Genomic DNA, 121,162 nt, shown 5'->3' on the forward strand with positions numbered 1-121,162 from the left:
ATTTTGGATATGGAGTTTACCATTAGGGGAAAAAAAAAAAAAAGAAGAAAGAAAAAACCCGCACATATTTGAGATAGTTTTGTATTGTGTGGCTTAAAAAGAAAACCCTAAGTTCGACCAGTTTTCTTTTAAGCCAAATGATCCATCCAAAAAAATGACCTACAAATTCTTTCCTGTAAGCTATGAATTCATCATTACCCGTGATGCCAGCAGAACTTTTGACACGGTGGATCATGTAGATACAGGTTATCTACCGGAATCTACACTTCCTTTTTCCTCTTTTGTGTTGTGTCCATCTGGTTTAGGGTTTGTGTGGTAGGAATTGTGTTTATTTGCTCCCTGAGTTTGTAGAGTCTCACACCATTGGGATTCTTGCCCATGACGTTCAGAGGTGTGTACAGGTGATTATGTCCTCAAGCCTATGTTTGTACATAGTGGAGGTGAGGCTGAAATTGCTTTGAAAAGTTAAACTTTATTTACTCAACCTTCCCTGGCATGCCTGGGTTACTCTGTACTAGTAATATTGTTCAGTGGCATCTCATGGAGACAATATGAATAGTAGTTTCTTCTTACTGACATGAAGTGTAAATACCGGCAAAGAAAATAAATCCATTTTTGTAGGCACTTAAACAAACTATTAAAACAACCAAACAAGTATTTTATTTCAATTGTGGCCTTAATATTGGGCTTTTTTTCCTTGCAAGGTCTTACTCCATTATGATCCTCTTGTGCTAAATTACTGAACAGCTTAAAAACAGGCTACAGAAAACAAAGGATGTGCATTGGATCTTTGTGATATGAGCTGCATGTTCTATCTTGTACTAAATCAATCATAAACATTATTCAATATTTAAAAGTGGAAAAGAGCAGGTGCCTGCCAAGAACAGGTGTTACCAATTTTACCTTAAATAAAATCCAACAATCCTTTCTATGTATTACTTCTATAATATACATCAGAAACCATACTTTGCACAATACATCCCCAGCTGTAGAGAAGAACCTTTTGTCACATGTTTTCTGATCTGGTATTGTTTCTAGAATTTACTCCCCATTTTGGTTTACAAGGGTTCATTTTAGCTGATTTTCATAGAATTCTGTAAACACCATGATGATAATCTTAGAGTGATTGTAAACATTGTTCTATTTACAGTGAGTAGCCCAGTGAGTACCTGCAAAAATAATTCAGCAGGCTGTCCAAGGGGGAAGAATTTGCTGGAGGTTTATTTTAACTTTTTAAAAACCTCATATGAAGTTAATTGTTGTCAATTACTGAACATGCATGCAGGAGTGGTGCCATATTATCCCAGCCTTTTCTCATGTCTATCAATGGGTTGAGTCCTATGAGAAAGGCTTTTTTACTATAAAATCAGTGAAATGGAATTATTTGATTATAATGTAGATGGAATTATTTGATTATAATGTATTTTAACATGTAAGTAAGTATCATCCAAGCAAGACAGTAGTGTGAGATGGAAATCAGCTATCATCCTTATCCTTCAGAAAATCCTACTCTTTTTACAACATGTCAGCATCTAAAACCATGGAAACCATTTTGAAATAATTCTAAAGGACAACACATTAAGCACTAGGGAACCACCACTGCATTTATGGATAATCTTAGTTTTACATCTGATAGAGTCTGAAAAATTTTATTAGGTTTGGGACTGTACCTGAAATACTGGTTGTGCTGGCAGAGCCAATGACAGACTTCTTTTTCCACCTGGAGTAATGGGATTGCTAAAACAACTAAAGTACAGTTTAATATTGTTTTTTTCATTGGGGATCTTAATGCATATTACAAATATTTAAATATTTAGAGGAAGGTAAATGTAACCGCACAATATCTTCTATCTCTACTGAACACATACAAAAGATCAACATGTTTTTAAACAACTAGAAATTGTATAAGGAAAAGCTTCTTCACCAGTATAGTAATGCACTACTGGAACAAATTGTCTGCAGGGGTTGTAGAGTTTCCATTCTTGAATGTTTCAAGGCCTGGCCAGACAAAGACACAGATGGCCTGATGTGGCAGTAGCCCTGCTCTGAGGAGGAGGCTGTGCTAGAGAATATTGGTGCAGATTTCATCCTAGAAGATTTTCAAGAGAGGCTGGATAAAATCTGGGAACCTGGTCTATGCACACAGTTGACCTGCTTTGACTTAGACCTCATGATGTCTCTTACAAACTGAGTTAGCTCATGTTGCTATGACCTCCAGAAGTGCTTTCCAACCACTATTACTTCCATGATACTGTGAATGTGAAATCCAGACTAACTAGTGGATATATTAATAACATTCTTTAAAAGTAATTTTCCAGGTGTCCATGCAGGAGCTGAAGAGAGAGTTGGAGATGCTTAGCTTAGGCAGGAATTGAAGTCCCCAGGCTGAGCTGATGGGGAGGAGCTGGGGCTCCTGGACTCCTGGGCTGTGGGGTGGGGGACAGGTGGGGCTGTCCAGGGACATTTGGGCCTTAGAGGCCTAGTTCTGCTGCTTTCCAAGGGATTTAGCAACTCCCTTCTGTTCTCCCTCCTTCCTCCCTCGTCACTATGTCCTGGCTGCCTGAATCACCACACTGCTGGCCCAAGGAGGTCCTTTATTCTTCATCCACATTCAGGCAAAAGATTCATTAGTTTTTAAGCAGGTAATGTATTTAATGTCTTGGCAGCCAATCAAGTATTGATTTTTTGCAATCAGAACACTTCATAAGCACACAATACCGGTGGAGGTTTTAAACTGCTTGTTCTTGTAACAGTACTGATTTCAATGGACTATTCATGCTAGAGATGTGGAAACTGATCAATAATTATACATAAATCTAATGATTTATATGATCTTTTATATGATCATATTCTCATATATGATCATATTTCTTCACTTAGCATAATGATAGTGTGGGGAGAGAGACATCAATATAAGTATACATGTTGACATATTTTCAGTCACATTTCTTGAGAACATATCCATCACCAATCTGTAAAGAGTACATGTGTCTAACCCACGCAATTTTACATCCATATTAATCTAGTGGTAATTAGTTATATGTATAATTTCAACTTTGCTGCTTAGTTCTGCATGTTTATCTGGCTGATAGATACATATACCCCTTGTTATGCTGCTCCTCACAAATCAGCAATAAGTACTTTCCTTCCTATGAGCAGATTTGTCCCAGACCACGCTCTTTTCTGGAAGGTGATGCTACAGCAATGTCAGGATTCCATGCGTACAAGGTGCCAACCTGTGAAATACATCTGAAATTAATTATAGAAGCTATGTTCTATAATGTCTTGGTTTAGAGCAAAATTTTGGGAGAGAGAGAGAGAGAGTCCCCAGAGGGGCTCTAGTAGGAGGATAAATTCAGTCGGCCCCTCCCCCCCACAACCAGTCCGGGAGAAAATACCTCCTTGAAGAAAAGTGGAAAAAAGCTGTTTATTAAACAATAGAACCTAACAATATTAAAACAATAAAACCCCTTGCCGCTCTAAAAGAGATGACCAATTGAGAAAACCCCCCCCCGGTTGCAGCCCAGCTCACTCAGTCTCTTATCAGTCCTTCTGGTGCTGGAATTCTCACAGGCCAGGCCCGGCCTGGCCCGGTGGCCACAGGTGTGAGCTGCCGGTGCTTCCCTGGGTGTTCAGTCCAGAGCAGGTTCCAAGAGGTCCAAAGAAAAGGAAAAGAAAAACCACAGTCCAGGGACTCTTCTTTGCCTCAGCCAGCTAAAACTAACCAAAAGCAAAAGGAGAGCTCTCTGTCCTGCCGTCTGTCTGTCCGCGAACAACACAGTCCTGGAGGAGGAATGCGGGGAGTACGTGCAATGTCTGAGCGAAGAAAAAAAGAACTGTGCGATTCTTCTCTCCCCCCTTTCACTCTCTGCAACAAGTCTTAAAGGTGCAAAACTTATTATTATTCAGCATAAACCAATGAGACGATTTGGGGATAAAAGCATCATATAGTCAACCCAGGACATTCCACCCCTTATCCCCATATCGTCTGCTTACTCCTAAAACTAATATAAATTTAACTCTACAAACACATACATTATACATCCATTATACAGCTATACACAGACAATGGTAACAGCATTCAGCAAACAGTGATATTTACACATAGGTCTCACCCAACAATCAGATCTCCCTGAGGTACACATCGTGTTCTCCCATCTCTTTGCATTATCCACCATGTGTAACCTGGTCCCTGAGCAAAAAACAACCCCACGAATGGGTTTGTCTGTATTCGAGGCAGAATTAATCCAAACTGTCTTCCCTAACAAACCTCTGACATGTACCACTGGGACTTTGTCTCCATCTACTCTATGCAAAGACTCAGATTGGGCAGGGCCCACTTCGGTTAGTAGAGCCTCGGGTATTAACTAACCAGGTGGCCTTTGCCAGATGCTGCTCCCAGTTTTTGAAAGATCCCCCACCTAATGCTTTCAATGTGGTTTTTAACAGTCCGTTGTACCTCTCCACTTTGCCTGCAGCTGGTGCGTGGTAGGGGATGTGGTACACCCACTCAATACCATGTTCCCTAGCCCAAGTGCTGATAAGGCTGTTCCTAAAATGAGTCCCGTTGTCTGACTCAATCCTCTCAGGGGTACCATGTCTCCACAGAATTTGCTTTTCCAGGCCCAGGATAGTGTTACGGGCAGTGGCATGAGGCACAGGGTAGGTTTCCAGCCATCCAGTGGTGGCTTCCACCATTGTGAGCACGTGGCGCTTGCCTTGGCGTGTCTGGGGCAGTGTGATGTAGTCAATCTGCCAGGCCTCCCCCATACTTGTACTTAGACCACCGCCCACCATACCACAGGGGCTTCAATCGCTTGGCCTGTTTGATGGCAGCACATGTCTCACAGTCATGGATAACCTGAGAAATACTGTCCATGGTTAGATCCACCCCTCGGTCTCGTGCCCACTTATAGGTGGCATCTCTACCCTGATGGCCTGAGGCATCATGGGCCCATCGAGCTAGGAATAACTCCCCCTTATGTTGCCAATCTAAGTCTATCTTTGACACCTCTATCTTTGCAGCCTGGTCTACCTGCTCATTATTTTGGTGTTCCTCATTAGCCCGACTCTTGGGGACATGGGCATCAACATGACGGACTTTCACAGGTAGCTTCTCTAACCCGGCGGCAATGTCTTTCCATTCATCAGCAGCCCAGATCGGTTTTCCCTACGCTGCCAGTTGGCCTTTTTCCACCTTTCCAGCCATCCCCACAGTGCATTGGCTACCATCCATGAATCAGTGTAAAGGTAGAGCTTTGGCCACTTCTCTCTCTCAGCAATGTCCAGGGCCAGCTGAACAGCTTTGAGTTCAGCAAGCTGGCTTGATCCACCTTCTCCTTCGGTAGCTTGTGCAACTTGCGTGTGGGGCTCCATACAGCTGCTTTCCACTTCCGGTTCATTCCCACAATGCGGCAAGAACCATCAGTAAAAAGAGCGTATCGTGTATCTTCTGCTGGCAGCTGGTTATATGGTGGAGCTTCTTCAGCCCGTGTCACTTCTTGTTCCTCTTCATCAGTGAGACCAAAAATTTTCACCTTCTGGCCAGTTTGTAATTATTTCCAGAATCCCAGGGCTATTCGGGTTTCCAATATCGGGGCGCTGTGTGATAACAGCAATCCATTTGCTCCATGTGGTGCTGGTGGCATGGTGCGTAGAGGGAACCTTTGCTTTGAACATCCACCCCAGCACTGGTAGTCGGGGTGCCAGGAGGAGTTGTGCTTCTGTGCCTATTACCTCTGAGGCAGCTTGGACTCCTTCATAGGCAGCCAAGATTTCTTTCTCTGTTGGAGTATAGTTGGCTTCAGACCCTCTGTAGCTTCGACTCCAGAATCCTAGCGGTTCGGCCTCGAGTCTCACCAGGCACCTTCTGCCAAAGGCTCCAGGACAAGCCATGGTTCCCGGCTGCAGAGTAGAGCACGTTCTTCACCTCTGGTCCCGTCCTGACTGGGCCAAGGGCTACTGCATGGGCAATCTCCTGCTTGATTTGTGCAAAGGCTTGTTGCTGCTCTGGGCCCCAGTGGAAAGGGTTCTTCTTGCGGGTGACCAGGTAGAGAGGGCTCACGATCTGACTGTACTCGGGAATATGCATCCTCCAAAAACCTATGGCACCTAGGAAAGCTTGCGTTTCTTTCTTGCTGGATGGTGGAGACATTGCTGTGATCTTGTTGATGACATCAGTGGGAATCTGACGCCGTCCGTCTTGCCACTTCACTCCCAGAAACTGGATCTCTTGAGCAGGTCCCTTGACTTTGCTCTTCTTGATGGCAAAGCCGGCTTTTAGGAGAATCTGGATGATTTTCTCCCTTTCTCAAACACTTCTGCTGCTGTCTTCCCCCACACAATGATGTCATCAATATATTGCAGATGTTCTGGAGCCTCACCCTTTTCCAGTGCAGCCTGGATCAGTCCATGGCAGATGGTGGGACTGTGTTTCCACCCCTGGGGCAGTCGGTTCCAGGTGTACTGCACGCCCCTCCAGGTGAAAGCAAACTGGGGCCTGCATTCTGCTGCCAGAGGAATGGAGAAAAATGCATTGGCAATGTCAATAGTGGCATACCACCTCGCTGCCTTGGACTCCAGCTCGTACTGGAGTTCCAGCATGTCCGGCACAGCAGCGCTCAGTGGTGGAGTCACTTCATTCAATGCACGGTAGTCCACAGTCAATCTCCATTCTCCTTCAGATTTACGCACAGGCCAAATGGGGCTGTTGAAGGGTGAGTGGGTCTTGCTAACCACCCCTTGGCTCTCCAGCTCACGGATCATTTTGTGGATGGGGATCACAGCATCTCGATTCGTTCGGTACTGTCGGCGGTGCACTGTTGAGGTGGCAATCGGTACTCGTTGCTCTTCCACCTTCAGGAGTCCTACTGCAGATGGGTTTTCTGACAGTCCAGGCAAACTGTTCAACTGCTTGACACCCTCTCTCTCTACAGCAGCTATTCCAAATGCCCACCTGAGTCCCTTTGGGTCTTTGAAATACCCACTTCTGAGGAAGTCTATGCCTAAAATGCATGGGGCCTCTGGGCCAGTCACAATAGGGTGTTTCTTCCACTCATTTCCAGTCAGGCTCACCTCAGCTTCCACCAAAGTGAAATCCTGGGATCCCCCTGTCACGCCAACAATAGAAACAGACTCTATCCCCACATGTCTTGATGGAATTAATGTACATTGTGCACCAGTATCAACCAAAGCTTTATACTCTTGTGGTTCCGATGTGCCAGGCCAACGAATCCACACAGACCAGAAAACACGATTTTCCCTAGCCTCTACCTGGCTAGAGGCAGGGCCCCTCTAAGCCTGGTTATCCTTCTTTCCCTGGGCATATGCCTTGGAGGTTCCTTCAAGGGGATCGGACATGTCATCATCATCATACCTGGCAGTTCGGCCACGGGCAACTGGAGCTGCTTTTTCTTTTAGTGGAATTCCCTCTCTCAGCCCTGTCTTCCTTCAATTCACGCACCCGTCGTGCCAGAACAGCAGTAGGTTGTCCATCCCACTTCCTCATGTTTTCTCCACAATCACGCAGGTAGAACCACAACTCAGCTCGTGGGGTGTACCTTCTCTCGCCATCTGGGAAACGTCTGCCTTGGATACCAGAACCTCTGATCTGTACCGCCGAGATCTGGAGAAGGTCTTCTTTAATCTCCTCTCTGAGCTTCTTGTGGTTCTCCTCTATCTTGTCCTCTAATTTCTGCAGACGTGATTCTACTGCTGAGATTCTGGCATGTGTTGGGCCATGCACAGCGTCTGCATATGCTCGGAGCTTCCTTGCCATATCCAGTACAGTCTCATCCCTCTCATCCCTCTTCATTATGGCTAAGGCAGAAGCATATTCATGTGGCCCAAGTCGCACAAGTTTTCGCCACATCACAGACGTGCATGGTACCAAGTCTGGGTTCCTAGTTGTTACATCATCTGAGAAGATAATCTCTGCCACTGCCATTTCTCTTAGGCGTTGGATCCCTTGCTCTATGGTCTTCCACTGTGTTTGTTGCATATAAAGATCATCTGCACACAGGTATCTTTGTGCAACACTTTCCAAGACCCGTGCCCAGAGGCTCTGTGGATTAGCCCCCCTCATCATTCCTTGGTCGATGACAGGGTCCTGTGACAGGGATCCCAAATGCCTCGCTTCAGTGCTGTCTAGAATTGTGGCCTCACCTGCAGCATCCCAGAGACGGACTAACCAACTAATTATGGATTCATCAGGTCGTCGGGTGTAATCCTTCCGTAGTCCACGAAGGTCCTTCAGGGAAAAGGACTCAATATTTGCATCAGATCTTGCACCTGCTGCTTTGACTCCTGATTTTATGTCGGGAGGTGTTGAGGTTCCTTCTCCTGTATCATCATCCTCATCATCTGCTGGTCGGTTGGTTTTGTCCGTGCATTTCCCACTTCTAGTACTGGTAGCAACAGCCATTGGTTTGGCTGCTGGCTTTGGCTCACTATCTGGTTTGGCAGCTGGCTTCGAGCCTGGCGTGCTGGCTGCAGCCTGACTGACTGGGATAGCTGATTTATCTCCCTGCCCCCCTGCTTCTGTCTGCTGCCCTACAGTATCTAACAGAGTGCGATAAGCATAGGCCAGGGCCCAGCTTATTGCAATTAGCCTTTTCTCGTTCGAATCGTCATGGCACTTGTCCTTTAGGTATTTCCCCACCTCAGCTGGGTTCTGAATTTGTTCCCGTGGAAAATCCCAGCCTAGAGGATCAGAAAATTCCTTCAGGGTTTGGCCTATATTTTCCCATTCTCCACACCACTCAGGATTTTCCACGCCTGCATCTGCTTCTGAGTCAGGGGTCTCACCAACTCTTCTGGATATCTCAGCTTTCATTTTAGAGAAGCTCCAGACTATATAGAGGAAGCCTACCAGATTAAATACCAGAAAGATGGTCTCTTTAACATTCAGGGGAAACTGAACATTCTCAAACAGTGACATAACAGCTTCAAAGGAGAAGAAGGAAAAGAAAGGCTGGAAAGCCTTATTCTCAGCTCCTCCTCTAACAAACTCGGTGCAATTACTAATAAATTCCCAAAACATACTACTGGAACTGGGAGGCAGGGTAGGATGAAACATATCGTAAACAGACGCCAGCATCTTTATAAATGCCCTATAAATCATTATCACCAAGGCCAGCACAAGAGCTACTCCAATCCGTGCCCGTCTACCGTAAGAATTACGTATTATGGACAATAATCCGAGTGACCAGAATGGTATCGAAACCTCAGAAAGGTCTAGAGACCAGAACCACATGAAGGTCTCCACCGCAAGAGATGTTACGAATTCCAGCAGCATGGCTATTGACTGCTTTAACTCACTAGCTAGTGAGCACAACCAACGCACACAATAAGCTTTTTTCCACTTTCTCTGGCCACGAGTTGGGCGCCAAGAAGTGTATCTGTCTTGGTTTAGAGCAAAATTTTGGGAGAGGAGAGAGAGAGAGTCCCCAGAGGGGCTCTAGTAGGAGGATAAATTCAGTCGGCCCCCCCCCCCACAACCAGTCCGGGAGAAAATACCTCCTTGAAGAAAAGTGGAAAAAAAGCTGTTTATTAAACAATAGAACCTAACAATATTAAAACAATAAAACCCCTTGCCGCTCTAAAAGAGATGACCAATTGAGAAAACCCCCCCCCCGGTTGCAGCCCAGCTCACTCAGTCTCTTATCAGTCCTTCTGGTGCTGGAATTCTCACAGGCCAGGCCCGGCCTGGCCCGGTGGCCACAGGTGTGAGCTGCCGGTGCTTCCCTGGGTGTTCAGTCCAGAGCAGGTTCCAAGAGGTCCAAAGAAAAGGAAAAGAAAAAACCACAGTCCAGGGACTCTTCTTTGCCTCAGCCAGCTAAAACTAACCAAAAGCAAAGGAGAGCTCTCTGTCCTGCCGTCTGTCTGTCCGCAGACAACACAGTCCTGGAGGAGGAATGCGGGGAGTACGTGCAATGTCTGAGCGAAAAAAAAAAGAACTGTGCGATTCTTCTCTCCCCCCTTTCACTCTCTGCAACAAGTCTTAAAGGTGCAAAACTTATTATTATTCAGCATAAACCAATGAGACGATTTGGGGATAAAAGCATCATATAGTCAACCCAGGACAAGAACCCAGTGCTTTCATCACTGTCTTGGAAGCCTTTAGAACCGACTTGCCATCTCATGTTAACTGAATAGGGTTTTCAGAAAGAGGAATCTGATTTTATTTGCATGCATATCTCAATACAAAGTACAGACAACTTCTTTGAAGTTCTTCTTCAAAGCATCTTCAAAGGTGGGCTTCTAGTTTGTAAGGAGATATACATGTAAATAAAATCAGATTCAATTAAGTTTCTAATTTGCTGCTTTAACAATAACATTGTTGCCATTAAAACATTGTTACCCTTGGAGCATTTCAGTCAACAAGTATACACAAATGCTACCACTGTAATGCATGGTGGAGTTGTCAGGAAAAAAAAAAAGCCTTTTAAAGGAAGAAAAAAACCTTTCCTGCACTATGAATCATTATCACAATACAAAATTATGCAAAATCTCAGATAGAGATAGTCTAAAACATGTCTTTTTTCTCCCTCAAACTTTGTTTCTAGGCAACAGCGTTATCTGCAGTAGGATTTCTAGTAGCAAATCAAGACCACAGTACGTTTAATTCTTTGCTCTTAACTTACTATTATCTTTTAAAAGAAATTAATTATTCACTATTGAATTACTTTCTCTATGAAAACATAAAATCTGATGCTTTCCAATTATCTGCCCTGTAGGCTCTGTTAAATCAGATATAAAAATAACAGAGGCACCTTAATAATAATTCTAATGTGGTGCAGTGTGCAGGGATAAGTAATTCACTTGGAGCAAAATATTTCCTGCATGCTAAAATTTATTGTCTTCTCTGTAGTATTTGTTCCCTCCTACTGAGACACTAAACTGAAGCAGGGTTAACTGGAATTCAACTGCTTCCTGAATATGAAAGTAATTTTATTTTTAAAATGCTTAGTGATGGAAACATTTCCCCTTTATTTAAAAGCAGGCCATCAGTCATTCTGTTTCAACTGCTGTGGTAGAAACAAAGGACACCCAGCCACCTTCCATCCAAACAGAACACCTTTAATCACACAGGGGAAAACAAACCACACCTCTATATACCAACTGCAAGGCAAGTACATTTACTTGCTCATATAGCATGTGAGAAATGAGCTGCATGAACACCAACATTCCCAACATTTCTCCATTACCCTGGAGAAGCAGTACTTATAGAAATTTCCCAAACAGTTGCAGAAATCTGCCTGTAAGTCTCAATTTGTCCACTTTTTGTAATCCCCTATATATTTATGCTACACATATATGTATGTGTGCAAATGAGGATTCTACTTGGGCAGCCCTGTGACTGAGGATTTGTGTCTGGCTCACAGCCCGTGTGACTTTTGCTAGCTCTTGTTTCCCTGTAACGCATGCCAAACCAGATATCAGAAGCGCTTTGTATTACAGAATCAGCTGTTTCAACTTCTCTACCTGTCCCTTAAGTCTTGTACCACTGCCTTTTGGTGTAATGCATCTCCAGCCTTACAGAGATAAATTTCTTTCTTTTCAGTTGCTTACATGCAAACATCCTCAGGTTGTTTATTCCCACAAGTGAGTTGTCAGTGTATCACTAGTCTATCGCACACCTCTTGCAACAACACTGGGCATAATGTATCAGAACTGATCCAGCTCCCCAGACCCAAACTGTGTCCTGCTGCAATGAAATACTTTGCAATTGGAGTGATTCTCAGGTGAATTACAGGGACCAAATGTCCACTGAAGGTCAACCTGTAGTCAATCTCCCCTTTTGGGTCTCAAGGTGGCCACTGTGTTGTCTCACAGCTCTAACATCCCATCCAAGTCTCAATGAGACGCTGCTAATGAATAGCCCCTCAGCTCTAATTCAAGGTCCATAAAAAGGTTCAGTATCAGGATATGACTGGAGAATTAATTCTCCTGGTATCATGGATAGTTTGGACAGAGGTAGGGATGCATTCTAGGTGCTGCACTCCTGTTAAGTCATGAGGTAGCTTCATATGGGGACACACACTTGCAAACACTAGTAAAGCTTCTGGTCAATGTTTTTTCTCTGTGGATGATGCAGATTATAGTACCCCTCACAGCTGGTGTGTGAATAATGTCTGAGAGTTTTCATCACAAAACATCCTGTAATGAACAACATGCTTCTCAAGTCAAAAATAAGATCTCATTGCAGGTTTAAGCAATTCAAGCTGACAAGGAGTAGAGATAGTGGATAAGTTAATTTCTCTAGGCCACAAACTACTGTCACATGTGAGGGAAACAGCTCAGGCTACCAGCCATAGGTAGGAAAGGTGTGCCGACCATTCAAGTCCACAAAGCCAGGACCGGTAGGGAGCACTGAGGTGAGAAGTGATGACCAGAAACACAATAGCGACAGCACCAGGAAATAGACTTGGTGGGGCTGAACTCGTTAATTACTTGGGCTAGGTAGGCACACCCTGCTAATTATACTCCTGCCTTGAAAATTAAGTTCCTGCCAGCCAACGGCTCAGGACTGAAATCCAGGTCGGAAATGACACTGAGAGCTGCATCAACTCAGCGTGGCAGCAGGGTTCCTCGTTTATCTGGGACGATGGCCGTTCCGGGCACATCTGTAGCGGGGACGAGGATGGGTCCCCCCGTCCCCCTTGCCCATGACGCCGGTTCCCGCCCGCGGTGCCGCGGCAGGCAGAGCTGGGAGCGGGACCGGGGCGGCGGCGGGAGCGCGGGGGGCGCTGCCCCCTGCGGGCGGGGACCGGCACTACCGGGGCCGTCCCCTCTGTCCGCCGGGTGACACCGGCACGGCCCCGAGAGCCCCGGGCACGGCCCGCGCTGCCGCCGGGGGGGATGGCCCCTCTGCCGACCACTCCGCTCCCCTCCCAGCCTCCACCCTCCAGGGCTGCGGGAGCACGGAAACAATCGGGTTGGGAAACACCTCTGAGATCAGCGAGTTCAACCTGTGACCGAGCACCGCCTCCTCATCTACACCATGGCACTCAGTGCCCCGTCACGTCTCTCCTTAACAACCCCCCGGGACGGTGACTCCAGCGCCTTCCAGGGCAGCCCATTCCAATGTCTAGTCACCCTTTCTGTGAAGAAATTCCTCCTAATGTCCAATCTAAACTTGCCCTGGCTCAGCTGAATACCATGTCCTCTTGTCGTCTGGAACTTGCTGCTCCACCGGCAGCATTCCTAGCCCACATAGCTCCTACTAAGTTCTTCCAGCATGTCCTCTTGAGGAGAATTCCTACTGCTGATCCCATCTGGAGAGAGCGATGCCTTGCATCACCTGAGGATCATTTCCCGGCGGGCTCAGCTGCCGCCTGTATAAGCACCGTTCAGCTGGCTGTAAACTTTTGCTAATAAACACAGGTAACAAAGGCTACAAATGAGTCAGGCCCCTCACTGGAGCTCCACAAAGTCAAAGAAGATGTTTCGCCTCTACACGAGGCAGAGCCTCCTCACACCGGGGACAGCAGAGCACTGAACAGGCTGCCCAGGGAGGTCGCGGAGCCTCTCTGGAGACCTCAAACCCCACCTGGACATGTTCCTGTGTCACCTGCTCTAGGAGATCCTGCCTTCCAACCCTAATGACTCTGTGATTTTTCCATAGGTGTAAATCATTAATTTGAGGCGCCCGGTGCTCAGTGAAGCCCTAAAAACCAAAAGCAGCTGAGGCCTATTCAGTATAGAGCGGGTTGTGCTGGGGTGTAATTACAGGCAGGAGATAGAGTGAGCAGGGGAGAAGGCAGAGCGCTACCGCACGGTATCCTGGGAAAAGGACCAGGTCGGCAGTGCGGTGGTTTTTCCCCGCGTGCTTTAACACGCGTGGACCTGGATCAGATATTTCGGGAGAAAGAAACCCTTGGCCGTGACGGCCACCGAACGCCGGCACGCGACCCCGCCCCGCGCCGCGGAGGGTTCTGGGAGCTGTAGTCCGCCCGCGGGGGAGGTGGTGCCTTGGGGCGGGACTCCCACAATGCACCTCGCGGCGCCGCCGCCGGGCCGGGCCGCCCCGCAGTCACGTGATCCGCGCGCCGGGACGAGCCGGCCTTTTCCGCGGAGGTCCGCGCGCGGTCCGGGGGCGGGGCTTCCTTCAGGTAGGGGGCGGGGCCTGCGCGCCGCGGCGGGGTTGGGGCGCGGGGCTGGGGGCTCCGGGCTCAGTCCGCTTCCCGCTGCTCCTGGAGCGCAGCCGCGTCCCGAGCCTCCGCGGTAATGAAGCGGCGGTACGCGGCTGCGGCTGCCCGGGCTGTGCGCAGGGGTCTCCTTATCCCGGGAGGTAGCGGCGGTCCGCGATGGCGCCCGGGGCGCCCTCGGCCGCCTCCGGGGTGTAACGGGTGTCAGGGGCGTTTCACCGGCGAGGAGGCGGCGAGGGAGCGCCCGGTAACCGCACACGGGTGGGCTGTGCGTGCGGACCTGGGCAGGGCCCGTCGGTGGTGTAGGAGTGCTAACAGTCCATAATAACAATAAACGTGTCACGGCAGTGACAGCAAGTGTGTGACAGTAATAGCAAGTGTGGAGCGGCGGTAACAGCAGCTGCGTCACAGGAACAACAAGCCGGCATCGGCTGAGTTTCCCTCAGCAGAGGCGGTTCTGTGGCACGGATGGGTGGCAGCATCCCCGTGCCACAGCACTTGTCGGTGTTTTGCCTGCCCGAGCAGTCGTGGTGTTCCTAGGCGTAATCCACGGGACACAGTGCTTGAGATCATTTGGAGGTACCTGTTGGCGGATGGAGGTTTTAAGTCCTGCCCCTTCCGCTCATCAAGCAGGCCAGACAGCTTCTCCTAAAAACTGGATTTTCTTGTTCTCAGAAATGAGGGACTGCTCATCTCTGAAGGAACTATAAGTTTCATTTCCATGAGCTGTCTTTCTACTTGGTTTTATTGTGAATACCAGTTTTAATGGATTTTTTCTCACTTTCTTTCCTTCCCTATGAAGACATTAGTCTAGATGCAGTAAATTGGAAGAAATGGAAGAAAGGAAGATCAAGAGGAGGAGCCCCAAATCATCTTCCAGTCACTCTGCTCAGGTTGCTAACTCCAAGAAAAGCTCAGTGCCAGTCAGTAAAAGTACAGCCTTTTCCAACCCTGCCCCACAGCCTGCTGTACAAAAACCAAAGTTAAAACGGTAAGCTCGGGCCATTTGCAGACCTAGAGGGAGTGAGAGCCAGGAGCTTGGCAATGCTGACGCAGTCTAAAGTTGTTTAGACTGGCTATGACAGAAGAGCTTCAGACTTGTGAAAAGTTTTGATGATGTGTCTTTTTTAGCAACATGATTTATGTTTAATGCAATATAATGGTTATTTTACAGCAACGGAAGGTGTTTTATACTTTTCTTGTAAGCTTACTGAAATGTTACACAATGCTGTAAACTCATACCAACAACAATTTAGCTGAAGCAGAGTGTAGCCTGGTGTGCCTGGTGAAAGACACAAGTTGGGTGATCAGATTTGGGCATCATATGGGAGATACTAGATGTACAGCTGTGAGCAACAAATAAAATATTACATGACTGCAAGGTTGGAACTGACAACTACGGCAGGAAATGAAGGACATAAATTGAACAGGATGAGCTAGAACTGGAATTTCCAGGTGTTTTGTGACTGAGGACCTCTCAGTTGGGGCAGTGTCTTGCGTAAAGAGAGACATTCAGTTCTTCAGAAAGTGTCACATCAGAATAGTTTGTGTTTTTTTGATGATAAGTTGGTTGCAGTTTGAGAACATTAATTTATCTGCACGTTAGAAAATGTGTTTCTTGGCTGTGGCAGACACAGTAGATAAATAAACGAAGAGGAATTTTAAAGGGAAATGTTAGCTGGAGAGAGGCAGCAGAATTTACTGACCTCTGAGTTTTAGCTGAAGATTAAATACAGAACTGTGAGCATCAGCACAGAGAGTCTGTTTGAAGGATGCAGTATTGACCTGATAAATAATTAATTTCTGCAATGTAAAGTGTATACATTATTTTTCAGGAAAACCGTGTTAATACTTAGAGGGAAATATTAGTAAATACTAATGTGCTATAAATTGGTGGCTTCTGCACTTGACTGAACAGTCTACTCAAGTCTCAACATTATTATCCTGGGATTTACTAGAAATTAATTTCTTGCAGTCCAAAAGATTGTGTAGAGAAGAAAATGTGCTTTTTGCTGTAAGTTCTGGCCATTCTGGCACAATTGTTAAACTTACCAAGCAGTGCTAATACAGATAATTCCTTGAACTTATCAAGCAGGAGAGGTAATTGACATAATAATGTGAGGAACTACTACTGTGATAATGGAGTATTTAATTAATTTTCACTTTATCTGCAAGAATCCAATAAGTTCTCAAAGACCAATAGTTTATTTTATTAAACATCAGAATCAGGTAGAAAAATGGATGACCTATCTACTGTACAAACCATTAAGTCTGAAATTGAAGCAGAACCTAAATTGAGTTGCTCTGAGTTGAACTGGATATGGTGATTGTTGGACTGCTGGTTGTTTCTATAGCATATAGTCTATATGATGTTTTATAGACTACAGAAGCTCTTGGGCTGGACAAAGAATTATTATTTCCTATAAGAAAGAGAGAATTTGCAGAGCATGGGAAAGCCTTACTGTGCTTTAAACCCCATTATCTTCACTAATTAAATAAAGCCTCTTTTTTAAGTCTGTGATTTTTTTTTAATATCCCATAGTATTCTAAATTAAAATTTTTAGGCTCAGATTTTTTCACTGCATCAGGTTCTGAATAGATTAATCACAAGGCTGCAGGACAGCCTCCTACTTAAACTGTATTAGGATGCAGTCTGTCTGTCTGTCTCTGGGTCAGAGATGGAACATGCTGCTTCTCACTGGGAGCTGCCTGTTTAGTTTCCATATTGCTTGTGTGTTCACAGGGATTTAAAGTGGTTATTAATTTTCATCCATGTAGTTTCTATGGGCACATGGTGCTCCGAATAAGTGCTGTGTCTAGAGAGAAGTGTATGGGATCTAGGGATTTTTATGATTTTCTTGCAGGAAGGGTTGTAGACCATTTTTAGCAATTTGATGTTTGGGCACAGACTAGTTTCATTTGGTACATTAGAGTAGTGGGACAGTGGATTTGATGGTGAGATATACAAAATTGGGATGTTATTTGTGGGCTGAAAGAAAGAGCTCTAAGAAAATTTATGTGGAGTCAAGGTCACCTTCCAGAGCTTATAACCAGCTGTTTTCCACAGGGGTTGGAGTCTACAGATGTCTGTGACAGGAGGAGAGTATGATTTTTCAGGGGGTTTCTCTGGCTTGCAGATGCTTTTTGGGTGATTTTATGCAGATAATGTCTACCTAGAAAAATGGTGGAATCACCATCCCTGGAAATGTTAAAAAATCATGAATGTCGTGCTTGAGGATGTGGGTTAGTGGTGAACATGGCTGTGCTGGGTTAATGGTTGGACTTGATGATCTTAGAGGTCTTCTCTGTGCTAATGCCCTACGTGTCACTGCTGGGTAATGCTGGCCCGCTTTAGGTTACTAAGATGGCCATCACAGATGTGTGGTCCAAGCAGACTGTTGGAACCCTTCATTTTGCAGTATCAAAATGTTGAGATAGTGATGTTCTTTATTTGTAAGACAAGCTGGAGGTCCAGTGTTTATCTTAAAAGCAGTGACTGAAATATGCACTATGTAGTTCCCATTTAATTTTAAAGCTCAGATGTACACTTCTTTCAATTTCAAATTTACAGTGAAATTGAAAGCAGGAAGTAATATTTGTTTTGTTCAATTTTTTTTTTTTAGCGTAATCAAAGAGAAAGCCAAACCTCCAGGAGCTGAAGCAAAAGGGGCACAGGCAGCACCAATCCAGCATTCTTTTCTCACAGATGTATCAGATGTCCAGGAAATGGAAAGGGGACTTCTGAGTCTCTTGAATGACTTCCACTCTGGCAAACTTCAGGCATTTGGTAAGTGCATGAATTGGGTGTGTACAATAGTTGTTTTTTATAGCTGTACAGTGGTAACATTTGCAAACAAGTGTGCTGCACGGACAGACTGCCAGCTGTCAGTTGGACTCTATGATTTTAATGCATTTTTAAATTATAGCCCCATTGTAAGGTTGTCTGTGTTGTGAGATTATTCATATGCCATTTCATTAGTCCTTCCAGCAGGGAAGCACCTTTCCTTAAGATACCAAGTTTCAAATCACTTATTTATGTAGGAAGAAGTAACCGTATTTAGCACCCAGTTTTGCTGCATATGAACATTTAAGACTGTTGGTAACAACTTTTATGAAATTCAGTGCAAGCTGCGTTTTACCCAGGTTATACTTAGCTTCTTAGTATTTTTACAGCCTCAGAGTTGATGGAGGTTTTAGAAGAAACATTGCACATTTTTGCTTTCTTTTCTCCCTTGTACAAAGTAGAAAAATGCATGTCTACTTTTGCAAGTTTAGTTTTAGGTCAGCCTGTCAATTCCACACAGATTTTACAAAAGAACCTGAAAAGTTTGTATTATATCAACCATCTATTTCAAGAAAGCAACCCTCAGAGAAATCAGAATTGGAAAGAAGGTTTTTTTGACTGAATTTCAAGTTAAAATACAGGGCCTTTCTGAATCAGAGAAAAATTCAAGAGTATAGAAAAACCACATGCAGTCTAAAAAACTCTGAGAACATTGGATAGCCACTGTAAATTCAGCACAACACAGCAACAAATGGGATGACAGAAACTTCAATAGTGAAACCACCAAGAAAGCAAATGTAGTTGTAAAATTGATGTTTAAATTCTCTGATGTAGAAAGCTACATCTCTCCTCTCTGATATAAAAAGCTGCATCTTCACATCTTCGTTTTCTCTCTTGGGTTTCTTTATATAAAGTTTTTACTTGTTGTTTTAGGAAATGAATGTTCCATAGAGCAGATGGAGCATGTGCGGAGTATGCAGGAGAAACTTGCTCGCCTCAATCTGGAGCTCTATGGGGAGATGGAAGAACTTCCTGAAGACAAAAGAAAACTAGCCAGTGATTCCAACCTGGATAGACTGCTGTCAGATGTAAGTACTGGGAAGGCACAAATCATGGAATTTAGGAGCGGTGTTTTCCTGAACTGAGCTTTGCTGTGGGCTGTGTGTGTAGTGATTTACAGTTGAGGAGAACATAGCTCTTCAATGAACCAAGGTGTGCCCTGCCCTCCTCTTGGTTCGGAGAGAACACAGGAGTTGTTTCCGTTTGTTACAGCTGCTGGTTACTTTGGGGAGGGGAGCAGGCTGGCTGCATGACATACCTGAGCCTGTCAGCCTACTTAGGGACAGCCCATGTACTAGGGAACGACAACCACTTTCCCTGCAGTCTGTCCTCCTACGTCTGGGGAAGGTGACACATAACAAAGAATATAGATCTGTACCTTCTACACTTTGTCTAGTTTATTTCCATAAAAACCAGAATTGTTAAAATTTCTTTAAATTTCATGAGATCAGTGCATTTGGAAACTTAATTTCCAAAATTTCCAAACTTAATTTGGAACTTAGCTCATTGTATAGAATTCAGTGTAGGTTTGATTTTTGTAAGAAATCACACATTTCGGCCCAAACTATTAGTTATTTCCTTCATTGTTTTAATGTATTCATTTCAGCATACCAGCATAATTGTTGCATTTCTTTGACTAACTGAAGTGCCATTTCTCATAATTTCTACATTTATATTGCAGCTAGAAGAACTAAATTCATCTATGTATCCTTTTCCTAAAATGTTTATTTTGCATTATAATTACTAACTGTAGTCAAATCACAGTGTGTTTCCCTAGCAACTGATGTCTTTACAAGAATCAGATTCCTTCAATAATCCCTTTGTGTTGTTTGTCTTTTAATTTTATACAGAATAGAAGTGCAAATCCGGGTGTTTATTTTGCACATTCCTCTGAGCACTGCAGGGCTCAGTACCTAGAGTTGTAGTTAATTGTGATGCTGTGCTTTTAAATGAGTACTATAATACAGCATCAATTTTTAGGTTCTTCCAATACATAAGTGGCTGTATCTTAACACATCTAATTATAGGTTGTTTCTTTCACCTGGTGATTTATTTAGCTACCATGTTCCACTTGTGAACCACAATGTATTGTCAGTAGCAAAACCCATCAGCAGCAGGGTCTTTCTGCATGCATGTTATTGAGACATTCTGGAACAAACATCCATAGTAATATTCCTTCAACAATATTCAGAGGCATCTGTCCCACTGATAAGTGAATTCTATTACCTTTTAGTTTTTTTCTAGAAATGTGCGTGGTCGTTTATCACTGCTTGACCATGGAGCTGACCTAATTTTTTATTTCTAGGGTCAGGTACTTCAGCAGAGCTTAGGAAACTGAACAAATGTGTGCTCTTAGCCCACAGAGAAGATAAAGCTGAATGTCTCAGCTTGTCTTTCACACTATGCTTTTGATAAGCCAGGGTGGCAGTGGAGGAGTGTAGCACTCAGTTTACTCTGCAGTCTGGTTAATTCTGTTGTTACACACTTTGTATGCATTGAGGAGGTGAGGCTCTAGTTTTCGGGGCTTCAGATCCTGCTCTGGTATCTACATTCCCTGCATCTTCAGGCAGACTTCATAAAGAGGACAAGTAGAATGTGACAGTAATATGTAATAGTGATAAAAACAATCCGCCATCGCCCTTGATCCCCAGGCTAATGCTGTAGGTAGGTAATGCTCAAGTCTCATTGAGAAATATTAATCTACTGGCGGGGGACTAGCATAGGACTCATCAGAACAGTTGTCTGGACTGGTGCATACCCCAGAGTAAGCAGAGTTTCATGTAACACTGCTGTCTTGTTAATGCCTTATCTATATGTGAAAGTGTTATTCCTTAATGATTTGCTTCAGCCAAAAGCTACATTTAGCCGATGCTCAAGATATTCCAAATGGTACTACAGGCTGAGAGAGAACATCTTTGTCAGTCTGGATTCTCCAGCTTTGCTTTTGTTTTTCTGGACAATGGAATCAAGAAGAGTTGTGACTTCGTGTTGTTTTTTAATTTTACACAACAAAGAATCAAAGTGCAAATCCAGGTGTTTATTTTGCACATTCCTCTGAGCACTGCATTATGTTAGGGCTCAGTACCTAGAGTTGTAGTTAATTGTGATGCTGTGCTTTTTATTATTGCCTTACTTAACAGAAAAATTGGAGAAACTTGGAAATGCATTTCTTCTGCTCAGTGTTCATATGGTTGCAAGTGGTACATGTATATAAGTTCATTGGCATTTCTCCAGTTTTTATGAAGGTACTGATAATGTTGCCTTTCTAATCATTATACAGACAATCTGCTCACTGTCTCTTTAGTGTTTTGTTGATTGGTGATGCCACCAGATAATTTATTGTTAATAAAGTGAAAAGTTTTAAATATATGATGTTTCATTTGCAGAAGCTGATATTGGAAGATGAGTTTTAGCACTGTCCAAATGTTTGCAGAGTTTACATTTTCCCATACTATGAATAATTATAAAGTCTCACCAAATTAGAATTGGTGTGCATGCTACCAGTCTACATAAATTAAGTATTGTGAAAATCCAAAACTCGGTAAATAGTCACTGTTCAATAAATCCAGGATAATCAATTTTGTAGTTATTCTGATGTTGTAAATAGATGATACCAATTAATTGGTGTCAACTTTATGTGCACAGCCAGAGGAAAAAAAAATCTGTATTAGTATAAAATCAGGCTGGTTTTAGATCCAAAATTTCTATCACCATGCCTTTGGTTCTAGATTCATTTTATATTCAGTTTTTAGGTAATACATTCAGATTCCACGCTGATTTTACACTTACTGAACAAGGAATGGAATCGTTATCCTTCTTCCTGAGTGCAAAGCTTTCATCAGCCCAGAGTGGGCATGTGGCCAGGAAATAGAAGATTCCTTTTGTTGGGCATCTTTGGAGAAGAGGCTTCTGCAGCCACAAGATGTGGTTTTGGACTGTGCAGCACCAAGCCTGCAGCACACTGGGGACAGAAGGATCCTTTAACCACCCCTGAGTGCTCTGGCTCCAGATTCAGCCTCAAATATTCTGCCTCACCTGTCACGCACATCTCCATGATTTACAAACCAGTAGGATCCCAGTGGTTGTCCCCTCAGGTTGTTCTTTACACAATTTATCTCCTTCGTTGCCAAGATTCTCTAGGAGTTTGCGTAAACGGACCTAGGAGTCCCTGCCTGCAGCTGGGTACGTACCTGTGATGTTGTGAAATCCAAAGTCAGCTTAAGAGAACTACAACACAACAGGCTTCTCACAGAGTGAAGCCAAGGTTGATGTGTGTTCTCTACACACACACCTCTGACCAGTAATTGGGCAATTACCATTTCTGCACAGCACCTTCTCACATCAGTACTATGCCCTTGTTTCTGGGCAGACTTCTGAGCAAAAAAGTAGCATCTTTTAGCCTCGTGCCTCATATCAGGTGTGGCAGAAGTGACTAGTAGAGCTGCAGTTACACAAACAAAATTGTATTCCTGCAGCTCACTTGGATGCAGGAGCAGAGCTGTGTGCTCAGTAGCAGCCTCTTGCCAGCAAGTGCAGTGTATCACAGCACTGTAACGCACACTCATTCTCTGTTAGAGGTAGCTCTTTTCCATTTCTGGGCTCTGACATCAAACTGCTTAGGCTTACTATGTCAAACACATTTCAAATCACTTACAAACATGTTGGCTGACTTGATCTCGTTTCTGCAGCAACGTATGCAAGGACAGAGGGTATAATTTGAGATACAGACATAAACTAATACCTATCTCAAGCAGCTGTTTAGAATTATACAAGAATTAGCCCCTTTTTCTTCAATTGCTTTACAAGTCACCAAGAATGCACTAATTAGCAAGTAATTAAGAAATTAGGAAATTCTTTTTCCCTTACCTCCTCCTGGATACAACTTTGTGTCTCTGACACAGTCCATTAATGGTTGGTGCTTATTAACTTGGCTTCATACAAGAAAATTTTGTAGGAAGACTTTTGAGATACTGAACTCTTATGTGGTAATGAGCTAATCACATTTCTGGGCTCCTGCAGGAAAAGAAAAAAAAGCCTACTGTAACGTATTTGTGGGAAGTCTTTTGTAATTAGAAAAGTATGTAAGTGGCTGCAGAAAGTGAGTTAATTTTCTATTATGTTGTTTCCTGAAGAGTTGTTTGTGGAGATAAAAGTGTATCGGCATTAAATGTTTAATATATTTACTAGTTTGAGTTTAGGCCAGTGCTGTGGCATAAAAACTCCCACTGATAAATGGGTTTGGTGTTTGGAAGAAGGTGCTCTTTGCCGCGTCACCGTGGGGAATCTGGGGCACAAGTTACATTCTCCTCTGTATTTCCAGTTGAAGGCAACAACACAGTAAGAAACAGGTGGGCTGAGTCTATTAGTGCATGGCTGGTGTCACTGCCAAAATTTTGGGATTTTTGACAATGCAATTGCCTATGCAGCACTAGGCCTGCTGGCATCAGATGGGATTCATCCTTCTTGGTTAGGCAGGAGAGTCTTTGCTCAGGAAGTAGCAGGGCTCACTGGCAGAGATTTACAATAGATGTGGAGGGGGACTGGGACAGTACCAGGCTTGTTGCTGGCAAGATGTGGGATGAGATGCAGAGGTCAGAGGGACAGGGTGGCAGGGTGGTGGCAAAGGTCCTCTGCTGCTCTCAGCTATGTGCTCTCTAGTGCTGGCCCCAGTGGAGCACACCTGCAATCCCAGGGACTCATCTGGTAGCACAAGCCAACAGGAAAACACCAAGGAAGAAACATGTCAAAGAAATTAAGGACTACTCCTTTGGGAAAGATTGATTCTGCAATGAAACCAGACACTGCAGATTTCTGAATCAGCACTGAGCTTTGCTGAAATAAAGCTTTACAAAGAGACTTGTGGCACACATCCACAAGACCTGTACATCTCTCTCTCCTAAGTAAAAAAAAAAATGAAGCCTTATGTTTTTAGTAGATGATGTTAGATATAAATTTTAAATCTCAGAAATCAGTCACTGTAATAGACATAATTTCCCCACTATTTAGAAATAGTAAGATTAATCTGAGACCTCCAACTTACAGCTCTTTAATCATATCAAACCAACAAAAACCAGAACATGAAATAGCCAAGAAAAATTCCCAACAAACTGAGAGGCTGGGACCAGACTGAATGAACGAGTAGTTTGCAAATTATCTGATCATCCTGATCAATGCAGTATTGCAGAATCAAGCTGAAATACTAAAACAGATACAGTCTAACAGTTAAGCAAGTGCTAATACAAGAAATATTATACAGAACTCTAAAAACTGCAATGCAGGCGTGAAGGAAAATAGGTGTATGTTAGAACAAAAATCTGTGCATTCTTCATGAAAATTTTAAACCCAAAATCCTACCTTACAATCCAAGTTACATCTACTGTCAATTTTAGACAGTACTCACTTTGGATTAATTCAGATCAAGACAGTTTTGAGCTGTGACAGTTAAAATGCAACCCCCACCTTACATCAAGATGTAATAATCTTTTCCACAAGAGAAAAGAAAGTCTACATGAAGAGGTATTTACAAAAAGGAAGCTTTAAAACCTAAAAAATCCCAATGTTCTAAAAAGCTAGAGGACAAAAGGATAAAAAACACTGACAAAATTGTTTCTGACATGAAAAGTTCTGAGAAATTATCAATTTTAGCAAGTTTTTGGTTAGCAAATTCACTATGGAGGCAATGTGGTAAAAAACCATAGAAACTGTCAAAATTACCAGCCTCTTAATTTTGAAAAAAACGACATGAATAATTAGTGTTTTTCCATAGAACATCTTGCTTTAATGCTACTTTACCCTGAAAGGCTAAATGCAAAGTAAACCAGGGAAGATGGGCTTTTTAGGTCCCCTTCTACAGCAAAAGGACCTCCTGATTGGTCTATGATCTCTTGGTTCCTTTGGATGAGAAGGCAGGTGACCAAGTTCCTTCACAAGGGCAGTGAAAGACAATGGATTGAAGCTCTAGAAGAAAGGCTTGTTATAAACTGAACCACTCTTCTTCCAAAGGCAGGATATGCAACAGAAAAAACAAGTAACATGCTTGAGGCGTAGCACTTCTTCATTTTCTGACAGAATACAATGAATTACAACTTCCTATAAAATTCCTTTTTTTTTTCTTAAAACATACTCTGTATTTCCATACCTAAGGTACCACTCAAGCTTTCCATCAGCTCAAGCTATGCAAAATAAGGCACAAAAGCACTTAGTAGAGTGCTGAATTTCACCGCATTTTAATGAAATACACACCTAAGTTAACATAGGGATTCCCAAAGTATTTCCTTTGCCTTCTGCAGAGAAATCATATATTGCTGAAACTCCTTACTATACATAAATTTCTTGCTAAGTCTGACACAGCCAGTCAGGGATGCTAGGCCTTCAGAAGCCCTTAGGTGAGTGTTCACTGCAGATGTTGTAATGCTTATTCCACTTCCTCCTCCTCCAGCTGTCAGGAAAATAATGGATTTTCAATATGAAATCAATTTATTTTCTTAATATGCAACCAGTCTTTCAAATGCCAGTGTTCCTTACTTGCCTTTTGGTTGGACACTAAAAACCACAGGCCCTTTGTGGAAGACAGTCCTGATCCAGAGTGCAGTTTCTTACAATGAACTTGTTCCACCCCTTGGACCATCCCCTCTTCTGTTAGTTTCAATGCAGCCTTACTTGAGCCAAAGCCAGAAAAGCAGTCAGACCTCTGAGGTGAAGTGACAGCAAGAGGCAGCACTGCAGCTCTAAGGGATACACCACAGAGTGCATGTGCACTGCAGAGCACGATGTAGCTCCCATCTCCCACAGACTGGGAAACAATACAGCCACACATGGCTCAACAGCAGGATTGCCAGAATTTGGGTTTCCATCAACATACCACTGAATGTCAGCTTAAATTGCTTTAACTATTTATGATGTTTTGATAATTTCACGGGCCTCTCATAAATGAGACCAGTCAAAAGCACAGAGTAATTTCAGCTGCTTCCAGATTAAATTAATCAATATCTGTAAGAGTGAAAGTGTCAAGAATATATTCTACCAGAGATTAAATAGAATTAATCTAGCTTTCTGTGGCCCAGAATGCTGGTGAAGTGTGATAAACAGTACTAAGAGTCTTCTTAAAGCTTTGTATTTAAGCTGTGAGATCACAAACTTCATGTTTCATCGTCACAATACCAAATTTTTTAGTATTATAACTAAACAAAGGCTGTTTTGGACAATAATTTAAATGCAAGACATTGAATACCTATATACCATTAGGCTGGAAAAAGGTACTGTGAAATCACTTTGAAACACACTAGCAGTGTACAGCAGGTACAACTAGTGTACAATCAGTATATGCTTTAGGTACAAACAATGTACAGTCTACCTTTAAAGCAGAAACTGCACCTTTAAAACCCATTTTGCCAATTCAAAGAAATATTACTGAAAGGAAATTACACAGTATTCAACTTCCCCCCTCCATGTCCCCAAACAAAAGCAATTAATTCAAAGACTCCTGTGAAGTTTATATTTTGCTTATGTACTGTCAGGACAACTCTATATTGTCTCATTTGGTTATTGGTATGTAGACATTATTAACATCTTGCCTATACAATCCCAAGTTCGTTGTTAAAACTATTACAAGAACATAGCATTTAATTTTTTTGTTTTTAGATAATGAAGTCCTTGGTTTTTGTGTGTTTTCCTCTAGACAGCTGTATGATCAAAGACTGGTACATCAATATATGTGGCAAGACAAGCATGCTGCATAAGCATGCAAATATATTCAAAATAAACAAGATAAAGAAGTTTTTTTTCATCTTCCCCACAGATTAAGAACTGCATTGTTATTACTCACTTAGAAGTAATGTGCTTTTGCAACACATTACAATTTCATGAAACTACATTCCACTAGAAACTAAGACTAGAATGAGCTGGGAGTCAGAAGACAATGATTTACTATTTTTTACCATTTTAGGAAAAAGTGATTAAGGCCAGGCCACCCATACAGTGCCATTTAGAGACAAACTGCACAGCTGAAATCAGAAGAGTAATTCTCAACTCTGCCCTAAATGTAGAGAAACACAGCACACCCCATCCATAAGGGACAGAGACATGTCACACAAGAAACAATGCTGCAAATTTATTTTCTTTAGTTTTAAGTTTTTATAACCTCAACTTTGTTTATCCCACATAAGACATTTTCAGTAATATGAGATCATCTAGTTCATCACAATTGCAAGGAAAATGAGGTGCATGTGAAGTACAAAAAAACTGAAAATGCTCGCTTACATTGGATTGACTTAGAATACTGCTCAAAACAAAGTGGCTTTTCAGCTTTTTACCTTTGCATTTTGGAAATCTTCTCTGCAGTCCTAAGATAGGCAATGAATGGACAAAAAAGCAACTCCAAAGCAGGTGGAATGAAGAAAGAGGCACATTATCAGGAGACACAAAAGAAACACAAACGAGAAGAGACACACTTCCAATGACAAAGTCCAGAGAAAAACATTCCCCAGGTGTTTCAGAAAGGCCTGCTGCTGTCCATCCATCCCAGCTGGGTACATTGATCACACTCCATATTATTTAGTAGTCTACATTTATACTTGCAATAGAGAGAGCACCTCTTTTGTACTGTACATAATTCCTTGCCCCAAAGAGCTTACAATCTAAGTTCATACAAAAGAATGCATCAAGTAGCTGGATCAAGATCAAAGAAATGAGAAAGACAGGGAGATAATTTTGTAAGGGATTAAAGTTCGGTTACATTACTAAATGAGGTAACTTCTGAACATCATTGGCAGTGATGTTCTTAAGACATTAAGTAGTTTTTCAGTTAGAAGGTCTTCTGATCATGAAAAACTGGTTTAAAATGTACAGAATGATGCATTAAAAGTAATCCACAAAAATTCTTAAAAATAGACTTGTTGGCAAGACACAAAAAGGTTCAGATTGCCAAAATTCCTTACTTTAGACAATAACTTGTCATTCTATTAGGAAGATATGGATGTTAGAGACATTCGTATGTACATGTAACATTTGAATGTAAAACGCTTTTTACATTTAAGCTGAAAATGTTAAATTCTGATTTAAGAATCCTGTTGCTATAAACACAGGCCTAATACTTAAATACTAATATGAAAATAGTGTTATTTTAAAAATGTATTTTAAACTTTAAAATAAACTATGGACAAGATACAGTTGGTTCAAAAGATCAACATTCTTTAACTGCAGTGACTCCTTTTCCTGCTTTTTAAAAAAGGGAGAAACTTTTTCCCACTCTGTTCTTCCTACTTGTCAGTTATAATAGAAGTGATCAGTCCATCAACTTTAAAGTTTTAGTTTACATTGAGGAGGGTCATTTGTTTTGCTGGGTTTTTTGTAACATTTCCCTATTCATATATAGTTTTCTGAAGTCAAAGCCTTGCACTTTAAATAATATTTATATCTCACCTTTGTGACCATTCAGCTATCATTTCTTAATCCCTTTACATGCAAACAGAAACGACCATATTTCATGCAACCATGACATCCTTTCATACCAGAGAATTTTGCTTTAGATTATATACATAAACCATCTGCAACACTTCCATGACATTTGAAAAAGTAATAGAAGAAAAAATTTACTATAATTATCAAGTCTGTTTATGACAACCAAAAGGAAAAATACTTATTTTTCACCGTAACAGCATAACCAGTGGTAAATTTGACTTGACCTATCCTTTTGGAAGGGAAGCAGATGTTAAGAGAATTTCATTTATGCACAGAAGTGAGACTGTGATGTTAAGGACTGCTAACAGAGGATGATTTATCTTTAATTTTTAAAGGAATTTTTTGAGGAAATCAAACCTGATATTAAGCCTAAAGAACTATAAATATATTTGACCCAAGTCAATACTAACATTTACTTTTTAGAAATTACATTTGTATTAAATTTTCTTACAGGAGGATACAAAAGGAGTATAGCCACAGATTACCAAGAGAATCACTTCTGATCAACAGCTAAAAATGAGGGAAGAAAATGACCAAAAGATTACAATCAATCACTTCTTGTACATGCCACAAAATCACAAGAAATTACCTGCAAACCTGTAATAAAACCCTCCCCTTATTTGAATGAATTTCAATTCCCAGGTAAAGATGAATCAACAAAATTAAAATATTGTGCTGTTTTATTGGTGTAAAAATCACACAATTGCTAGTTCTGATTCTGCAGAGATACATCCATGCAGTTAAACATCTATGATCCCACAGCCAGAAGAAGCCATTAAATAGAATATCTGCTGTTAGTCAGCAATTAATGCAAATTTACATATGAGATCAAAATGTGTGTATCGTACAATATACAACAAATCCTAATACAGTACATCAACCTGAAGAGCAAGATACACTCAAGGAACTCTGTTAATAGTGAAGCCTGTCTATATGCCAGAGAAGTAAGGCCTGGAAATAAGATGACAGAAGGTACCCCAGAATTCCTAAGAAGCAAAACTGTTCATATTTTGTTTTATATTTTTTTTTGCTGGGAATTAGAAGTTTATAGAGGTATTGACACATTACTTGACAATACAATTTGTTATAGTGAAGACTGGTGGATGTGATCTGCTATTAAAAGGTAATGTGTGAGACATGCAATTACAGGTGGTGCTTACATAATGTGCAATTAGTGTTTGGGACCTACACCCAACTCTTTTCACAAAAGGGAGAACTAAAGAAGACCTGTTTGATAGACTACCAATTGTGCCATAAATGCTTCTATGCATGCGGCTGAATCAGGATCATGAATGGATAAAATGTGAACACCTGGCAATCTGTGGTTACATACTGTGTAATGTATGCAACAAAAATCACAACATCCAATCCAGTTGATATGGCAAACAGCCTGCAAGAACTCTTCCAACCTGAGTAAGCTGGGGAATTGCAAAGAGGCAGGCTTTCTAGAATCGTGAACAATTTCCAATTGTGAAAGGCAGCTTGGGAAGTAATATTGGCTGATGACAGATTAGTAGTTTGTCTCTTTTCTGGCACAATAAAATAAATGCCATAGTGAATGAAGAGTTTATGTGCTTAAAGGTTAAAATCAACTGATTAGCAACCTTCTTCTGCAAAGATGTTTCAACAGGAAAAAAAAAACTATGAAAAAATTCCAGTTGGCAATTTTGGTGACAAACTCTGCAAACTCAAGTCCAACAAAGATCATGGATGCCCACAGAGAAAGATGTGAGAGGCAGTGTCACATTCAAGGAAAAAGTAGTAGTTTTTTTTTCTTTCTGTACTGAAATTAAAATATTTAAAATACAAAAGTGGACAAATTGACAAAACAGAACCACAACATTTAATGTAGAATAGAGTGCATTGAGCTAGATGCATGGATATTTAAATAGGCCTTGAAACCAATACCCCTTTCAAAATTAGTAAATTCACAGTTAACGGCAGTAGGCTTAGAGGTGAGAGAAGGGTCTAAGTTGTTCCAGTTGGACTTCCAGGGAGATTCTCTCTTCAAGAACATCCTACAAAAGAAAGATTTTCTACTGACAGTCCACAGGGAATGAATACTGAAAATTTCCTCATGCAATCAAAATCAGTTTGAAAACCAACTTATATTCTAGACTCTTGGTAACTCCTCCTAGACACTGAATAGAAGATTACCTGGCTGGTAATAATTACTTATCATTGGAAATCAGTACTTTGCTCAAAGGTGATGCCAAGTATTTTTTCCTTTCTTTCAAAGCACCCAAACCCAAACTTGTAACCAGATGCAAACCCAACTATAATATTTTCAAATGAAGTCTAAAATGTTAAGGGGATAAGCTCTCACCTGAATTAAGAGTATTGGAAAACTCAGTTTTTGTCCCCGGTTTTTCCTCCTCTGTGAATTTTATGTACATTGACTCTCATGAACAGTAACAAGTGAAATTCAGGCTTGAGTTTTTAAAATCACCTAACTTCCATTCTAGACAGTATCTCATTAATTTTCATGTTTTCATTTAAGATATTTTTAAAAATTATCTTCATAGTTAAAATTAGATATCTTAGGTAAGAAAGACGGCAGGCGAAAGACATTAAGCTGATGCCTACAGATAGCTCTAAAACAATGATAGCTGACCTAGATAAACAAATTACCATTGTTGCACTAATTATTAAACTGCAAGTTTTGTATTTCAGATTATTATATTTGTTTAAAAATATTTATGACTTATAATTTACTAAGACTTTAAGGCTTGCTTTTTCCTTCAGAAGAACACAAACTACTTCAGCTGCTCTTCTCAGTACTGCTTTTAAAGTACGTGATGATGATGGCAGGTAACCTAGTATTGATAATGTGACGTAAAATTTTAGTGTAGCTAAAAGCAGATCACTACATTGAAAAATGTGTTGTAGCAGCAAAAGTGTGATTTGTAATTTCACAAAGCTTGCCACAAATAAGTATATTCTATGATCTACAAAAATAGCTAAATATTTCATATCAATATCCTCAACTACATTTATCAGTGGATTGCAGAGATGCCTTTTACTGTGCATCACTAACATCTTGCTCTCTGAAGCTCTTCTCTTACACAGACAAAGACGAAGGAATTACCTTTAGTTGCTGCTGTAGTTCACTGTTCAATCTGGCCAAAACAGTGTTGGTTTCCTTGTTACGTCTGATTGATGCCTGAATTGCCTTCTTGTCTTTCCCCACTGATCTGAGAAAATATCAGAAGTACTGTAATAAGTAATTCTGCCACTTAGCTGAACATCTCAGTTAAAGTCCCCCTTCTTTAAGTGAGCAGAATCCTCTTTTCAAAATTCTTTTACTTGTTATACTGTTACATGTTCCTGCATCTGTCTGGCTTGGTTAACCACGTTTGTTTGCATGGAAACACAGATATATATGTTTTATATATGCACACAGAGTTGCTTTCAATCAAAGAGCACACAGCGCGTTTTAAAAACTTGTCATTATCAACTTTCTGAAGGCCTAACACAGCAAACCACATTCATTTACCTCCAAGTGACTACTGCAATAGACTATTTTCATGCTAGGACACAGACTGTACATTTTTGACTGTTCATAGAAACCATTTAAAATTAAACTCTACATCTTAGTACTTCCACCACTTATTTCCAACATACTTGCAGAAGTTAAAAAGAGTTCACACTCCAAAATTCAAAATCTCTTAAAAGTCTCCCAGCAGTAGCAGCTTTGGAATGACCATCTTTAAAAACCAAAAACTTCTTAAATCATTGAATTAATCTAAATTAAACACACTGAAATTGTTTGCAACTCCTGCAACAGAAAGTGTGTATGCTGTTTACATTTAAACTTTCCAGTAACAGATGTATTTATATACTTCTTGGGTTACCTAGGAATAGATGGCTGTGAAGCAAGAACAGCAGCTATGACACCTGTTTTCTGTGTATGTTCCTCAGCTTCAGGTCTTAGCTCATCTTCTGATTTTAATCTTCTACGAATAGGCTTCGGTGGTGGAGCAAGTGGGGTAGTGCCTTTACCCTGAAGAGGAAAACACAGCCTATTAATTCTCTGAAACTACATTTTATTTACATTATAGCCTGGTAGCTTGTGTTTCATATTCAGTTACTGAGACAACTGAATTTACCACCCATCAGGTATTTTCTGATGGACATCTAGCTGCATTCTCATTTGGTCTGGAAAAAACCTGAACTACTAAATCCCACCACGTGGTGAAAAGCTAGTAAGCTGCTTCACACTGACAAAGAAGTGTGCAAGCAGAAACAGCACAGTACAACTGAGTACTGCAAACACATAGCAATGCAGAGCACACCTTCCCCCCACTAATTATATGTCTGTAATCAAATAGAAAGCTACTGTTAATCAAGTTCTGCACTAAACATTTTGATCTGTTTCAAAAATTTGAAAACTTACAAGTATCTTTTCTGCTATCACAAGAATAAATCTGATCATCATCATCTGCTGCAAAAATTCACCATACACATGCCTATTTGAAGCACCTATTGGGCTTAGAAAACTGGGTTCAAGTGGACACATATAAAGCTGCTGTTGCAAATCAAAACAAACATTTAATTTCATATATATCAGACAACTGTGCTTTGTTCCAAGGGTACTTTGCATACCGCACTACTAGGGACATTTGCAGGTGCTTTGTCTTCAACTCTTCCATCTGCTTTGGCAACTCTAAGAGAACTTGCAGAATCAGAGGGCTTTTCAACCTAAAGGAATATAAACTGTATTTAGAAATCTACTTCTTAACACATACTTCATCTGGCAACAGTTGGAATAAAAACAAGTATGCTGTGTTCTGATACATGAATACAGTTAACACCTAAAATTCTAGTTCAATTCTCATTTAGAAACACAAGTCCAATGTCATGAGGCACAAAAGAGGCCGTGGCCTGACCACAAACTGCTGTTTCTGCTATTACAGTGCCACTATTATCTATTTGTCACTGCCAAAGGTTAATCCCTCCAATGGAACACAATGTGACTGTTCCACATCCACCTCAATGCAAAACAATCAGCAAGCTTAACTTAAGCAGTTTGCAGAGGCAGCTTAAGCTGGCATAGCTGGTTTTGCAATGAGGTGCATGGAGAGTGCTCAGATGGGGCTACATCACTGACCCTCCTGAACAAGTGAAGCAAGACCATGCTGCTGACAGCTGGGAGAGCTTTAAAGCACCACAGGGACTTTTGCAAGAGAGGATGCAGAAGTGTCCCAGAAAACTTACAATCTGCATAAAAGCTACAAATTATCAAAGGAGAACATGAAGTAGTTTCTGCAATAGCAGCTAGCAATGACATTAATGCTTCCCAACTTTCAAGTCCTATGTCTGTAGTAGGAAACAAGTTTTTGTTAACATCTCTAATGATAGAAGGATGCCAGAGCTCTATTCACTTCAGCTGTTTGTCCAACGACTTTGAAGAAAAGCAAATTAATGGCATTTTAGCAGATGTTTACAACACATGACAGTCATCTCCTTTATTAAGGCATGTCTTTTTTAAGACATTATTTAAAAATTACCAGCAAGTCATTTGGAAGACTGGCAAGAATGAGCAGAAGAAAGGTTTTGCCTGGGCTAAGTCTCAAATTATGTGTATTACCAACACAATTAGGTTTGTGCCCACGTATGCTAATAAGCACAAAAATCTTTAAAATTACAATCAATGAGATGAAAAGAATTCCTTCTGCCTAGGTGTTTGGCAATTACTAAATAAGTGCAGCAGTGTGCAATGTAATTGCTTTCTAGCAATGGATTGAGACATCATAAAAAACCAAAACAGAACAAAAAACCCAACAAACAACACATCACTGACAGAGAACAGCAGAAATAGGTTTCAACAGAGTCTCATGCTGGTGGTATTAAAACAATCAATAAGATCTTCCCTTCTACTCACCTGCAAGGCTTCTGAGTGTGTTTCAATTTCATCTTCTTCCTCTTTGTTTACACCTGAAACAGCAAATGCCTCAAACTGGCTGAAGTCTGCAAAATTTGGCTGTTCTGGTATTTGTTGAGGTGAGGTACTGCTATGAGCTATTAGGCCATCAGCATCCACTGAGCGATGCACATGAGGACCTGTGCCCTGCAATAAAATAACAAAAATATTTAGGGACAGAATGTTAAGGATTATTTGCCTCTTTAGTGGACAACAATTTACATACTATTGGTAGGACAACATGCATCTCAGGCAAGACATGCATGAAGAAATACTTAAGAGAAAGGAAGTTCAGATATGCTACTATCCAGGAAACAAGACCAAAGAGGGCCGTAATGTAGCACTAGCTAGACTCATTCAACAATAGATATTTCTGCTGTCTGGGAGCTTGATACAGGCTTTTAGTCTAGTTTCATAGGGAAACATTCTTATGTAATCACTGTGTGGAATATGTCTGTCCTTGTACACTCCCTTCATCCCTTCAGATAATTTCTGAATCCTTGTAGATGATTTCTAAATCACTGACTGACTTCTACTGCTAGTAACTCAGATTCTAACAAGTAGCTGCTGGTGAGAAACAACTGAAAAGCAATTTTATCTGTCCCATGTCAGATCTGCACAGCAGTTGAAGGATTCAGCTAGATAGGACAAAGAAAAAACTTTTTCAAGATGTGCTTTCTACCAAATCAGCTAACTGATATCACTTAGACTGCAACTGCAAAGATCACCAAGTCTGTGACAAGTGAAGAAGTGGAATCAGTCCTTTTGGGGGCAGGCATATTACATAAAGCTCTGCCCTGTGCCAGACAAATGAAAGGCAAATCTTTTGCAAAACTTTGGAAAATGGCTGTTGCAATCTTTGTTATGGCCTATGCACTATATAGGAATAGACAATGAAATGTGAAAGGATAACTTTTCTCTGTTTCCCACAATTCAGAGCTCTAGAGCCACTCATTCCTCCTCAATATCTACCTTAATCCCCACCCATGATTCCACTATAAGCATTTTTTTATTTAGGAAGTACTAACATTTGGGTGTATTCTAGGTTTTGCCATCATTCACATCCTGGTGCTTTCAAAAATACATCAAGCAATGATACTCACTTACGAGATATATTAAAACTCAAGTTACATAAAAATAATGCACCAAGTTAGAATATGATTTTTCAGAAGTGACATCACCTGTGAAGGCTGTGGTCTTGGAGGCACTGCAGGCGGATAGGCAACAACTCCAGCCTGTTGCTGTCCTGTAAAAGATGCACCACATTTGGCCAAGATTGTTACTTTGTACATTACAGTGCTATCAAATTTTCTTGTCAACATGAAGAAACATTGCATTGTGCCTCATATTTGCCACTTGTCATATTTGGGCTCATAATTGTAATGTCACCTCCTTTCAAATTGCCAGACAGACAAAACCAGGATTAATCAGAATATGGATCTTGTACAGACATGGTCATATTCTTCTGGTTTTAGGATCTTAAGTCTTTGGGATTTTTTTACCCTCATTACAAGTTCTTAGTATTTTCTCATACTTTGTGATCCTGAATTTAAAAGTACTGATAAGCCAGATGTCCAATAAAAGTCCTTAAGCAGAGCAGCAGAAGTGACTTTAATAATTTCCTCTGAAGTCAAATACTAAATACCCATCTTTAATACAGGCGATTCCAAAAAGACTCCCCTTGAAAATTTACTGGCAGATGCAATTGATTGGATGTGGGTATACAACCAGAATATTCTTTCCTGACTTTGTTTCCCACATTCATCCAAAAAACTACAACGCCAGAAATCAGAATTGACTTTTAAATTAGCTACTTAAGTAAAGTACAATATAAATTTTAATATAAACAATACAGTAAGGATGACAACATTTGCAACTTTTTTATTCAGAAGTGGTGCGTTAAAAACCAATATTCTAAATCATTCCTCAGAGAAAAAAGCATTATCTACTTCAGGAACGCATGTGCTGAAAAATAATATACATTGAGAACACAGCATATCTACCTGGGGTAACTGAAAAGGATCTGTTCATATCTAAAGATGACGACCGAGAATGAGAAGCATGAGGCCTTGGAGGGGGTGGTGGTGGTGCAGTGTTATCTGGAGATGTTCCTGAATGTGATCTGCAAAATACATAAGCTTCTGTAGTGATTTTAGGTGGCTACAACAGAACTAAAAATCAAAAGTTCTTCAAAGCATACAATTAAAAAACCAAGTTTGACAGAGGTAAACCCCCCTAATTGCCACTGATTTTCAAGACTGCCATATTAGTTTTAAACTTCTTTGATTTTAAAACTGTTTTTATATTTCAATTTACTTAAATATCCTTTATTCAAATTACTCTTATATTATCACATGTAATTTATCTTTGGGAAACCAATAGCTTGATGCATATCCCAAACGATGACAGCTCAGGAACAGAGAATGATAAATATGGTAATTCCATCCAGATGACAGTCACTGTAATTTTTAAGATGCAGTCAACATCCTATTTAGGTTAAATGGGGTAAGTTCAATTTCCTTAAAGAAGAATATTGGGTTTCTGTTGGACCTGCCTCCATGTATATCGAGCCCAAGAAGTATCTCAGTGTATGAGACAGCAATTTAATTCTCTGCCTGAAATTTTCCAAACCTATACACTTGGTAGAATCTTCAGACATTTTGACTCATTCTTAGGTAGGATCACCATCTAGTGGATATCTGTTGCAAATTCATGGAGAACACATGCAGAAAGGATAGAAGGATAAATTACTGCAATAAGTGCCATTTAAGTGGGATTTATTGTATATAGAATTTTTGTACAACTTCCTTTTAAAATCAGTTTGCAGAAGCTTCCTAACTAGCCTAATTTGAACAAGACAGATTTATTGAATCACTGACCTGAATATAGCTGCTTTTTTTTTTCAACTTGTGATAAAATCTTTTCTATGACTGGCCTCTGCAACATTCTTCTATAACTATTGTAAAATGTAAACTTGGAGAGGTGAAGGCTACCCAAGTTTCACACAAAACCTGGAATTTCTGAATGTTTAAGTCCAGACACAGAAACTGGACTGAGTTATCAAAATAGAAAAGTTGATTTTCTTAATATATTCTCTATGGCAATGCTTCTGTAATACTGTGTAACTCTCCAGCTGATGAAAATAAAATCTAATTATACTGACTCCTTGGGTCATCCCTCTAGCTAGTACAGTAAAAAAAAAAAACACAAATGGTATTAAAATGGGAGAAAGTGGTTTAAGGAGAATTCCAAAGTATCATTATCTGACACAGCTTTGTCAGTTTTTGCTATGTGAAAATACCAAAATGTAGTCTTGACTAATGGTAAGATTAAGTACAATGTCATCTCTATACAAAATTGCAATGGGTAGAAGAGGTGCCAGTGGAAGAAAGTAAAAGAGTAAGTGGGACAACACATTTCCTGTGTGCGTACTGCCACAACTACCCGGTCAGGACAGAAGCTCCCTGTGCCATAATGTGGGAACTCATCAGAAAGCTTCCCTCATCTACACAAGTTCAGCAAGAGAACCTAATCCAAAGTCAAAAAGTAAAAGAACATGCTGAAACCATCATATTGATAGTGCAAAAACATACATAAAAGTATGACAGAGTCACATTTTCCATTAAGTAACAACGCAGGAAAGAATCTTTCAAGTTGCTGTACTGACAGGCAAATGGAAATCTTTCTTTGCTATTGAAGTCACCCTAATTATTTTTGTTTTGAAACTTACCTCTGAAACTGACTGTAAGATAGTTAGTGGTGTAGCTGGTTTTAATCCTATTCAGGCAGATTTAGTGGGAACAACTAGCACCAGCTAGTACAGCATATTCTCTCATGTGAAATGATGCAGTTGTTGGTTTTGTGCTTGCATAGCTTTCTCCAAACCCTTAGTTTACATTGGGCATTTGACTGCCCTTTTTAAGTCCATTATTAGAAGAGATGGAGTTACTGCCATAGTATTCCTAAAGTGTGCTTAATTCTTCTTTTAGGCTACAGTGTCATAAGGTTCTTCTCCAATAATGCCTAAATGGGTATTTTTAAAAATACAAAAAATCGGTTTCAAGCAACAGCATGGTCTCATGTGCTTACATTCCTTTGTGTTTAAGGGGAAAGTATTAAGATTCTGACTGAATGTGGAGCTTCACATGGAGCACTTGACTGGCCAATCTCAAATTTTTAGAAAACTGTCCTTTTTTAATTTTCACTTTACACACTAATGAAAGCAACATATATTGTAATGCATTAGAAAACAGACTGTTTCCAGATTCCTGAGTGGTAAAGTTAGGAATCTCTTTTGCCACCATTTTATAACCTAGTTGTCAAATAACCAGGAGCTGAGAACAGGCTTCTTTAAACACCTTTTACTTGTTTGTTTTGTTTGTTTTTTTTCAGGTGCTACTCTACTGACCGTTGCCGTGTTACAGCATTTCCGATTTGCTCCGGATCTGAAGTGTAAGAGTCCGAACTGCTGTAACCATCTGCTGGGAAAAGAAAGCACAATTTCATATTTGCTTTGCATCATTAGCATACCCTAACAGACAGAAGTAACCAGTAATTTCAAATATCCAATTTCTTTTGTTACAAAAAAGGTGTATGTCCTTGTATTGCTTCCCTGTAAGGTATCATCTGGTCAGGATTCAAAATCCTCGAACCTGAATAATTGAAGGACACAATACAAACCAGCTCCACTCACCCAACACAGTTGCTGGTTACTAGTGTCATGTACTGAGAATAAACAATGACAGTAATGTTGTATTTAAAATACAAAACCTAAGTTTTACAAACAGTAATTTTTAAACACTTGACATTCCATCACTTCAACAATCTAGTGAACAAAAGTAAGGAACATCCAAGGAAAAAAAAGCAAGGTGTAGAACATGCCTGATTTTAGAAGTGCTGAAGGACTCAGAAATCTTAGAAATCAGAAAAAGGAAAGGGTATGTACAGAACACAGATTAACGCAGTTGCTTTGCTACTACTCTAACTTTTGTACCGCCAAGTCTGGTGGTCAACCTTATTTTGGACTAAACCTTTTCTAAAACTTTCAGCTTTTGATTAAGGAAATCTACAGAAATGAAAGATGCTATTAAAGCATCATAGACAGATTTTCAAGGACACCCTTACCCTTAGAAGCTCTGCAAAGCATGAGGCTCCTTTCCCCAGAAATGAGAAGCCTCACAAAAACCACAAAATTTATATGGACTGAATGTAGATAGAAAAATTGACCTCAGGATAATTTATCACAAGGGATTATTCTAGAGCACCAGGTAAACCAAAGTTCAAGGTGGAAGTCACTAGAGCAAAGGGACTCAGTTAATTTGTTGCCAGTGAAGAGGAAAACTCTACTCAAAAACATCAAGATTCTTCTGAATTACCCACTCTCAAAGGATTATTTTAACCTCCTAGGACACTGAAGTTTCCAAAAGTGGTAAGACACATCAACCAGGCCTCAGAAATGAGAATCCTGCAGAGATGACTTTCCTGATCAGCAAGGCACATTCTTACCTGTTACATTTTTTTTCTACTTTTTCTCCTTAACATTGCAGGTACTACACAGTGCATATATTTTACACTACAATGTGGTTTGTTTTATTTCACCATGTTCTTCCTCTCAGGGAAAAACACTCTATTAAAGATTAAAAGATTAGGCTGCACTCAGAAAAGGAAAAGGGAGCACCAAAAGGCTCTTGAACTTGGATCCTGCACACAGCACTAGTTCCACATTAAGAGATGATGTTTGCTTGTTCTTTTGAATTAGAAAACTTCTTAGTAAAAACAGAACTCTGCTTGGAAAGTAAAACTCAGACATGATCAGAACGAAGAGTGCCATTAAAACAGAGCTCACGAGAAAAGCAAAACATATTGCAAGATGGTATTTTCTGAATTCCTCCTGTATTACAAACCAGTCAAAATACTTCTAGGTCTTAATAATGCAAAGGATTTAAAATAATGACTTATTGAAACTTTATTTTTACTGAAGAAAAGTTCCTGACTTGAAGAAAACAAAAAAAAAAGAATCTCAGAAAGACTCCAGAAATTAATTCAGGCAACATATAATCTTGGACCTCTCTCAATATTAGATAAGTGGACTAATCAAATCAACATAATGCAACATGCTTTGGGGACAGAAGATACTGGAAATTGAAAAGGCTATTAGAATGAAATAAACAGATGAAAAGCTGCATTTAAAATGGAACATAGAAGTCTGCAGGATTTGCTTGGTAGCTTAACCAGTGACATCAGTAGAACTTTCTTAATTACTACTTCTAATACATACTTTATATCAGAAATGTTTCTGTTCTTAGGATAAGTTTATCTCATTTTAGAGCTGCTACTATCCAGCCAGCTTTCATTCACTGAGCGATATATCGGATCTACATTTTGTGTAATGTAAGAAACGAGACTGGAAAGCACTTTGATACTTACTAACTGTATTTCCAGATGTAAATTTTACAGATGAACTAATTTTATTTTCTTCTGGGAGATCTGATGGTTTCACAAGTAGTGGACTAGTAGGGTTAGCATGATCTAGAGGGAAAAAAAATCTAGATAAATGAACTTATCGAGACTAGCCTTTATTTCTGGTGCCAAAGCTTTACAGTGGTTTTCTGCCCTTATCTAAAGTGCTGCACTCAAGACTAAAGCTGGTGTATTTTAACTCAGAAATAACACTATTACAAAGTAAAACACGATTTCTCAGCATTAAGAGCTGTAAATTTTCAGCTGTTTACAAGGCCAAAGAAATGTTAAAAGAACTGTGCTGTCAACACTATTAATTCTCCTATGCTGAAGACTCTGCATGAGTTCCATGACTTTAGGAAATACTGGCACACAACTGAAAACTAAGAACCCACTCTATTCCTTTAAGAAAATTTATCAAATCACCTTGCTTATTATTGACCAGAGTAAAAAACGGCCTGCCAATATTCCCAAATGCTTTCAAGTTTCAAAATAATAAATGCAGTATTTCTGACCACATATGAACAAGCTTTATGAATGCAGGTTATGATCTCCATCTCCAGTTTCCTTCAGTATCTAACAAGGAAACATTCACCTGCAGGTCCAAATCCAATCTTTATAATGATGCTGAACTACTCTCCAAGAAACATTCTGCTAGAGATGGCAAAATCCTCACTGTAGCAAATGGCCAATTCAAGCTCTGCACTTATCTGAACAGCAGCTCTTAACTCAGTAATGATGCTTGTTACAACTCCAGATTTATTCATCCTTGGTAAAGAGAAAAGTAAGTACATTCAAGGAAGTAAGACCAACTCTAACTGTATGAAACTTCCCAAATTAGCAAGAAAAAATGTCCTACCACTTCCAGTTCTTTTAAGCTCCATTTCCTGCATGTGGATTTTGCTTGGAGTCATTCTTATAGGAACTGGGTGCACAATTGCAGTGTCCTGTGGAAGAGATCACAGTTATGTTAACCTAGCTTAAATCACTCTTAAGAGTCTCTGACAACATGTGCAATGTTAATTCTGAACAAAATTTCACAGATTTAGTTTATTTGCACAGTTCCAGGGAATTAAATACACCCAGAAAACCAAGGCTCTCTAAGCTGTAATCTCTGTAATGTTAGCTTAGCTACTTAAAGTGGCACTAGAATATGTTTCTATAGATAACTGCAAGTAGGAGCTGAATTTTACCAGCTTTTCCATCATTTCTAGCATATCAGACATCTGGTACTTTGAGCACTTCTTAAAAAATACAGAAGCCCAAAACAATTTAAACCCTGACTCCTCAGCTTTACTTATAATGCCTCAGATAATAATGGCCTCCCTAAATAGTATGAGTAATGCTCAATGAAATAGGTACTTTGTAGTAATTTCAGACATTTTCTGGAGTCTTTAAAATAGGAAAAATCTTCTAAATGTCAGTATAATAAACTCTATAGAATATAACTCTAGACAGGCACTGGCCCTACACTTAGGCATTAGTCATTCAGACAAGGGGCTCTGTTTAAAGTACTTTACAGACAATCCTTTCCATTTAGTTTGAACACTGACTGCAGACAGCTTAAAAAAATAACCTCAAAACTCAGAAGCAGCCTAAAAATAGGGCCAGGGCTGTGTGATGTTTTTTACTGTCATCCATATTCACAATACATGAATAGGTGGGCCAATGACAGCAGAAGAACACCTCCAGATCATATTATATTTATCCTAGAAATAACAAGAAGTTTCAAAACTACCATTGTATCAGAAATTTAATCTGTTCTGACTACTCAAGTAGATCAATTTCACTAGGTGTGATACACCTACACTGGTATTTTCTGAAACTATTTCAATTACATTCGCTACCCTTGTTGCAAGCAAAACCACTTTCTAGTCACAGCTCAAGCAGTTTTGTTGCAGGAAGCTTTTAGGAATAGTTACCACTTTAAAATATACTGCTTTTTCTTCCCTGTGTAATGAGATTATCATGCAAAGATCACTTTTACTGTGGCTGCTTCAGACCTCTGCTGCACTCTAATGTGCAGCTGTACAGAAGTCATGTCTCAAACAGTTAAATGGATTTTATATAATGCATTAATTTACATTATTAACCTTATTTTACATAAAACAACATGTTACCCACTTTGACTTACAAAAGGCATACTGTGCTCCCATACTAAGGAATAGATGCACTGTTTTACTCTTCTCACTTATGTTTTACCTCCAAAGCAGTTACTTTTCCAACTAAAAAAGACCTGGTTTGTGAATTTACTCTCTAGACAGTTATTAACAACTGCTCAAGAAAGCTGTCTGGGGAACCAGTTGTTCCATAAATCATTCCTATGCATCACTACTGAAACTGCTGAAAACAAAACGTCTGCCTTTAGCTAACTGAAAATTTGTCATCATTCGTTCTTATTTTTATACTCTAACCTCAAAGTCTGTTACCCTAGCAAGTATCAAAGATGCTCACCATTCTTTTCTAAAGTATAAGCATTTCATGAAGAGAACTGAAGAATGTGATCAGCCATAAAAAAATTTTGCATTCCCAGTGAATTTCTCTATATACATACACAAAAACATGTACTCTATATCAGAGTATTTCATATACCATCACTGCTCTACTTTTTAGATTATCAACATATGAAAAAATTCAAAGCTCAGGTTTCTGTCATCTGCTAATTATTTGTGAAAATAAATTACTGTCTTATTGCAGAAACAAGACAGTGATAGTCAAGCAATTATACACAGCAAGTAACAACTATGAACTAATTAACATCATGTTTACCTCATTAAAACAAAAATGCAGGGTATTTAAAACAAAAACCATCTCAGATGAAAGAGGGCTGTTTTTTGCTTTAAGTAGGACATTTTCACTTGTTTTGAATGTTTATTAGAGGTTAATTCTGAGCATGGGGACCAGTGCACTTTAAATTCTAGCTTTCAGCATCTAGAAATGCTATTTCTACATGAACATCAGTGTTAACTTTGAGACTGGAGTGCTGATGTATTGAAAAATCTATGCATATTTATGTATTCTATCTTTTCAGAAGTGACAGGTTTAATACCAAAAACAGTTAAATGTGTATTATGTGCACCTATTATATTGCTACACAATCAAATGGACACCAACACTGTAATTAATTAAATTAAAATGGACACTTGGTGCTAATTAAGCCTGTAAAAAAACCAGGATGAAAGCAGCAGCTAAATACTGTATTTCTAATGCATTTCAGAACTGCTTTAATGTCACATGGTGTAAAGCTTAAAACCAGCAGAACTTGAAATACTGTAGTGTATTTCTGGCTCCCAAACTTGGCAAGATATTTAACTACATAATCCTTCAGAGCACTCCTCACTAAGTAAAGCCTTAGAACACCACAGGTTTAGCTGAAAAGATACTAAAAGCCTTATTAATAAGTAACTTGGTAAAAACATTTGGAATATGAAATACCACACCCATTAAAGCTCAGTAGCTTTTTTTTCACAGAAATTGGTGCTGTTTTGTGTAAATCAGGCTCTGCAACCCAAAAAAACCCCAAAACAACACTGAAGACAAAATCTACAACAGACCTTGTTTATCACAGGGAGTGGCCCTTGCACCAACTTCCACATTTTTTCAAAAAAACATTATGTTTAAATTCTTTGTGTATGACAGATTATGACAGAAGTGTGGTATTAGGTCAAAATCAACAGGAAAAAGCATTCTTTGCAATCAGAGATTAAACATGAGCAGTACTAGAAATTTGATCTTCTGAAAATAAGCAACCAAGTTATTTGCCACCATTCCCCAAAAAGCAGTCCATGGAATCATGCATAACAAGTAAATACAATGAATGGAAATTCAGTGTTAATAAAATTAATTTCAAACAAGCAAGCTAAGTGATTGACTTACAGGATCAGCTGGTGCAATGTTAGAATCAAATTGGGTCAGAGTTTGTGAGCTTGAAGAGCGTTCGCTAAATGTCTCCCACTGCTGAACAGACAGAGGAGAGAAGTCAGCATGATGAGGAAGATGAGAGTAAAAGATCACTGAGGAGATTTAGCATAGTAGTTCAGAGGTTGCACTGGAAAGAAACATATTTACACAGGAGAGTACTTCACTTGAGAAGCACAGTAGTAGATATATTAAGTACTTCTATTTCTGAGATTCTTGTGGAACCAAGTTTGTTATCTGTCAATATTAATCTTTATATTCACATTTTATAATGAAGATACAGGTGCACAGGCAACCCAGAAGTACCTTCAGAGTTCATGCTTACTAATGAACATCATACAAGTAAAAGAATTGGTTAAGCCGTTCATATAATTTAGAGATAAAAATCAAAGACACGTTGTGTGCATCTGTAGTTATAAAATCCACAGAAAGGTTCCTCAGCTTTGTAGCTATTAAGTTTGACATCTATTTAGTAAATGCTGATTTTCTTACAAAATCCCAGACAAATGAACGCTGAGCAGAGTACTCCAATCACACCACCTTAGCTTGCCAGTGCAACCCCCGAGAAGTGATTCTACGCCATAAAAGAGTATTTCCACAAGTCTAAATCACTGACAAGGCAAAGAATTAAATCCAAATATACTGCTGATTGCTAAAAGCAAATAAGTCAAACTCTGAACAATTTTATAAGAAATGGGCATGCTGTATCAATATATGGCTGTCAAGAATCCTCATGCAAACTGAGTCAAGTTATAGCCACAACTGGATCAACAAATCATCGAAGTATATAAAATTAGTCTGTGATCTGGAAACCAGATTAAAAAAATCACAACAAGAATGCTAAACCTATTATATTTTGGTAAAATAACAAGTAAATATTAAGCAAGTTTCAAACACTACAAATACAAGTTTCAAAAATTAAAACTACAAAATTTTTAGTGCTCAGAAAATTCAATAAAAATTATGTTTGTTATAGTTGTGGAAACAACTTGGGTATTGGGCTCTATGACCCTTGTGAGTCCTTTCCAATTCAGAGTATTCTCTGTGTCATATTGTTGTCCCATCTCTATAGGTAAATCAATCTAAATGATCCCAGAATATTAATAAAGCCTCCGTGTTGCCTTCGTTAACATCAGGGGCCTTACTCCCAGGGGAGCAAAACGCCCGATGTCCCGGAGCGGCTCAAGCCTGGCCGCAGGGCTGCCTGCTAGCAAGCGTGGGTGGTTATCAGCTCTTTAGTGAGATTCAGCTCTGCATTTCAGCCTGCTTGCTAGCGGTGGTCAGCCCAGGGCCGGAGGCACCAGTGGATGAGAGAGAGGAGAAGAGGCGACCAGAGGTTCCGCGAGATGTCTTTATTGATGCGAAGAGGTCCTGGTCAGGGTTCGTTCTGAGGAGTGGGCTAAAGTATGCCCCTTTTATAGGATTTACAAGGATTGAGTTTGAACCAATGGCAAAGGGTTAAAGCCCTAACCTATAGGGTTACAGGGATATGCTCTAGGGTGGGGGTCAGGAAGTCAGGAAGTAAAAATGCTGTCTCATTCCCTCATTCAAATCCTCCAAGGACCCTTGCTTATGTCCATAGGGACTGCTACACAGAAGACACAGGACAAACTATATGGTGTTAGTCCACCTAATCTCGTGTTCTCCTCTACACCAAACTATATTCAGTGAACAGCCTGTATGTGAACCAATTCTAAAACAGTTATTTCAGAAATAACTTAAGGAAATTCCTAAATAACTGTTTGGAATCACATGAAATGAAATTCAGAAAAATATTAACTAAATTTGTAATTGCTGTCATGTGTGGTAAAACTTCTTGTAGAGAAAGAGCTTTATCTCCTCATTTCAAACTTTAAATGAGGGCAAACATTATGGAATTCTATATATATGGGGGTGGGTATTTTTTCTGGTTGTTTTTTTGTTGCAGTTTTCTGTTGCTTTGAGGGTTTTGTTTGTTTGTATTTGTTTTTAACACAAAACTACCCTCTTCATGGACAGAACCTACCAAAACCTTTTTAATAAGGATTCCCAGCTGCTCTGTCCCTGTTTAACACTTCCTGCACTAAACAGTTCATCTCTGTGTCACTCCATCCCTTCATGAAGAGGCAGCATTGCAAATAGTTTGGAGCTCTACAAACCTGTGAGTGAGCCAGTTTTTACTAAGCCAGAAATTTAACTGCCAAGTTCTGCCAGCCTTTCTCCTGATTTGGCCTCTTGCATTTGCACAGCTGCTCATTTTCATGAAACATATTAATATTTATCTTAGGTCTACCACTACCCTTTTAAACTTGATTTGGCCAGTGGCTTCCCAGTTACTAGTGAGACTGGCAAACAGATCATTTGATTACAGAAATATTGTTAAATGTTCCAAAAATTCCATAGGGCACACAGCACTTACGTTACAGTTAAGACAAATGGCAAAATATTATTTGTTACAGATGGATGCTTAATCTCTCTTACCATCCTGCTCTGAAGCCAAACTACAGGTACCTTTATTACTTGTCCTTGGGCTTCCTAGCTAGACACAGACAGATAAACACCAACACCTGCTCTAGGAAATATGCTGTTGTGCTCCATCCTGAAATACTACCAGAAACCAGCTACTGCTAATTCCCCAGTTAACAGAAAGCTAAATATATTGAGAATCTACTGGACTGCATCTCAAACTCTGCAAAATTTAAAGCATTGACAGGGTAAAACTCACGCTAGCTAAAGCTGAAGAATTTGTCCTGTTGAATTGCAAAAATGCTTTTAAATTACTTTCAAAAGGTTAATTACTAGAAAGTAAAACTCACAGCAACCTGAACCATTATGAATAGAACACCAAGATATATGAAACAAGGTGTAACAATTGTGAACTTAAAAGCAAATCTCCCTATCTGTGTTAAAGCTAGTATGACAGCTGCATGACACTTGACAGTTTTCAACAAAAAAATTTGTAGTAGGTTTTTCTATTATTTTAAGCTTCGAAAACTAAGTGCTCAGCCTTGAGACTTGGATGGAAAAGACATCTGAAGTGAGAAAGAAGTGATAAGTGAAGAGATGAGAATGCGAAGCATGTAGTATATCCAAAGTTAGACAGATTTTCATGTTGCTCTTTATTCTGAAGTTTTAAACTGATGCCTTGGTCTGTACCTGGGAGCCTCCAGTAACTGGGCCTGGCAACTGGATTCTATAAAACAACTATAAGCTAGAAAGAACAGAATAACCAACAGCTTTGAGACTAACAGGATGAGACTGCCTGGAATGACAGATAATACGAAGATGCAGAGCTTTTACAAGTAATTCATTTGTTGATGACACTTATAAGAGGTTGAAAGAGGAAACAGTTAGACTGAGGCCTGCAGCAATACCAAAAATTTTTTCATGGAATTAAAACCTTGAGGACTGTGACCTGATTCATGCTGAAAAGAAAATGCCGAGAAGAAAGAAACATGCACAGCAACACATCTGAAAAATCAGAAATTCCTTTGGGTTAGAACAAAAAACTAAACATTTAGTTCAACTCTTATTTTAGTATAGTTAGTATCCAGTAGTATAGCTACTGTAAGAACTTTTCCAAACCTCTTAAGCTATAGTAGACTTTCAAAAAGAAAATGCCACCTTATGTGAATGGATAGTCAGTTTCATAAGTCAAGATTCTGGCTGACAAAATTGTAATTCACTTTGTTCCACTAGTGGAATTACCCTATTCAATGGATTTGAGTTGCATTAGACACTGAAGGAATCTGTTCAATTATGATGCACGTACGAAATGATTAGCTTATTAAATCTTCATTGAAAACACAAGGGAATGTGTCTGGGCAAATTTTAATACAGATGCAGACATTTACAGCTTTTTAGCAAAAACTGAATGAACCTGCTCCACCTCCCTCTTAAAACATAGCTTCCTACCAGCAGTCTGAGTCACTCTGTCAAATAGAACAACTAAGAATCACGAAATTATTTCCAACATTTTAATTTGGTAAGGATGTGACTATGAGGCTAGCACTTGCCTTTACAAGGAACAGAAGACTTTATAAAGTCCTTCCCTGCTGAGAAATGAAGGAAGTTTTCTCTGCTCCTAACTTTAATCCTAAAAATGTGCTTACTTTCTGCTTCATGCTGATTTTCCATTGGTTTGTCTAAATCTTTTAGTATCAATTTTCTATTCACTTGAAGTCTAATGAAGAAAGAAAAAGAACCACAAAAAGCTCTTTTAATAGAAGGCAATACTCAGCTACTGACAGAACTATCTTACACGTTAAAACAAGTTTTCAATTCTTATTGAGTCCCAGATTATCAAAAATAGTTTTCCCAAAATAATTTCATTCTTTTTTCCCCTCTCATAATGAAAAGTAAGCCTACATCATCTTTGTATACGGCTCGTCAGAAACTCATTTGGGGATCAGAAGTAGCTCTTAAAACACTGGTTTATTATAAGTCAGAGGCAAAAATGTTAAAACAGAGTAACAAGAAAAATCTTGGAATCAATCCTTTACAGGCCTTTTAAGCAAAGGACATTTGTCAGGAAAAAATAATAAAAAAATACTGCTTGCTAACTTCACTTTCAAATTTTGACAAAATACAGCTCTACTGCAGAAGACTGCTTATATAGCAAATATATATGCTCAAGTATGATGAAGCAGAAGTACATAACAGTAAAAATTTAAGATTTAAATAAATTTAGCCAATGGCTGGCTTCAGATTCTACTCTGAGTCTCTGCTTCTGAAACAGGGTCACGACTTCTCTATGTTAGTGGTGATATTTCAAGCTAAAATCACCTCCAGAAATAAGTCTCAATGTCCAAATCTGTCAGAAACTTATTCTGTAGTTTAGCTAAAGTGTCTGCTAAAAAATGTTCTTCAGAGGTAACCAAAAACATGCCCTAAATGAAAAAATTAGGAATTAATTCTACTTTTCCAAAACACGTTATGAGATAAATTTTGTGATTAATATAAAGCTTAATTACCATTAATAACATTTCAAATAGTATCTCACAATGAGACAGAAAAACCAGAATGAAAACTTTTTTTTTCAATTTAACACAGAACCTTCTTATGTCTATTGTCCTCCTAAGTGTTTCACGATTTGTGATCAGCAATTCACTTATGACAAATTATGGACATATACACAATTTACTTATTGACTGGCAGTGAAATAACTCTTAGATAAAAGCGCTGACCTCACTGCTCTGATTCAATTCTGGCCAGGTCTGGTTTAGGGATGGCATTGATGGAGACTTGCTTGGAGGTGCTTCTGCTGGAGAGCCAGAGTAACCTACCTCACCAGTCTGTTCCCCAACTTCTGAAACGACAGGAATCACTATGAACAAAAGTCATAAATTCCATTCAGTTTATTTTTAGAAGAGTTGCTCACATCTCATGGAAAGTGCAAAGTACCTTTATTTTAATCTTTTTCAAGCAAATACTTAGCAGCAGACAAAACCCAAACAACCCAAGACCTCTCATAAAGTTAAATACTGTTAAAAACTGTTTATCAGGTACTACTCTTATTTTAAGGATGTTTCTGAAAATCAGACTTTGAAGATTACTCTGTACCATCCTATCCTCCCAGTACTTAGCCTTTAAGTAGCTTTTTCAGGTTTTCATTATATATAAAATTAAAGTTTTTCTTACAGCATAAGAAAATAACTTTGCACTAGCGCTCATTACATCATATCCTGCGCTGAGCATTTCATCTTACAGAACAAAAAACTTACCTTGTATGAAAGGTCAGAGCAAAACCAGTATCTCAATGAAAACACAAAAAGATATGACAACAGATTAAGAAAACCATTCCCCCTTAGATTAGTCTCCAAATAATATTAGTTCCAAACCTCCTTACTAAAACTGGTGTTTCCATTCACATTTTGCAAATTGAGTACGTCTAGTAGCTGTCACATTGCAACTGTCCTTTGGCACCATTCAGTTTTCTTTTGAAGTAAATCTGAATAGCACATCAAACATTCTGTCTAACACAGTAAAATCTTGCTTACAATGTCTCCTATTCTAGACATCAAAATGCAAGATAAAGCCAGGCATTAAGACCCTTAAAAAAACCCTGAAAGTTCAGATTACAACTGTACAGAGTTATATAAGCAACAGGAACAGTTGAAAAAGTGACTGATAAGTAGCGAGACATATTAGCATGATGTCAGCAGTCCACAGAACTAAAACTCCAAACAAGACAAAATACTAAACAAAAACAAAACAAAAAAGGTTTAATTAAAATACCATTAAAAAGGACTACTGCATGGGTATGTGACTGAAGATGACTGCCACAAGAGTATGTTTTAACAAAACTTTTTTGAAATTTATAAAATTTACTAGTTCCAAGTTCCTGAAGAGCTGAACTCTGAAGCCTTCTTTTCTGCTAAGACAAGTCAATATTCTGCCTGCTAATTTTCATTAAGAATAAGCTAATAACAAATCCAATGTCAAACTGAACTGAAAACACTTGAATAGTCAGTGGTGACCACCTGTACCTCTGAAAAGTAACAACCCATTATTGCCTCCAGAGAGCTGCCAGGGACGGCAAAAACCTGAAGACCAAAATGAAATTAATTGTGCTACCTGGAGATCAGATGCAACCAAAGTGCTACTACCATGAAAAAAAACACACACAGAAACCAACTCTTAAGAGTTTCAAAGGTCATGTGAACTTCCTTTAAGTAGCCAGACATGAGGCTGTTTCCATAATGTTTCCAAAATGTTTCTCAAATTATGCCCAGCATCTAGCATCCTGAATTGTTCTCCTCTAGGTAAAGCAATAAAAATGGGCTACATTGAGGTGTCAATGTCACCAAGCAGTCAAGCTGACATGCTGTGGTCATTGCAAACAATATACTAAGTCCCAAATACACCAGTGGCAATATTTTGGAAATAGATATCACATGTTAATTGCTCTGAAGTGTAATAAGAATAAAAAAATTCTATTAAGTTAAAAACATCAAAATTCTTGTTTTACTGATGGTATTCTACATAACTGAACTAACTTCCAGTGTTAAACACAAAGTCAAAAGATAAGGCTGAAAATTATTATGGATAGACCACACAGCTACCTGTAATTCAAAGAGTTCTGCAAACACCTACATGAAACACACCTACGACATGCTATGGAAAATTTTAAGGGTTAAAGTAAATGTGTAAGACATAAGGCATGGCAGATTGTTTTTCCTACAAAGAAATGGCATTGTTGCAGCAACCCAAACAAAAATTCATAGAAAAGTAAAACTTGCTTTTCAGCCTTTGTAAAGATTGGTAGCTTTTACTAACGGAGATAAAATTGAGTTTGAAGGAATTACAATTCTGTAGAGATGTACTGCTGTACTAGAAAAGTGACCAATTATGTAAATGCTTAATTATACAATAAGTCTGTGCCATGTGAGAGAAATACATATCTCTAGTTATGAAACCAGACGTAAAGCAAGATCATATCTCAAACAGGTTTGGAACACCTGCAGCTGGTCACACACAGGATTCACAGGGCTGATGAGGGAGATGCTGTCAGAGGAGTTCACGAGACTTCCTCCTTTGCTGTCTGAACACAGCCCAGAGGGTGCAAGGAGCCCTCTGCTACTCCTCCTCCTGCTGGCCACTAGTTCGGAAGTCAAAATGGAAAATAACAACACTTTTTAAGTGCAGAGGATAAGTGCAGAAGATTAATGGGAACCTTTCTAACAAAAGAACAGGATTAATAATGGCACTGTCAACACTTCTGAAATAAAGTTTGCCATCTTGCACATTGGTTTAAAAGACATTCAAGCAATTCATCTTCTTCAACAGTTTGACTGTACATTATTCATACTGAGGCATGTCAGCAGAAGATTCTCAAAGAAAGAAATGGTCGATGAAGTTTTATCCCACGCAAAAAGTGCACTCAAAAAGACACTCTGGTGTCACACTTTAGTTTCTATTTCTAAGACAATTTTGGAAGAAAGCTTTAATGAAATACAAGTTTTACAGGAACTGAAAATAAAAATTATTACCAAAATTTAACTGCTTCATTTTTCTACGCTGATTTACAGTCCTTAAGATGAATCCTGTAATTCATCATGTCCAGTAGACAAACCTATCACTAACTTTTAAATTAGTAAATGTATGCTGTTGTAGCTAAACATAAAACTACAGCCACATCAATAACTTCATCTGAAGTATTGTATTCAACATAGAAGTTTTGGCAATAGATCACGTTACATGCTAGATAAGATCAGCTATTTCCAATGCTGTTGATCCAAATAAACAAATATTTAAATAAAAGCTAATAACTTTATAAAAATCCACAAGTTTGCAAGAACTTTAACTTTTCAATGTACCTTTTAATAGCTGCAGAATAAAGTATCAGATTTTCCTATTTTTAAGCATGGCTTACATAGCAAGGTAAACGTTTAACATTCACTAGAACAGGGTAACTTCCCTTTAATACCAAAGGGAAAAACTTCTAAAAGCAAGTTGCCTGTAAAATAAAAACAATAAACATACACATAATATTTTTGGTTTAGTGTTTGATGTATAAAGTTTCCAGACAACTTTAGCTCAAATCTAATACCAATAACAGATCAAGACAAATACAGCTATTGGATGTGGAATTTTGGGGATTTTTTTACTGTTTTCTTGGTTTTGGTTTTTTTGTAACAACAGTTTATACAAATAGATGTTATTTCACTTCCTACCAAGATTTTTTGCTTGATCACCACTTTAACACAAAAATGGAGAGAATGGAATGGTTTTTGACATTTGCTAGGTTTTAGCCCAATTAACTGCAGCTATTTCTCACAAATGTCTTCATCATAGCAAAATGCTTACTCATACTGAAAACACTTCAGCAGCAGCTCTTTAAAGAGCCAACCTACTCCCACAGAAAATAGGTTCATTATTAAAGCAGAGATAATAAGAAACACAGTATCTAGTTTAAGAGCTCATCCATAATTTTGAGATTAAAGTCTCAGACAGCCTACAAACACAGTACAAAGAGTCCCATTGAAGAATTTAGTGAAAATAAATAAAATTCTAGCAAATCATAGTACTTGTGCACTCAGAATATAACCTGACTTTCCAAGCAAAGACTGCTTGTTAAGAAGTAATCTAAAGCAGCTTTAAAATACTCAGTTTCCTTTCTCTATTTTAAAATATAAAAAAATAAGATGGCCACAGACATCCTGTTTTTAAGCACCACTTTAACATGGAACAGTAGTTTGTTTTTCAGTTATAGGACTAAGTTTTTGGCACATATTAACAAGCAGAACTCATACATTCAGTGGTTTTTCTGGGAGTACCAAAAAGTAAAAGGCAGTGCAGAGAACAACTAAGTGCCAACACAATAAAGGATAAATCTGTTTTCAAGTCAGGAGGTGAATTTCAAAAAAAAGGGTCTGTGGTACTGATCCTGCATTTTGAAACACCTATCCTGCCCTTAGCATTGAATCTGGGAATATTTTAAAGTACCTTTGATACTTCAAAACTCATACCATATTTTCCTAAATGAGGATGAATAGAAATCATACTCATTTGAAAGTGAGTCTAAAGTATAGCTAGCTTGAGAAATTGAAATACAATAGCTGGTCTTGAATAAAATCCATACTGTCACAATTTTGTTTTCCTTAACCTTTAAAGGACACAGTCAGTATTTCCAAATGTAATAGTGTATGTGTACTGCTCCTAAATAACTGCCCTCCACAGAAATATGTACATGCTCAAATTAACTTTGAGCAATAAGACTTCTAAAAATTGTACAATGCTTTAATTCATATTGACAAGTGCTTTCTTTCATACAAACAAGTATCTGCTGTAACAATTAGACCATAATTTTAAAATGCTGACATTTGTGTTGAACCCATATCTTACCTGTTGAGTCTTCCAAATCAATCAGCTTGGGCATTAAACTTTCAGGTAACTTTTCTGGCAAATCATAGCCATTCTTCCTAGCAACTACCAGATGAAATGCAGCACAGAACTCGTCCAATGTCAGTGCACCATCTTTATCAAAATCTGACAGTTCCCTAAGAAGGAAAATTTAGTGTAAATAAAATTGCTAAAGGTTATTTTATTTCCAAAACACAAGCTTCCAATTTTGCTACTTGGATGAGCAAAGTTTATTGTTCCCTTTGTCCTACTGAACACTTCATATTAGCTTTACTCCTCAAGATGATAAGTCTTAATTAATAACAGCTTACAGATAATTTAAAGTCACTTTTATCTCTCCTGGTATTTAACCCATTTAAGACAGCAGTACACAGTATTATCGGCCTCAGATTTTTGGCAAAGTATAGTGCTGAGGCAATGTCATTAAATGGGAAATAGAAATCATTACACTGAAAGAAAGCACCTGCCAAGGTAAGCCATTTAAGGACAGCATGCAATGAGGCAGTACAAATTCCAGAATACAATGAAACAGAAGATTTGCATAAACTCAAAGCTGAATTTGTCACCATGTACCACAAATTTATTTAAAAATGTGTATGTGTACATTTCATTTAAATTTACTTACACATAAATGAATAAATAAATATAGATAAGGAAATAATTATTTAAATTTAAATACATTTTTAACAATAAAAACCTCAAATAAATTGCTTCTAGCTCTGAAGAGTTTGAAATTTTCTCAAAGTGCCTTGTTGATAGTACCAGCCCAGGCCATTAAAACCCGCTAAAGTAATACTGGCATAAATATGAGCAGGACTGAACATACTAGTGTAATTTTACTTAACAGTTTCTAGTAAGTAATTATTACATGTCTATCAGCTGTCATCTTTCTAAACATTTATCATGAATTAATTATTATTATTATTTTAAATAATCACACTTACCAAATATGAGAAAGTTCAAGAATAGGTAGTTTTGACTTAGTGAAAAATTCTTTAGCTGCAGATCCTAAAAAATTGCAACAATCATCTTTAATACTTAAGGCAAGTGAAATCATTAGAAGACTGAGACCTACTGTAAAGGTGATGAGTTGTTTAGCAAAGGTTCTGGGAAAAATGGCACTAATTACTAGGGTTAAATGAGGGAAAAAGGCAAATTAGATTCTAGTCTTTCTTGACTTACACTGAACTATAGTAAAATATTATCAGCAAAATGCAGAACTTCCTTCAAAATAGTATGCAAGCCTAAGTATAAAACAAAGTCTTTGTAACAGAACTGATGCACCCACAATTATATTTTGGAAAGAGGAACTTACCTGGTATAAATCCATTTAGATCAGGTTGAATGGTTTTAAACTGATTAACATAATACTGCCTTTGTTCATCAGTTATTTTCCAGGGATCATCATAACTACTTGATTGCCTACGAATTTCATTTGCTGTTGTAGCTGATGCTACAGTTCGTACTGTTGTCTGGTCCTGAAATGAAATATTTTTCCTCAGTATTATCTACCTAAAATGCTTCTATGAATTCTCAACTTCTTGCCTTCAAAATATAAAGCATAGTTAAAACTCACAGTAGTTTAAAAACTGCAGGAAACCATCGGCAGATGGCATCTCCAGGATAATGGCAGGGTATTTTTGCACACTGATACAATATGGAATGACCGCAGGTATGTAAGCAGAAAAAAAAAGTATGGCTCATATGCATAAAAAGCTAAATACAAATGTTTATAAGTCATAATTGTTGACATTTTAAAAATTAGTAGCTTTCATTTAATCATTCCAAATTAAGACAAATCAACAAAACAAGTATCTGTTGGGCAAATAGCACTGAATTGACTACAGCACAGATACACAATAAACAGCTGCAATGAAAATTATGAAGGAAAAAAGAACCCAAGGATTGCAACATCAATCTGAATGAGGCAAATCAAATACCAATAAAGTGTCACACCTGGACAGAAGCAGGATGCATGGCTAAAAGAGCACTGGTTGGTGGGGTATCGGCAAAACTGACCCAATTTTCTTGATGGGGTGGTGGTGAATGGCCAGACCATATGGGATCACTAGAAGTAGATGAGCCTGAAATTAGAAGAAACATTTCCTTTTCAAAAGACAACCTTGAAAACTGAGAAAGAACTGTGGATATGGAAATATCTCCTGTCGGGGAGATATACTATAGAATGATGAGAAAAATGAAAACCAAAGTGCACCAAGGTGACAAAGTTCACCTCCTGACATCTCACTTCTGTAGATTTTTACATTATGTGAGCTTCAATCTGCACTAAAAAGACACAACTGAGGAATGAGCTTATTGCAACACATGTAAAATGTAAATTGGATTTTATCCATGTAATGGGTTTTGAATAAGTTAATAAACACTCCACATTTTTATTTAATTGAAATAAGCAACACTTGTATGGACAAATACTATTTAAAAGTGGCCTACTATATTAGCATTTGACTTCATTATCAATATTAAACTTTTTTTTTTTTTACATTTTAGTTCACCATTCAAAGAACAAAGTCTTGGTAATTCCTTTTAAGAATCAGGGGTTTTGGCACAGACAATCCTTTTCCTCTACATCACTTCTACACTAATTTAACTCAGTTGCTTAAAATCAGGCCAAGAATAATACAAAGCATCCATACAGAATTGCTGATATCTGCTATCTATTAACTATCTGGAACACAACAGTCGGAATTCACCCAATGCCCTGCTATAATCTACTTCTGAAGAACTGTCAATGTTCAATATCTTAATATTAAAATAATGATGAAGCAACTACAGAAAGGTAAGGCCATCCACTGCTCTACATACAAAACTGTTAAAATTCTTTAAAATTAAAAATTTAAGGAACTCAGATGAGAGAGAAAAACCACTTAGAACAAGTCTAGAAGAATCCCAGGACCCCATTCTACTCCTCGATTCCTGGAAGAAATGCTGAATGCCTTAAATCTAAACAACATGAATCTACTCTTCTTGCACAACTAAACGCCTTCTCTTGAAATATGCCAAATAAAGTCATACTTAGACAAGAATTTTTGCCTTGTATGCAGAAACAGACTTCCTTTTAAAAGACAGGTCAGCTTCTTGTGAGTTTCTGTAAACCCTCCATACAAGAAGAAACAGGACAGTGATGTCATAAATTGAATCCTGCTAGTAAAATTTAATTTCAAGCAATAAACACCAAGAATTTCTTGTCATGATGCTGGCTAAAAAAACCTGCTATGACAAGTGCATTCATATAGAGGTAATCAATTTATAAACCTGACAAACATCAACCTTTTCAGGTTCTTGAAGCCTTTATGACACTACACTGCAGTAAACAGAATGAAGGAAATCTGAGAATCTGTGAGGCACGCTGAGGACTAACATCTTAAGTGACAGTATAATTGTCAGTATACAATACTGTTATCTAATACCTGGCAACATGCAATTACTCTTTCATTCCATAAATGAAAAGTAATAAGAAAAATGGTTAGAACCAGTTTATCTTTGCTCTTTTCCTACATACAGTAGTCATAATTGTGCAGAACACATTTAATTTTGCATTCCATTGAGTAGGAAGTAGCATTTGCATGAGGAGAATTTAATAAAATTAATTTTTTTGTGGAGGATTTTTTTTTTCTAAGCTAGCTTTAAAGTGATGAAAAAGCACTATTAACCTCTCATTTTGTCTGAAATTCATCCTCCACTTTTGGAAGCTCCTGGTGTGGCCTGGAGCTTCTAGTGACTTTATCCAAAAGTGCTGAGAATAAAGGTAAGGCATCTGTCAATGCTTTATTTGCTCTGAGGTTCTTCTTCAGTAGTTCACCTAACTCTCAAACACTAGATGAAAGTCAAGAGAAAAGCCCAGTCTCTTTCCACCTTGTCTCTTTCAGGACTAACAGACAGTCAGAGGCAGACAAGACCCTCCTTTTGATATTTTATTTTTGGTACACTGACTTTCCCCTTCCCTACCTCTCAGACACTGACATTATTACCATTAACCTTTTATATGTTTATTCCTCCTTCACTTCTCTCAAGAACTGACCCTGGTACAATTCAATTCATATCTCACTTAGCAAAGTATCTGTTCCAGAGCAGTACTTTGACAGCAATGGAAATGCTAGCAGCAGCAAACTGTGATACCTTCAGAGTATTTTACAGGTATTGCAAGAACTGCTTCCTTTCTCTCCCATTCAAATAATATCAGCAAGAACATTCTTGCATTACTCTTCTTGTTATTTACTCTCCTGCACAATGTCTTAGGACAGAGGATGGGATGGCTGGAGAACACGGGAGAAAGATTATCAATAACCATGGAGACTTGCATCTACACACATATTCATGGACTGCCACCAGCCAATAACTCAATTTGAACAAACCAAATTGGAAACAGAAACGTGGAAGAGAAATTGGAAGAAAACTGAGTCACAGAGAAGACTCAAAGCCATTGATCTCTTTTTATTTCATGATTTGTAACCCAATGAAGAAAACCTTCAGGGGTCTCCGTGAATCTTCATCACTGGAAACACCTGCAACACCATTTTAAATGAAGAATAGGCCCAAGACCAATTATCAGATTTGAACAAGCTGGTGAAGTCTAATGCTCTATGTTTAGTATGAAGACCTAGCAAATTCCTGTAGCTGCTCTCTTCCTCTAGCTTGAATGTCTTGCCAACACATTGCTAACTTATGGAAAATTATCTAATTTCCTGTGGAATAAATCTACCCCCTTTACTTTGAGATATAAATGGAAATGTAAGAAATATTCTACCTAGTTAACATGCACTTTTCAATAACTGAACAAATATTGGTTTACTAAAACTAAATTTTCAACTGTCTCTGTAGACTAAGAATTGCTTTCCTTATCATCAATCTGTGGTGAAACAAAACCAGAAGCTGAATACAATTCTGACAATAAGATAAAATGCTGGAGAGCTCTTATGCCCAGGTAAGAGTATTCTAAAGCTTGCAACAAGGCCAATTATCATCAGTTACTGAAGCATTAACTAGGGCACAAAGGACTGTTCAGTCCCCTGCAAGCTCAGTAAATATCTTAGGGCTCTGAATATGCAAGGGAACTGTTAGCACAGTAGACATATTAGCATTCAACTTCATTATCAATATTAAACTTTTTTCCACTTGTAGACATGTTCCACTTCTGTCCCTGAAGTGTTCACAAATGGCTACAAAATCCCTCCCAAAGAGAAAAGAAAGAAGTATGACTTAGGGCTGCAATTTCCCATGGATATTCAGATATCAACACAAAACTCTGATGTCATGCCAAAGAAAGCTAACACATATCCTAGGACAGAAGATCTCAGATTTTTTTTAACTTGTTTTAGATTATTATTTAGATCATTATTTAGATACTACCAACATAAATATTCTGCTTTGCTTCCAGTCCCAACAGACAACAAGGTAATAAAAAAATATTTTCTCATTCTGACATGCCACTCAACTATCATTTAAAGTAGGGAAGGGCTCTTTCTCCCAAGTTTGTCAACATCATGATCTTATCTTAAACTGCTAAATCAAAGGCACCTGAAACACTTGAGAGACTCAGGTTTTAACAGACTTGACTCTGACATTGCAGGATGAGACCTGAGCTAACTATAAATATTCTACACAGGTAATAGATGTCTGTCACTGAATTTCAATTCCTAATACTAATGTAAAAAAATGCATCTTTTGGGGCTCTCTTTACAAAAATTCTTGAAGAGAGATGGTAACAAGCCTTGGCCTCTGATTTCATATTTGTAAGCACACTGAGCTAGTGCGACAGTGCCTCAGAAACCAGTAATATACATACAAAGCATTAACACTATCCTAACTGAATTACAGTGACAGGACAACACAGTGACAAAAAATTGTAAAATCCAAATTCTTTTGCTCTGTTGAGATGAGAACAGGTTTTCTTCCAAGAAACTGATAACTACAGCCATGAGTTAAGATTTCTAATGCAAGATAATGTGTAAGATTTTTAAAACCAACAATAGATTTATTATCTAATAATTATTCTACAGCCCAATTCAATATAGAAAACACTGTTTAACTTTGTTCATAGTGGGAATATGAGGATACAATGGAACGTTTACTACGCATAAGTCAGAATCTTCCTGTTTAAATAGATCTTTCTTCAACAAAAAAATTAAGATTTGCTTTTTGCCCTTCTGGTTTAAGCAACATGATGTTTATTATCTGACCCACCAGAAAGATCTTCACAATTGAGATTCCAGTATTACAGTTGACAACCTCACAATGTGAAATAATGTTTGAGAATAAAGTAAAATACAAGCAGAGAGACCTGGGTTCTCACTTTGCTTGGATCACAAATTAACTGGCACAGCCCTACTGAAACAATAACACTTCACCTGGTTTCTCAAAAATATCTTGTACTGGAATCAAGATGAGCTTGTAGTAATGATCCTAAGAAAACTAACTAGCAGTCTATCTGGTTCTATCTAAATGTCATGAGAATGTAATTTTTCTATAAACACTGTCCTTAAAATGTAGGATCAAGAGGAGGGGGAAAAAGCTGAACTGCCTACAACAGCTGAAATTCATAGCAATAATTAATCATCTGCAGTGCAAAAGGATCATCCACAGTAAATTACACTGAAAATTTTTGTTAAAGTAATATATGAAAAACCATTTTAACTTTAGCATTGCCAGAAGACACAATCCTTCTATAATAGCATTTTTGAATTATTTTAAATAAACTATGAATGTGTTCCAGTATGGAATATAAAATCAGGGAATACTGAGCTAGTTCAGAAATATGCTCAGACAATTCTGAAAAAATTACCCATTAAAGATCACAGGGAAACCATTACCAAACTGAAATATTAACATGGTATTGCAACTTTATTTTAAAGATAACAATATTGAACTCTTCAGCACAAGGAAGAGTTTGCATACTGTCCTGGAGTCTGTGACTTTTTAAATTAGAAAAACTTCACAAGTTAGAAATCAGACACACTTGTATTTCAGCTTTAGGGAAACAAAAGTCAGCTGAACTACAGGAGGAAAAAAACATTGAGAAATTGAGTGCTGACGGTGCTTGGACTGAACCCTTGGAAGGTATAAGCAATGAGCAGACTAATTTTTTTTTTTTAATTGTAAATTGACTGGGACTTACTAGCAAACAACATCCAGGACATCGGCATAAACATCTGCATACAACCCACTTCACTTCTGAAGTTTTATTTTCTTATCCAACCAATTCTAATAGAATCCCTGTTTCTCCATGGATACTTAGAATTACAGAATGACAATAACTGAAAGACGACAGACCAATTTTGGAATATTGTAACTGAAATAAACCAAGCAATCACAGTTGAATTTCAAACTACAACCTACAAAATGCAACATTATTTAGCAGTACCATCAAAATCAAAACCTGAATTACTGTTGCTCCCAAATTTATTAAGACTACCAGGTATCAGAAAGGAAAACAGAACTTTTTAAAATAAGACATATTAAGGGGAAAAATTTTAAAATTTGAATACAGTGATACAATAACAGGGATGGTCTTCATGTTAAAAGAAGAACATTAAAGGATAAATCTTCACTGAAATAAGTGGTTCTACCTTGACAGATTGGAAATGCAGATGCTTCAGTTTACATAAACTTTAAAGAAATAAAATTAATTGTTCGGCAATTCAGCTAATCTATCAGAAATATAATTGAAGCAAACAGTATATTATCTGCTGCTTTCCCTTGAGGTCCCCACATTTTCAGGTATACTGACAGCTTCTGCACAATTTCAACAGGATTATCAGTTTTGTTTTTAAAAACCTTCCACTGGAAAACTTAAGCACTCTTTCCCTCCCTCCAAACCCTTAGCAATTCCCATGGGACACTAATAAATGGATCTGCCATATGCAAGACCACAGATTCTACAGTGCTGCTATCAACACAGACACTTCAATCTGCAAGAAAATTTCCAGGACTGGAAAACATGAAGATAAACTGTCCTAAGCTCATTTATTATACTTATTTAACAATTCCAGCCCGTTGGGTTACCACTGAAGCATAACAAAACATTTATACCTGGTTGTACTTCACTAAATGGAGCCCAAAAAGGCCCAGGTGCAGCAAGGGGTCGCTCATTATTCCCTCCGCTGGGATGGCGGTTGTGCTTCCTCCAGGTATGTGGAGAGGTTGGTGGGGATTGCTGTGGTGAAACAACCGGAGATGTGGACTCCTAATAAAACAAAAGAATCTTTTAAGATTTTTACTACCTAAGTAAATACATAAAAGTCTATCTAAAACCATTATTTCTAGAAACAACCATCACTGCAGTTAAACTCTCAGACAGTGAAAATTTTAGTACTTATTAAAATGAGGGAGCAGGAGAAGTCAGGTACAGTATAACTAGGACTGAACACATTTACATCAAACAATGTAATCTAATATATTTTTAACTTGGCATTCTTTAAACAACAGCAATGCTGAGTTAAATGGCTTAGATACAGAGGAAACTAGATTATAGGATTCACTTTCATTTCTGATAAAAGTTACATTTGAAACCAGGTCTCAAAAGAAATACTTACTGTGCAATTTATTATCATATCAAATGCTAATCAAATGATTCACAGTTATTTACTTTCATTTAAAACAAACCAGAATTAAGGATTGATGAGAAAAAAATCACCAAGTAGGACATTTGATTTTTTTAATATGCAAAAACACAAAATCAATTTTTTAAAAAGAATGGTGCCAGCTAAGATATACTTTTCTGCTGTACAAGGCAATGTTGCCATAATGCTAAGGCTCACACTTCTCTTTAATCCCATTCTATACCATACTCTTCTTGAACACGTGGCAAAAAAGAGAATCACATGTGCAATTTCTACATGGAATCAATTCTCATAAGACATTCAGATTACCACTTTACCTCATTTCAAATAAAATATAAAGGAAAAAAAATTATATTGTACCAAGTATTCATGTAGTAGAAAGTAATTTCTTCCCTATATCATTATATTTTGAAATTCTTGTTTGCCAGTTCTCCCAATTTGAACTGAACTGTATTAGTAAAAACAAGGAAAAAAGCAAATCTTGAACTCCAAATATCCTGAAAAGTAATAACAAAGCCAAAAACCTCAAAATCTGTGTCAGTAGTACACAAAGTTTGGTACTCTATCTAAACAGGTGTTAGCATATTATCAAGTACCAACAGACAGACTGAATGTAGGCTTCCCCAAAATTACCCAAACTGATTTACTCTGCCTAATATTCAAAGACCATTAAGCTTTTTCAAAAATATTACACCTATGAAAGTCTGAAAGTTATTTTAAAAGTTAGAAAGCAAGGTATATTCTAAAAGTATATGCATCCTAACAAAAAAGCTTTAGAGCCACAATGACTGTTAATTTAATTTAATATGTTGATGTAAACTTCTGCCTTTTTTTTGCCCTCTGATTTTCCTACTCCTTGTGAAGCGAAGCCATCTTGGTTGATTCTGCAGATGAGGTATTTTCTGGAAGTTCTGACCATCAAGTCAGATTTCCTCCACTATGTTTCTAGGCCACAAGATTTCAAACTTTCTATTACAAGCATTTAAATCATGCTCATACATACTGGCAAAGAGTTTTACAAAATGACTGGGAGCGATACTAATTCAGTTCAGCTTTTAACTGAGGCATCAGCTGACTGCACAGTCTGTGTTACTGCTCCTCCACAGTACCTCCATCAACTCAATATACTTTTTTTTGTTGCAGGTACATGCCTTTGTGAAATGTGCCTGAAGATTTCTCTTTATTGCATTTAGTTAACAGATTTATTTTCAATGGCATGATGTTCTTATCCTCACCGGTACATGGAGACAAGAGGGGAAGGAGTCAGGGTTTTCGGAGTGCCACTTGCAGGTTTGAAAATGGAACTGAGGTTGAATGGCTACTGTGCTTAGCATTGTGCAACAGGTGATAGGAAAACCTTGACACTGCATCACTTAAATCAATGAAAAGCTCCCTCTTTAATTAGCTTTTATACACGCCATCTTTCATCAAACAAGATTTGAGGGATGTTTGAATTTTTCAGACAAAACATCATGGAGTAAATGTAGAGAAAGCTACGCTCGGACACAGATGTTATTCATTTAACCCAGTACTCTTACAAATTAGATGGTCCAGAAAGACACAGAAGAAAACCTGAGGCAACAAATGTTTGATAGTCTACCTAGAGGAAACAGCTCACTAGAGTTACTTCTAGTAACTGCATGTGAACATTAAAACTTGACACACAGTCGTCATGAAGCAGCCCTGCCCTAGGCTGGGAACTGTGACTCTTCAGTAAGCCTCTGCCTAACAGCTGGTCTTATGCTGCTGGCACAGGAAAGAATTGTAAATAAATTGTAATTTCAATTATTCTAAATCTTTACTATACATGTGGTTTGTGTGATTCTGTAAAGCATGTAGTGACAGTAATCGGATCATCAGAAGCACAAACATGGGAAATAATTAACTTTGTCCTCAGCAGGCAAAACAACATTATATCAGAATTCTGAACATTTACAGACTTCCCATAATTGATTTGGAGCTTACTGACTCCAAAAATAATTAAACAGCAAGAGCACATCACCAGCTTTGATGACAAACTTCTGGAAGGTGGACAGCTGTACTGTCATTATAAGTCACACATTCCCAAACCAGTTTAAACTCAATTTAGACAGCATTGCTCTGGCACCATCCTTCCCCTGCACAATCCTAGTCACTCACAAATACCACTCATGGCATAGATTCACCCAGCTAACTAGAATCTTAAGAGAGCTAAAACCCTTAGGTGTTTTTTTAAAACATATTTATATATACACACGCAAATATGTGTGTATATAGCAAATGTCTTGGCCAAAATGCTGATAGCTTGATGCAAGTGTAAAGAAGGAAGATGAAAGCCAAAAAAGGCTGGGGAGGAAGCAGGACAGAAGAAATACTGACCCCCATTCTAAAGCAGCCATGGGAAACACAATGAGTAGAGATTTACTGAAACGGCAATTATATACAGGTTCATTTACCCCTTGTATATAGGTTATTAATTATGTATCTGCCTTTACACTGGATAAAAAGTTACCGGTTTTATGTAGAAAACATAGTTTATTGTACAGTTTCTACTTCAGTTTTGTCTTGAGCTTCACACGTCTACTAAAGAGTCAGAGTAGTTTTATCAGAACCAACTTTACCCTCAGCTGCAATGCACATTTGCATAAAGTGAGAGTGTTTTTGAGAGTTTATGAAAGCGTTTGTTGCAACAGAGCAAGTAGGGTTCTTTGCTTTCACCTGTCTGATCTACTAATATAAGAAATTAATCTTCAAAGCTTGAAAAATCCAGAATCAGATTTTTAAAAGATAATTAGGATACAGAACCTAACTTATCTTCTCTCCCAAACTGTAGCATCTAAGAACAGTTTGCATTATTTAGCTTACTGGTAGCTCAGTCATTTGAAGTTACCCGCCTGATCTCTTTGGGAACTTTGAAAATTTTACTGTGTCTGCACAGTGTAGTAGATATTTATTAGATCAGCTACTATTACTATTAAAACCTTACTTTAATAATTTTTTTAGTATTTTCCATGCAATTACATTTAAACTACTACCTTCCATTTTCCCTCTCAACATATCTCAATAAAAATCAGAGCAATTACAACATTTTGTATTTTACTATGTTAAGCCACTTATTTTATCTCTTTAAATGATTCCAGAAAATATCTTAATAAAAGCATGTTGACATAAATAGTTAACATTTTCATGTTAAATCAAACTAATGAGGACATCTTTGTCGATAACTAATTAAAAAAATGTTATAGCTACCAGGCAAAAGTTAAGCTGCGCATCTTAATTAAGAAAAAAAAATCACGTTTAAAAACATCGTAAAAAAGCATTTTTGTCAGACTGGAATTACAAAACTGAGACCTGAAGTACTCGTAACTTGGATATTTTTGAACTGACAAGAAGTTACTAAAAATAGCATGTTAATTAAAAAAGGTGGTACAATATATGACTAAAGGAAGAGCCTTAGTACAGATATCGAATAAACTGGCTTAAGGCAGCACATTATTGTGCTAAAGGGACAATACCGTCCAGAGGGTTCTCAGCCTGACAAGGGCATTATAAGCATACATGAGACAAATGAGATTATAAACCTTTTCCCGTGTTGCACACATCAGGCCAGAAGAAAACTGCCTTACAAGAATTCCAGAGGCAATGAAGCCAGACATGATATCTCAAGAATAGTTTTAAAAGTGTTGTGATCCGGGTCCTGACACCACTCAGCCTGCTTATGAGTTAGTCACCAGATCCATCATGAGAAAATATTTATTTAGAGAGGGCAACTGCACTGTAGAACCCAGGTTTTTTTAATCAACTGCCTTCACACCAAACAACAAAACAGCCCAAGGTTCAATGAGAACATCTCCACTTGAGCACTATATATTTTTCAAGGCAGGATGTGTGGTTCAGCCAACTGAGGAAAATAATAATTAAACCAGAGACAAATGAAAAAGGGATCAATCACAGCATGAGAAACGATACTGGTGTTTTTGTGATTTCCTCAACAAAGAAGCTGCACTACATTTAACCTGAAGCTGAGCATTACCTCAGTAGGGTGTCATACAGGATAGTTCCAACAATGTGGAGATTAATACAAGGATCTAAGGTGTAAAAGAACTGGCTACAGAAGGGGCAGAGCCGGATTGTATTAGAATGGGAATTACAACATTGAAGGGAAGTTTCTAATAATGCTCTTGAATGACTGGTTCGGACAATAACCTCATTTGATACTTTAGGTAACCAATTATGCACACTACATAGCATGCTTACAAATTGTAACAACAAATGTAAGGCAGCAGACAGATGGATCCCTTTCAGGACATAGGGAACAGTCAGCTGTCAAATTTTAAAATACAAAATACAGTTTTTCTTGCATAATGAATGTTACTACCAAAGGCCATAAAGAGAAGACTGGATGCACAGGTCAGACCCCTACAGTATGTCAAGTATGACAGATCTGCTTTATTCACAGCTGCCAAGGTATAGGAGGTGAGACACATCAAGCAAAAACAGGAAAGAATCCTACCAAATAGTATTAATACTGGTGAAATATCACTTGGAACAAGAAATACAAATGTAGCAAAATATTTTCAATAAATGCAAATTCAAATTGGATGACAAGCAGAGAAGGATTAAGGATTACTAGTAACGACTTTATGAAATGAAACTGAGACTATGGATTGTTTTGTCAAGCAAAACAGAGCTAAAGTGGAATGCAATAGTTTTCCAGTAAATACTGGTAGTGCCCTGCAGCAAATACTAATGACAAAGTTGTTAAATGAATAGGCTGAGTTAAGTGGGAATTCCCACCATACTCCCATGATTATTCCTACTAAGGCCCTGGAATAGTTTTTCCCAACAAAGCCAGTGTGGAATAAAAGGCTTTGCAGTTTCAAGAGAGAGCCCTGATCTTTTCAAAAACTTCTTATAATAATAAAATGACATATGAGATCTTTTCCAGTTCTGTGCTTGTAAACCAGGTATATTTTATCTGAAATTACCTGTTCAATCAACAAAACAGAAGTGCAAGAAACAAACTACCAGAACTACTGGCAGAACCTTAAAATCACACTAGTTTTCATACAGTTGAAAGAATTGAAAGGATCAAATTCTGTCTGCTACAGGTACCAAATTTGAGCTTCTCCTCCTAAGGCTGCACTGACAGCACTAAATCAATATGATCTGGAGTGCCAATAATATGCTTAATGCACCCATAGGCAGAGGAGCACTTTCAGCTTTACCTTTTGGTTTCACAGGAGTATAGCAAGTTTCAGCCTGTGTTTGTCACATAGGTGTTTTTCAAATGTTAAAGTCTCAGTATCTATTGAAGCTAAATATCCCCTTTCCTGAAAAAGAGGTAAAAGTATCCTAAAGCAGCACCTGATCAACATCAGATCATACTAAAAAAACCTGGAAAAGGTATTTGTTTTTTGGCTTTAACAGCAAAACACAAAACATCTCCAACACTGAGAAAATTTCGTCACTTGTAAGCTACCTTCAGAAGACACAAAATTCTTCCTAATCTCAACACTGCTGCTCTTCTATGAAAGTTTTCAGTACTCTAATATTTTCCTATGTCACCAAAGTGCTTGTATAGATGTCACATTGTCAGCAGAAGTGCTCAAATCTACTTAGACTCTATTTTACAGGAATAGGAATTCTTTCAGAAGGAAAAAAAACATTCACTCAGTGTTTTATCTCCACTAGAATGTGCAGTTAACATGCTATCCAGTGAGTGATGGAGTCTTTCATTACTCAGCTAGACTCCTATAATCAGTTCTGCAGCTTCCATGACAGCTGAGCATGACTCCAGTCACTTTCTAACAATATTAGAAACATATAAACTTCTGCCTAGTGCTATATTTATAAATTACAAAAACTACCACAAAATCATTTATAGCTACTCTTTGGAAACGCAACCTAACTGCTATTTCCTGATTCCCTGCCTCCAAGTAAAGTTCATTGAGGGAACTGCTGAAATAATGCATTGAAAAAGAAATAGCTTTACCTAGAACATTTCAGTAGACAGCATACTGTGTAAAGTTCTTCTACATAAATTATTCGTGATTATGAGATATTATACTATGCATGACAAATCTCACCAATACAGAAAGCTGCATATAAATGAACCAGTTTTTAAAGACGAATATTAAGATACGTTATGATGCCATACAAAAAATACTTCAGCCATAGCATTTTAAGAAATCAATGTATTTTCAAGTGCTGGTCACATTCTCAAAGCCACAAACAGTTTAAGAAAAAACAAACCCTCACATTTGCTAATGGAGAATCTAACAAGTACATGATAAGCTCCAGGAGTGAAATATCCAAGCTTAACTGACATACTCCTCCAGAAAGAAGAGTGATCCCTAGGAAGATGACATATTGTGATTTACTTGTCAGACTTCATCTCTTCAAATACTTTTCAGTCAAAAAGGTGGCATGAGAATTCAGAATCTGAAACTCTTTCTAGATTTTATAAATCTGAATGGTATCTCCAGGTCAAGATAACTAAATCAGCAATTTCCATGAAAACATGGATAAAAGCAGTACCCATCTTTTATAAAACAAACCAATTAGAGTATTTTTATGGTTAAGTGAGAAACCTGGGCTCAAGCTCCTTTTTCAGTTTATTTCTAAGCTGGTATCTGAATCACTAAGTATTAGATTGGGACAATAAGAGTGCTTGAATGGTTTATTGTACAGAAATGCAGCATTAGCCATAGATTGTTCAGCTTTACAACAGGATGCACAATTAGACAATACTTCCCTGATGTTCTAGACTGTGAAACTTAAAACTGCTGGACTCAACGCTGTGCTGTCTGCTACATTTGTTCCAAACCTGCTTTCTGCGCCAGATTACTCCAAGGGCTGAGATACAGAGTTTCTTTATTCTGAAGATCCCAGACAGACTTGTGTAAAAAAGAGATACCAAGTTGCTTTTATCAGACAAAACAGAGAAATTAAATTGGGATGCACAAACACTTTTGGGAATATGTGGCTTCTTTATTCTGAACTTGAAGACCTCAAACACCAGATTTACTTTTCTTTTTGTTATTTTAACATTATGCCACTACAGATTCCTGTACCAAATTACAACTGTTCACTAAATAAACTCAACATCATGATGGAAGCCTATAAAACACAGTTTCAATCCCACCAAAACCTCACAATCAGACTTAGGAAATCTGCAATGTGCAAAGTGCTCGGTAGCTCTCTCAAACACACCTAACCAAAACCTGACAGCAAAAAGCTATCTTGAGACCTACTGCTAGCTCTTTTTTCATTATATTCCCCATCTTCTCTTTGAAAGAAAGGAAGTGGCAGCCAAACACTGACTATGGATTTCCTCTAGTAATTTACTTTTTCTTTATATTGGATCAGTCTGGGCTATTTCCATAGAGACTAATAAATGTTTATGAGTGATTCCTTGATTCCCGCAGAGACTATGGGACATTTGCAAGTTCCCCAATTCTTTACAAAATGAGCCCAGAAAAAAGGCACACCATGGGGAAGAAAAAGGTCATTAAATACATATACCCAGCAAAATTTAGCATTTGTACTCGGCTCTTGTTTGTAGAAAAGACAAATCAGGAAGGATTTCCCCATGGACAAAGAGCATCAAGACTGTAAACCCAAGGAATTGTCTACGAGAAGGCACAGAGTTGTAAGTCTCTATAGTTTTCATTAATTCAGACATCTTGCCCCTGAAGATGGAAGAACCAGTGAACAAAAAATAACCAGTGTTCTCATTAGTAAAACATAAGAAAAAGCTATTTGAAAACTTTGGTCTGTTTTTCTGGTTCTCATTGTCTCTCCTTAACAGTTAAACTGCTGAACAACAAAACATGAGGCAGAGAAAAGCAACTGTGAAAATTTAGAGAATTTTTTTCTAAATACAATATTTCAGATTTGCATGTATTGAAGCACGCTGAAGGACTAGAAATTCAGTCTTCCACGGCACTCAGTACCACTATTCCAGTGACCAGGAAACTGATGGGAAAGATTTAATAAACAAGCTATTAATACCATAATGACTACAACTATATATTTGCCATCCTAAGTTACACACTGAATTTCTTTTCTGTCTCAATTCTTTGTCCATTTCTGCCAATATTTTAAACACAGACTTTAAGACCTCATAATAAATGTCTCCTTACATGCAAGTATTTCAGAGGCAGATATGGTCTTTGTGTATAATATATGTAATATTTTAAAGAAACTATATTAAAAGTAACCTAGCTTAGAAGCCTTATCAAATTGACATCTACACACCAAAACAGTGATTAAGAATCCCATTTAATCTTTTAAGTTAATTTACCTGTTGATCAGTTGATGTACGCTGCTGAACTGCATCATGGCTCACAGAGCCTTTTTTGACTTGTATCCTGCCAGGTGGAGGAGGAGGAATCACACCTGAATATGAAGCTGGGTTATCAGCATCTGAGGAATACAAGGCTGTGTGTCTTGACTCTTGTTCATTCTTTGACACAACAAATCTGGGAAGAGGGAGGTCCTTTACTGTTAAAAAAACACAAAGCAGGACATTCACTATACATAAATATGATGTTTAAAAATAAAAACACTGTCCTATTTTGAAGTTAAAATTTCTCATGTGACTCAATTCCTTACACACTGAGACTGCTGCTATAGTCAAGCCAACACTTGGCAGCTGGAAAAAGCAAATATCTATTCTGCATTAGACTTCAGGATTCTGCTGCCCAAGTTCTGACTTTGGCACACTTACTTCAAAGATTACTTCATATTGCTCCATCACAGCTTTGCACCACAACTGTGCATTAAATGCAGCAGCAACCAGATAACCTGGATTTAGCTCATTTTTTTGTTAGATTTGTCAACATTTCATTACTGAAGCATGATTTTCAAAATTTTTCTACCATCTCTAACACATATCAAGAACTAGGGTCTTCATATAGAATGCTTCATCAGCAAAACAAATGCTAAAATACTGCACCATATTCAGCATTATCTTTTGGTGAGCTAATGTCACGTTCATATTTACAAAACATAACATAATCTAGTCATACCAAGAGTGTGACTATTGCTTAAACACATCTATGCATACTTTTCTACAACAAAAACTAAATTAGCTCGTTTGGAATACTGGAAATACAACTGGAAATATTCCAATGTCACTCAGTTGATATGAGCAACTAAAATGCAAAGTTTCTACAAAACGCTAGGAAGCCCATTAGCTTAATGTAGCATGGTTCAGAGTAGCCCAACAGAGAAATGAGACTATATAAACCTTCAATTTCCCACTGCAAGATCTCTACCATTTTTCTCCCAACTGCAATCTTCTTAGTGTTCCACTTTGAATAAACATAAATTGTGAATTTGCTGTACAGTTTATCTGGAAATTATGCCTCCAACACAAAACAAAATTACAAGCATGGCTCAAATTTAATTTCTCTTGCTGATTGCTGACGTAAATTACTTCTGGTACTGAGAATGAGTCAGTGGTACTACAACTATATTAAAATACAAGCTGAAATTGCATACTGTTTATTACATGTGCATTGTACCCCATGCTGCAGCAGGAAAGTAACACAACTAAACAGCAAACCATGGCCAGCCAAAAAGTGAAAAAAGCCATTGCATACAAGTGAAAATCTGCAAAACCAGGAAAATACAGACAGCAGATGATCCAACTGACACAGGAGAAATCTGTGCTATTGGCTGTGCCAGCACAAGTCACAAAATAATAGAGAACTCAAAAGAAACACAAAATATTCTACTGTCTTCTTTAAAAGCAAGACTAGATAAATATAGGTTTGTTTAGCTGTACTAAGTTCCTACGTGACTAACCTGCTATTTTTACCTCTCTCCTCTCTGACTTTTTCCAGTAACAGCAGAAAAATCTCATTTCAACACTACAATATTTGTTACCATTCAGAAATCCCTCAATTATAAATGGGAGGGCTGTCATGAATGGAACTAAGCCTTGATATTGAGTATATTAAAGAGTTCTCTGTACTCTTCATGCCCACATACTTCCTAATATTTTTTCCACCAAAACCTGTGTTTCATACTTAAAAAATAAATTTTGCTTTGAAATAGACACTGCTTATTCATGTGTCAATTTTTAGCTTCCTGGAAGGAAAATCTTCTGGGACAAAGGAACAACAGCTTTGGAGGCTTGTAGCATAATAACTAATGCCAGTACTCTTACTCTACTGCCCATCTGAGTAATCAAAAGAGTACTTAATCAGTTGGACTACACTTATGTTAGACCTAGTATTTAAAATTTGACTGAGTTTCCAGTCAGCAATTCAGATAAAGCAAATTCCTTGTCTACTGGCAAGACACACAAAAAAAACAAAAGGAAAAAGTACAAAGGTGAAGGAAATTCCCATGTTAAAAGAATGAAGAAAATTAAGAAAATCAATCCCTAAAACATGCAAGAAAAACATGCATAAAATTGAGAGTTAAAAAGCAAATGTCCCAAAATATAAGCTTTCACTAATTTTAAATGTCTGAAGAGACAAAGAGCATACAGCTTAGTTTGGGATGGCTCTAACACTTCATCTTCAAGACATCTTGGAGATGGAAATGTGCAGAACTAAGTTAGCAAAGCTCAGAATAATTTTATCAGCCTGCTGCATTTTAGTTGTTGAGTTAGCTGTTACAACAACACTTGAATCATTCTAGAAGCAGGAAATTCATAGATAGGACTGGAACCACTGCAACCAAGGCAACAGACCATAGCTAAAAACAGTTAGGGTAAAAATAAATGTTCTCTCTATTGTACTTGGTGTATTTTGTAGCCTTGGAACCAGTTACAGAAAATTATTCCTAGAAGTTCAAAAATCATTACAAGTATTTCTAATATTGTCATGAATCAAGAAAATGATCAACATGAAATTGAAGTTCCAATTGCTGTTAACTCTTTAGCAACATATTTTATATTTTGAAATTAACTCTGTACCTTCGTTTAATTCTTTCTTTCAAAATTCTTGTGATTTCTCTTTTTTTTTTAACAGAAAAGCTCCATCTGGTTAAGGTACCTTGCATTAAAATAAAACCAAGATTATAAAATCCCTGAAAAAAGTCTACATATAGATTTGTCTTTCCCTTCTCCAACAGGCATTTTATGAGAAATTCCACAATTGTTTGATCAAGTTCTAATTTTATCAGTATTAATAGTTGAAAGTTCTTTTTCCAGCTTTCTGATTTTAGGGCATTCTGCTACAACTTGCTAAGGCTTTAGTTTAGGGAACACATCAGGAAAACAGTGTGTTTATAAACACACAGTGGCTTATAAACAGAAAGGGACTTGAATACAAGCAAAATGTTGACTAAAACAATGCACTTTTCCAAAAAGCTACAATACCCCATGAAATCAGTATAAACAGTTTGTATGAGCCTAGAATAAACATAACTGTGAAAGTATACACAGTGATTCATTTCTTTTTTATACCTTTGTCAAATACTTCAGTCATATCAGATTGTTTTTCACAGTCTCCTTAATTGCTGTTTAATCTATATCCTTTAGACATAAAAACCTCCTAAGACTCCTTTTATTTACTAGCATATAAAAATCACAGCATTATTCTACAGACATGAAATCTATTAGGAAAGTCACTCTAAGGCAAAACCATGCTCCAAAGATATTTTTAGCTTGTGAGTTGTGTACGATAATGCACAGGCTATAGTGCCTTAAAACTCATTACTTCATCCTCCTAAGTCTCTTTTCATCTTACAGAACAACAAGGACATGGATCCACTTATCGCATTCAGAAGGCTACAGGAGAGCCTCACATTAAAGCTCTTCCTGCAGCTCTAAACTATCTTTCTAGAGTAAGCCTTCCTCCTGTTTCACCTATTTCACCACCCACACCACAGCTGATCTTTGAAGACCTTTGAAAATAGGGTAACAGGTAATTTGGCTGACAATAGACTTCAGAGATCTTTTACAGGTCATGTTTTTCACTAGGAAAAAATCTTAAACTAATCTTCATATTGGCTCTTAGAAGGGAAAAAACTGTCAAACCAAGTGCAAAGAAATGTAATGTTCGAAAACATAACCTTCTGTTTGTCACAAGCAAGGCTTTGGAAACCCAGCAGCTACAAAAGCCTGCAAATGCTGCATTCTTCTTCTCCCTCCAGTTTACATCACTCCTCTCAGTCCTTCACTCAGAGGACATGGCACACAATTTCTCACATCAGTAATCTATAGAATTAACTTGCTCCTACGTAGCAAGGTACAAGTTGCTCATTCGTCCCACGGTGAATGCAATACTTATTCAATGAGTAAGGTATTTCAACTTGTATTTACTGCACAGTAAGGAAATACTCTCTCAGTTTCTCCACATTTTAAAATTATCAACACAGATAAAGACATATCCCACTAATTTACAAGGGTACTCTGTAGGAGTATGTAAGACAACTACCAATAATTGCACTCAGCAGCTCAATCCCCCCTCCCCCAGTCCTGTGGTTTACCTGTATTTAAGCTTTCCACTCTTAGAGGGAGACCAGATTGGGCCACAGCAACAAGTTTCAAAGCAATGTAAAATTGACTTCTTCCAAAATAGCCAAGTCTTGTTGCACCACAGAGCTCCATAATCTGAAATGAAACACAGTTACTTAGGGAACGAAATTTTAAACACAACAGCTATACAGATTTCAAACATTTCAGAGCAGCATGCCATGTTTTCCAACATACTGAGTGCCTCCTGCTCCACAATGATAACCTACAATCTTACTGAAGGGCATTCCAGCTTGTGCCAGGTCACTGATAAGATACTAAGCATGACACACTCCAAATCAGACTCAGAGCTAAATGATCCAGACTGCCTTTTTATCTACTGAGTAGTCTCATCTAGACAGCAGCGCTCCAAATGAGACACAAAGATGCTCTTGGAATACCACAGTGAAACACTTGTTGAAGTCAATGTAGACGGCATCACTGCTTCTCTTTCCTCAACCACAGCTCCAGACAATCTGGTGGACAAGGTACTCTTGGTAATCCTAATTACTGTTTTCACCTTCATATGCCTAGAAATGGCTTCTAAACAGACTGGCTCCACAATTCCTCAGGGACCAAACTGCAGCTGACCATGCAGTTCCCCAAACAAATCTTCCTTGACATTCCTGAAGATGACTGCAACATCTTTCTCCAGTCATTGAGATGCAACCCTGATTTCCACAACTATTCAAAGAGAAACGTGGCTTGCAAGAACATTAGCTAGCTCTCTCAATATGCTCAGAAGGATCCCATCTAATCCCATGGACTTGATATTTCTCTAGAGACCCATCATTGTTTTATAATACTACTAGTTTCTCTCTTTCAATCTCATTTCAGGCACAGAAATCCATGAGACTTCGCCTGTGACCATCACAGTGCAGAGAATCTCACACTAATTTACATCCATGGGCATTAACTTCTGTCCTCACCAGTTCTGAGTACAGAGGAGCCCTAGTTGCAGGCAAGTTCCAGCTGAAGAAGCGAAGTTTCACACAACAATAACTGAGCCACTCAATGCACAAAGCTGTTAGCCTGTGTGCTTCAGCACCACCGGATCAGAAAACAGACTTCAGTAACTCTATCCAATGAATCAGACGGGTTTACCAACTACAACTGAGCCAGATGCAGCTCAACAAAAAACTACTTGGTTATCTCCTTGCCATGCACCAGCATTCTGGAACCTCATGAAAATTAGCTGCTGTAAAACCCATCACAGGAAGGTGCAGGAAGTTGACAAACACTTAGTTCCAAAAAAGTCACAAGAGGATCAGCAAGTTTAGGGTTGTACATGCAGCTCAAATCCTGCTGGACAAAAAATACTGCATTAAATCAGTTGTTTGTGTCTGCATCACACTTCACACACTGTCCCACAGCTCCTCTGTTATGTGTATTTTCCCACTGTAGTATTTCTGCAGCATGATGCCTGGAGAGAAGTCAGGGGATCACAGGGCATTTTCCAAAATCCACTAAACAAAAAAAGAATTCAATACGGTTGAATACAACACAGTAATTTCAACAGGTTAGTTAGACTACAGAAAGTTCCACCAGGAAAGAAGTCACAGTGTAACTGTCAGTGACAGATGACAATTCAAATAAAAACTGAGCCATTGATATCTAAACCTTTACTCAACCTAATGCCAGAAATAATTATCCTGAGTTTAAATAACTAGCGGAGCTAAAGGAGTGGAGATTCAAGGGACAGCTAGGAATCAAAACCAGTGTGACAGCAAAAGCAATTCTTTTTTAAAGCACTGAATGCTGGAAGACTGATGGAACATCCACACACTTGACTACAAGCAAAATAGGAAAAGCTTATGGATTCAGTGGCCTAGCACCAACAGATGGGTAAATCAGACTCTCATGAGTCTTATGAAAAGAAGCAATGATAGAGGCATTTTGAGCTTATGGAATCATTAGGCAGCAATGGCTTTGTGCAATTTTAAAGTCACAGCTGAACTACAAACTACCTTTTGTTGGAGCTTGTCAGTACTGCCAGATAGAAAAAAACTTCAGTTAAAAACTGAATTAATAACTAAGCTACTGTGACAGGTAAGTATGAGAAAGGAAAGGCAAGCATGGATTCAAAGTAAACATATATAAATACACCAGATATAAGTATCAAGAAAAGCAAAAAGCTAAGGATTCCAAAAAAAAAACCAACAAAACAAAAACCACCCAGACCTTCCCACCCACCTCCCTCAAAAAAGAATGCTCTGCTGCTGCTGAACAAGAGGTGTCAAATCCACTCACAGCTAGCTAAAGGAGCCCTCTGTTTCAAATACAGAATATAACCTAATTAGAAACATGACTGAAGGTTGAGTAAAATCATTAGATGCAAGCATCTAGTGGAAACTCCTCTGCTGAGTGACATCATGCCCAAACATACTCAGAACAGCGTACCTGGAAATTCCCTGAAGCAGGATTTAAACAAGAAACAGGTAATAAGTTATACTGAATAGGGGAATAATAATAAAAAATTATCAAATAACTGCTTCTCTGAGATTTAGGGTTTTCATCTGCTTAAGAAGAGAGAGGATAAGGAATTTCCCTAAACTCTTCAAGGAATGCAGAGTCATCTTCAAGACAAAATGCTTCACAATTGTTTTAATCTCCTTAGATATCAAGAACCTGAGGTCATACTACTGCAATTTACTGGAGTAAGGCAAACAACTCAGTAAAGCTCCAGAACTGCTGCAAGCCCTTGATAAAAAACACCAAACAAAACCCCAAACAAACAAAAAACTCACAAAACCACACCTCTGTGCAGTAGCTGTGAATTACTAAATTGCATGCTCAGTCATCATACCACAAATATGTAACAACAGCATCAGAAATACCAGGAGCTGGCAGAAACCAGACGTGGCTGCGAAGCACTATGTTGTCAAAGGGCACTGTTTCAAGCAGATACCTTCTAGAACCCTTACAGGTTTCAAATAAGAGAACTGAACTTCAAGAAGTTTGTGAACCTTTACAAATTCCAGGTGAAGCGGAACAAATAATTTCTCTATCAAATGCAGTGAAACACACTTCCCAGAACTCATGAAATCTCTCTGGGAGTGTCTTCCAGAATATCACAGTCTCCCTGCCCCCAGGTTCTTCTACAAAGCAAATGAAGCCCATTATCTGTAAATATTATTCATGCAGAAGTAAAACAGTATTTAAACAAGGATGACTTCAATGCTAAAACAATAAATGAAGCAACATACATGCCACCTACACAGTAAAGATAAAAATATTTCATCTGCTTGGAGAGAGTTACTTAAGTACCTACTGTTCCATACCAGAGGGTGGCAAGAGGCAAGACCTGAAGACAACTTTAGCAGGCTGGAAGCTAAAACAGACATGCTGTGCGCTGATGGGAGGGGGAGTGAACAAACTTAGAGGAGGACCTTTTGTATCATCTCATCCAAACTAGGACATAGTTGATTAAAAAAGAAGTCTTACACCAAGATTATAAACATGCAAATTGTTAAACACAAAGAAACCTTACACAGAATCACACAATAGTTGAACATGTAAAGGTCCTCTGGAGATCATTTGCTCCACTCTCCCTGCTCAAAGCAGGCTCAGCAGGTTGCTTTGGACTGTGTCCAGTTGGGATTTTGAGTATATATATCCAAGTAAGGAAACACAATAACTTCTCTAGACAACCTCTTGGAGTGATCACCTTTACAGTAACCAAAGTTTTCTTTTATATTTAAATTTAACAAAGACCATGAACAATTCCATGTAAACCATGCACCAGAAATACAAAACAAGTTCTCATATTCATTATACAATATATATTTGATACAAACTTGAGTTAAACCAAACCATATAAATATACTTGTGCTTCAATATTTAGAAAACCATTTTGAGTTTTACTGTGCATACTAACAACCTTCAAATGAAAAACAAGCATTACAATTTAGAAAAAGTTGTTTACTTAAGATACAAAAAAGATAAAAAATTAAATACATCTTGCTTCAGTTTTGTTAGTTAATAAAAATGTAACTGATTGTGGACTGATTTTAATTCACAGTTTAAAATTTAAAAATGTATCATATCAATAATGTTATTTCTGTATCCCACACACAGTAGTTTATTGATGAGTTTTCAAACTGAAAACATAAAACAGAATGTTTTCCAACGTAAAAGTTAATTGGAATACAACCTCAAATTGGTTTCTACAACACACTGTCCTACAATGATGCTGTCCTGAAGTCATGTACTCCACTCACCTCAGCTACAACAAAAATTAGACACATCTCTCATGTAATTCAGGGATGTGTGATGTAAGTTGAAAAAGTTTCCTCATCATTGCTATTGTAGTGGAAAACACCCCTGACCATCCCTACACACTGAAGAACTATGAAAATCTCCTTCACTCATTTTTTCCTAGCTTGAATACGTTTCTGTCCTCCCATTCTGTTATCCTTTAATCACATTACTCTGCAAGTGCTGTTAGATCAATTCCTGTCACTTCATTTATCTCAATCTACCTCACTAATCGCTGACCATAGCCTGGCACAGTTTTCCAACTACAGTCTCTCACCTATTGTCAACTGGACAAAGCAATACTGATTAGTCTGCTAATATTAGTTAGAATTTTTAACCTCTCTTCAAAGACATCCCTTGACAGATAGCTTCACAGATGCAACAGCTGTTGCACTGTGCAACAGGAACAAGACAGAGAACTGACAAAGATCCTTCATTTGATGAGCTATATTTAACCAAGTCAAGTCTCTGACCCAGTTCTTCACAGGGCTTCACAAAGCTTGGCACAAGGTGAGACACAAATAAAAAACAAATTGTAGACCAATAAAAAAAGAATGCCACTAAAAGAAACAGTCCAAGTATTGCTCTGAATTCTATGTTTCAACACATTGCAAACATTTCAACAGTCCTACATCTATCCAAGGATCATTTGCAAAATGCATCTATGAAGGATAATGAATACTGCTATATTTAATATTCAGTCAGTGGGAAGCAGAAAATGTTCATGTGCTGCTGAACAACCAGTGTAAAATTACCTCTTATATGTACATTTATCTTGTTAGGTACTTAGGCATTGTAGTAAATATAGTTAATCAGTTGATACTAAGAATTCCAAGGCCCAGAGTATATTTAGGGCATTGCTGTTCTCTATTGCATAACAAATAGTAAGGTTTTACTGATTGTTCCATGAAGATACATCTCAGTCAATTTCACAAACCTGGCTTCAGAACACAGGCTCTGAAAGAAATAAAACCAATACTGCTGGAGGACTTCCAAGACAACATACACTCTCTGGCAGTGAACTATTTAGAGTCTCTTACTGTCTGAGCTTCTCCTAATACTCCTCTGCCCCTGATTTTCACACTGCACAGATCCACAGTGGACAAAGACTGCTAAAATGCCATTGGGAAGAAAAAGCTACTCATCCGCTTGGACAATTAATTCTCTATAGATACTTAGAACTAAGATTTCCCATTCTACAGGTCATTCCAGGGTCAAACATACATCTGTTTCACTTAAATGAAATTCAGAATTAATCACATCAGAAATAATTAGCTGTTCAAAAAATGACCCAGTACTTTAAGGCTCAGAGGAATTATTCTGCCCCTGTACTTTGGGATCTGTTTTACAAGCATGCCCACTCCCTGAGTACAGGCTGTCAGATTTGGAGTCATGTTTTCATTTGCTAATAGAAAAGTAGTGAAAATCACCAGAAATTTAAAACTGATTTATGACAGATACATTCTTAACAAGTGAATATGCTGAACACCACACACACAAAAAAAACTCGCAGAACTTTTATTATTGGTGGTGCTTTTTGAAACAGTTATATTTAGGTAATTGCTGAACTTGACCCATTCCAAAAGTTGTCTGCAACACCTCTTTTTGCTCCTGGTACCATGTAGATTCCCAGTGCATTAGCTTCATTTATTAAAGACACTTCCTAATGCAGTAGTAGCTTTTTGATTTTTCCATTTGCAATCAAAATTTGTGGTCTTACTAACAGCTTCTGCAAAAGCTGTTACAAGCTCTACACATGAATCTGACCTGCAGAGTCTCTCATGCAGAGCTCTATGGCTCTCCAGAGGTCAGCAATTCCCTTCTGATTTGGTAGTACATGGCAACGACCACCCATCAATCCACAAAAATAAGGCAGATGCACCCTACATGCAACTGACCTGACTTAGAGAATCCATTTTTCCAAATATTTAGAGTAACTGACTGTCTACTTGACTACAACTCAAAGAAAATGTTGTCATATACCCTCAAAAACAGGGCAGAATAAAGAATTCTACACTCTTCTGATATGTTCAGTAGCACCAACAAAGGAAAATACAGATAGCCAGATATACACTCACTTAGAAAGCAACTACCATTCTCCCAGGTAAAAAGTCACGCCTGGAAGACTTCAAGGCAGAGTTGCTCTTTGCTTGTATTAAGACTTTCTCCACTGCTTTTTCTTTGGCACAGTAGGTGCTCATGAGAAAGACACTTTACAAACAGGAATGGTAATAAAGTAGCCAGAAGAACTGGAAATTTAAAAAAAATCTAAAACAGCAAAAGACAGCCTGGGGAACTACAAGCACCATTTCTCATTTTTGATGCATAAAGAGAGGCTCTTTTAAAGTGAGATATTCCACATACCTGTGTTCTCTTACTAAGTAATTCTACATTACTGCTTAGCCTAAATAGCTCCTCCCTCCTCTGCTCTCAGCTGCAGTTCCCCATTCCTGAGCAATAACTGCTGCTTATCTGTCTGGTCACACAATGTGATTACTCCACTCAGTAAGCCAACAAAAAGTTACTGTGTTAGTTATTTTCTCTTTTATTAAACTGAATCTGTCTACTGTACAACCAACAAACACCTCAGCAGAGCTTCAGAAGTTATTTACTCACAGGCTTTATTTACAATAGAAAAACTACAAATTTTTATGAACAAACCGCAATGAATCTTATAGCATATATCTTTCACTGGTCAACATCAGAAAGCTGGAACTTGGTTTTTAGGTTTGCAGTTTATGTTTTTGACAAGCAAAGCATGAAGCAGAAATGGCAAACAAGCCCCAGCTGGCACACACAGAATTACATTCTTCGTCTGTAATCTTTTGAGGCACTTGGTCTTACTCTTGCAATAATTGAAAGTCCAACTGAATACTTATGAAGACTAACCAAGTTAGTCTTCCTAAGTATTTTCCCTAACTTTAAGCATAAAAATATTTGCCCTAACATTTGCCCTAACTTTAAGCAAGCAAACTTTTGTTTGCTTGTTCGTATGGTTGAAGTTTATGTGAGTAAATAACTTCTGAAGCTCTGCCGATCTTCAAAACATAATTTATCTTCCTCAGCATAAACAAATGAATGGAATTAATTGTATTTAATTATCAAGAAAGCATCTAGCTTCAGCAGGCACTGGAGAGATACTTCACATATATTCTAATTGTGGATACTCCTGTCATGCAGCATTAAGTTGAATATTTTTCCCATAATACTAAAAGTTGAAGAGAGGAGCATTTATACAGACATTTTCATTTTTTTCAGACCTTCTCTATGATTGAAGCATTCCAGTGATTGATATTTTTTGCTAATAATTATTTTCTTGCTTTTTCAGTTTTAACATTTTCACCACACATCACCTTCCATTATTATGCCAGAACAATACTAACAGAGAAAAACCCCAAATGAGCACAAGGTTCTGGTTCTTTTGCTAATGTAAAATGAAGATTAAGGCATTCACTGGTCCCAGATTTAGTGGTCATGCTGTGGCCTGGCCTGGTCCTGTTATTCCTGAGCACATGCATGTAAGTTCACCTGAAGCTACTGTGTCGATTACTTTACACTCCTTTTCCATCCCAGTCTTTTTTTTCTCCGAGTATCAGTCTGAGCATTGTTAATTAGTTACTTAGCTTTGCACTGCTCTATTTCTCCCACTGAGGCCAAGAAGCCTTAACGATGTGTCTATCAAAGTTTAAACAAACTTTGGTTAAAGTTCTAAAAACTGCACAATTACAGAGCTGCACTCGAGACTCCACTGTTAACATTAGGTCTTAATTTAAGATGCTTCAAATCAGAAAAACCAAGCCATTCACACTATTGTAACAATAACAATGGACTTTTATACAAAATTCCCTACTACCAGGCTGCACCAGGAGTATGTCAGCACCTAATGCTAAATTTTACACAGCTCAGTCCTGGTCATCCTTTTCTGGGATTACAGAAGTTGAAAGATATGTTCAAAACCAAGCCTCCTCATTGCTCTGCTACCATAATTCAGAAGCATTTTAGACGTCAGAAGTCAATCATTCCAGAAATTCAGGTCAGACTGTCATCTTCTCCAAGTCTTTTAAGCTCTCAAAACACAGTTCCTATACATAGTCAGATATGCTTTAGTTATGCTGTATTTTTTGTATAACAAGTGTAGGGATAATTTAACTCTTCAGACACTAACCCCAGGTGGAAAAACAAGCAAGTCATGATCATGATCACCAACCTGGCACATTATTTTGGAAAGAATGACATTGCTAGCTTAAGAATATCCTTATGGTCAACAGAAATACTAAAGGAAAGAGAATAAGAGAGAAATATTCTCTTACATTAATCATTATTGGAACTGCAGTGAGAAATCTGATAGTCAACATATTTTTCTCACACTCACTTCTGACATTAAACTAATTTAAAAGAACAGCAGAATTCCAATCTGACATCTAGGAATCCTACAGGAAGGACTAACCTAAACCAGCAAATATTTATAACCAAATAGGTAGGAAACTTGTCTGCAAGGACTAATATTTTGAGAGCTAGTAAATACAATTGAAAAGTCACAGAGACTGCCAGCAAAGCCCTGTAATTTTACAGTATCTGCTGTAACATTTACTGAAGATTAGACCAAGATGAAGGCATGTTTGCCATTTTTCAGTCAGTCAAATACTTAAAACTTCTAACACAAAAGAACCGCTTTTACCGGTAAAAGATCAAATTTACAATCCATAATTTCATACAGCCAACTTATTCTAAGACAGCTACATTTGCCAAAGGTCCTGATATTTCCGATTCTAGAATTCTATCCAGTTATGTCAGAAAGGATATTAATCACCCCTGCTGTTATTTGACAGCATGTTTAAAAAGAAAAGAATAAACTGTTTTCAAACTAAGCTGAACTGTGATACTTGAAATTATCTGAGTGCTGTGTTGGCATACAGAATTATGAACGAATTATTTACTACGTAAGTGACTGTACAGTATGAATATCAATTTCAAAGGCTCAAAACCAATTACACCAAGAATTCCACTAAAAACAAATATAAGTCTAATAGACTTAATCTAAAGTCTTAAAGTTTTGCCATAACTTCCTACCTTTTGTTTCAAAAAACAATGACTGTTCTCTTCCTAAATGCTGCTGAGATATGAGACCACTCCAACTAATTAACCGTAAAAATAAATTAATTTTCAGCCCATTGCAGTCTCTGTGAAAGTAACATCAGTAATGTTTAAATAAACACTTCTACCAGAATTCTGCAGAAACTCAAAGCATAATTCACAGCATAAACAGCAGATTAAAAGTCATTCTTGGCACTAACAGAAAGTACACTCTTATGTATCTCATCAATACAGGGAATCAAAGCTAACCTACTGCTCAGCTGAAAGGAGAATTCTCTATTACGGTGACATTTGAAGGGAAAAAATAGGTGATTCACAAATCAGATATTTTTAACTGCAGATCCAGGCACTTACAACAGGTTTTTAACAACTCTTGTTTACTAAATGAGGACTGGGATACAGCATAATATATGCATGCAAATATATTTTATATGAAAATATATAAACATGTAAAATTATATGTAAATTAGGTAACATCATAGTCATAAGGCTACATATTCATCCATTTTATGGTGCTCAAGCTAAAAACATACTACAGATTAGTAAGAAAATTGCTATAGTTAGAGGTATCTACACTGGAAGAATACCTTGATAATGACCTGTTGTGAACATTGCCTCAGAAGGAGTCTAAACTAATTTTATATCTTTTCTAAGTGACATGTTAATATAATACTTAAAATAACAAAAAAAACCACAACTCAAGCAAACAAAATATATGAGTTGGATTAAATAAAGTGATTTTTTTCATTTCAGCTTTTTACAGACTAGTTATAGGTCAGTATTAGAGAAGAAAGCTTTTTACACAGCATACATTTTTTAAAGATCTAAAAGTGCTATTATTTTAAATATACTCCAAATTCCTATGACTAAAAGGAAGGCATAAAATTTGCCATGTATAAGGAATTCTAATTTCTTACCCCATCAGTTCTGAAAGAATAATAAATTCAGCAAATTAATGAGAATGAGTGTGAGTCTTCTGCATGTCTCTACCAAACAGGCAATCCTAAGCATGCCCTGGCTCAGCTTCCATTTAAAGTTGGCACTTAGTAGACTCTACTGATTTGACAAACAGGTAGTCTTTCTGTAGGAAAATTCACTGAAACAGTAACTGCAACAACAAAATAATTGTGAACAAGCTGTTATTTTCTCAGATCCCTTTCTCTCTACAGCCATTTTCCAACAAAGAAGCCAACATTTTAAATCAAGAACCTGCAATTTCATTTTGTCATGTTCTGGCTATGGACTGCAATTCCATTTATAATTGTGCTGCCTGTCAGCAAATGAGCTCTGGCATTTGAGAAAACCACCACTGCATCTTCTGCTCTCTCTGTCTGCCAAAAACTGCCACCCCAAGAACAACAGAAGGCAGCACATGCCTGCATCCCAGAGTATGGACTTCTCAATGAAGCAGCTGCATCACAGGTATGCACTTTCTTACAACTTATGTGAGGGCAGCAAACTAAGAGTTAAGATAGACAACCAGAGTGTAACTTTTCCTATCAATGAAACAAGAAGCAAAACTAATCCGTCCATAAAGACTCTTTAAAAAATGAACAAAAAGCTTGAAAGTGGATAACAAGAGCCAAAAATAGCTTTACTCTAGGTTTTTACTGGACTTATGGAAGCTTACTGTAATTGAAGTAACTGAGCATAACCGTGTGATTCATCTGTCAAAGACTTTTTAACACTAAATTAGAAGTTAGGTAACATTGCTGTACAATGCCAGCACTGAAGATGACAGTTCATTCATTTTAGAGAAGATATATGCCAATACTCACACATTTGTAGTTATATAGTAATGTTGTATTTTAAAGCAAGATGCTCTGACTCATTAATTTCAGATGAGTATCATATGCACCACTGACTTGCTTCTTGTCTGGTGAAGTTTCTGTGATTCATAATCAAGAGTACAAATTCAGAAAACATTCTGTGATTAACTCACCTAAGTAAGAATTCTACAAATCAAATGGAACAGCTACTATATTCATTCCATACACAAGCAATGAGTTTTACAATATATTTTTCGGCTAACTGTAGCTTTTACAAGCAATTTCCCCACCACTGTAGGGACACCAAAAACTGATTTTATTAGCATACACACATGAGCATTTTAGGTCAGATGTGAAACACCTTTGAAGCCAATTTTCCTGAGCATGCTCCTCGTGCAGCCACTCCAGAACAGACAACTACGTTTCTTTTGTATCACAGCACATAACTAATCCCAGCTATCATCCAGTGCACAGGACCAGGCTGGAACTCTAGCAAAGGGAAGCTCCTGAAGTGCATAAATATGGTGGATGACAGCTCCTCAGGATCACTCGTGTTGTGTCATGCTGCTTGCACACACAAACACCAACGCACACGCAACTGAGACACAAGATGAGACAAGTGAAAACTACATTTGACACAACCTTCTAACTTTTGGCTCAACAAGCTCCCTAGACCAGCTCACTGTCTGTTCAAAGGAAAGCCAGAGCCAGCTCCATCTTCCAGTGCTTTAAGCTAACAAACCCCACGCCAGGTCACAACTAAAATATTCAATTGCTCTAGAACAAAGAAAGTTCTCTACTTCCCCTCTGTCAAAGAGTTTTCCTGCCTCCTTTCTTGTGCTAGCACTGACATTCATTCAGCCCCACTGTCACCTGATACAGAGTTATAACCAACAAAAAGCTGTGATTAATTTTCTGGTCACAACAGCACTGGACAGGCATAAGTGTCTTTGCAAGAAGGAGCACAAAGCTGAGGGAAGACAGGAGGACCTTCTTCAGTGCCAACTCACCATTAGATTTTTGTCAGCTGCAACGTGAAACCACAACCTGAGAATGATCTGAAGACTCATAACTGTTGTGAAGCAGCTGGACTTACCCCAACACACGTACTATTATTCGCTCTTTTATGCAAGTCTTCTACCTTAATGCTCATTTCAGGGATGTGCATACAAAAGAAGAAATGTGGGTTAATAGAGACTGGTGTTCTGACACATGCATCTTTGGTGTGGTATTTTATTCTGATAGTAAAGCTGTCCTTTTGTAGATGTGTACAAAATAGACATCTAGCTTTTCTTTTCCAGGACGCTGTAGTTCAGCATACAACACCCTTAACTGTTTCAGTATTCTATATGTTCATTTATCCCCACTAAACAGGCAGCTGACAGTGTCCTTCAGAGGGAGAAGTGAAATTGATTAGGAACAATGAGACACACATTTGCTCCTGTGAGACAGATCTCTCACAAGGACGCAACTCCACAAAAAAGGCTGCACATATATCCAGCCTTTAGACAACAGATTTGCAAGTAAAACAAGTTACAAGTCTAAAAATGCAACTGTCAGACATTTTCATTTCCAATGGAATCAGTTCTGAACTATTCAAAGGTACCTACCAACCTGTAGTGCTGAAAAGGAAAAACTACAAAGTAGCTCCTCAGGACTACTCGGTCCCCTTGAGCTTGAAGAGCGACCATTTTACGCTGTGTTTTGCACACCTACAAAAGTACTTAGCATTCATGTGACCAGTACTACACTTGCATTCCAGGATTATGTAAGGATTGGGTAACTTAATCAAGTTCATTTCCCCACAAACATCAGGTGTTTCAAACAAACAGGTAAAAACAGAGTGCCCATATGGTCAAAAGAAAATTCCACCTCCTTCACAGGGTTTCTTTATTTCTTAAGCTATTTCATCTTGAGGTTTAAGTTACATAGTCTCAGCTTTCAAAGCATCAAATGCAACTTCCCTTTGAAGAACCCCAATACAATATATCCATGCCTGTGTAAATCTGGTGCAGAGCCATACCTTAAGAAGAATGCAAAAGAACTAGACAACTAAATTACTTTCAAACTACGAGGTAATTCAGAGGTGATCAACTGTGACTGCACAAGATACTCATAATGGGTCAAACTGCTAAGGGCATTTCAACTTTCTTTGTACTATTTACAGTCTCATTCCTCAGGCAATCTAATATCTTGTTTGCCATTTTAACTGCAAGGTTCTCCTTGAGATCACTAGAGTGATAAGCCAGGTCTGCTTCTTGAGTTAATTTATTTAGGACCCATGGAATGACGCCCGAGTAGTCTCTCTTCTTCAGATGCAGTCTACTTTGCAGGAAAACATCTGACCTTCTCTGCAAAAGATAAGAATATAATCTGTGGACACTTGTTTTCAGAATTCTAGGTCTTTCCACGTTCTTGCACTAAATTCCTGCATGAAGTCTCTAGTACTAGCATACTATACACTGATTCAGACAAGTTTTATGTAAAAGAAAGTTCTAAATACAGCAAAGATGTAAACATTCACTTTCCTTGGGATGATTTTTCTGAAACTGGTTGGCCACACACAAAAAGCAGCCATGGGTGGCCCTGGAGAAACCTTACTCATAATACTGAGCATGCAGACTCTCCTACCATTAAGTCCAGTCTAGCAAGTCATCAAATAGGAGATTACTGGTTTTACCAGGAAGAACCATTTCTTATTCAACCCTCTTTCACTTCATTGTTATCTTAAACTCATTTCAACTAACTAAGCTGGGAGGCCCAAAACACACCAACAGTAACCCTAGTCAGTAAGTGTTTTCCTGGCACTGAATTTCAGTATCCTGCAATTTGTGTTTCTAGCAACAGTAAGTTTAATACTTTGTTAAAAGGGCTGCTTATCTCACTAGGCGGAGGATGAAACTGCATAAAAGGCAGCATGGCTTTCTAAATACAGCTTTACCCACAGCAGCTTAAAAGACTATGTAAACTTTAAAGCACTGAACAATGACAGAGGGAACTGCAAGAGCAGCAAATTAATACAAATAGCTGTTCATAAGAATGGTTCACAGGGAATACCTTCCTCAAATAATCACATATGCACACCAAAGCAGACTTGCCCTTTCCTATGCAGGTAGCTCTGCAACACTGCTACACGTCTTGGACATAACCTGGCCAAGGAAGTGCTAAAACTGTGTACATACATACTGCAAGTAAGGGCCCGCGTCAGCCTTAACACCACATTTTTTATTATTAGAAACATTTGGCTGACTACAGGTAAGTTAATACCTGCCAGCAAGTGATGTCCAAAAAAGACTGCATGGTTTAGGTAAAGTGGACCAGTGTCAGTATCTCCCAACGACACAAAACCAGATTTCCTTCTATGCTGTTCTTCATCAGCAGATCATGGGGACAATCTCACTCAACCTCAGTCTTACACTCTACAGTTCTCACACTGTGGATGGCCTCTGCTAGCACGGAGTATTTTCCTACTAGTTGCTGGACACTGCCAGCAGAGACATCACCAGCCCCTTCCCAGCCCTGCATTCGGAGGTTCAAAAGGGGAGGGGGGGCTGGCACAGGGTGCACAATTCACTGTGCCCCCTGCCCTTCCCTTGCAGCTGGAGGGGTCAGGTGGCCGGTCAGATAACAGCTCCGTCCTACTGTGTGCAGTCCTGGGCTCCTCGGTACAAGAATGACAAGGAGCTAACACAGAGAGTCCAGTGGAGGGACACAAAGGTGATCAGGGTCTGGAGCTCTCTTACCAGGACAGACTGACAGAGCTGGGCCTGTTTAGTCTAGACAAGAGAAGACTGAGAAAGGATCCCATTAATACACATAAATATCTCAAAGGGGATGGCGCCAGGCTCTTTCCAGTGGTGCCCAGCGACAGGATGAGGAGCAATGGCCATAAACTAAATCACAGTAAGTTTCACCTCAACACGAGGCAGAGCCTCCTTACACCGGGGACAGCAGAGCACTGAACGGGCTGCCCAGGGAGGTCGCGGTGTCTCTGGAAATCTCAAACCCCACCTGGACGCGTTCCTGTGTCACCTGCCGCAAGTGACCCTGCCTCGGCAGGGGGTCGGACTGGATGATCTCCACAGGTCCCTTCCAACCCCAAAGATTCTGTAATCCCCGAGTCCCCGCCGGCGGGACGCCCCCCGCCCAAGGGCTGCGGGGCGGGCAGGGGGCGCGGGCCGGGCGGAGGGGAAGGGCAGGGCCGGGCCGGGGCCATCTCGGCACGACGGGGCGGTGCCCGGGCCCGCCGACCCCCGGGGGCGCCGCGGCGGCGGCCGTACCTGCATGACCACGTCGTTGGGCAGCTGCGCGGCGCGGAAGAGCTCCAGGACGCGCCCGTTGGACGCCACCTTCTTGGTACTCTCGGTGTCGCAGTAGGAGAAGAGGTCGCAGTAGTAGCGCTGCTCCGCCTCGCTCAGCGTCATCCCCTCCATCTTTTAGCGCCGCGGACCATCCGCATCCGGCGGCGGGGCCGGGGGGCGGCGGCGGCGGCGGTGGCGGTGGGGGGGCACACACGGGACACACGCGCCGCCGGCGGCCGCGCGCGGGCGGCTGCTCGCACCTTCCCCCGCCGCCCGCCCGCCCACGCGGCCGCGCGCCTGCGCGCCTCCCCCGCGCCTGCGCGCGCCGCCGCCCGGAAAGGGAGGCGTGGGGAGCGCCCAGCGCCGCGGGCAACCCGCCCCCTCCGCGCCGGCGGCGGCGGCGGCGGAAGCGCCGGGCCCGGGGGGCGGGGCGAGCGCGGAGAAGCCCCAGCGGCGGCGCTCTCCGCTGCCCCCGCCCCGCGGTGCCGGCGCCATCTGCGGCGCCCTGGGGGCGGGGGGACCGCGGCAGCAGTGGCAGTAGCAGTCCGCACGGCCCGGCCGTGCGCTGCAGCGCCCCCTGTGGGTGTGGCGGCGCGGGGGAGGCCCCTGGGCCCGGCCTCGGCGGGCGCTCGGAGCCCGGTGCGGGGCCGTGTCGCGCTCTGGCTCGGCCGGGACTGCACAGGCCGCCGGGCAAGCTGCCCAGTAAATCTGGGGATGCTCAGTGCGCGACCGTCCTGGCCGTGCCGGGTTAGTGAGTCGTGTGAGAGGCTGAGGCAGTGCCGAGCGGCTTCCCGAGCCTGCCTTCGCAGAATCACAGAAACAATCAGGTTGGAAAAGACTCGAGATCATCGAGTGCAACCTGTGACTGAACACCACCATGTCAACTAGACCATGCCATTCAGTGCCACGTCCAGGCTTTCCTTACATGCCTCTGGGGACATGTAAGGTGATGCCGCCACCTCCACGGGCAGCCCATTCCAATGTGCCCCCTGGAGGGGGAAATTCCTCCTAATGTCCGTCCTGAAATTCCTCCTAATGTCTGTACTGAACATTCACTGGTGCAGCTTGAAACAATGTCCTCTTGTCCTATCGCTGGTTGCCTGGGAGAAGAGACGACCCACGCCTGCCTACACCCTTCCTTCAGGGAGTTGAAGAAAGTGATAAGGTCTCCCCAGCGCCTTCTCCAGGCTGAATACCCCCCAGCTCGCTCAGCTGCTCCTCATGCCCATCTCTGGACTTGCTCCAGCACCTCAGTGTCTGTCCTGAATTGAAGGACCCAGAACCTGGACACAGGACTCAATGCATAGCATCACCAGTGCTGAGTACAGGAGAATAATCACTTCTGTGGGGCTTGGGGCACTTGGCATCATCCCCAGTGCAGGTTCTGCTGGTAACTGGTGAAGGGCAGCCTATTATGCCATACAGGCCCAGCTATGAGTGGTTGACCTTCTCAATGCTTCCTCTTTCCACCATCACTATGTATTCATCAACACCACATAGCACACTAAGTGGCCTGGATAATAGCTCCATACATCAGCCTTGCAAGGAAGAATAGGCAAGGGCTCACCTATCTCCACATCAAGAGCTCTTGCTCCGTGTGTCTCTCTTGGATGTGTTTTCCGAGCTTCTGTGTATTTCCTTGGGTAGAATTGTAGAATGTTTGGGTTGGAAGGAACATTAAAGATCGTGTAGTTCTACCCTTCCTGCTATGAACAGAGACATTCTCCACTAAACCAGGTTGCTCAAAGCCCCCCCCAACCTGGCCGTGACCGTTTCCATGGATGGGGCATCTGCAGCTTTTCTGGGCAATCTTTTTCAATGCCTCACCACCCCCACAGTAAAGAATTTCTTCCTTATATCTTATCTAAACCTACTCTCTTTCAGCTTGAAGCCATTCCCCCTTGGCCTGTCACTATATGCCCTTGTAAATAGTCACTCTCCATCTTTCTTGTAGGCTCCCTTCAGATACTGGAAAGATGAAAATAAGTCCCCCTGGTAGATCAATGCTTTCCTGCAGTACACTAACAAAATTGCCTTCAAGCTACTTTGGCTTCTGGGAAGTGTGTAGCAAATGCCATGGTCTCCTGCCTGACCTTCTGACTACCTGGTCTGATTTAAATCCTGCTGAGTTGGCAATCCAGTACTTAATATAATTCTGTCATTCTTAATTTATGTTTCTTTTCTTTTTCCACTTCACCTTCCTTCACAACTCTTCCAATGTTCATCTTTCCAGATTGCTGTTGCTGACTGCTCTATTTCCCTTAAGTACCTCATCCTTTCTGCCTCTTAAGATAGTCACATTTTGAACTTAAAGTAGACATTCATTTTTCTTGTTATTTGAAATACACACTTACCTAAAGTTTTCTGATAACTAAAGTTTCTGAAAATCACAGATATGTTAGCTTATAGTTAAAAAAATAGACAAAAGATTCTTCCCAGAAATGTACGACTATCAAACTTTTGGAGTTTGTCAACTCCAATGACACTAATGATGAAACCAAACAGATTGATCATGTTCTCAGTTAAAATTCCGCAAAATAGCCTATATTAAAGAAACAATTTTTTAAAAATATTATACCTAATTATTACGATTTTATAGACTTAAGGCCAATTTAGCAAGATTGGTCACTTACTTGGAGCTATTGTCACATCAGTATCTCTGCAAGTAAAATGATTGTGACGTCCCTCCATGGCTAAATTGCATATTGTGATTCTATCAGTTACACAGAGGAATGTGTAGAAGAGGTTTTTAAATCACTTATCATTAAGTGTTTGGGTTGCAAGTGCCTTTGCTTCTTACAGTGATTGTGCGCTAGTTCAGGCATTGTAGTTTGAAACATTAATATATGCATATATCTTTACCTATAAGTTAGTGTAAGGACCCCAAAATACTTTTATTGTCAAAATAATTTTGAGGTTTATTTGTAAGAGTAATCTAGACATCTTCTTATTTTGATTGAGTAATCTGGACATTTTATTATTTTAATTAAGTTGCTATTTTATTATTTGCACCTTTGCATCAAGAACTCTATACATTAATGGGGATCACTTGGCTGCAGCAGTTTGTACAAGACACAAAGACTAATACAAGGAGGAAGTTCCCCAGCGTGGACTAATCCCACATATCCAAGTGTCAAACAGTTTTGAAGTGTGTTCAGTAACCGTACATTTCACTAAATCCATTATATGTCATGTGAAAATGTCACGTCATTGCTTAATGGAGAGATTAATGCTTTTCCCTGTGGTACAGCATCTCTCTGCAGCTGTTCATGTAGATAGTTTGGGAATCAGGTTGTTGGGTCTCATTTCCAACTCCTGTATCATAAACATACCTACTTGCTTTGTGCCAGTTCAAAGACTGAGCAGAAATAAAAAAATTACATGACGTGTAGCAAATTAATTTCTACTGCCAAAGACCTACATGTGGACAAAGCATTTTTGCCTCAGAAAGTCCCACTACAAGGTTTCTGTGTTTGACTATCGGATCATCCTTCCCTCTCCTGATCAGCCCTGACAATCTCCAGCCCAAGGAGGGATTTTCTGTTCAGAACTTTACTGGTGCTCCTCGTGCCAGACTTAGCATCTATTGAGATAAATAATTAAATCTTTTCAGTGGTTTCTCAATGGCAATTCATTTTGTTTTTCTGGAGAATATGCTGTTTGCTACAGGATGAACTGAGGAAAGTAATATTCATGCATATTAGTAAGAAGTGAGTAACTTCTCTGTACTGGCACTTGCCAGTGCAACCGACCCAAACAATTTAGACTTTTAGGTCTTTTGGTTTGGAAAGATTTGTATCATAGCCTTCCCCAGAGCTCATATTAGATATACAAAGAAGGTTTATTGTTAAATACCCACCAAAATGTATCATTAGTGATACACTTTTGATACAGTAGATTCAGCCTTCAGTACATGAAACACTTGATTCAAGTATCTTGATTTATGTTTTAAACAGAACAAGAAAAGGACCTTTTTGTCCTGTATTTTTAGGTATTGTACCTATTCTTATCTTTTTAATGTATATTCTTAGAATTCAGAATTCTGAATAGTTAAGAGTTACCATGTGGTGCCTAATTTTACTGTATTTTATTGTCTGTGAAGAAGCTGTTAGATTACATATATTGATATCAAAGGATTCATCCTTTAAGAGATCAGAATTAGAGAAAATCATCATTGTCACGGGAAGTCCAAGTCCAGTGACCCAAGGGGATTGAAGTGCAAGGCTGTTTTGCTGCCCATAACTCTTAGAATCAGACCTAAATTATACATCAATAATACATTATTCTTAGAAAAGATACTTTTAAAATTTAATATGTGACCAGAACTATGTATGTTCATTATTACTAAAAACTTAAAGGAAATTTATTTTATTTAAGGGCAATACCACTTAAAACTGGTTTCAGTGTCTTTTACCAGCTGTGAACTTGCTATTGGTTTCTGAAAACTAGCTGTTACACATGTTGAGACTAATTTCTAAAAATAAATACGACTCATAAACAGATGCAGGGCCTGGCACTCATCAGGTGATAGGGGTGTGCCATGTCTACAGTCTACCTGCTTTTGATGTTCTCATCACAGTTAGTGGGTCTCACGTACCACCTCATTTGCACTGAAGTAAGATATATACTCAGATTTTTTTTTAATTAAAATGCCTTCAAATAACTTTCAGCCTTATAAAGTATGTATTCAGGTCCAGTTTCCATTTTGCATCTGGTTCTCCAAGTTTAGAAAAATGGCCCTGAGGTTATTTGTCATTGCCTTTCTAAATTCTTCCGCATACATAATGCTGTGGAGCAGGTTTTACAGTCTCTGTCAATATACTCCCTTTACTTGCAGCTCATCAGGAGTTCTGGGAACTTGTTCTGTCCTGAATCTTTAGTGTAAAGAGAAGTAGATTAGGTCTAGAAATGAATGGGAGATGTTTAAAAATATTTGCTGTTTCAGACTTTAGAACTGGTTTGTTGTTACTGCCTGATTTTTTTCAAAAAAGAAGATACCTTTGGGAAAAAAAAGTACTTTATTCCACACAGAAGAAGATTTTGAGAACAGAGTTAACAATTACAAATGAAAGAAGTTCCTTTTCTGCTTTTCTAAAAGCACATGTATTTCCTTTTTATAGAAGCAACATTTTAGTAGGAATATAGCCATTTTACAGACATTGTACCCATACTTTAGTAACTTTCTGCATGTATGTTCTGTTGTCTTGGTTTGGAAAGACAGGAGTCTGCTAAGGAAGGCAGGAGCCTCCCCTGAAATGGAAAATGTAAACCCTCCCCACCCCTCTGAATTGCTATAAATTTAAAATTAAGGGGCACTCAGGCAAAAAATATGGGAACAGGAAATAACAGTTCTTTAACAGGGAAAAGAAAATAAAAGGATAAAATAAACAATGCAGTACACTAGAACAACACTGACAGAGTCAGAACCCAACCTGACACCCTGTTGCTCAGGATGTTGGTAGCAGTCCAATTGAAAATGTGGCTGCAGTCCTCCTGAAGTATCAGGTGTGGTTCTGTTGGAGCAAGGTGGATCTGTAAAGAAGGAGGTATTCTTCCTCTGAAGATCCAGTGGAAGAAGAGACAGCTGCTGTTCCTCTGGGGAATCCCGTGGAGAAAACTGTGCTGTTGTCTCAAAAAATTCTGGATTATATCTGGGTAGCAATGCTTGGCTCCTCCCTCTGGGCGGAGCATCTCACAATGGGATGTTATAGTTCTTATCAGTCATGCAGTGACATTCAACAGTCTGTTATCAGCAGATGTCCCCTTCCGAGGGAGATGTGAATGTGGTCACTCAAAGAGAGAGATAAAGCACACTGCCCACTTGACAAAGGTAATCTGCCATACAGATGGTAATGGAAAACATCTTGCATTGCAATCTTCAACATCTGTGTTACACTTTACAACCTCTTTCCAACCCTACATTCTTGCAATTTTGAAAATCGTCGGTTTCATCATGTGCTGTTTTCACCTTCTATGAAATGGTATCCATATTTCAAAGAACCTACCAGTTCTAGCAGTCCTGTTGGGATTGTTTCTCCATCAAAAGGGCATCCTACAGTTAAGGCTATGAGATTTTCCATGGTGAATGTAAGAATCCTTTCCACACAGAGCCAAGTAGCAGACAGAAGCAACAATGGGGGTTTTGTTCTTTTCCTTCTATACAAGGAGAGCACCTTTGCAAGGAGCATTCCTCACGTAAATGCTGGATCTTACACAATGTGGTTACTCACCAAAGTGAGTGTGCAGGAACATCCTAGAAGGGAGAATAATAACTTTCTCAGCAGCTTCCCTAGAGTGTTGTGTCAGCACTGGAATATGCATGGGATCCTGGCTGAAGACATCTACTGTCTCTAAACCTCCTTAGTGCAGAAGGAATAGTGTCCTTTCTCTATTGTTCACTATTGCGCCAGTTTTCCCCAATCTCTCCTTTAAACATTTAATTTGTATGTGTCTATCAAGGTTCTTGTAAAAGTTGCCCATTTTTAAAAAACTGAATTATTTTCTCTTTCACCCAAATACTTCATGTGATTGAAAAGAGCAACCAGTCAAAGGAAAGCCTTTAAAAAAAAGGGTTTCAGTTAAAGCAGTCAAATGAAAGATACTGGAAAAGAGCAACTTTTACTCCTTATGATTTTGGCAGATTTCTAGAGGAGATTTCATCTCTGCATGTCAAAAGGTGGTGAGCCTCCTACCCTTAACCTGCCCGACCTACATGTGTTTGGAAGTTTTCAGAGGTGCATTCCTTTACAGAATATATTGAAGGCAGAGTGATTATTTTTACCTGCCTGAGCAGCTGATTGAATACCACCTCTCTTTAGATTTTAAAACTATCCTTGTTTCTTCTAAAAGAAAAGAATGTCTCTTGCTTGTATGATACTATCAAATAAGTCTCTTACTGAAATTAAAGCTCCGTTTAGATCCTTACAGTATTTAACTGTGAATTAATCTGGTCTTGCTGCCATATTTATTTACAGTTTATTCATAACAATGTCTACATCCTCTTTTATAAATATATTCTTTATAATTTTCTAGAGTCAAGAGGGATGAGATTAACTTTTCTTTGTACTTTTTGACACTAACATACATATTTATTGATAGAATTATTTATATATTGATAGCAACTGCCTTGAAGGCATATATATATAAGGCTATATTCAAATTACTTTTAAACAATTATTTGGAATACCTTTGTAGTTCTTCAATTTATTTTTTTCTTTTGAAGGTCTAGAATTTTCATTACTGAAGTCCCAGCTAGTCTGAAAACACTCTTAACCTCCATTACCTTTATTTAGTCAACTTCCGTCACCCTGGATTCTTGAGCCATTCTCATTGTTCTCCTACCTTTCACTCTTTCCTCTTGCTCCCTGAATGTGAAAGGGTAGTGTAACTTGATGATGAAACAGGATGTTACCCCTTCCTGATAGGATTATTCCTCATTATTCCTTCCTGATTATTCCTCATTATTTCACTGAATAATGATCTCCATCTGGAAGGGTTGTTAAAGCTACTTCAGGAAACTTCTGGCACATTACTGAATTTGTCAGAAATTGGTTATGAGGTGGGAAGAAGTGCTGAAAGCAAAATTTCACATCTCTCCCATATTACACACATACTCAATCCTCTCTTCTTTTTATATTCCCTGCTTTTAGCTGTATATATAAATGCATCTGTCCCTTTCCGTACAGTTACATTACTTCACTTACAGTTTAGTTTCCATCTTACTATTTTTTACCTAAATAGTTTTCAGTTATTATCAGTTATGCAAGATTTTTAATTTCCCCCTTTAACATTTCTTTCTGCATATTTTTCCCTCACAGCCAGCAATACAATCCGGCACAATATTGATAGTCATGAGGTTTGTATTCCAGCTTGACAGTTCCTTGTGCTTTGGTGCCTTCTCTATTCTGGATTCATGGGTTTGCTATTTCACAGAGCAATTCTCCTTCTTGGTCAGAATTTGACTCAGACTGTTCTTTTAGCTGTTTTCCATTAATATCAGTTCCCCGAGGATTTTAATTCATTCTCTTTTTTTGTCCACAGTGATGTTTTTTGTATGTTAAGATAAATAAAATATAAAACCCCCTCTGTGTCTTATATTTTTTAAGATAACTATAATCTAGTTTATTTCTTAAATTCCTCTAGAGCAAAAACACTCCATGTACTTTCAAATATGCTTCATTTTTTTAAAAACAACACTGTTGTGACATTTCTCTGATGTTTCACTCAGGTATAGGAGGGATATTAACATGCTGTGTGCTCCATCTGTGGTGGCTCTAGGAAGGAGTCTGATAATTAAAGGTCTTCCTCTCTATATATAGCTTTGCTTTAATATGTTTTACAGGCTCTCATATCTTCACACTTTCCAATTTTTATGCGATTTTTTTCTGTCCCCTGTCTTATGTTTTTCTCTTTTTCCCCTTCTGAACATCTTGACTTATTTTGAAGATCTATTTCCAACTGCATCTCTTTATCCACATTTATTGTGAGGGATTAGCAAGGGAAGCTGGGATCCATGCACGATCACAAGACAGGCAGTGGCCACCTTTGCTGGCAAAAGCCCCATGCTGCCGCCCCAGCCCAGGCAGTGGGCAGGACTGTGTGCTCTGCCCCCGCAGCCCCCAGCCAGGGACACACAGGGCAGCAATGCAGGGGGACTGCCGCTCTGGCCAAGCCCTGCAGCAGAGCCCGGGATGAAGGCAGCTCCCCTGGGACAAGGTTGGCCCTGGCTGTGGCTGCCCTTCCAGCAGCTGACCCAGACCCCCCAGCCAAATCCACATCTCTTTTGATTGTTGACCTCACCTACACATCCCCAGCTCACATGTATTCTTATAAAATCTAGGATAATTCCATCACATTGAGGAGCATAATTTGTACTTACCTCAGTATACTTGATTTCAAAATACAGTAGCATTTTCATTGTACTACCATTTCTATTTACAGAAACCATTCATAGACCCCATTTTTTAAATTTGACAGTAAGATACGTAAAATATACACAGAACTGTTTGCATTGAGACTCTCAAGATGTCAGAGAAGAAGGATGTAGTTTTCCTGTTAGTGTATAAATAATTCCCAAAGAAAAGCTATTACCATTGAAACTTGACTCAGTTAGCAAATGCTAATGACAGTCCTGTAATGTAAAATCAATAAAAGTTATTTGAACTAAACCCATGATTTGAGCAGAGTGGAAATACACTTAATTAACACGCATTCAAGTGTTCTAAATAAATGCAATCTCTTTATTTTTGAAACATCATGTTCTGTTCCAGTCATTTTAGCAGGGCTATATTTGGTACAATTTGGCCTAAGCCTACATAGAGCTACAACTTTCTAAGTGAAATCATTGCCAAGTACTTTATTTCTCCCTGTTCCTTTAGGAAAAAAAAAGTTCAGATTTTACAGTTCTTTAAATTAATCATAAAATGAGTGTGTTATAGACTGGCAGGATGGAATGGATATATGTGCATAAATACAGAGAGATTATTGCATCTTTTGCTATCCACACATTTTTTCATTGAACTGTCAACTTGTGTGTGCTTTCCACCAAAGTAATTTTCCAGAATTTGTGTCTTTGACAGAGGAGAGAGAATACTCTTAAGTGCATGAAGCACATATCTCTCTTATACTGGAATATGAAATAAAAGGTGAAGAAAAGCAGCACTTTGCATCATTACTCTTCCCATGTGCCTTTTCTTTTAGGCTAAGACCAGTTTTGACTCTCTTATAGAAAATAATTAAGTCAGTAAGCTATTAGAATGCACAGTCATCTCTCTGACTGAAGGGCTGTGTCCTGAATTCTTATCTCTTCTGTACTCCCCAGTAGATCAAAAACCAGTTGTGATAAAAGGCAATGCTGATTCTTTGCAAGAACCTAAGCACTGTTGTTACCTGGCTAAGGTAGCAGTCTAGATCTCTTAGCCTGAACAGGACCAAAAGGTTGCAGACCATCTCAGCCTCCTTGTCCTCTCCTGACCCAGGATGTACTAGGAGGTTTCTTCATGGGAAATGTCTGGGTAGTGCTTCTTTTTATAGGTGTCTTCCAAATGCCTGAGAGACAGTGAGGACAAGCCTCAGGCACAAACCCTGCAGTTCATTTGTAGAGGATGTTGTAGAGATAGCAGGAATAGCCCTGGAGAGCAAAGCAGGGCTTGCCAGGAGCACACAGTGGGCCCATGCTTGCTTCCCCACATCTCCATCTACAGCTCATCTACAGAGCGAGAACAGAAATTTCTTGTTCCACTCCCCAGTCCATTTCAATAAGAGTTCTTGCAGCTCTGGTAAAAAGCCTGGGACTAGGGTTGCCAAGAGTGCACCAAATGTGTTTTGTAATAATGGACTTGATGAACTTCAAGGTCTTTTTCAACATAAATGCTTCTATGATTCGATAAGTCAAAACCTTTCTCTTGTTTGATCATAGTACTCTAGCCCCTCAATTGACTGAAGACTTAGGAAAAACAGCTGAAAAAAGGAAACCCAAAAATAGTTTATTGAGATTTTTGGTCAGATTATTTATTTGTGTAGTTTGATCTTTTTAACTTGAAAGAAAGAGAACAGTTTAATGCAGAGCTACAATACTTTACATGGAACCCCCTCCCACAAACTCAAAAGCAACCTTTGACATACAACCTTTTTATCAATAAGGGCTTATCTGATATTGTCAATGTACTGGAAAAAACACATATATATTATTAGATATCCAAATACACTAAATCGAGATGATGCACTCAAAGTGGCAAACCATTGCTTTTTTGAATGAGGCATAGTGGAAAAGGATGCAGGAAACTGTAAGAACAATAGGTCTGGTCCCCTTTTCCTCTTCTCTTTATATAGAGATTATGAAGGAAGTGAAATGGTTCTGTTTCCTCACATCTGACCCGTGAGAAAAATAGCCCATGCAGTCAGTTTTAACTTGGGAACACATACAAGCTCTATTTCCCAGTAATGAAATAAAGGATATGTATTCCTCAGAAAGTGAGTAAACAAAACAATGCCTTCATTTCTTCTGGTGTGAGATACTAGTCTCAAGCCTTCTGCTTGCCTTTGTGATGGAAACATTTTGATCTGTAGTAACCAGTTAACCAACATACCACATCTTTATGGATGACTATTAGCTATATGCAAGTGGTTGATACTGAGCCTTTGTATTTGTTAACACTCTTAACTAATTATTAATTAACACTGACTTACTTTGCTTGCTCTGTGATACAAATGATTGTTTGAAGAAAAAAAACAAACCACCCCTCCAATTTCTGTTTCCTGTTAGCACTGTAATTACAGTTATTTCTGGATTTTAGAGCAGCAATAGATACACAAATTCTGGAATCATCAGCCTCCTCCTCACTGTCATCATTTCTGCCAATTTCACAGATCAAGAGAAGCCTACTTTCATGTCATCTAATATTGTTTTACAAGATTCCATTAAAGTCAAAATGGAGATTAACTGTTTACAGTGGAGTAATATGCTGGTTCCTAATACACTGCATAGTGATGATGCACTCCAAGGGGCAAACCCTTGCTCTTTTGAATGACGCATTGTGAAAAACACAGGCAGGAAACTGTAAGAACAAGTTGGTGTAAACTTACTTAAGGAAGGCTTGGATTCAGAGGAAGTGCATTGAGAATTTTCTGTAACTGTTCACAGAGAAAACACTTGCCTGTGTGCAAGACAGCTTTTGTGCTTCTTTCAGTAAACATAAAGGAAGTGGGATCCATCTGTGTTATTTGTGTGACAGAGAACAAATAATATTGGCTTCTAAATATGACATCACAATACCTTCAGAGGCAAATATTCATGTACATGTAACACAATCACATAGGATAACTATAAACCAAACAAAAGGATGCTCATATATTTTTTCTTAATTGTATTTTTAAATTTCAGCTTCTGCTACATGTCAGAGATCCTTGGACATAATTTCCTCAAGGAAAATAAATAAGAAAGGCTAAGACTTATCCCAGATCTGAGCTTGGGATATACAATTGCAATTCAATTTGCAGATGAAAAATTCATAAAACTTAGGTGTTAGATGCAGGAGAAAATTGTCCCATTTGTAATCAAACCATATGGCATAGATAAAAGTGCAAATTAATTTGATATTCTCATAGTACTTCCCTGGTAGACATTTATGTCCTCTCTGAAATCAACACGCAGTTTAACCTTCTTTTTCATCACAGAAATCCTCCGGGGCTATTAGGTCAATATGCAAGACCACTGCCAGAGCTCCGTGGGAAGCTGTGCTGGGAGTCTGATTGTTGTTCCCTCTTGCAGTTTCACACAGCAGGAAATCAAATTATTTAGGATCAAATGACTTGTGGCTGCAGTGTCAGTGAAATTAATAAAATTTGATGACACGTGAATTTGAACCTCATTTGGATTTCAGTGCTAGCATTGTATCTTGAAGCTAGAAAAGAATTCCTAAGAGGCAGTTTGTATACAGATCTTACCCTAAAAAAATACACTTCACCATATGCAGGAAACAATAAAGTGTTTCTGTATGTGACTTAAAAATATAATGTAAACTCAGTGCAATTGCAAATATTATCAGATTCAAATGGTGTAATTTGCACCATAAGCACTGTTTTTCAGCTAAGAACCTGGAATGCAGATAAGCAAAATTACAGACAAAATTGATCCTTAAAAATGCTTATGAACAAGAATCTTGAATTAAGTGATCATTAACTGTCATGAATCCAGCAATAAAGAAAGTTTTCTTCCCTGTTTTTAGCCAACTGCAAACTTCTGTGAACCATGATTGCATGGTCAGCAGGTCTTGACATTTCATCAATTAATAAAAAACTACTGTGATGACTTTTGCCATGACATATTTTCATATGCTAAGTAAATGCATATGCATTTTGCATAAATGACAAATGCAAATCCACAGTTCCATTTTAATAAGATTTCCTTCAGGAAAAGGTTTGATACACTTCTGCCATGACTCATAATAAATGCCTGAGCTTTAGGAAGGAAATTTATAGGAAACCAATAAATAAAGATATTACGTCTACAACTGTATTTGATATGACTGTGAATAGTAATTCCATATTAATGTAACTGTCATCTCTGCTGCCATTATTTGACATCTTTTATGGAAAGCCTGTATTTTTGGTTTTCTGAAAAACTCCCCAAAATATCAGTATGTGTATATGTAGAGGGAAATGAGAAAGGTGTCACAGACATTTCTTTTATGAAAAATCCTCTCTTAGGATTTTCCTGCTGAAGCTGAGAAGTTCAGCAACCAGACATAAACAATAGGTTATCTGCTTCTGTGGAATGCAGCAGGTCAGTTCTGGATTGGCCCAGATTGAGTGTTTGGAGGTAATGGCCAATCCGGAACTGAGCTCTCTCGGACACAGTCCGAGAGAGCAAGGTTTGTTATTCATTCTTTACTTTCTATTCTTAGGTAGCTAGCAGCTTCTGGAAACTCTCCTTTTCTTTTTCTTTTAGTATAGTATAATATATATATATATCATAACATAATAAAGCAAGCCTTCTGATCATGGAGCCCATCTCGTCTCTTCCTTCACCCCGAAAACCTTGTGTCCAACCGGCGACAGAAAGGGAGGTGAATTTTTTCATACCAAACAAGAGGACAGAGGGTCTGAATGATTCAGCTGTTCCCATGCTGTCTGGAGATCAGGAGATGTGCTGCTGTTCCCTTGCCAGATATTTTTGACATCAGGAATATGAGAAAGAATTTAGTCTTCATGTAGCTCTCTCTCAAATATTCAACTCCTATAACAAAGAACAATCTAAGACACAGTACATAAAATCAGCTATTTATACTTTTTTTTTTTAATCTTTGTAAACTGTCTCCAAACACTGTTTGATGCACTGCCCTCTCAAAACATTCATGCACATCCTCTTCACATCCATTTGTGCAGAAAAGCATCATCCTCAGACTAATTTTGACTTTGTGCCTGTTGAGAAAGACTTTGGGTCCAACCTTACAGTTTTCAAGTAACTGCTCCCAGACACATGGTTTGCTGTATAACCAATGTTATGGGCCCTGTCTTTTGGCTTGTATTGATACAGAATCTTTCTGTCATTTCAGAGGTTTACCCTTGGCTTAGGGGTGGAGTAAGTAATTTCAGTGATTTACTTCAAGATTTTAAATACTCCTGTTTTCTATTCCACTGTAGTAAAGGTTTACATGCTAAATTCAGGAAGCAGAAGCATTATATTGTTCGAGACGCCTAGTGAGTAATAAGAAGGCTGTGATGCACTGATGCCATTCCTGAAATAACTCCTCTCTCCTGGACAGACATCAGTGAGCTTAAGTGAATCATTCCATCTACCTCAACTGAAGTGCTCATTCAAGAACCCACAGTGTCAGCAGTCACTGTCTTTGTATTTGTAGTCTCTCGCTCTGAGGCTGGTCTGGCATATTTGCTTTTACATTAAAAGAACTATTTATGTTTTGCTAAGTTACTTTTTCAGCTCACAGAGAGTAAAAAAACAGAGTGTTGGGGTTTTTTTCTGTTGTTGTCTTTTGGTTTGGTCTTTTTTGGTCATTATAGGAAAAGTAAAGCTAAGAGCCAGTACAATTAATATTTTTAAATGTGGCTCTACATGCAAATTCATGGAAAGTTTTCCAGAGCATCACTATCCCTTTCATTTTGGTTAAATTATTTTCTCCCTTGAAACAATTGCTTACTTAAGACAGAGAGAGTGGTCAAGGAAGACAATGATTAGATCAAAAACTATGAAGATGCTTTGGATATGGAGTGCTGTTTTCCTCATTGATTGACTTGTCTCAAAAAATATGGCCATTATTCTGACTGCCCCTAATATCCATACTCTCTGAATATTACTCATTCCCCTCAGCTTTCTATAACAGCATTGACTTGAATTTTAATTTCTCATTGTACCCAAGGACCCTGTCATGTTCTAGAAATGGATGTCTTACATTTTCTGTAGGGTTACAAAGTCCACAGGAATAGGGATGTAGTAGATCCTCTACCACTTGAAATCTTTAAATCGTATGAAGACTTTTAAGACCTGTTTTAGCCTGGGCTGATGTGGCTTTTGAGTCACAACGCTACAGCACACCTGTGCAATAGGTGCAATACACCCATGGTGAGAAGAGACTCAGGGCAGGTTGATGGCACAGATGGGGCTGATGGGGCTGATAAGGCAGGGCTAAGACAAGACACATCCACACACTCCTGTTTGAATCACTGCACCACAGTTTCCATCCACCTTTGGAGACAGCAAGGAAATCTGGCACTTTGAACAGGTACAAGTTACTGGTGTTAAAGCAAGAGGATGGGACATGAGCACATGCAGCAGGAATTGATGTCCCTACTACATCAACATGTCAAACAAAAATGTGTTGCAAGATGAAAGTAAGACCTGATTATGTAAGAAGGCTGTTAAGATGATCTCATCTAACAGTGAAATCTGCAATCATGGTGTCGGTCCTAACAGTTTTTAGCTGGGAAGGATCTTGACAGAAAATACTGTGTGTGCACATTGATGCATATGCCTGCCTAAACATAAGTATATTTTGTTGTATTATGCCTACACATGAGTTATATTTTGTTGTATTATTCATATAATACAATAAAAATCAAAAAGAACATTATCATACAAAACAAGAACAGCATGGGCTATCAACATATAATAGTAAAGTGAGACTGTCTAGTTAATATATGCTGGAAAACAATTTAAATGGCCATTACCTAGCAAATGACATAGTAACTTTCCCCCACATTTTTCAGGCTTGGCCCTAATGGTGTACACACCTGTCTCTGGAGAAACCTGTAACAACAAATATGTTTACCACATGTTTACTGCAAACATTAAGTACGTTTATAAAGCTAATTTCTCATGGGGTGAGAAGCTATTCAGATTCCATTCAGAATCAATGAACAGCTGAAAGGTAGAAGGAGACAAAGAGGTAAAGCTGGTAGTAACTGATAGTTGTGGCCAAGAGAGGTTGCTAATTACTAGTGTGCTCTTAGTGCCATTTCTGTTTGGACCTTCTGTTCTGTTCAAAACTGTCATTGAAGACATGGGGAAAGAGGTGATGGAGTTTGTGTGATCCTATTTTAAATTACACAGTAAAATACCTGATGGTACTGAAAAATGCAAAGTAGTGTACTGGGGGGAGAGTAATCCTAATTACCTGTAACAGAACAATTAATTACTACCACTTTGGAAATAGCTTTTGAAACCGTTGTGCATAGTCCTTAGGACTTTTCAAAAAGTCAAGTGAAATGTTGGGAATTTTTATTATTGGGAGTGAGAACAAAACAGAAAACATCCTTACATCTTTTGTATATACTATACCCACATGCTGGGTAATACTGACAGTTCTGCTACTTCAGTCCCAGAAACTAACACAGAATTGTTTGAAAAATTATAAAGAGAAACAAGAAGGATCAGCAACATGGAGACACATTCATCTTATATGAGATTAAATTAGGGAGCATGTTGGAGAAAGGAGAAGACAGAATAATTACTTGCTCCAGTAAGTGCCAGGAGCCAGGAGAAAAACCGATAGTTTTCATTGATTGCACTGTTTTCCAAATGCCTTCTCTTGGTCCCTGCTGGAGGCAAAATGTCCAGTTAAATTGATGGTTTGATCAGATGCAGTATGTCTACTGTGTTGTTCTGAAGCAATGTTTTTTACATTGTGCATAATTCCTCTGTTTGGCTGCCTTCATGGGCATCTGGGGGGACAGCAACAATGAAGGGAGATGCCAAGGAAGGTCAAATCAGAATAGTCTGCTTTAAGGCAGAATTTCTTGAGTTTTAGGGAGCACTCTTACACAGCTAAAATGTGTGAATTATGAGTCTGATGATGACCTTCACCAGTTATATGAAATATGTATGAGCAATATTTCTATGTCTGTCCTGTGAGCTTGTAAAGGACAATTTTGCATTTCTTTCATTTTAAAAACAGCATCAATTTGTGGAAACAGAATGATGGGAAATCACCATCTCCATAATTACAATGTTTCCTGCTCACTGCTGCTGCCCCTGTAATGACATAATCAGTCATGAGTTCTGATGTTGCCCAGTTAATTTTTGTAGTTTGCCAGTATCTGTTACTTTAATTGTCATGGTAACAGATGGTTTTGATTTCTTATTAACCTATTTTAACATTACATGACTAGGAATGGTCATGAAAGAAATAGTAACAAAAGTGTTTCAATAATCTCCTGATGCCTAGAGACAAATACTTGGGTATAACACTTCCTTTTCAAAAGACAGAAAAAAAATATATTAGGCTTAGTCAAAAACATGTGTTAAAAAATGAGGAATTACAGAGTTTTGTTAATCTTTCTCAGATATATAGTTGATGCTTCTTATAAATTAGGGTCTATGAGTCAAAACTGAAAAGAATTTTTAACGTAGATTTCATCATCAGTATAATAATATAACCTTTAGTCTGAAAAGTCACAAACTATTACTTGATCAAACAAATTATTATAATAACAATCACATTATGCAAAGGGCTACATGATTTGTGCAAATGTAGTGAGGTTTTTTGATGATTAAGAAATCTAGATTATGTGCAACTGAAAGCATGTTGTTAACAATAAAACCAGACGATAAGTGCTTTTATTCTATACTACTAAATAACTGGAATCTTCAATGTATTTGGTAACATACTAAGCAGATTCACTTTTAAAAGCTTTATCTCAGATCTACCTTAAAAACCACCTCTTTTTTACTGTAGCATTTAGCATTTTGTCAGCCAATATAACAAAGACCTTAGAAAAGCAGTATGCACATATGGCATCATATGCACAGAGCATCAGTGCTCTTCAGATACTACATTCTCCTGGGAATTTTCTATGTCTTTTGATCCAATTCAGATAGATTTAAATTTCATTTATTTCCTTAGCAACTTAGGAATGTAGTCCTTTTAATCTTTTTTCCTAACTATCAAGGTGGTTTTTTTGCAAAGAGCACCCCTTATTGATGTAAAATCATCATAATATCTAATCTGTTCCAGAAAATATTTTGATAGCATATCGAAACCAGAAAGCAGTATGCTTTTGGGGTTTTTTTTAACTACCAGAGATTCTGTAACTGATCAAAAGTGATTATTCAACGGAAAAGTTAATCTTTTCATGAAAACATCATCCAAAAAATCCCTTGGAAAAGCAATGGGCTTGGACTACAATCCCTGGAGTGATAAAAATGTGATCTTCTTGGGATCATTTCCATTGTGCAAATCAATTTATCTAGCTGCAGTTTTGAGCCCTAGCAGAGCTTGCTGCAGTGGTTTGAGGTGCCATCACCTATTTATTCCTCCTGACACCTGTGATGGGAGAATGTAATAAGGGACTAGTGCCACATGGCACAGCTCACAGTCTGAGAAAAATTCTGAGCCTCACCTTCAGAAACTAGTGCATGAAAGCTGTGAATTGCAGGGGCTGGAAATAGTTTCTTTTATCGAGTCTGCTTTAGGGGCAGTCATGCCTGATGGGGAGGTGGGAGACACAGCTGGCAACGGCAATGCCTTCAGCTGTGGCAGTGGGAATTTTTGTGAGAGCCTTGGTACGAGCCTTGACTCTCACTGGGGGCTTGGCGGCAGCTTCATTGCTTTGCAGGAATTGGTGCAGCTCTTAGCTTAAATGCCTGAGTCCTTGAGAGAGGACGTAAATGTTTATATGAGGTGAAGAGGAAGAGAGAGAGACAAGAGTAGTAGAGAACGCCATGAGACAAGACAAAAAAAAATAAAGTTTGCATTCTTTCTGCAGCATAGGGTGCGAGGATATGGGTGCTGAATGGAAACACAGATACACTGCAACACAACTTTATCGACGGTAAATGGTGTTAATTTAGCTCGTTCATTTTCTTTGGAAGGAGAACTAGTTTTCTAGAAAATAAATGGGGGGTGGGGGCATGGGGTGTGCTAAGGAATGTGGCATGATGTCACCCGGGGAAGCCAGTGGAGATGGGGCATACAGGGCATGGGACGGTGACGGAGAGTGACTGAAGCAACACGGTAAGTTACAGAGAGCTGGCCCACAGGAACAGGGGCACCTGCTGAAGGGCTGGCCTTGGAAGGCGTTTTACCTAGCAAACCCACTAGCGCCCGTGCCGCGGGAAGAATTTAACCCTGGCACGGCACGGCATGTTACGGGGGGAGGGGTCCCGGCAGGGCAGGCAGAGCAGCTCCGCATCGCTCCCATGGAATGCCACCGCGGCAGAGCCAAGATGGCCGGGAGCGCCGCCCCGGGGCGGCGGGAGCTCAGCGCGGGAGGCGGCGCGGCCCGGCGGGGGCAGAGCCACCTCCGCCCGCCCCTCGCCGGCCCGGCCCCGCCCGGCGCTGCCCCACGGCTCCGAGCGGCCCCGGCAGCGGCAGCGGGTGAGTGCTGGCGGGCGGGAGCGGGTCGGGGACAGCCAGCCGTCCGTCCGTCCGTGCGTCCGTCCGTCCGGCGCAGGGAGCCGTCCTTCCCTCCCTCCGCGGCGGGGCCAGAGGCGCTGCCCGCGCAGCGGGTGCGGTGCCGCTCTCCCGGGCGGGGCCCGCTTCCCGGTGCTCCCTGCGCGGGCGGCGGCGGGAGCCGGATCCCGCCGGGCTGTGGGGAGCGAGCCGCGCTCTGCCTCCAGCGCCGCCCGGCCCGGGGGCCATCGCTGCCTGCGGGGGGACAGGGGCGCCGTGGGTGACTGATGTGTGTGCGTGTGTGTGCTCGCAGCGCACTTCTGCCAAATAAGGAGAAGTTTAATTTCCATTCCAGCGATATGCTGCCTTGCAGCCGTGTATTGGCGTCTGGAGTATCAGAGTCTAATAGCTGGTGTGTACTTTTGATAGCTGGTGTGTTGAGCATCTACAGTATAAACCATTTTGAAATACTGAGCATCTCTCCGCCTTGCTCAGTCACTCTTCTCTGATCTCAAAAGTCTTGCCTAATAATGTAGAATTTAACTTTTTTATTTTAAATAATGCTGTTTATATTGATGATGTACATGTATGAAAATAATTAGAAATCAACGTGACTTTAAAGAGCTGAAAGTAAAAAAGAGACTTTAAAGTGAGAAGAACGTTTTTAAAGAGAAGACAACTATGACGTTGTGGTGACCAATATCAAAACTGGCAGTCTGACAAATAATGGGAGTGTAAGCTTTCTAAGAGGTGGGTCATAATTTCCTTGCTGACTTGATCTGTTTAGTGTGGAGTCCAACGAAATCTGGAAGTTTGTGGAGTTCACCTAAGGCATTTGCAGCTGTGCAGCCTTGGTGCCCTGCCCTTTGCAGCGGTGGTCCCATGGCAGCACGTCCAGTTTCAATGTCACCTGTCTGCAGCTGACACCCACTGCACTGCTGCTGGTGCCGTGCACTAGGGATGAAGCTGTGGTTCGACTGGGGCTTTGTCTGAAACCCATGCTGATGATTAATCTTGCTCAGGTTTGCATGTTAAAAAGAAACTTTTTTTTTTGCATGTGAATTTTGGATCTAAAAATCAGGCTCTGCTGCAAACGTTTTTTTGCCTCTTGGGTAAATCACAAAGGGTCAGGAAGCGGAACTATGTCACTCTTGCCTATTTTAACTCAATAAAAAAAAAGGAGGGGAAGCTTTTCTCTTAGGAAGAGTTTGTGATGCATTCAGATGTCTACTTTTTAACTCCACTTTCATACTAGTGCAGAAATCCTGGTTTCTTGAACAACAGAGTGGGTCTCAGTGCTCACTGAGCCCTTTTTAACTAGTGCTCAGCTCCAGAAGCTCTCAGTGGCTTTTGTTCCAGGCTGCATTGTTGGCATGCATGGAGGCTGCATTTCATGCTTTGCTTTGTCTCTGATGTCCAGTTTGTTGTGCTTACATCAATGCCAGTTTTTGCTGAAGGAGTTCAGCATCTAAAGGTGTCATTGTGTTGACGTTGCTTTGCACAGGATAGGCCATAATAGGCCAGGATAGGCCAGATGCCTTTCAGGCATCTGCAGTTGTTAATCTCAGACACTTTGTAGCCCGGTAGTGTTGTGTGTGACTGTAGTGCTGCCCTATGCTGTGCCGCATATGGCTAAACTGTTGCAAGGCATTGGTACGCATTGGTGCAAATTGCCTGTTTCACGGCAAAGAGGTGCCCAGGATATGTTTGACAGCATAGTAGATTCTTGGGATCATTTTGGATGGCAAAAATGTTGACTGCCTTAGGTGATTTGGATAGTTTGGATCAGTTCTGCTTTCAGTAGCAGGTATGCAGGAGGTGCTGTCCTTTCAGACACCATGTGTGTCTGTAACCAGCAATATCTTCCCAACATATGTAGAAAGCTGTGGTGTGGTTTAAGAAACCAAATCTACCACATATTCCAGAGAGAAACTTAAAGGCAGATGTTCCATTTTCATTGAGGCCATCGATGGAAAGTTGCGACGCCCCTGAAGCCGCATGATGTTAGTGAGTTGCTCTGATTCTGTGGCAGCTTAAGCTCATTCCTTAAAACAAACAACCCTCCTCTTCCTTGACCTTCCCACATCTGTCATATTTTGAGATTGGCTCCTTATATTTGTGTATAGAATGTAACAAGATTATAACTTCTGTTCTCTCCAAATGCAGAGGTGCAGAGGCTCTTTATCTGTTCAAGACTAAAATCCTAGATTATCTTGTAGTCATGCATCTCTAGGCTACTGGGATTTATGAAGTGTTGTGACATTCCTAAAGAACTGAGAACACGTCAGAATGGTGCAAAGGATTTACAGGATTCCTAATAATGTTGTAATTTTTTTTTCCTTTTAGACCACAATGAATGTGGAACATGAAATTAGCCTCTTAGTTGAGGAGATTCGGCGGCTGGGAACCAAAAGTAAGTTTTGTAGTGCCTCTGTATGGATGTGGTCACATTATAGATGTGTATATGTACATACATGTCACCATGCATGCGTGTCATACACATGTAGTCATGTTACATCAAACTAAGAGCTTGGCAAAGTGAAATGAGCAAATAACCTGAAAACCTGCATATGCACTTCGTGTTGTACTGTAAGGTACTGCCTGTGTTCCATCCTGTTAAAGTAGTTATGTTATAAAGTTAAACATTTAAGCCTCTGCGCAGAGAGGATGTAGGCCTGAAATCCTGCTCCCTGAATCCTGAATCAGCTGCAAGAGTCACCTTTTCTTTAGGCTTTCAATACTTGCTACAGTCACCACAGAAAAAAGTTGCACCTCCTCCTTCCATCTCCTTCCTTGGTAACTTCTTTACTTCAGAATTCATGCATTTCCATTCTGTTCATGATCTTATTATTTGGAAGAAATTGGCCTGTATGCCTAAAACTAATCCAGGAGTTTTATGTGTAGTTCCAAACTTCCTTAAATTTGCTCAGAATGTACCATTTTCTCTTAAGATTGTTTTCCATTGCTAAAACTCCTATTTCTTTACAAATATTTATGCAGTTTGTGGATGTCCTACCTGTTCCTATATGTTAGTTCTGGTGCCATTTGTTCAGTTCCGCTTGTTTTTTAAAACCTAAATGTATTTGTACATCTTGCATTTTGTATGGCTGCATCTGCTTTTAGGAATAACATATCTTTAACGTATATTTTTAAATTTTTGCTTTGTGTAAAAATACACATTGCAGCCTTTTCAATGTGACCCTCAAAGATTAATGAGTGAAAAAATTGTGAAGCAAATATTTTAATGTATGGTTTAGATTGAGGTTGGAGGAACAGTGTGTTGGACTTGATCCTTATGGGTCTCCCTCAATTTGAGATATTCTAGGATTTTAATTATTTAAAATGAATTGCCTTCAAATGCTGTGAAGAGGTTCAATAGCCTGTGCTTGTCATAGTTTTCAGAAAGTCATCAATAAAAGTAAACAGAGCAGATATATGGTCCTTGATACAAGTCTCTGTAAGGAAAGGCACAGTTAGATTAGGCAGGAGTTCTGCCTAGTGTTTATCATCAGCATTCATAATATGATCCCAAATAAACTGGGAAACACAGTGGGCTTTGCTTTCAATGTTCTCTGTGCCACCTTATCTTCCAGGAATCTCCTAACTTGAAGGAAATCTACATAATGTCTTTTATTTAGATGCTGATGGACAAGTGAGCGTGAAATTTGGTGTGCTGTTTGCTGATGAGAAGTGTGCCAACCTCTTTGAAGCCCTGGTGGGAACTCTTAAGGCGGCAAAACGACGGAAGATCATCACTTACCAAGGAGAGCTGCTTTTACAAGGCGTTCATGACAACGTGGATATCATGCTGCTGCAGGACTGAGGCAGTGTTGCAGCTATGTGTTAATGGAATTGCTTGAAACAGTTTGATCAATCAGACAATTGTTTGATTTTCCACATACTCTTAATAAGGCTGATCATTCCAAGGCGTTTTGATGTATTTTCTATATCTTTATAGAAAGAAAACTGTCCTATTTTGGAAAACATTCCCTTTTGTAAGTCTTCCTAAAATGGTACTGTATGTGGTAATGTAAAAGATGCCAGATCTTTTTCTCTCTTTTCTTTTTTTTGTTTCCTTTTTTTTTTAATCTCAGGTAATTCTCTCAAATGTCTGGTGGTTATTTTCAACATATGAAGAAGAGGACTGGTAATTTAATGTTTACAAATGAAAATGTGCCATGAAAGTATAAAATAAAAGCACATACTTAAATTTGTATGTATGCGAGTTATTCTTACTGCTTTGGTTTCTCTTTTTATTTGCAATCTGAAATGAAAGCAAACTGAATTCCTGCAAGGAGCATATTTAGGCAACTCTTCAGTAAGCACGACAGTGAGACAGAAACAATTTTGCAGCATGATTCAGTAGAAGAATGACTGCCCTTTGGATTGACCAGATTGTGCACAAAAAGGCATGAATGTTAAATGTACCTCGTTCATCTGTGTCAGGGTCATGTGCTTTTGTTTTCTTGTCCTCTGGACTTGTGAAGGAAGTGGGTGAGAAGCTCCCTGAATGCTTCCATGCAGTGTTAACTGGAAGTTAGTACAGCAGCTTCAGGCTGTGGTTCTTTTCCTCATAGAAGTCCTACTTTCTCTAAATCTCTCCAGGCAGAAGGTGGCAGGGGAGGAAAAGAAAGAAGCCCTTTTGATTGTTTTCTGGCTTACTGCCTATTCTCTTTATCAGGTAGAAATGTACCCTCCAGTAGGGACAGAGTTGCTGCATGAGGAAAGCAGCCGTGGGTAAGCAAACTGCTTCCTGCTCTGTGCTTGCACTCCACAGCTGCAGCCCCTAAAGTTGCAGGATATGTGAATTTCCCTTAGCAGCCTTTTACAAGTGCAAAATGTTTGAAAAGTGTCTCCTCATTTACAGATCCAGCAAATGCATGCATTGTTATGGAATCTCTACAAAGCTGTGTAGTTCCAGCTGCTACCCCTTTTGACTTGTTTTGCTCTGCTTTGTGCAACAGGAAAACAACTTAGATCCTGCGTGCAAACAGATCTGGGCTGCCTTTGCTTGTGCTGGCCCCAGAATCTGGAGAGCAGGGAAGTGATACACAGAGAAACTTGAGCTGTCTGGGTCCAAGCCAGCTGGAGTGGAGCTCAGCACAGCTTACTGGCTCCAGGGCTCTGCCACTCTGGTGCAGCTCTTCTGCTTCCAGACCTGAGCCAGCAAGTGCTTGCACCCCTGTGCTCCTCAGGTAGAAAGAAGGGGGACAGAGATGCCTTTAAGATGCCTTCTGCCAGAGGGGTGAGACCAGACAGCTGTGAGTTGCCAGATAACTACAGCTGGATTTTCTTCTGCTTGTCTTTTGCTGCAAGAGTCTGGATTGTCTGGATTCATAGAATAGCCTGAGTATGCTGACAGATACCAACTGCTTTGTGATTGTCTGATATGCCAGTTTTGGCACAGAGGGTACCAACCTATCCCAGCCAGGAAGTAGCTCTCTGTGCAAGCTCATGACAGCTCTTCAAGCCCTGAAGGGCTCAGCCTTGAAAATTTAGTAAAAACCAAACAAGTAAACGTAAGGCTCAGTGCTGAGTTTGAGCCAAGACAGGACTAGGAAGAGACCTTTATGTCTCTCTTACTTTAACAATACTAATAAAAGTGCTCAGGACTTCTGGGAACACCATGTAGAAAGAGACAGAGAAACCTGGAATTAAAATAAATGTAACAATCAGAGGAGAGTGTAGCTTGTGTACTGCCTGGGGCAGGTGAGTTTCATTTTCTCTCTGATTCTGAAAGCAGGAGAGAAACAACAGGAACAAGGATGTATATCTAAGAATTTGTGGCCAGTGCAAAGTCTAATCCAGTATCTACTGGCCTCAGAACTGTATAGGGTTTTCACTTCAGGTTATGGACAAGCACTGTTGACTTTCTAATTTATTTTTTTCCCCAGAGAAAATCAAATACTAACATTTCTTCCCGTCCATGGGACAACACATCTGTTAAGGAAATAATTTCCACAGCAAATGGCCTGGATATGAAATGTAGTTCCTGGAGCACTTGAACACAATAATAGAAAGCTGGGGGCAGGAATTACCTATTTCTCTAAACAGTAGTACAATCAGCACTCCTCTGCAATGGGTTTGTGATCGTGCCAGCTACGGCTCTGAAGGAAGTTAGCAGGGCAGCCAGGAGCACCACTCATTCCGAAACAGAAAGTAAAAAATGTGGGGAAGTAGAAAGAATCAGAGATTTTTGACAACAGTGCAAGAGCTATCAGTAGCTGTCACCTGCCTGTGATAATGCCGAGAAATCAGTGGAAATGTAGCTTGGCTAATTCAGCCTCTATCTTCATAAGATCTGAGAGCATGGTGGAAACTTGAAGAGTGGTTGGATGAGCTCCAGGCAAAGCTAACTGATACAATTTAAGATGTCACCTGTCCGTGTCTTCAGCTGGGACTGTTAGAGTAGATGATGGAGTGGAGTGTGTGCACTCACACTCACTCATCTCAGCTGTTTCCATACAACATCCAGTGACTGGAGATAAATGTGCTTTTCAAAGGAGTTTTAACTAAGCTGTGAAGGTGCTGAGGTGCAGGTCTGCATAACCTCTTGTGTGGGGTGGTGACATCTTAAACTTTGCAGCTGATTCTCTTGTGAGCATAGTTGTTTGTTTGTTTGTTTGGTTGGTTGGTTTTTTTTGGTAAGAGCATGAGCAAAGCAAGGATTGCAATCTATACAACACTATATTTTATGTGCCACTCTTATTGGAATTAATTTTGAAAATGCATGTTGTGTTTAGCTTGTTTCTCATGTTCCCTCCAAAGCTTTGCTGGAGGTATTCTTTCTGCTCCGAGGGATTTCACTTGATGACAGCAATGTCACTTTTGTCATTCATTCCTGTGTAAAGCTTTGCCACAAAAAACACTTGAAGGAAAGAACAAGAGGAAGAGAAGTAGGAAGTTCTTACACACTGAAAACTGTTTATATTGCCACTGATACTTAGTGGTTTTATTTTAAATTAGTTTTATAAATAGGCTGAGATTCTCCTCTAGTCTGGCAGCACAAAATATTAAGCATGTTTAAGGAGTTGCAGAGCCTTTGCTAAGGTGACACCACACCATTGTCTCAGGACTGGCCTTATGGGTCCATACCAAAACACTAACCTTTAATGATATCTTTGTATATCTCCACTTAGTGTATAAAACAGTCCTAAAAGTTTGTTCCACAGTCTCCAGCATAAATTATGTTCAGAATTACTTAAAAATCTTTTGTCTGATAACATGAAAGGAATCATGCTTTCAAGGACTTTAAAAAAGCACAACGTGTTTCTTTTGGAAACGGCAAAGTCAGTAATTTTGCAAAATTCATGTGATCTACCTTTTCTCTCAGCAGTAAAATCCATACCAGTTTAGATCTCCTAATGATTTGCTTTTCAATGCAAGATATCTTCAGCATTTTGATCTGAAATGTCATTCTCAAAGAAAGTCAAGAGCAAATTGAAGAGCTTCAGTGCAATGATTTCCAGGTTTCTGTATGGTTGGTATTTCCAGGTACCTCTGGTTTAAAAATAAGTCAAATAGGTTATTTGAGGGTAAGTGCTTGACAGTGTTTCTGTAAAGCAGTGTTTTTAACATCTAGTTACATAAACTGCCTGATATGAAATTATTCTAATAAAGTTTTCCTGAGGGTGGTGGTTCAGTTTAGTTCTGCCACTCTGAGTACAGCTTTAGCCACAAATGCACTGCAGTGTGTATTTAAGCAGCTGAAACCAGTCTGCTGGTGCACATTTTGAATAATACACCAGAAGCAGCATTATCTTCTGGTGCAGCCTAGATGTCATTGCAGATTATGCTTATCTCTGCCAGAGCACCTGAGTGATTCAAATATCAGCCTGGTAACCTAGAGAGGGAGTAGTTCGACCTACAAATGCTCTCCTGAGTCTTGTCAGATCAGATCCAGATCAAAACGCCTTTCAGAGAAATGCTTAGAGTCAGACCTGAGCATTTTCCAGTACAGCATTTTCACAAATATAGCAGCATGACCTTGTTCCTTTTTGGAGCTTCTTCCTGCACAACTACTGAAATCTGAGTGACACTGAGGGTTTTGCTGCCACTTTGCCATGCTTAAAGCTCTTCTCCAGAGAGGACAATGGAATGTACCATGTAATTGTATATGCATACTATGCATACTTATTGCTACAACAGGTATTCAAAAAGTTGATTTTTTTTTCCCAGTGGGGAAACAAGCAGTAAAATGGCAATTATGTTTGAATGGGAGTATTTTGATCTGCATTTGCTGGTCTTTGCTAAATCTGCTAAATGCCACAGAAGACCATGTTAGTAAAATTGATAGTCTGTATCTTCCAGAATTAGGTCTTTTGCAAAGTTTTGGTAATAGAAGATACATGACTGCCAGGTCTTTACAAGTCAAGAGGCCTTGGTCTCTCTCTGCAGCTGATGTTCTAAAAAGCTTCCTTTAAAACTCTTATTTTGGAGCACAGTATGATTTTCTTGGAAATCTGCTTTCAGTTTTCTTAGGGGAAAAAAAGCAAGTCAACAGTTGTTGAAGATCCTCACCACGATTCATCAGGACTTCAGCACCATGAAGCAGTTCACACAGAAGTCAAGATACAAACATGGAAATAACTCTGTTGCCGGTAACTTCAGAGGTATTGGAATATTTAAATTCAAGTATGTGACATCTGCAAGGTATTCTGGTAGCTCCAAGTACATAGGCACCAAAGGTTTCTCTGGAAAACTTTGCTGGGAACCTAAAATCATGCAAACTTTCTTATACCCGGAACCATTGCCACCTTGTCTCCACTGAACACCAATGTGCCTGTCTCAGATACATGACCACAGGGAATCAAGACACACACACATGCCTAAAGTCAATCAAGGATGTGTGTTGGGAAGCAGGGACACCGAGTAGTCCTTAGCTTTATACAAAAATGTCCATAATTTTCTCCTTAAGCACCCACTCAGACATCTTTCATTATCCTGATAAATTGGTTCTGGCCTGAAGGGGGTGGGAGCATCAGCAGCAGGTGGGTCCAGGTTGCTGCCAGGCCCCTGCATGGCACATGGTGTGCCAAAAAATGTCAGCAGGCAAAGAGAAATTGCTGTGTGAAAAGCTGTGCCCCAGGCTCCTTGGGAAGCTGGTCTGTGCTCCTGTGTCAAGCAACACTGAAGTTGAACAGTTTCAGTGCCAAGAGTGGACTCCCTAACCTGTGTCTTTGTGTCTGGAAAACAAGGCCTCTCTGTGTGCTTACATTTGCATTGTATTCCACTCCAGCACATGCAGCCAGCTGGCCCCATAGCAGGGAGCTGCTGGAGTGGGACTTCTCAGAGTTGTTTTCTTCTCTGGGAGCATTTCTGGCAGTTTATAAAGTCATAGAATGTTTCAAATTGGAAGGCACCCATAAGCTTGTAACATACATCGCTTGGTTCTCTCTCAGACACCTTGCATAGTGAGAAGAAGAGCTCCTAATCATGCTTGGGACCCCAATCATAGATGTGCACCCTAGTTTGGGTCTTGACAGCTTTGTTGACATTACTGAACACATCTTGTCTTAAAAGTATAAGAATACATGGCCCAGAGAATGAAGGGTTAAAACATGGCAATACCACAGTCCCACTGCTTTGCTAAGTTTAGGCCTGTACACAACGTGCTTCCCCTACATTTTGAAAGCAGCCAAAGACAGCAGGGTTTGCATTTGGGTGTAAAAGTCAAACCTTCCTCTCTGCGGTCTGCAGCCCGAGCGCCAGCAGGATGTTGTGGTGGGCGACAGCCAGGGGATGAAACCCTTCTGCAGAAAAGAAAACAAAACCAGCTCATGTCAGCAGAAGCAAGAGGGAGTAAATGGTACAAACACAGCACACTAAATGATACTGCGAATGTTTGCTTTATGGCAATCCAGACTACTACTCGTGATCATGCAAGCACATATTTTAAATTGCTATGTTTTGAACAAAAAGAAACATCACTAAAACTGTCTAGAAAACTCCTGACTTGAGCTGTTCCTTGCAAGTTGAATGTGCTGCTATCAAGTCTCATGACAGTCTCCTTTAAATTTAAGAAACAAAACTAATCATCTTTGCATTGTTAGTTACAGACGATGGCAATGATCTTGGCCAGTTAATGATGTCTTTAGGGTGAAATGCAGACAGTTGGCATTTTATCCAGTTATAATTATTTTTTAAATGGCAGTGCCATCCCTTCTCTCCCCCTCTGCCTCTCCCACACACACTCAGCATTTTATGAGTCAGGCTGCAAGAATATCAAGAGGCTGATGCAAAAATAAGATTTTAGAAAGTTCTTTTTTAAAGAATGCTTGAGGTGCTTTTTCTTTGCCTTCCTTACTTTTCTGGTTATATTTCCAAGCTGCTGTCTGCAGTACAAGAGTAATGTTTTCATTAAACCTAAAATCTTGAGGGTATTGTATGGTTAAGGTGAGGCCACAAAAGAAATACATTTTCTTTGCACCAAATTTCTAAGAATGCTTCTGTATCTTATAGAATCTTTATTTTTGCAAGCATCTAGAAGCCAGTGGGGCAATTCACATGAGATCAAACCATGTATTAGGCTGTGGCTATAGAAGAAAATAAACAATCAGTGTGAAAACCATGAGTTTTATTACTGCACTCACCATCTAAGCACGTTCCCATCCTCAGCACAGGTAGTGTGTGAGCCACCCGTGTGTTACATCATGATCCTGTGGCTTCACCACCACAGTAGCTGGGGCTACCATACCACTGAACCAGGTGGTGCCAAGGCTGCAGTTTGCACATAAAATCATACTCTAGACACATCTGTCTCCCGAG

General features: G+C 39.1%; 3 protein-coding genes across 16 annotated transcripts; 2 read left to right on the plus strand and 1 right to left on the minus strand.

Annotated features, from left to right (window-relative positions):
- Positions 1-14,001: 14,001 nt before the first annotated feature.
- CCDC28A (coiled-coil domain containing 28A) lies at positions 14,002-21,572 on the plus strand. Of its 4 annotated transcripts, none has more exons than XM_030946532.1 (6): positions 14,002-14,114; positions 14,953-15,141; positions 17,774-17,937; positions 18,868-19,022; positions 19,676-19,698; positions 20,843-21,572. In XM_030946532.1, the coding sequence occupies exons 2-6, from the start codon at positions 14,984-14,986 to the stop codon at positions 20,895-20,897; spliced, it is 555 nt and encodes a 184-aa protein (XP_030802392.1). In that variant the 5' UTR covers positions 14,002-14,114; positions 14,953-14,983; the 3' UTR covers positions 20,898-21,572. The 4 variants fall into 4 exon arrangements, with proteins under 4 accessions (XP_030802392.1, XP_030802394.1, XP_030802393.1 ...); XM_030946534.1 differs by lacking the exon at positions 14,002-14,114 and adding an exon at positions 14,169-14,226; XM_030946533.1 differs by lacking the exon at positions 14,002-14,114 and adding an exon at positions 14,175-14,397.
- Positions 21,573-29,483: 7,911 nt separating this feature from the next.
- Positions 29,484-91,286, minus strand: REPS1 (RALBP1 associated Eps domain containing 1). Of its 10 annotated transcripts, none has more exons than XM_030946542.1 (20): positions 91,029-91,286; positions 75,604-75,727; positions 71,459-71,658; positions 62,642-62,795; positions 56,552-56,679; positions 55,911-56,073; positions 55,540-55,603; positions 54,578-54,732; positions 49,918-50,036; positions 44,711-44,791; positions 41,694-41,781; positions 40,802-40,903; positions 38,784-38,856; positions 36,379-36,497; positions 35,557-35,621; positions 34,337-34,522; positions 33,058-33,153; positions 32,307-32,455; positions 31,541-31,646; positions 29,484-30,470 (listed from the first exon to the last, which is right to left on the minus strand). In XM_030946542.1, the coding sequence occupies exons 1-20, from the start codon at positions 91,179-91,181 to the stop codon at positions 30,402-30,404; spliced, it is 2,394 nt and encodes a 797-aa protein (XP_030802402.1). In that variant the 5' UTR covers positions 91,182-91,286; the 3' UTR covers positions 29,484-30,401. The 10 variants fall into 10 exon arrangements, with proteins under 10 accessions (XP_030802402.1, XP_030802401.1, XP_030802399.1 ...); XM_030946541.1 differs by having other exon boundaries at positions 38,784-38,853; positions 49,918-50,039; XM_030946539.1 differs by having other exon boundaries at positions 44,711-44,788; positions 49,918-50,057.
- Positions 91,287-110,329: 19,043 nt separating this feature from the next.
- ABRACL (ABRA C-terminal like) lies at positions 110,330-114,609 on the plus strand. Of its 2 annotated transcripts, none has more exons than XM_030945648.1 (3): positions 110,330-110,380; positions 112,742-112,808; positions 114,034-114,609. In XM_030945648.1, exons 2-3 carry the CDS (start codon positions 112,748-112,750, stop codon positions 114,216-114,218), a joined length of 246 nt encoding a protein of 81 aa, XP_030801508.1. In that variant the 5' UTR covers positions 110,330-110,380; positions 112,742-112,747; the 3' UTR covers positions 114,219-114,609. The 2 variants fall into 2 exon arrangements, with proteins under 2 accessions (XP_030801508.1, XP_030801509.1); XM_030945649.1 differs by lacking the exon at positions 110,330-110,380 and adding an exon at positions 110,398-110,807.
- The last annotated feature ends 6,553 nt before the right edge of the window (positions 114,610-121,162 follow it).

The sequence above is a fragment of the Camarhynchus parvulus genome, chromosome 3 (assembly GCF_901933205.1).
Source record: "Camarhynchus parvulus chromosome 3, STF_HiC, whole genome shotgun sequence".
Classification (NCBI taxonomy): Eukaryota; Metazoa; Chordata; class Aves; order Passeriformes; family Thraupidae; genus Camarhynchus; species Camarhynchus parvulus.

Excerpts from the sequence above, each read along its gene's own strand:
- CCDC28A (XM_030946532.1), top strand. The coding sequence starts at position 14,984 with ATGGAAGAAAGGAAGATCAAGAGGAGGAGCCCCAAATCATCTTCCAGT. Across the intron at positions 15,142-17,773 it reads CAAAAACCAAAGTTAAAACG|CGTAATCAAAGAGAAAGCCA; the intron begins GTAAGCTCGGGC and ends TTTTTTTTTTAG. Across the intron at positions 19,699-20,842 it reads GAAGAACTAAATTCATCTAT|CCAAAAGCTACATTTAGCCG; the intron begins GTATCCTTTTCC and ends GATTTGCTTCAG.
- REPS1 (XM_030946536.1), bottom strand. The coding sequence starts at position 91,181 with ATGGAGGGGATGACGCTGAGCGAGGCGGAGCAGCGCTACTACTGCGAC. Across the intron at positions 34,523-35,556 it reads CAAGACCACAGCCTTCACAG|GGCACAGGTCCTCATGTGCA; the intron begins GTGATGTCACTT and ends ATTTTATTGCAG. Across the intron at positions 33,154-34,336 it reads CACACTCAGAAGCCTTGCAG|GTTGAAAAGCCCTCTGATTC; the intron begins GTGAGTAGAAGG and ends ATATTCCTTTAG.
- ABRACL (XM_030945648.1), top strand. The coding sequence starts at position 112,748 with ATGAATGTGGAACATGAAATTAGCCTCTTAGTTGAGGAGATTCGGCGG. Across the intron at positions 112,809-114,033 it reads TCGGCGGCTGGGAACCAAAA|ATGCTGATGGACAAGTGAGC; the intron begins GTAAGTTTTGTA and ends TCTTTTATTTAG.